General features: G+C 40.4%; 9 protein-coding genes across 22 annotated transcripts in view; 4 read left to right on the top strand and 5 right to left on the bottom strand.

Annotated features, from left to right (window-relative positions):
• prrc2a (proline-rich coiled-coil 2A) overlaps nt 1-16445 on the bottom strand; it is an 18360-nt gene extending 1915 nt beyond the window's left edge. The window contains 20 exon segments of the mRNA XM_025902095.1: nt 1-2099; nt 2102-2558; nt 2561-3935; nt 4124-4346; nt 4497-4800; nt 4968-5224; nt 5401-5956; nt 6194-6286; nt 6767-6845; nt 6847-6954; nt 7070-7172; nt 7784-7935; nt 8114-8202; nt 8305-8546; nt 8761-8904; nt 8988-9069; nt 9195-9291; nt 9417-9594; nt 10770-10921; nt 16298-16445. The exon segment at nt 1-2099 is cut by the window's left edge and continues 1915 nt beyond it. Of these exon segments, the coding sequence (XP_025757880.1) occupies nt 913-2099; nt 2102-2558; nt 2561-3935; nt 4124-4346; nt 4497-4800; nt 4968-5224; nt 5401-5956; nt 6194-6286; nt 6767-6845; nt 6847-6954; nt 7070-7172; nt 7784-7935; nt 8114-8202; nt 8305-8546; nt 8761-8904; nt 8988-9069; nt 9195-9291; nt 9417-9594; nt 10770-10884 (5841 nt within the window). The 5' untranslated portion in view covers nt 10885-10921; nt 16298-16445 and the 3' untranslated portion in view covers nt 1-912.
• A 1866-nt stretch (nt 16446-18311) lies between these two features.
• neu1 (neuraminidase 1) lies at nt 18312-39823 on the bottom strand. 6 transcript variants are annotated; one of them, XM_025902018.1, is made up of 8 exons: nt 39583-39821; nt 39140-39196; nt 26544-26733; nt 25908-26170; nt 23198-23380; nt 20289-20508; nt 19309-19543; nt 18319-19233 (listed from the first exon to the last, which is right to left on the bottom strand). In XM_025902018.1, exons 1-7 carry the CDS (start codon nt 39664-39666, stop codon nt 19323-19325), a joined length of 1218 nt encoding a protein of 405 aa, XP_025757803.1. In that variant the 5' UTR covers nt 39667-39821; the 3' UTR covers nt 18319-19233; nt 19309-19322.
• A 1575-nt stretch (nt 39824-41398) lies between these two features.
• On the top strand, nt 41399-55174 carry tmem268 (transmembrane protein 268). Of its 2 annotated transcripts, none has more exons than XM_025902094.1 (9): nt 41399-41596; nt 45683-45821; nt 49268-49362; nt 49449-49556; nt 51132-51278; nt 51387-51464; nt 52191-52280; nt 52463-52669; nt 54028-55174. In XM_025902094.1, the coding sequence occupies exons 2-9, from the start codon at nt 45689-45691 to the stop codon at nt 54187-54189; spliced, it is 1020 nt and encodes a 339-aa protein (XP_025757879.1). In that variant the 5' UTR covers nt 41399-41596; nt 45683-45688; the 3' UTR covers nt 54190-55174. The 2 variants fall into 2 exon arrangements, with proteins under 2 accessions (XP_025757879.1, XP_003447262.1); XM_003447214.5 differs by having other exon boundaries at nt 41400-41596; nt 51354-51464.
• A 2716-nt stretch (nt 55175-57890) lies between these two features.
• Nucleotides 57891-70765, bottom strand: prrt1 (proline-rich transmembrane protein 1). Its single transcript, XM_005452700.4, has 4 exons — nt 70338-70765; nt 66819-67156; nt 63795-63986; nt 57891-60918 (listed from the first exon to the last, which is right to left on the bottom strand). The coding sequence occupies exons 1-4, from the start codon at nt 70354-70356 to the stop codon at nt 60742-60744; spliced, it is 726 nt and encodes a 241-aa protein (XP_005452757.1). The 5' UTR covers nt 70357-70765; the 3' UTR covers nt 57891-60741.
• A 128-nt stretch (nt 70766-70893) lies between these two features.
• Nucleotides 70894-89293, bottom strand: skic2 (SKI2 subunit of superkiller complex). The gene is made up of 29 exons (XM_003447157.5): nt 89141-89293; nt 88687-88805; nt 87890-88011; nt 87526-87643; nt 86539-86653; nt 86341-86415; nt 86182-86235; nt 85912-86075; nt 84463-84618; nt 84175-84320; nt 82554-82700; nt 82376-82460; nt 82185-82291; nt 81842-81988; nt 81662-81758; nt 81342-81554; nt 80760-80870; nt 79947-80058; nt 79708-79826; nt 78927-79058; nt 78685-78822; nt 78482-78586; nt 77582-77711; nt 77340-77466; nt 75918-76128; nt 74981-75091; nt 73481-73699; nt 72942-73082; nt 70894-71404 (listed from the first exon to the last, which is right to left on the bottom strand). The coding sequence occupies exons 1-29, from the start codon at nt 89151-89153 to the stop codon at nt 71204-71206; spliced, it is 3735 nt and encodes a 1244-aa protein (XP_003447205.1). The 5' UTR covers nt 89154-89293; the 3' UTR covers nt 70894-71203.
• Nucleotides 89294-89333: 40 nt separating this feature from the next.
• nelfe (negative elongation factor complex member E) lies at nt 89334-94210 on the top strand. 2 transcript variants are annotated; one of them, XM_003447159.5, is made up of 11 exons: nt 89334-89484; nt 89770-89855; nt 90082-90151; nt 90497-90642; nt 90769-90843; nt 91343-91380; nt 91472-91755; nt 92714-92858; nt 92982-93036; nt 93676-93778; nt 93877-94210. In XM_003447159.5, the coding sequence occupies exons 2-11, from the start codon at nt 89781-89783 to the stop codon at nt 93954-93956; spliced, it is 1071 nt and encodes a 356-aa protein (XP_003447207.1). In that variant the 5' UTR covers nt 89334-89484; nt 89770-89780; the 3' UTR covers nt 93957-94210. The 2 variants fall into 2 exon arrangements, with proteins under 2 accessions (XP_003447207.1, XP_005452758.1); XM_005452701.4 differs by having other exon boundaries at nt 89474-89612.
• A 308-nt stretch (nt 94211-94518) lies between these two features.
• On the bottom strand, nt 94519-106671 carry LOC100697340 (zinc finger and BTB domain-containing protein 12). Of its 4 annotated transcripts, none has more exons than XM_005452705.4 (6): nt 106359-106658; nt 103548-103593; nt 101734-101940; nt 101457-101651; nt 98889-99095; nt 94519-96097 (listed from the first exon to the last, which is right to left on the bottom strand). In XM_005452705.4, the coding sequence occupies exons 3-6, from the start codon at nt 101935-101937 to the stop codon at nt 95000-95002; spliced, it is 1704 nt and encodes a 567-aa protein (XP_005452762.1). In that variant the 5' UTR covers nt 101938-101940; nt 103548-103593; nt 106359-106658; the 3' UTR covers nt 94519-94999. The 4 variants fall into 4 exon arrangements, with proteins under 4 accessions (XP_005452762.1, XP_005452763.1, XP_003447264.1 ...); XM_005452706.4 differs by lacking the exon at nt 106359-106658 and adding an exon at nt 106138-106310; XM_003447216.4 differs by lacking the exon at nt 103548-103593 and having other exon boundaries at nt 106359-106671.
• Nucleotides 106672-106709: 38 nt separating this feature from the next.
• On the top strand, nt 106710-121537 carry ehmt2 (euchromatic histone-lysine N-methyltransferase 2). Of its 3 annotated transcripts, none has more exons than XM_005452703.3 (28): nt 106710-106826; nt 108240-108309; nt 108585-108752; nt 108863-109119; nt 109548-109626; nt 109735-109817; nt 109908-110042; nt 110143-110214; nt 110871-110982; nt 111584-111667; nt 111978-112114; nt 112798-112941; nt 113318-113634; nt 113722-113955; nt 114450-114532; nt 114818-114924; nt 115367-115489; nt 115589-115690; nt 116147-116251; nt 116564-116736; nt 116846-117013; nt 117881-118025; nt 118116-118193; nt 118315-118430; nt 118822-118908; nt 119007-119085; nt 119429-119604; nt 120784-121537. In XM_005452703.3, the coding sequence occupies exons 1-28, from the start codon at nt 106800-106802 to the stop codon at nt 120962-120964; spliced, it is 3642 nt and encodes a 1213-aa protein (XP_005452760.1). In that variant the 5' UTR covers nt 106710-106799; the 3' UTR covers nt 120965-121537. The 3 variants fall into 3 exon arrangements, with proteins under 3 accessions (XP_005452760.1, XP_005452761.1, XP_005452759.1); XM_005452704.3 differs by having other exon boundaries at nt 111581-111667; nt 116582-116736; XM_005452702.3 differs by having other exon boundaries at nt 111581-111667.
• Nucleotides 121538-122711: 1174 nt separating this feature from the next.
• slc44a4 (solute carrier family 44 member 4) lies at nt 122712-139443 on the top strand. 2 transcript variants are annotated; one of them, XM_005452708.1, is made up of 23 exons: nt 122712-122985; nt 128177-128225; nt 128457-128530; nt 129767-129845; nt 129944-130043; nt 130138-130269; nt 130727-130787; nt 130934-131054; nt 131153-131158; nt 131619-131702; nt 132405-132517; nt 132665-132787; nt 133709-133808; nt 134020-134112; nt 134229-134331; nt 134775-135034; nt 135947-136041; nt 136175-136278; nt 136431-136504; nt 136655-136725; nt 138086-138180; nt 138636-138720; nt 138818-139443. In XM_005452708.1, the coding sequence occupies exons 1-23, from the start codon at nt 122940-122942 to the stop codon at nt 138934-138936; spliced, it is 2187 nt and encodes a 728-aa protein (XP_005452765.1). In that variant the 5' UTR covers nt 122712-122939; the 3' UTR covers nt 138937-139443. The 2 variants fall into 2 exon arrangements, with proteins under 2 accessions (XP_005452765.1, XP_003447266.1); XM_003447218.3 differs by lacking the exon at nt 131153-131158 and having other exon boundaries at nt 122713-122985.
• Nucleotides 139444-140298: the final 855 nt, after the last annotated feature.

Here is a 140298-nt window from a genome sequence, read left to right as displayed (position 1 = left end):
AATCACTGAGCAGTAGCACTTTAACAGGTCTCATCACAGTAATCGGACCAAAAAGTCAGTCAGAGGAGGAATTTGGACATTTTTAGTAAAAATTTAATTTAATGACTTGCTTTGTTGAAGTGAGAAAAAGCGCGCACGCACACACACACACACACACACACACACACACACACACCTAAAATTCCTCATGAGGCTGAAAACTCAGAGCTGACACGAGGCCAAACAAAAGACAACAGAAACAAAACGTCTTATGGTACATTGTTCTTATTAAAAGATGTAGCTGCACCCCTTTCCCTTGTGAAGGAAGTGATGCACAACTGCAATACAGAAAACCACACAAGGCCAGAGTGTGGTAGAAATATACACAGACACATAAATATAAAAGTCTGGCCGATCCAAATATTCATGCCAATTTAATCCCACATTTTCCTTCCGCGCTCAAGTGACCTCACATGCTCTTTGTGGGGTTTTTAAAGATGTCACATTTGTGCTTGTATGTGTGAGTGTGTGTGGAGCTCAGCGTGACTGTCTTCTGTCAAAATGAGGTGTAACCCCCCCGCCCACCAATTGAACAATCACATGCTTGTCAAATCCAACCGGGGTGAGGAAGAGTTAAAAAAAAAAAAGAACGAAAAGAACAAAAAAAAGAGGGTGGGGCACAAATGAACACAGAGCAAGATGGAACAAACTGAGAAATTTACAAGAACGGACGGCAGATACAAGGATGATGCAAAGGTGAAAGAGGTGACTGGGTGGGGAAGGAGGGGTGGCTAACGTGAATACCATCTCCATTTACTGTACAAAGCACTAATGCCAACAGATAAGCTGTGAAATTACGATCAAAAGGGATTAAAGGTGTAACAGGGTGGGGGTTAATGTGGGTGGGGTTTAACTGAAATGTCGCATATTCCGTCACTTCCTATTTTTCGGTGAGGGCCAGTTGCCACGCTTCTCTCCCCGGTTGCCACCTCCGCTGCCAGGTCCACCAGGGCCGCCGCCAGGTGGGCCGCGGGGGCCTCTTCCCCCTCCTCCGCCACCTCCAGGTCCTCCGGTGTTGACCCTCCGGTTCTGCCGCTCCATCCCAGGACGCTGACTCGAGAAGCTTCGTTTGTTAGCAGAGGGTTCTTTACCCGTCATCTCACGCTCCACAATGCTGCCACCTCCTCCTCCTCCTCCTCCACCACCTCTTCCCATGTGGTGGTGATGATGAGAAGCATACGACTTGCCTCCTCCTCCTCCTCCCCCCTCTCGGTCTCTGAACTCTGTGAAGTCGCTGCTCTCAGAAGCTGTCTCCCACTCCTCATTGGCCTGGTCTGAGTTCTGGTTGGTGAAGTCAGGCGACTTTGCACCGTGGGGGTGCTGTGGGTGCGTGGGACCCACACTGCCCTGGTTGTAGTGGTGATGGTGGTGGCTGTTTGCATTACTGAGATGCCCGCCACTGTTGTTACTGTTGGCCGTTAATGTGGCGTTGTGGGTAGAATTCTGGGCATTTCCTGTCATGGGAGCAGAGACTGGAGCTCCGTTACCATCTTGCACTGAATTCATGGAAGGAGACGAGGGCCTTCCTCCACCAATGACCCCCACACCACCATTGATACGTGCAGCATTCTCTCGCTCCTTCAGTTTCCGGAAGCGGGGTGGCTTGTCCTGCTGGTGCTGGGATCGCCCATGACGACGGCGCCTAGGTGGTCGCTCAAAGCCACGATTAGAAGGAAGAGGAAGAGCATTTGGCCCTCCAGAGTTTGACACAGGGTTTGCAGATGTTTGCTGGGTCGCAACTCCACCATTTTCAGTGGAAACCAGAGTAGCAGAGGTTGTTGTAGCAGGCAAAGATGGCTGAGGGGGGTTGGTCCCCTGACTTTGAGTTTGACTTCCTTCAGCCACCTTGTCCTTCTTCTCACCAGCATTTCCTCCTCGGCCTAAGTCTTTGGGCCCAGAGCTCTGTGGCGGACCTTGCTGTTTCCGGGCTGAAGCTGAAGACTTGGATGACCCACCGTGCGAGCCTGAGCTGGGCCCAACACGGTGTCCCCCAGCCGTTGCTCCCATATTGCCACTACTCCTGTAGATGTTTCCTCCTCCACCTCCACCACCCCTGCCCTTCTAGAGGGCACACCCCTAGGGGTGAAGACACGGGCCTGGGAGCCTCTGGGTGGAGCAGATGAAATATTTACACTGCTAGTGGTGTTATCGGAGCCATTCTTGGTGTTCGGTTTCTGGCTGTCTTCTTTGTCCGAGTGGCCAACATCGCTTGCTCCACTCTCGCTGCCCGTCTCAGAGCCTCTCTCCCTCCTCCTCTTGGGGATTTCTTCATACTCTGAGCCCTCACTGCGGGTTTCACTGCGGTTTCTGGCCCGGGCTGGGTTATGCTGAGACCGATCTTGACCATGCCTTCCACTGGCTCCTTCACCCTTGGATTCCTGATGATGGCCACCACCGGCTGTTGAGCGGTAGTCTCTCCCACTCCTGCCACCCATTCTGCCCCGGCTTCCACCCGTGGGTCCAGCACTGGCCGTGTAGGTGCCCCGGTACCCACGGCCTCGCCCATAGAATTCTCCCCTCTTCCTCGGCTGGCTCTGCCACCTTTCTGGGGGACTCCATGGTGGTGAGAGGTGCTGCCTCCCTTTTCAAAGGAACGGTCTCTGTCTCTCCTGGAGGAGGACCCTGAAAAACCTGATGAAGTAGTGTCTACATCTTTGGGACCTCTACCTGACCCTCCTCCACCTGATGATCGCTCTTTTCCACCATTTCTGGGTTTGGCTGTCTGGGGTGGCTCGTCCTTAGATGAAACTGATGTGTTCTGAGAGTTGGAGGAGGCATCCTGCTTCATAGAGACAGGCTGTCCACCATCTTGCTCTTTATCTTTTCCAAATCCTGTGCCTTGTTTTTCTCCTCCATCTGCATCCACTGCCTCTCTCTTGATTTCTTTCAGCACTGGCTTCTTAATGGGCCCAGCCCTCCTGTTGGCATTGCTTCCTCCTGATTGGTTGGAGGGTTTGTGGTCCAATGGAGTGTTGGAAGAGTCCTCTCCTCCACGGGAGCTGTTCCCACCTCCTGCATTGTTGCCCCTCCTTCCGTGAGAGGAACCCCCAGTAGTATTGCTGCCAGGCCGTGGACCCCAGTGTGTCTCTGTCTTATGCTCGCGCCCTCCTCTTTGGTTTGATTTAGGATGAGGATGCTGCTGCTGTGGGGGCTGACTGTGGCTGCCAATTTGAGACAGAGGTGGGCTAGAAGTGTTGGCTGAATGGGAAGTATATGCCGGACCTGTCTTCTCTTGTTTCACATGGCCACCACCCACAGCATTACCACTGCTGCCTCTTTCAGCGTGACTGTGCCCGATACTGGTTTCGCTCTCTCTCTGTGATGGGTGATGGTGCGGTGCCCCTTTGACACTCCCATCCTCCCTGGCGGAAGAGGAAGAGGAGGAAGAGGAGCAGGAGGATGAGAGGGAAGGTTGGTGAAGAGGAGGAGAAGAGTCAGTCTTCTTAGCTGGGGCCTCACCACTTCTGTTCTCTGGTTTATGGGGATGGAGGGGGAAGTGAGGCTGTTGAGGGTGGTGGCTGTGAGGGTGGTGGAGGTGAGAGTTGCTTTCAACAGGGGGATGATCTGGGCGCCCGCTACGATCATAGTGAGGATGTGGGGCTCCCCATATCTGGCCCTGCTGAGCTCCTCGGGCAGGCCCTTCATCCTGGTGGGGGAACCCATGCGGCTGGCTTCCCCTTTCACCCGCCCTCTGATGCTGGTGAGGAGGCATCCTTGCGCCCTGATCAGGGAAGTTGCTGTAGTTGCCCTGTCCGCCGATGTAGTGATGAGGGTGATGGCTGCCACCCTGGTTGCCAACAGGGGGTGGGGTTTGATTGGATGTCCCAGATGCAGAACTGGGCTGCTGAATGGGTCCCAATCCACCCTCTCGCATGCGGTGTGGAGGAGTGTCGCTCCTATGATAAAGAAAGACAGAACAGAAAATAGCAACTTATTCACTCAAATAAAAACACAGATGATAAAAAAAAATAATACAAGCTTACATGGATACTTTTATAGTTGCTCTATATAGCAACAGTCTAACAGTAAAGAGAGAGGTTTTATCTTCGATCTCACTCAAATGAAACAAAACGAGTATCCATACCTGGGCCCTTTGGCCACATCATCATCCTCTGATGCCTGCTTCTGTCTCAGGGGAGAAGTTAGCCCACGGTTTTCCCCTCCTCCAGGGAACACCTCAGGCCCCCAGGCCAGCTTAGGATCCATAGGGGGAGTCCCACGGTGAGGATGCCCTGGATGCTGTTGCTGTCTGTCAAAGGGGTCTGAACCAGACCCCCCAGAATCAGACCGCTCACGCCCAATAAGCCCTGAATAAAATTTTAAGAAAAATATCTAAGTCAACAGCCAACAGTGTGACTTCACAGTAACACAATACCACTGAACATTTTAAGCATGGCCTGTAATACTGCAATATTTCCTGATTTAATTGTATTACTTGTGATTATGCATCCACTCACCAGAAGGATGCATGCCGGCCTGATAGTATTCCATGGGTGTAGGGCGACTCTGTATCATACGAGGGTCCATGTAGGGCATCATCATCCACCGAGGGTCAAAATTCATTGGTAAGGGTGGAGGTCGAACCATACCGCCAGGCTGATACAAGGGTCCGCCCTGTTTAGGTCCAGGTCCAGGCTGGGGAGTTGAACCTGGTGAAGGACCTTGTGGAGCCTGGGTCTGTGGGGACAGCTGGCTTTGTGATGCCTGGCTGTGTTGCTGCTGTTGCTGTTGCCACTGCTGCTGTTGCTTTAGGAGTTGCTCCTACAGAGAAGTGAATGGAAAAATGCAATCACTCAGGATGTTTAAAAGCACTTCCCTTTGGAAAAAAAAATCAAAATCACAGTGGCCCTGCTCATTCAGAATGCAACAACGACTTTAAACTGTATTTCTCTCTCTTACGTTTGGGAAAAAACAAAACAAAAACAAACCTGCTGCTGCCTCTGAAATCGAGGTGGAAGAGACTTCTGATACTTTGAGTAGCCCTGGCCAGGAGGGCCACCAGCTTGACGACTGGATCCCCCTCCGATATTTTCGACTTTTACTTGGTCGATTCCTCTTTCGCCTGCACTTCCTGTACGAATGTGAGGAGTGCTCACAGCTTCTTCCTTACTCTCTCCTGGTAAAGGTACATCCAGTGTGGGCTGCTGCGGCTGTGGTGCAGCCAACTGGGGACACTGTTGGGTATCTAAATCAAGAACAAAGTTGCAGGGTTAAATCTGTAGTCATCATGATTATTATGTGGTGTATTTACTTAAAATGCTATATTAAATCAAGAATATAAATGTTATTTACTTGAACGCTTCTTGATGATTTTTTCAGGGTAGGTCTGCTTTTCAGGCCATTTGCATCTAAGAAACTCACCTGCACCAGAGTCGTAACTGCTGTTGCTGCTGGGTCGCTGGCGGTCATTACCAGCTGGACCTGTCCCTGACGGGACAGCTAGCACTGGAGGCTCCTCAGAGTCCACACAGGGGGAAGGAGGCTGGCTGATATTAGGGGAGGAAGCTGAAGCTGAAACTGATGGACTTGGGCTGCCTGCCGTAGCAGCTGTTGAATTTCCATCAAGGCTGGGGGTTTTGCTGCCGCCACTACCACCACCAGCGATTGTGTTGCTGCTCTGCTGCTGCTGCTTTTCATCCAGCCTCTTCAGCTTTTCCGCACAGGCTGCACGTCTCTCCTCCTCCATCCTACGTTCTTCCTCCTCACGCCTGCGACGAGCTCGCTCAACAGCAGCAGAAATCTCAGAGGATGACTGCTTCCTGCGCTGACGCCACGTCTCGTCCTCATCATCCCCCTGGGCTGCATGAACCAACAGACCAGGCTGTGTAAGAGGGTTAGGGGCTCCTGCTGCTGGTTGATGCTGGGGAGGGGCAGTTTTCCCCTGGCCAAGAGAGGCTCCCTGATTGTGGGGCCGATCCTGAGGAGTTAGAAAACACTGAATATTTTTATCATGAAGTTTTTAGCCTTCCAAGTGAAATTACTATAATCTTTTAAAAAAGTAGAATGTATGTATGAATGATAACCTCCACTGTAATAAAAACCAAAGGGGGGGGGGAGAAGGGAACTTGAAACTAAAAATGACTTAAGACCCATAGGTGGTGGATGAGGCAATGACAGAAATGATTATTCTATGAGGCCCTGTCCTGATGTCTACCTGTCGGTAAAAGGAGTAGGGCCCTGGTCCGAGGAGCGGCCCATGTGGGGGGGAGGGCTGCTCCTGGGGACCACCCAATCCAGGCCTGCGCCCCTGTATACAGGCAGACACAGTTAGCTAAGGTCCACCACAATAATCTACACTGATGCAAAATACAGACACTAACACATGCCTGCCCACAAAAAAGGCCTTGCCTTAACAGAATTAACTCTGTAACCTGTTTTCAATTTGAAAATTTCACAAGGCTTCCATGTAAGGTAAAACCTTAGGGCCTTATCCACTGCAGGAACTCAGAGCACACATTTACAACCCCAAATCAGCCTGTTTAAGCCTGTTCCCATTGCGGTGTAGGATTCACCACAAATCTTCCTGTGCCAAAAAACCCACAAAAATCAAGGGATTCAAGAGGAAAATTCTACTTTGCTTCTCTTCCTCACCTGCAGAGTAGTTACAGGTAAGTTTTGTTGGTCTGATAACACCCCTTTAGGAGGTCCAAAAGGGATGGTTCCTAAAAGAGCCCACAGGTTCCTGCAGTGAAAAATGTCTTGTTGTTACTGCTGTTCAGCACAGTACCTGATAGGTGGATGGCGCTCCCTGGCTCCCCCAACCACTACCTCCCTCCTCGGCCCATCCTGGCTTGCTGGAGGGGGTTGGGGCCATTGTCAACATTAGAGGGAGGGGTCCTGCGGGTCTCTCCACCGCTGTCTGAGGCTCGAGAGTGAGAGGTTGCATTGGGGGCATCCTGAGACCTCTGCTGATCACTGAGGACAAGAAGGACAAAAAATGTAAGTGAATAATATCAAGAAAAACAACAACAAAAAAACCCCCCCAAGAGTACTGTAATTTATCACACATTAAATGTACTTGGTCACTCACCGCGAATCGTTCTTGCTCTCGTTTCTATCCTCTTCTCCCTCTTCATCTCCTTCATCATCGCTGAACTTCAGCTTGGCGGAGTAATCTATCTCTTCATGAGCTCCTGTTTCAGCAAAACAACAAAAAACAAAATGGAAGCCATCAGAACCATGTTTGTGCCAAACATCCACAGTGTAACATTATTCAGCAACCATCACTAATCCTTCTCCCTCCCTCCAGCAACTTAAACCATGCTGGACGGATCAGCATGAAATTTGATATGCACCAACAATAGCAATCCTCGAAAGCAGAAAAAGGAAGTCTCGGCAGAACACGCTCTGCACAGCTGAACTAAATTAACTTGCATAAGCAAGACACACAAAAACAAGTCTTTACTTAAAACACGGAAGGTTATGATTCTTGTTCTAGTTCTGTAACAACATTAAAAGTAACCAATTATTTCAGATATTTTAAAGCCATTTGTTAAAATTTATTCTATTATATTATATCTATTATATTATAATTATATCTATTCTACTATTATATCTATTCTACTATTATATCTATTCTATTCAGAAAATTTTCTGTTTTTATTATAGATAGGAACAACTTGAACTTCATTTAACAAAAACACTCTTAGTGTATATTTGGAGGTGGCTTACAAACTTAGAACCAGTTTTATGATGTTTCAGCTTTGTGAATGGAATTTTTTTTTTTAATTTTTTTTTTTTTTACCTGCCCAGCCTTCGTCTCCATCGTGGTCCAGCTCATCTAGCTCCTTCAAGTCATCTTGTTTTAAAATGGAGGGTCGCTTTACCACCTCTCCACCCACATCGCGTGGACCACCCTGTGGCCTGCTCTCAGGACCAACCGGCCCACGAGAGAACCTGAAATAATGGGGGAGGTTCTTTTTTAAGGGATATGATGAAAACAAAAAACCTTGGCCCAAAAAAGCAGCTCTTGATTACTTATGAGTTAAACTATAGGCCATTTGATTGCACTGCAAAACATTTTCCCTCCACCATGAAATTAAAAGTAGATGAAGTAGCATTTCAGTGAACATACCTTGGAGCTGTCCCTTCACCAGGTGGTGGGTACCTGTAGGGCCCTTGAGGCCCATAGGGGCCCGGGAAGGGCAGATAGGGAGGATACATCTAGGGAGTAAAAACAGATCCAGTTCAGACACCTATTTCTTTTGTTTTTGTTTGTTTATTTATTTGGGTTAGAAATGCAGATAAAAGAAAACTAACACTTACGAAGGGGGGTATGATCCCTCGATATTGGGGGAACCCAGGCCCCACAGGAGGCTGGGGCAGGGGCAGGGCGGGGCTGCCTGCAGGAGGGTTCCTAGGTGGCCCGTGGTTCTGTGAGTTTGGAGGGGGGACCCCAGCTGCCCCATCCATCACCAGAGCTCCACCAGTGCCACCCTCGGTAACCCCCTCCCCAGGCAGGGTGGGTGCCAGGGCTCGGCCCCCACCATCCCGCCAACTTGTAACGTCTGAGGACAGTGAATACAGGAGAGGACGGAGTGGTTAGTAATCAGAACAAGAATGGAAAGTCATTTTTTATTATTATGAATCTGAAGAGACTGTCAATTAGTAAAGTTAAAAAAATAAATACAAATGAAAATCCTGCCCGAGGTGTTTCTCTCCAAACTACCATAATCAATAAGTGGATGACAAATTATTAGAGACAAAGCTCTCATTACTCACTCTGGGGGCGGAGGCTTGGTCCGGGCCCATACCACTGATCTGCAGTGCCCTGTTCTTTGCCAGCTTTGTCCTGGTCGCCAGCCGCCTGCAGGGTGGGAAATTCCTCGCGAGAGAATGGCGACGGTAGGTTTGATCCCTTTCCACCTGCAAAAACAGATGATGAAAAGAGGGGCTGAGTTGCAAACAAACAAACCCATTGAAGGAGATGCAGCAAAAGAAACACTCACCATCCCCTTGTGTTCCATGTGTTCCACTGGCCTGTGCCCAGGACCTTGCCCCTACGGCCTGGGTTGAAGCTGGGGCCAGAGCCTGAGGATGGTGCACACACAAAGTCAAATACCATATGATACACGCCAGCTAGCTGTGCTAGATGTCTTTTGGCAACCATTTACTCAGGGTATATTCTGTTTTAATGTTATGGAGATGACGTGCACCTCTGAAGCTTGCGGGGTTCTCGGGCGGGTCGGTGCAGGTGTCTGTGAAGCCACAGGCTGCTGCGACTCCGGCTGCGGTGCTGACAATGCATCGGTACTGAGAGAGAAAAAGCAGACATACAAGTCTTCAGACCAAATACAACAAGCAATCACACAAGAATAAAACTACTTGTCACATTAACACCCATTAAACTTGAAGGTGTTGGATTACAGCTTTCTTACCTCTTTGGGTCTGCTGGTTCCTGTTTGCTTGCCCATCCTGTGCCGTCTTTGGGAACGAGCGAGACGTTAGGATCGTTGCCTTTGTTCTCTGCCTTCAGACTGGGCAGGTTGGCAGGGGGTGGCATACGCCGCGCAGAGGCAACTTTACCAAGAGACTGCAGGCCATGGCGTGGGGGAACTGATATGGAAACAAGAAAGAATAGAATAGAATAGAAAAGAAAAGAAATAATTCTTTAATTGTCCCGCAAGGGGAAATTTGGTTTTAACAACAGGAGGTCATTAGCACAGATGGACCACTGAAACCATACACTGTTGAAATCTAGAGGGAGCCTGAAAACAGGGATTGTGCTCAGATTACTTGCTGGATGTAAAATTAAGGTGCTGAATCACTGCGAAGGCTAAAAACGTGGTAGTTTTGGTCTGGTGATTCTGATGAATGTGGATTTATTTTTTTAAACAAACAAACAAAAAACTCTCTAGACTTTATTAAAAACATTCAGCAAACCCACTTCAATTACAGTTTTATAGAGAAGCATTAGCACATTGATGCTTACAGAACCATGGAAAAGCCTGAAAGCGAAGCTGTTCTGAATATCAATCCCTCATTTGTTTTCCTAAGGCTCAGAGCAACCACAGCAGCTTCAGGCCTTCACTATGTAAGAGGGGGTAAGTCTGTAGTCGGGGAAAGGGGACAGCTGCTTGAATCTAGAGGGTAGCCTCTGAATAAAACATAAACTGGGGTCTCAGCATAAAAGTCAAACAGGATCCACAAGTAAGCCTCTGTCTCTGGTCAGCCTCAGTGTCTCTGGAACTCACCCTCCAGGTCCCCCTTTTCCCTTTGTTATTTCTTTAACACGTGAGTGCAAACACTCATCAATAACAAACAGTATAACACAGTTTCATCAATAAACAGTGCTGATAGATAGATACACTTGGTGTATTAAAAAGCAGCGCCATTAGTGAGACCCTAAGCTAACACTTCAAAGTTGCATTAGTTGGTGGAAACACAGTACAGCGAGAAAATTGTAATCACACTAATGAGCAGATACAACTGAGATCTGTTTAAGTTTCAAATGATCAGTGACAGCACAGGTTTTTACTAAACCACATCACCTGGCAGAATTTAATTACAGCCCTTTGAAATCTGTTACAACTGCTTAGAAAGTGATTTATGTTGAGAATGTAGATAATAACAATGCTATTTTCTACATGTTGTGATAGCCATAAGCTCTGACTTTCAGGTTTTACCAAACCAGCTAATTCAAAGAAAGCCTGGCTATGCTGAATCTGATTCATAGTACCCCCCCCCCTGGATGTATGCTGTGAAAGCTTGTGTGTTCTGAAGATACTCACCAACAGGCTTTTGTGTTTCAAGGCTCTTTCCTTTGTATGTATCAAACAGGTTGAGAGACGCATACTTGGTTTTGCCTTCCTTCCCCTTTGCAGTTTGCCCAGAGCGATCTGACATTGCGCTGTCCGCTCATTGAGTATGGTGAGCCCTGAGACTGTAGAAGAAAGAAGAGACAAGGAGAACAAGAATACACAGAAAGAGAATGAAATTTCTGAATTTTAACTATATTTAACAAGGGATTACAGTTATGATACAGTTATGTTTCTTCTAGCTGACATTAGGTATAATTGCTTTCAGATTAATAGGTGTAGCAAACCTTTATTTTAAGACAGCTCTATGAAACAGGATATTCTGAAACACAATGACACAGCACGTAGGGAAAATACACTCAGATTAGTTTCTTTTTTTATTTTCCTACAAGTCAGAACAATTGACAATTTACAGCATTTTCTGAGGCTTTTTTGGTGTAATTTTACTTCTATGTCTGAAGCAATATTCCTCCATTTTAAATTTTTGTCAATTCAAATGACAAAAAAGATGTCATTCTGATTGACCCAGTAAAAATTAAATAGCAGTTTACTGAAACTACAAAAATATATATTTACACCAGGGATGCAAAAAAATATTTGGCAAATATCGATATCATCTGATACCAGACTTACTGATTTTTATACAAATAAATGAGACGCGATGTACCTACATGAGTGGCTCGTAATTAACTTTTTTACATTCCTTTTGCACTGGCTAAAGGAAGACAGTCTTTGTTTCTCTGACACAGGTGGGAAATAAAAAAATACATTTAAAAACATTAAAACACAAGAACTCTTGTCTCATTATTAGCTTTAAGTGTTATTGTAAACATAATTTTTCAACCTGTCCCTTAGTAATTTAAACAAAGGAGTGCAAGTTGATATATTTTAACATCTGCTACATTTACGACCGATACATCTGATTTAAAAACACTTGTTTTTTAAGTTTTCGTTCAACACTTGGCAATTTAGTCAAGACTGGTGTGACTTTGGCTGACCTGTCTGTAGACTGGGGGCTTATAAAGTTAAACAACTTAACCGTTCCCTATGACAATGTGGACAAAGTTCCAGGAAACCAACTTCGTAACATAAAAATTAACTGAAAGCTTTTGAGCACGTGTATAGGTAAGACCATAAGTTTTCTGTGATATATTGCTGAATGTCATCTAACTTGGATTTGGTGAATCAACAGCATATAAAGACAAGAATCAACACAGTTTTTGGATCAGATAATAGTCCAATCCTGACTCAAAAAGCTGGACTAATATATCGGTGACTTCTGAGTGACCTATGAGACAAATATATTCAGTTCAATTCCACTTTTCTAGCAGGAGAGCTTAACACAACATGGAAGAGGCTAACAATAAAGCAACAGTGGTTTAGAGGCGTTTCACAGCTGTGACACCAACAATTTTTCTTTGTATGTTTGCAACAGTTTTGAATTTAACCAAGAATTGTGGCCACATGACTGGAAAAGTCAGGCAACAGGAATGCCTTCACTGCCCCTTGCTCCGAAGCACTTGCAATTTTTATGTTAACATAATGCATTCTTGACAACTTGGTTAATATTATTTGAATTTCAGGTTTCTAGTCAACTCTACTCCAATATGTGTGTCAAAACGTTAAGTACTGAGCTAGAAAGGAGAGACTAGCGTGCAAAGAACAGTAAGCAGTAAAGAATAAAGTAGAATTCATGGTAGCATGTTCATGTTTGTTTTGGTAGGCATTTGGCTAGTCAACCTACAAAGATGTGCTTGTATGCAGTCCCCCACAGCAAAAAAATTAATTAATAAATAAAAAAAAGCATGTAGCAGTGATGATATGCATACATAGGATGCTGACTGATAAAAAAGCTGGGTCGAACATTAAAGAAAGTGATAATGCAGTTCACCACGGAGAGAAAGAAGTGTTAAAAAGTAATATTAATAAAGAAAAGCAGTGTGAGAAGCACAGATGTGCAGTTTTTATTACTTTTAACACCTGGTTCCACATCACTACAAAGAAACATGAGTTTGTTCTCTGTGGCAACGGTTAAAACTAAAGGACAATAACATCGCAAACACACACCTTTTGGTCTACACATTTTTAGCTCCCCCCCCCCTCTGACAATACATAGACACAACATGCAGACACTGGTCTGCAAAGCTCTGCACAGGACTAACACATAGCCACGGTCATTCCTTAATTTAATTTGTCTTAATTTGTCATCCCTCACCACGAAGTCACATCTATAATTCAAGAGATGCTATAACGTACTAACTAAGCCAGCACCTTTCATCAACAATTAAAACTGTCTTTATCAACAGTGTCTGCAGTTGTCCATATCCACAACTGAGTACAATCCCTAGCCAGCTATCCACTATTCAAATACATTAGATAAACTGTGCATTTCTGATTTTTAATAAAGTCCTTTTGGATGCATTTATTTAACAATTTGTTTCAAAAAGTCAGAAAAAAACTTTATGTGTAGACCACACACATTACTACCTAAAAAGAGAAAGATAAGACTCCAGCTTGTTAACTGAACACTGGTACTGGTTCGGTACTCTGTATCAGCAGCCACCTGGAGCCAACATGTCAGTTTAATTTTCTATTTGTATAAAGTCAGATAAGCAGATCTCTATATGCCCATATGGATACAGTTTAATGGGAGCATATGACTGCACCATTTATAACATAGCAATAACACCAGCATAAATTTTTATGTGCTATAAAAATGTCATACTATATATAGCAACATTATATGTTTATGATCTCTAGTGCACACAACAAGACAAGCCTGTCATGTCTGATAGCAAGAGCTGCATAGTACCTAAGAAGCCCCCCTCATAAATCCAAATAAATAAAAGCAGTGCTTTGTAAAATATGCAAGAAAACTGTTCCTGTTGAGTGTAGAAAAAAAAAAAAACTTGTTTCAGTGCTTGAAGCAAAAACAGATGATCAAGTACAACCAGCTAATAAAGGAGGAAATACTAGCGGCTGGTGATGTGCGACTCAAATGTAAACAAATGGCTCCACTGAGCACCTTGCTAACTGCACTCCATGTGACAGGAAGAGCAAAGGGTGGATGGAAATTACTGATGTGGTTACAAGGTGGTGAAGCAGGGCTATGAGCAGCTGGTTAAAATGCACGACCCAAAGCACAACACCCCGAGAAATATGCGACAATACCATGCATCTCCGGAAGACTTAAGGTTAAGTTACTCTATTTATTGTTGTTCTAAAGTGTTAAGCAGTTATTTTATACTCCCTTAAACATTCCAGGAAAAACAAAACCTAAGCTATTTTTGTGCTACGTTTGACTTATGCTGTGTCACTACTATTGCACCACAATGCTGCTGCTGTCATCTTGCTTCAATCGATTCAAACATCAAATCAATAAGTGTGTCATCAAATACACCAGCTCAATGGAAAAGGATGGATAATGCCAAAATGCTAATTTTCTTAAAATATCATGACATTTTAAGGCTATACCTTTCAACCCTAGCTAGCAGACGTTCAGTGCTTATCACATGAACATTATTTCAAAAAAAGGTGGGGAAAAAGGAAAAAGCAGAACCACGGTTTCTATGGAAACACATTATAAATGATATTCTTCATGCCTCATCTTGAGACAGAGGGTTCGGCTCCATGGCAACTGCCAGGCCTTTAGCTTGAACTCATTTTACTGCACATCAATAAAACACAGGGCACTGACATCTGTCCAATTCACAGCGATTTGGCTGCATCCATCAGGTTAAACTGCTGCCACCACCCCGTACTCCCATTAGGCACAATGACTGCGAACACACGGGTCTCTAAGATCGTGAAGACTTTGTCACATCATTTCATTCACTTGGTTTCAATAAAAAGGGAATACTGACGTGAGAAAGCCAATCTAAATGGTCTGCGTTTAGAAAACGTTGATTATAGAGATATAGGTCTGTGCTACAGTGACTCAAGCATTAAATAACTGAAAGGTGGGAAGACGTCTCATTAGATGGCTGCATAACACAAACAGCAACAACAACACATTCCCAACATATGGTTGAAGATTCAAATATGCAGCCTTCTACTGCGCACTGACAATCATCAAAGGAGCAAAATGTACGGTGTTTGCTTTTACACACATCACTTTAAAAAAAACAAATAACCCTTCGTTAATTACTTTTTAAAAAAGGTTGCACACGGCAACTATGAAGCAGCGGTAGCCCCGCAGCGAGCCTCAATAGCCAGATGAGATTAGAAAATTAGGTCGTGGGATGGCTGGTCAGCTAGATGTTGTATGGGGATTAACTGGAGCCCTAAGTGCAGCAACGTATACCACAAAGAGGCCCTGTGAAGCTAAAGGCTAACCGTCAACACCCACCACGACGGGCAAAAATCAGCTAGTAGCTCTAGGAATCATTGCCTTGTACATATATATGCAAAGCAGAAACATCCGGAGCGGTGATTTGTGATGTTTTTCTTATTTTTTTTTCCTCCTGTGGTGCTAACCAGCTCGATGCTAACAGAGGCCCTCGGTGATCTCGTTGGGAGGGGGACTGCGTTGATGTTTCATAATGTATTTTCAACACCTCGCAGCTATCACTTAGCTCACCGCTTGTCAGCTCCATGCTTTGAATCTCACAGTGACATTGCGACTGCTCGTCCTTACCAAAATGTTCTGCTTACTTACAGTTCGTGGGAGGCCCGGGGTAACGCAGGAAAAACTGATTTTTATTAGATGAACAAAACAAAATGGCGGTGGAGATGGGCCCTGTGCATATTAACCCAGGCCGGTTGGGTAGCATTAAAGAGCTGGCTTGTGTAGGTACATACTACTTAAAATACACTACACTATACAACTTAACTGTGCTGGAAAAAACAACCACTGACAAATCATCAATACTGAGCTACGGGAGCGTCTTTTAAACGGACACCGTCTGAGCTAAAGCTGAAGCCTCGCTAACGTTTATCCGCTAGCACTAGCCACGAAAAACACATCTAATAGTAAACAGATATTTCATCAGCACACAAACTTCCCAGACACCTTTACTACAAGGTAAATAAACATGTGGTTACACACTAAAAAAACAAGTGGCTGAATTCAGAAGCTAGCGAATACTAGTTAACCACTTAGCCAAGCTAGGCTAATGAGCTAGGCAACCACCTAACGTTAGCTATGCCTTTTCCAAAAATAAAAATAACCTCGATCCTTGACCAAAACACCCTCACAGATGCGCCGAGCCCTTGCCCGGAGGTAAGAGTAACAATGTGTCTTCGGTACAATCTAACTGCCCAATGTCCGCATGGAAACATGCACAATTTTTCCAACCACTGACCTGGTCTTGTCCCGACTTGTCTCGAGGTTGTATCGCAGAGTGAGGTTAGCTTATGCTATCACGTATAGCTTCTTTCCAGCAAGTGACCCAGCTAGCTAAGCAACGTTATCCTCCCGCATAGTCAAACCAACACACTATGGCTTTGCTCTAAATTTAATACCAGCGACAGCGTATGGATAAAGAAGATATTCGGCTTACTTGTGCTCCTTTTCTTTTTTTGTAACTCCCAAAATAAATGAAAAGGGGGGAAAAGAAAATGGTTAATGCTGGACTCGATCCGTCGCCTAAAGAGCCGTCAACGGCTACTGAGCCGTTTGGGACCTCTACAGTAAAATAAATAAGCGACTCTTATTTTTTTAAAGCGCAAGTGAAGGCTCTCTGAAAGAAACGGGAATATTGCAAAGTTAATACCAAAAATATCTAGCAAACATATCCATGAAAAGTTAAACAATTAATTTTGCAATAGAAATCTGAAATTTCAAGTTTTTAATATGTAGATGGTGCATTATCTTTTTAAATATATGTTAATTGTAATACATTTATAAACAGAAATCTGAAATTTTTATTACAAACATTTGACATTTTTCTATATGTTACGATTTCTGTATTTATCACTTCATAAATAAATAATAATAATAATAATAATAATAATAATAATAATGATAATAATAATAATAATAATATAAAATACAAATGCTAACAGACACAACATTAAAACCTTTCCACCTCTGCAAAGATTTAAAGGAGCCAGTCCTTGTTTTTTAAAGTGGTCTTCTCCAGTCTTTCTGAACATCTTTCAAAGTTTTCCTTTGGCCATTGGCTGCTTTTTCACTCATTTTCAGTCCAGTCTTTGTACCTGAGCATTTTCAGAAGAATGTTTGTTTGTTTGTTAAACCATTTAACTCTGACCTATGAGTCATTTAAGCATAAAAGGGCACCAAACACAAGGGATGAACCAGTGTTATGGCTACAAAAACAACTTGGCAAAGAGCCAGTTTTAAATTGTATCTTGAGGCATTTTGTTACTAGCAGCCTGTTGTAAAAACACACCTTTTGTTCACATTTCCTTAGCTGAATCTGAGAAATGCCAAAGACAATGTAGTTTATCAGACATAAAACTGTATTTTTACATCAAAAAGGCATCTTTAAAAATGTGAGGGAACTGAACAAGTGTAGGGGGAAAAAAAAGAAGTGATTGTCCTAAAAGCTGTCTACATCGGATGAACAGTATCTGAAAGCCATGTCCTTAACAAACGTTGAAAACTTCAAATAATCATCAGTATGTAGAGAGGAAGTCAGGAGAGGGTTATAACGACAAGTACATCAAATTTTGATCCACCATGCAATACAATTTGGAAAGCCTGTCATTGGCAACAACTTCGTTTCAGCATGGCAGTGATCCCAAAGACACTGTCAAAGAAGTAAAAGCATGCCTGGATAGAAAAACACACAATGGAGCACTTATCGGTCATGGATTGACCTCAACATTATTGATCATCTTGACAGAGAATACAATAAAAGGCAGGCACTGACCTTTGAGAACCCTGGAAAGCCATTCCTGAAGACTACTTAAAGAAATGAGGACTGGCTCCAGACCTTTGGTCGTACTATAGATGGATAGTTACTTTGCAGTGTGAAATTGCAGTCATGCCGATGGAGCCACTTATTTTTTTTAAAACAAAAACATAAGATTGCCGGTAAAAGTCTACAGTTGATTACTTACACTGAAATGTCTTTTTTTATAAGTTTTATAAAATGTTATGATTTAATTTTCCAAATATGCACTAATTTGCATGAATATTAACTATAAGTGTATGAAATAAAGACCTATATGTGTATTTGAGTTTACTTTTTCCAAGCGTAAACAAAAACATGTCAGAAAAATTGACGTTGGCATGACATTTGCAACGTATCTTTTTCACCTTATGACTCAATTGTGACTTTCAAAAGGTGATTCAATCTGTTGATATGCCTAACAGCTGATCATCGAATGTATTTTCATATTTATATCCCAACTGAATGTTCTTTCTTTTGGAAAATTCAGCACACTGATTTTCATTCTACTGTAAAGTAAGTTTCAAAAAATAAAACCAGTAAATATTTTACAACTTAAAACTGAAAAAAGGAGTTTTTTCCCCTTATATTAGAACCATTATTTATGAAGTTGTATTAGAAAGACATACAGAGAAAAACACGAAGTGACATTTTTTGTCTTCAACTGTGGTTTGAATCACTCCCTCCCTTTTATTTTCATTTCAGACATAAAAAGTGTGTTTCCCACAATCAAATCCATAAAAACAAGGACAATGTGACAAGAAGGACAATCCATTACAGCAGAGATTCATTTGCCCACCAAACATCTACAGACAAAGACATTCGGTCATAATCTGACATTTAAAATACACAAATAAAATAACTCAGCTTCTGCTCCATAAATACAAACAAGGACATTTTGGGTTATGTTAGGCACCTTTTCATTCACACATTCTTCCACACATGTATATGAAACAATTATTTAAACTTCAAAGAGGCGATTAAAGAGAATTTATAAGTGAAAATATATATCTTTTAAAAAAGGTTTTGTTTTTTTAGGCCATTATTTTACACAATTACAAGTTTTCTAAAGGTAGAACTCATTTCAATCAGCATGAATTCACAGCAAACTTTATGATAGTAAAAAACAAACAAACTGTTGCATCTATAGTGGTTCAAAAGTAATTTTCACTTTCACACACTCAAACATTAGTTTTTCTGTCCCAAAAGAAATAGGTTTACAAAATACTTATCAATCAGCTTTTTGTAAACTATGTACCTCGTCTGTAAAACAATCTTCAGTATTTCCTGCTTTGACATATTTCTCTGCCCGAATTTTGCAGCTGTGCAGTTATTTGGCAAATAAAAATAAAGGGTTACAAACACGTGATTTAAACCAGCTTTGAAAACTGTAAAGAACAGAAAGATTAAATGAGAGAAAAATTCTTTTTGATGGCGTAATCACAAAATGTGTGTGTGCAGATTCTTCTTTCTCCATTTTCGTGATATCCTAGCATGAGTCTGTTTATCTTCCTGAGAAAGGTGGCGGATTAAAAAAAAAAACTCTTCCGGTTTTCTTTTTTTCTCTTAAGTGTTTAAATCTGAGAGACAAAACACAGATAAATTATTTATGTTTAGTTTGCACCATAGTTCATGTCTGACTTTGCTCTACCTACGTCCTCATGTGCTCTTAACGACCACCATACAGGTGGATCTTGGTGAACGAGACGGTCTCGAAATAGTCTTTCTGGCCCTTCTCGTAGATGACAAAGATGTACTTGCGGTCTTCTACAGAGCCGCTGTCCAGTGATGTCATACTGGAGTAGCCGCTCGGTCCCGCCCATATCTGGACAGCTTTGTTCTCCCAAGACGTGCCGTTTGTCAGCGACCATTTCAGGGTTAGATTCACTCCTGAAGGAGATAAAGCATCACTTATTTACCCACTCAACTTAATCAGGATAATTTCAACCTGGGTTATTTCTCAACAGTGAGACTCTGTGTGTTTTGTGCTGGTTTAGCAGTTTCCACCTGTACTGCAAAGATTCAGGGTAACAAGGTCAATCTATCTGATTACAGCGTTGCATCATGGTATCATTTTCCGCCAGAAAGTTTGCCTCAAACTGGCGTGCATGGATCACTATGTAGCGTTACACGTGCGGTTTCAAGCATCAGATTTCTGTGTTTACTTTCAGTTCAAATTGAAACCGAAATAAGGTGAAAGTCACTTTTTTTATGAAGCTTTACTGAGCTTGTACTTTAGCTCATATGTGAATACAGTTCATAAAAAAGTGGAAAGTTGCCATGATTTATAGAACTACAGTAAAAACAAACCAGATAAGTTAGGGGAGCTGAAATAAACTTAATTATGATTGGATTCCATAAGAATATAAAGTAGTTATTGTGGCGTAATGGAAAACACTAAACGTAGCCAAAGTAACCAAATATATTTACTCAGGAACTAACCAGGTGGACAGTTTTGGGGTAACAGGACATGAATATTTAATAATTATAACTAATGCAACTGATATGAGCCAAGAGTAGAAACGAGAGCAGAGATCACCATGTTTCATATTAGCATTTCTCACTAGAACGGCATAAAGAGTACATAAAGAGTAACATTGTTAATACACAAAACTAATTTTCTCGTGTTTCTTACTCTTTTGCTCATTGGAGGGGTTGGTGAAGTAGATCACGCCCTCTTTTTGCAGAGCTCCGGCTGCCACTGCAGGATCCACCAGTGCCTCGTCAAAGATTAGGCCTTCTAAGGGCAGGGTCAACCCTCCATCATAGCTGTGCACCACAATGCGGCACCGGCAGTGGTAGTTGTTCTGGTTCCGGACGTTGATGGCGATGGTGCCGTCAGTCAACTCAATTGGCTGCAGAAGGACAGACGGAGAAAAGAGTGTATTAAAGGTGAAAGATTATAATTACGATTGTAATACGGGCTTCATATAACTGCACTGAATACAATAAATGGGAGAATCTACACTGAAATTAAAGACAAAAACAACAACTTTTTGTCCACTAGAGGGCAGAACCACACTTCACAACAGTGCACTATGAGCATTCACACTTCTTAATGTCATTAAATAAACTAATGCTAACTCCCCTTTAACTTAATAACAACCAAACTTTCTTTTTGCTGCTACAAGTATGACTTTTCCCCAAGAACCACTTGCTAATTTTCTGTAGTGGTAGCAAAACAAAGTCATTTTAAAACTCCACATAAACATTTCCAAAGACTAAAAGAAAAACAAGAGAGAAGTGGTTGTTTAACGCAGGTCTATCAGAAGATTCAAGTCATTAGTTACACTCAAAAACAAGAAGACCACATTATACTTTTCCATAAAAACAACTAATAGAGCCTCCACAGGTTTGGAATATATTGGTTGGAGAAATTAAACCAAGATTAACTGATACCAGTATGATGGGAAGATACAGATCCAAAAGCAAACCACATTTTGTGTCAAACACGATGGAAACAATGTTATGGCATGGAAATTTACGGCTGCCAATGGAACAGAGTCACCAGTGTTTATTGATGATGTGACTGCTGACAGAAGCAAACTGCAAATCACACTCAAGAATTTCACAAGAAACTGGATATTCCTCATAGGCCAAGCGAGTCACCTGATCCAACCCAACACAGCACGCGTTTCAGTTATTAAATAGAAAAGTGAATATAGAAAGCGCGTCAAACAAGCTGCAAGGAAGGAAACCATCTGCAGTAAAGGCCTGACAGAGCATATTAAAGGAGGAAATGCAACATTCGGTGATGTCCTTGACTTCAAGGAGTCATTATTAAAAGCATTAAAAACAATCCTTATATTAAAACAATCCTTATGTTAATTTTTCCTATTGTGTTTGAGCGTCTGAAATGGGGGACTGTGCATAAAAAGGGCCATACTTTATAAACAGTTAATCATTTTGTAATCGTGAATTAAGCTGAAAGTCTGCACTTTTAAATCCATTGTAGTAGTGTAGTGAAGCTCTGTTATTATTTATCCTGTACCACTTTATTTGTAAAGCAAGTAAGTGAAGGAGATCACCTGATGTGCGATGACACATCCTTCCACAATTCTGGAGCTGAGAAACCTCTATCATTATCATAGCACTGTGCTAAAGTATGCAGATGACTCTGTTATTGTTAGTCAGCTGCAGGAGGCCAGCCTCATGATTCTGTTGAATGGCACGTTGAGTCCTCTCGAGTTAAAAAATGTCTAACTCAAAAGATGTTAATCATTGATTGGTCGTTGATTTTAGGAAATGTGATCACACACAACAGGTCACAGCTATAAAAGGCCCAGGTGGTGTAACGTCTTGAGTCTGATAAACATCTTGGAACAATTATTGATTCAAAACTGAACTTTGAGGCAAACAAACTGTGAAGCTGTGAGCACAGAAGGCACCAGCAACTGTCCTGCTTGAGGAAATGTTCTTACTTCCACAAAACCACGATGACTTTATCCCGCTTCCACCGAGTCTGTTTTGTCCTTTTCCTTGGTGGTCTGGATATTTATGTGTAAAAAGCAGAAGCTCACTCAGGCACATTGTTAAATTACAGGCTGACTGGTGAACCACAGCTGAAACCACCTCCCCTGTATGTCAGACAGTTAGAGCGGTTGGCTAGTTAACTTTCACTTGATGACTCATACACCCGTTGCATAGCGAGTTTCAATCTGCTAAGGACACAAACAGGGTAATCTAAAGCTGAATGATGTTTGATCACCACTGTTTATATAAATGATATGCAAATACAGAATAGGGAATGTGAAAATGTTAAACATTTGCTGATGTTTAACATGGTTTTTTTAATGGGAATTTTAAGTCTGATTATTTTGCTCAGGTATGTAGATTTGAGGATTGGTGTAAATCTTGTTATTTGCTGATTAATGCTGACAAAGGGAAACACCTTGTCTTGAATTACACAGGCTCAAAAAACAGGGTTTTCACTTTCTGGTCAGTCTGTGGAAGTCAGTAAAAGCTTGAAGCATCTGAGAACACGTTACTGAGGACAAGATGACAAGATTTATGGAAAATATTGATGTCGTCGACAAGAAAGCTAGTCAGAGATTTATTTTTTTTTATTAGGAAGTTAAGAAGTTTTGGAGTTAACAAAAACATTTTTATTTTTTGGTGTATGTCAGCTTTAATATCTCCATCTGGGATGGCAACCTGAGTGTGGCAGATAGAAACAAACTGGACAGGATTGTCAGAACTGCTGTTGGTTGACAACAAACCTCATTAGATAATCTGTATCACACTGGCGTCTTAAAAACGCCCGTTCTGTTGTTGCTGTCTGAGAACGTCCTCTTTATTCTGATGCTGCTAGGTAGAAAAAAAAGTGTGTATGGGATCATTTGTATGAATGTGGGAATAATTACCAACATATTTATTATGGATTGATTATGAATTGATTTGGTGAACCAAAGATAATTTTCCGCTAATGTTGACAATAAAGTTAATTTAATTGTGGAAATGATTAAAAAAAAAACTATGTAATTGTTCAAATACTAATGACTCTACCTGTAAACTCTAACTGACGGGCGGCACCAGCAAACATACCTGGCACTCATCAGGGTTAAAGTCCTGCGCTTTCTTCTTCTGGTTGTAGGGGATGCTTTTCAGCGCCGCACCGTTGTACCAGGTTTGTCCGTGGTCGTCGCTCAGGATGCAGAAAACACCGTCGCCCGCCAGCGTCCCGTGACCGCAAACCACCAACCTCCCCTTTGCAGGATTGAAGCGCTTCTGTAGTCCAAAAGACAAACAAAAAACAGTTCAGGGATGCAGTTGTTGGTTATCACTATTTAGTATTTAGCATTTAGAACGATTCTGTAGCTGCAGACATTACTGTCTGGATTAAATGCATTCAAAGCTGAAAATAAAGCTCTGCATCTGGTTAATTTCAATTGACTAAAGTCCATATTAGAAAGGCAAGTATTAATATAGCTAACACAAAAACAAAGAGGTTCATTTACTGAATATCGGTGCTGTTACAACTTGCAGTGCTTTACATTATGCTCTAACTTTTTCTTTTATAACCAGCTTTAATATTCCTGTGTGTGAGCACCTCTTTGCAAGCAGAGGTTTGGGCAGTTTGCTTGTCTGGAGCATTCACGTGTGTGTTAACACCAGCAATGATCTCAGAAGAGCAACTGCTGCTGCCCATCAGTCTGAATTTCCAAACAATTTGAAGTTGATTCAAAAGTGGAAAACATTCAGGACAGCTGCTGATCTTCTCAGGAGTGGACGTCCCAGCGAATTCACCCCAAGGTCAGATGGTTAAATGCTGGGAGAAGCTGGAAAAAATCCCCAAGAGCTACATCTCAGACTCAGCAGGCCTCAGCTAGCAAATTAAATGTTACAGTTAATGTTCATTTAGAAAAAGACTGAACAAGCACAGCTTGTTTGGAAGGGTTGCAAGGAGAAAGCCTGTCTTCTCTAAAAAGAACATGGCAGCACGGCTTAGGTTTGCAGAGTCGCTCTGCTCAAATCACAAGGCCAAAGGACAGACGAGGCCAAAGCGGAGATGTTTGTTCATCGTGCACAGCACCACCTGACAACCAAAACACAGCATATCAGCACAAACACCTCATACCAGCTGTCAGGCACGGCGCTGGAGCACGCAGCCACAGGACCTGAGCACCTTACAGTCATTGAGTCATAAAGTCAAACAGTGGTGCTATGAGCTACTGAATCATGGAGTGTACTTAGGTTTTTCACATGACTGTAGCTCATAATACAATTTAAAAAAATGAATCTGCATGTTCTAGGGAAGGCAACAACATCATAAGAAGCAGATTTTATTACAACAGCGTTTATATTTCACCTCAGGGCTCAACATAATCTTTCAGTGAAGTTTCAAAACATATCAGCAGGTTACAGCATTAATTGGGATTCTATTATCTCTTTTTCCTTTATAAAAGGTAGACCAGTGTATCCTCTGCTTAACAAAATAATACTTCAGCACGTCCAGTTCATTTCACTTCACACAGTTAGGACCCTTCCTTCATCCACACCCTTACTCTGACCTCCTCTAAGAGGCGTGCAAGGGAAAAAATGACATTTCAACTGAACTTTTTTTTAATACTTGTCGTTGTTCTGGAAACCCCATTATAGTTTTAGGGAGCATTCATGGTTACAAATTTGTGCTACACGTTAGGGTTTCACACTTAGGATCCCAACTGCTCAGCCACTGAGATAATTTGTAGTACATTTAGACATTTAGTAAAGACACAAACATCCCAACATGTACACTTTGACTGCCACTGATGCCTTTCTTATTTATGTCTGATTTAAGTATTGCTTACCTGTTTAGGATTAATGAAAGTATTTAAGGAAGTCACATCAGTGTGAGGTATTTTGATTATATTACAGATAGCTGAAAAACACTCAAGTCAATTGTTAAACCACAACTAAGACATACTGTGCATCAAATGCAACAACAGGAAGCTCCGTTTGCATCTGATTCTGAATCCATTTTAATGAACTAACGCTCCGCGACAGGTTTATATAGTTTCAGCTCCTACCACTGACCACTTTTTGTCTGAACTGAAACAAGAACAAAGCCAGGTGTCGTTTCTCTAATCTGGACAGAATAATAAAAGAGACAGCAATCACGAACCAGTGCAATCCACCGTAATCCTTTATCTTCCGAGCTCGTGACTTTTTTTTCCTTTTTATTAAAGCTGGCCTGTTTTTATGACAGCTGCACATTGCAAAACTCTGATGTCAAACTCAAACCAGTGCAGCTTTTGTACCCAAGTCACATGAAAGCCTTTTGTCTCCTCTGCGGTTTTCAGACTTTGAGATGATAAAGCTGGTCAAGGCGAATACAGGAAACTGATAGGGAGTCAGATTGATAAAGAGTGTAGTCTATAAGGAGAATCAATAAAAGGCTTGTGGCTTCTAAGGCATGAACACACAATCACTCTTTTTGCTAAGCGACAAAAGAATATTCTTACTGCTAATTTAATGCAAATTAGTTTTTGCACATTACACCTAAACCTCTTCACAGCAGAGGTGGAAAACAGATGCATGAAGCAAGATTTCAGGAACAGGAACCAAATTTACATTATAACCACAGAGAAATCTACCTGGAAAATCTCACTTTAACATCTTGAATCGTGACAGTGTGATGGGAATGACTGAGCCCCCAGGAGCTCATGATCACAATAAAAATAAATCCATCTTAAAGGTCATTTCACTTACATTTTAGCTCATTTTACAGCTTGAAAAGTTCCTCACTTCAGTGTCACATCTCTTGTTCTCTCACCTGGAGGCCGAGGCCCGGCCCAGGAGCAAAGTTCTTTACGCCGAGTGTAACCGAGAGGTTTCTGGGCGGGGTCCAGCTGAGGCCGTCATCCCGGCTCTCCACCATCATGATGCTGGCCGGGCTACAGTGGTAGAGGTGGAAGCACACTGAGTAGATCAGAATCACTGAGCCCACTTCCTCGTCCACCACAACAGAGCCCAGGTTTATGCCATCCGGCGCCGCCCCGTCATCGATAATAAATGTGGTCGGGGACCAGGTGGCTCCTAGAGAGATGATAGAGGAAGAGGAGGAGATGAAGCAGAGAAAACGTGACCTGTTTTTGGTGCTTTCATGATTTTTACTTTTATTTCAAGGCTCATTCAGCAGAATTTATATCATCAGTCTGTTCTGAACATTGTGTAGAACTCATTGATCCAGTTTCAAGGTATGAAATGTTAAAAAAATTTGGTAAATATGAATAAAACCAAACATCTACTCAAAATATCAGTTATGGTTGATGCTAATGATGACATACACTCCCAGACATTCATTCAGAATCGATAAAACTCTCCTCATTTGCGCCCACGTGACTGCTGACTGTTTTCTGACACACTGTGTAAGTTTTGTGTGACTGTCTATCTCTTGCGGTGGTCTTGCCTTTGTCGGTGGAGCGCCGCAAAGCAAAGAATTTCGCTCCAATGTCATAATAAGAAGTCTTCCTGGCTTCTGCAAACGCCAGCAGGCTTCCTTTGGGGGTGAAGGTGAGCAGCGGGATCCTGTAAGTGTTCACCTGGCCCTGGGATCCACTCACCCACAGCAGCTGCTCCTCAAACACCAGGGGGTCGATCTGAACAGCGGGGAGAAGGGCAGGTAAAAGAGAGGGAAGAGATATCTGTGAATTATCTGTAGGCAGGAGCATCTTCAGCATGCTTCAGGTGTCATGTAACAGGCAAACATGTGATCTGGCTTCGAGTTCAGGAAATGAAAAGAAAATCAGGTGATCTTGCTTTTCCTTTAAGGAAGCTATTTTGTTGGACAAGAATAGAAAGCCTAACCAAGGAAATATTTAATTTATTTTACAAATCACTCAAAATATGCAAGTCATTTACCTTTATGGTAAGTTATGCTCTTTAAAAGCATTTTCACTTCTAACCAGCCTCTGCCTCTGTTCTGAGGTTTTAGAGAGACTGATGTCCTTCAGCCACTAGAAACCATTATCAAGGGTCTAAAGTGGCATCCTGGCACCTAAAATAAATGATTAATTCAACCTGATAGGTAATCTGGTACAGAATAGTCTAGATCAGTTCATTTTTCATGTGGTGCAGCCTGACAGTACCTTTCAGCTATGACTATGAAGGCAGTTAAAGTCACCACATGGCCCTGTTGTGCACTAACTCCACTGAAGCAAGGAGCTTCCTCCTTCTTTTTTTTTAAATGTGTCAAGTAAGTTAAATTCAAAATTTCAAACATCTCAACTTCTATCACCAAAAACACAAACCGTTTCTGTGCAGTTTGAATATTAATACGTCTGTTAGCTAAGGGTAGAGCTGCAGTATTTTCCAGGAGCACAAAAGTGAATATGATGATTTCACACTGATAGACAGGTCAGGAGAAGATGAGAGATTATTTTGAGGGGTAAAGACTGTAACAGATAAACTGGAAATTTAAAGCTTACATACCACATCCTAATGCATACCAGATTTTTTAAATCAGGCAGTGGATCTATACAGGATGTGCAGCTGAAGTTATCTGGTTATTTTATATCTGAAGACTATCCTCTGATAGTTATAACATCACTGTGTTGTATGGTTTACAGCTGCATGTTGCACTAATGCAGGTCAGCAAGACAGATAGACAGCAGGCATTTACATGGTAATGTTGGAAGCTTTTAAAACCTCGACTGAAGGCACAATCAGCAAACTTTTAAGTTTTTTCATAGGATTCGACAGAAAGTTCTGACCATGCAATAATATACCCAGCTGACATTACAGTTAATTTTGATAATGCATTAAAATAAATGTCCATATGCATATGACTAAGTGACACATGTTGCTTCTAGAAGGGTTTTGGTAGGAACAATCAATACGAATGTAGGCCTTTCTTTAGTAACACTTACCAAATTCCACCTTTACCCTAGCTTCAAGGTTTAAAAGCAGCAATGATGGTTCATGTAACATCAGTACTGTAGAAACTTCTTCTTTCAGGGGTCACAGCAGCTCAGCATTTACTATCTGCCTCCATCACACCCTATCACTCCCTCCCTTTGCATGTCCTGCGAACTGTGAGCCTGCTATGAGGGCTCTCACGTCGACCTCCTGGTTCGGCAGGTCTGTAAACCTGAGCTCTCCCTCTGATGTGCTCATTTCTAATCCTGGTCATTTCGAACAAAAGTCTTAACATCTTCAGCTGCACCTCCTGTCTTTTTGTCAGCACATAAGTCTTCAAACCATACATCATAGCAGGTCTAGTGACAGTTTAATTCTTCTCTCCAGAGCATGCCTGCACCTCTCCAGAGTCTCTTCCACATGCTTAGTACTCTCACTAAAGATCACAATGTCATCTGTAATCATAGTCCACAGAGACTCCTGCAGACTCCCAATGCATGTGAAGGTTATGCCCAGCAGTCAAAGTTACAACTCACCATTAAGACAAAAAGGCTTTTAAATATGATGGAAACTACCATAGAGAAAATGAAGCAGCAGTATATTTTGAGAAACAGAGTTACTGTCTCTTTTTTTTGTTAGTGTGACTTTAAAGTGTCACATAAGAGGAAATGGTTCAAAGTGACACAGTATGTGTGTGTGTCATAACTGGCTAAAAATGGTCTGTTACCAGAGAGCAGCAGCAGCTCAAATAACAGTGAAATAACAGAGAATACAGGAGTATATACAGACTATCATGTGGCCACGAGAACAAACTTCCGCTTACTTTTTTCTTATGGTGTTTACTTAGCAAGAGAGTTGGGAAAGTTTCATTCAAATGTAATATATCTGTTTTAATCCCAGCATTGTTAACGTGTCCCACTTTGTCCCACACAAACAATCTGTTTGTCCCACATTTAGTTGCAGTTTTTATTCAGTAGCAGGCTGAATCCGCAATAAACCTAAGAAATGCGGGGCAATAGGCCACAAAGAAACTAAACTATTGCACAAACACAGAAAACTTCAAGTTCCCCCACCTGCCAAATCCCACTTTAACCCCTGGTTATATCCACTGTTGGGTTGCTTGCCTTTAGATTACTCAGAAAAACCAGAAAACAACCGCAGTAAATTGGATAAGTGATGGATGGGGATTGAACATCTTAAAAAAGAAGTACGAGAGTTGCACTGTTTTATCTCTAAAGCAGGAAATATATAATATTGGGGTTTTTTTAAAATAAATTCTTATTGTTATATGGTTGCGCGTTATATGACCCGAATGAAAGTGAAGTCCATATTTGTAGTCCATCTTCTAAAGTTGTAGTTTCAGCACAGCAGACATCTGCTCTCACATTATTGCTCAGAAATTCATGCCGAGCACTTAGCATGCTGTTATAAAGAGATACTAAGCAGATAATTGCGGGCTACAGTACCTGCTGAGGGCTGACGTTACAAACACAGGAAGACACCACAACAAAGAGCTGTAGCCAAAGAGCAGCGAGCCGGCTTCCTGCTGCCATGTTGGCTCTTTCTCGTAACTTCTTCTTCTTCACTCCGGCAGACACAAAGAAGCGAGTGAGGAAAGAAAGTGTCGAAATAAGTCCGCAAAAACAGAAACAAAAAGAGGAGTAGGGATGAAACTCTCTCCTCTACTTCATACCGAAAGGCCTGCCCCTGTGAGTCATATGACCCAAGGTGGGAGTCACATGACTAACGTCACTCGTTGCCTACTTCGGATTTTATGTAATTTTTAATCGTATTTAACCTGACATGTTTTCTATAGCCTTTTATTAACTATTAGAAATCTGTTATTATAATTATTATTTTTTATTTGGACTATTTTGCAAATATTACTTTTCACTTTACTTGCTATGATATTTTATGGAGTCTGCAAGCCTGTAGCAAGTGGTGTAAATATATGTATAAAATTACAAATACATAATATTACACGTGTTGTGAGATTTTTAATTAATTATTAATGTAGCTGATGGATCAGCAGGACTTACATCTATACCGTCTTTGCTCATTTTTCCCCCGGATATACATCCGGAAATTCCGTCCGTGTGTAAATATATGCATCTCATTCAAATTTACTTACGCACTAAAAATCATGTCTCTATTCACAATATAGCAGAATGGATGCACTTACTACTTTTATCCAAACTGTGGCAGAATATCATGAAAATAGCACAGACATCAGCCAATCTAAAGTGTGCTATACAGAGATAATCATGAAATCATGCACATACACACCACAGAACCACAGACCAAAAAAACTCAAATCAGCTGCAGAAAACAATCCTTTACATTTAACTAGTGAAGCTGCAAACCTCAGCTCAGTGGGCACTAATGACCCTCCTTCCACTTAATATGTGCTTTGCTGATTGTTTGCTGGATGTTTGATGATCCATGTATAGAAACTTGAGAGCTGGGGCTTTTAAAATAAATTGTTATTTAACACAATAAATTATACAAATGTTGACATCATTACACTTTTCACACTTTTGCATTCACACTTTGTTACCTGGGTGGAGGCTTTGTAAATGTGACTTTACTTACAGTTTACTTAGAATAATGCAGTATTTAGGAGATATATGGGGCTTCACGTGTGGACAGAAAGCCACATGAAGCAGCAGGTCAAACTGTAGATTTTATTCAAAGAGTGTATGCATAAAGATTTAGATACATATAAAACATAACGCTTATATATAGTACAAAATACAGTGTCATATGGATGCATTTCCCTGTGTGGTTGGCCAATAAACAGCATATTTTAAGGGTTAAATTGTACATCTATGACTTTTTTTCTGTGCTTCCAACGATCAGGATCGTTTATTTATTCTATAAATAGTAGCCATCCTTAACCCAACTGGACATTTACAATAGATAACTAAAACAACAACATATTCTCCTTACATACAAAAACAGTTTTATTACGTCATTCACACACAAACAAACTCACTTTGCAAAAATGATGCAGAAAAATCTGAAAGTAAAAGGAAGATTTTCTTTAACATAATATTTAAAAAATCCAACTTCACATGCACAACTTCATGAAACAGTTTATTTGTTTATTTGCTGTACAGCTGATTAGTGAAGATCCTCTGCAAAAATCCCCGTTTTCACATCTCAACTAAATCCCTGGATAAACAATAAAAACAGAAGTACGCTCCAAAAAAAGAGGAAATAAACATTTTACAATTTAAAACTGGGGAAAAAAGGAAATTCTTTCCTACATTGGAGCCATATTTATATCAAACAGGCACCCAGAGAAAACATAAAGTGACATTCTTTCTTTAACTATGGTTTTGCTGTAATTTCAGACAAACAAATTTTTCCATCATAGAAACAGAAACAAGAACAATTTCATTACAAGGAAGAAAATCAGCTACATCACATTTAATGTACCCGACTTGTAGTTTAAAGTGCTCTGAGTGGTCTAAGACCAGAAAAATGTTGCATAAATGCAATTACAGTACACACATTCAGGGGACGTCTATATTTAGTAGCCCAAAGCAGGAACGGAAACTATTATCATTATTATTATTATTACAGCAGATCTAATGGACTCAACTGGACATTTAAAACCCACAGGTAAAAAAAATGCAGCATTTTGTATATAAATCTAAATATAGTTCCTTTGGTTACATTAAGCACCTTGTTTTTTTCACACATTCGATCACACAGGTACCTGAATTTAATATTTTACATCAGTTTTCTAAAAGCAGAACTGATTTCAGTCAGCATGAATTTGAGGCATCTTGTATATTTAAGAAGTTCACTTATGTGACTACACCAGGGGTGTCAAAGATAAGGCCCGGGGACTAGAATCAGACTGGCACAGACTCCATTTGGCCCGCTGAGCAGCTTTGGAAAATGTGAAGGTGCGCATAAATTTTGGTCTTTTAATTGCATTTTCACAACTTTTACTACTAGTAAAGACCTCCCCGATGGCCATTCAACTTTCTGTTTTAAAATTAACTGACAGTCTGGCCAATGAGCAACCAGAACCTTTTCTATTATTTACATACTTTTGAAGTTGGTCTTCTTTTTCTTATATTAGGAGATCTCAGGGATTAAATGTGCAGTTAAAATTCTTTACAGTGACAGAAAAGGGGGTTTCACTGGTCAGGCCCACGATTTAAATGAGTTTGACGTCTCTATGCAGCTCTAGATTTTTGGCCACACTGTGCACGCGCCGTGGCCTGGTTGAAGCCAGATATCTATGACTGTGTCAGTTTTACCGCCATTTCAATGATATATCAGTAAGGTAGCTCAGAAAAGAAAGTGGTGGTAGTTTTTTCAGCATCTCTTGCTTCATCATTCCTGTGTGAGGTCAGGAGTCTGTCAGAATATTGTGGCTCTGCAGCTATTTATCAAAACACACATAAGACTTGTGACATAAATCAGCTTTGGAAAATGTAAAGGATAGAAAAAAAATAGAAAAAAGATTTTTAATCAAAAATAGTGTGACATTCATTGTGCAGATTCTTATCTCTCTATTTTTTTGACATCATAAAATTAGTTTAAAAGTCTCTTTGTGTTCCTGAGAAATTCGATGGATTAAAAACCCCTCTTAGTCTTCTTGCAGTGTTTCAATCTGAGAAAGAAAACAGGTGTAAATAACATGTTAGACAGTTCACACTGTTCTGCATAAGACAACAAATGAATAGAAATAAATCCTGCTTCTCATCCACAACTTTGTCTCTGCGTGTTGGGGTGATATAGTTTAAATGTATGCTTATTCTTCCATCGCAGCGTGCTGCCATGCATCAAACGTAATTTTCTTTTCTTACTAATCTTTGCAGGGCTCTCCTGCAAACGCTGCCTGCTTACCTCTGCTCTTTGATTACATTTAAACACAGTAATTACAACAACAGGTCACAGGACATTTTAACATTCGCTGTTCCTCTTGTTCACACTGAACTTGAAATACTCGAAGTGCGCTCTCTGATTTCACTGGAACATTTTAAAAGGTTACATTTATTTTTGTGCAAATAGCCATGTATGTGCAAGGACACATTACATGTACTTCATGAACTTTTGGATGTTTAAGTAAAGGATTTAATAATATTATCTGATCTTTTCTACCTACCTCCTCGTCTGCTTTAATGGCCACTATACAGGTGGATCTTGGCGAACGAGACGGTCTCGAAATACTGATTGTGGCCTTTCTCGTAGATGACATAGATGTACTTGCGGTCCTCTGCAGAACCGCTGTCCAGTGAAGTGATGCAGGAGTAGCCGCTCGGTCCCGACCATATCTGCACGGCTTTCTTCTCCCAAGATTTGCCGTTTGTCAGCGACCATTTCAAGGTTAGGTTCACTCCTGAGGGAGATTATGAGGTTATTTACTCGATCACCCAACTTTATAACATAAATTTTAAAGAGTGTTTTCAGTTCAATTTAAAAAAGCATTAAGGGAATCCTCGATCATCGTAGTATAAGGATATCAATCTGTCCACTTAGAGAGCATAAACCATCGTGAATCCATTTCAGCTGCTTTGGTGCAAATTAAAGTGACAACATGTGTACTCGAGAGGCAACGAGGAGACAAACCACCAAAAAAGGGAATATTTTTTCCAAGACCATTGCTCTCGCCTTATCCATCCTGTCTGCTTTTTCTCTAGTGTTGCTCTGTGTTAGTGTCCTTCTCACTATTGGTACTCTGGTTGCACAGATAGTTCAGTGACACATCCATATGTGCCACAAGAAGGTTTGCTGTGCCCCCCAGTACAGTCTCAAGAGTGTGGAGGAGATACCAGGAGACAGGGGAGGTTACATGAGGAGCTAGGCAGGGACGTAGAAGGGCATCACCCCAGCAGCAGAACCAGTCTCTGCTCCTTTGTGCAACTGTCAGAGCCCTACAAAATGAGTCTACTGACATTCTTCAAGATTGTGCTCCATTAGTGTTTTTGAGCAGCGTACATTCACTTGAAGGGGACTTATCCTCATTAACCGTAATTACAGGCTCCATATTTTGATTATTAAACTCTGGAAGAGATTTACTCATCAAAACAATCCTTCTTTATTTTATTTGGGCCTTTGTGCAGCCCTTCAGTTCATCTACTATTAAAAACAAGACATTTTACCTCCCTTTCTGTCCTTTGAGCTAACTGCTCTCTTTGACATCAAACAGAGACAAGAGTTTAAAAAACTGTGTGAAAGCTGAACATTTCGTATGAGGACAGATCAGTGTAACTATATCTTTACTTAAAATAAACAAAAGTACTGCGTACAAAAGTAGAAACTGTGCTTCTACAGAATTAAAGTGCTTTGTTTACTAGAGTTTAGCGCTTCTTACTCTTTTCCTCGTTGCAGGGGTTGGTGAAGTAGATCACGCCCTCTTTTTGCAGAGTTCCAGCTGCCACTACAGGATCCACCAGTGCCTCGTCAAAGATCAGGCCCTCCAAGGGCAGGGTCAACCCTCCATCATAGCTGTGCACCACAATGCGACACTGACAGTGGTATCTGTTCTGGTTCCGCACGTTGATGGCGATGGTGCCGTCAGTCAACTCAATCGGCTGCAGAAGAAGAGACGGGAGAGAAGAGACTAAAACTAAAATGAGTAAAAAGAAGCTGTTAATGCTTGTGTCACTGCGCAGACCTAGCTTTAATGATATTACATTTTATGAACTTCTCTTTTACTATGATGCCAGTTCATAGAATCTACAGAAGGAACTGAAACTGGCAAAGCAGGTAACTATGTGGGAGTGTAATCCAGTTTTATAGGAATGTGAAAATGCTGCTTTGGTAAATGTGATTTCTCTTAAAAGTCACTCTGAAATTCATTTAAAACTTAAACTTTTTATTCTTTATATGTTATTTTACATCATCATAGTGTTCACTTGTTTGTGCTATGTGGTAGCTGTGTCTGATCATTCTCAAAGAAAGACATTTTTAATCCCAGTGACACATTTTCCTGGATACCTCATACCTGGCACTCATCAGGGTTAAAGTCTTGTGCTTTCTTCTTCTGGTTGTAGGGGATGCTTTTCAGCGCCGCACCGTTGTACCAGGTTTCCCCGTGGTCGTCGCTCAGGATGCAGAAAACACCGTCGCCCTCCAGCGTCCCGTGACCGCAAACCACCAACCTCCCCTTTGCGGGATTGAAGCGTTTCTGTAGTCCAAAGCAGACAAAACAGGGAGAAAGATGGTGATGCTACATGGTAGGGTGTCACAGTCAGCATCTTGACCTCTGTTATAATTCTTATCAGTGCACAGTATTACATCTGAGTAGATCACTAAACATCTACAGGTTTTTATTTAAAAAGCAAACCTTTTGGGTGTACCGAGGCTTTAAACTGCAACGTAATGACTGAATGAATCTGGGGATTTTTGTTACGCATGTTGTTGTTTTTGCGCTCTCCTGTAACCTCAAGTATTGGTTCCTTGTTTAGGTTCTTGTTTCAGTTTTTAAGTCTTTTTTTATTATGCTTTAACTGTGAAAATTGTTTAAAGTCATCAAAATCTATTCCAAATCTATCTGCTTTAGAGATACAGATCGCTTTCATTTAAAGTAGAGCAAAAAAGCAGTAAACCGAGAAGTAGATTTTTTTATTCCCTCTGAATTGGAGCCATAAAAACACTCGAGTTCAAACTGGGCGCTGGTACAGCAGGTAAACCATATGCCGTAAGGTTATTCCTGGGGCCCAGGTTTGAATTTTTCCCATCACTTTCCTGGTTTCTTTCTTCTGTCCTTTCTAAAACAAAAACTAACAATCACACAAAATATATCTTAAAAAGTATAAACACCAAATATAGTTTTTTTTAAACAATAACAGCGGTAACACCTGTTGATCACCTGTAAAGGCTGAACTATTAAATCTTTACCAGAAAATTCAAATTGTTTAAAAGAAAAAATATCAGTTTGCATATATGAGTTTTAATTTGCATGATTCTTGCAACATCAGCCATTTTTGTGTAACTGATTCTGCTTTTTCAGGAAAAACTAATTTCTCGATGACAATGTGGAGGTCTCAGAAACTGAGAATAGCTCGTATGGAATATGATACACGTGGCATCACAGGCTCAAGCGTGCACATGGTCAGTGAGTTTCAGCTTGTGACGCCGAGGCTGAATACATGTCGGCACTTTTACATGTTGGATCATTTGACCTCAACAAGAAAAGACAAACAACGCGCCTGAGAGAGGCTGTGATATGGCATCAAAAGCAAAACCAGGCAGCTCAGTTCATTTTGATGAACTGGATTTAAACCCTGTTGTGCCAAACTGTGGCACTTTCAGTTGCTTTACTGACCATTTTTTGTCTGAGCTTGAAGCTAAGAGGATCTCCACTCTCACTTCTTTAATTTGGACAGAATAAAAAAAGAGACAGGAATCGAGAACCAGCTCCAAACTGTTCCATCATTTAACCTCCAGGCTCATCAGTTCCTTTTGTCAAAGCTAGCTGCTAAACAGCAACGCCGAATTCACAGCAATGCAGCTTTTTGCACACATGAAAGTGTTTCTACACAGAGATAATAAAGCAGTGCAGGCCAGCTCTCCTTCCACACAGGAAACTGATCAAGATCAACGATCTGATCCATCAGCAGATTCAACAAGCGCCTTGGTGCTTCTAATGCACAAAAAACACGCTTTTCACTGACAATAAAGATTCATACTGCCAAACCAGTGCACTAAGTTTGCACACACTTGCAAAATTATGCATAATTACAGAGGCGGAAAGCCACGCAGTAAAATCTTACTTTATGACTTTGGTGGGAATACTGACCTGTCAGGATTCACATGATCTAAATAAAAATGAATCCGGCTTAAAGGTCACTGAAATCATTTTACATCTTGAGAAGTTCAGTCACTTCAGTGTCACATGACTCTCTCTCACCTGGAGGCCGAGGCCCGGCCCGGGAATGAAGTTCTTCACCCCGAGCGTAACCGAGAGGTTTCTGGGCGGGCTCCAGCTGAGGCCGTCGTCCAGGCTCTCCACCATCATGATGCTGGGTGGGCTGCAGTGGTAGAGGTAGAAGCACACGTCGTAGATCAGAATCACTGAGCCCACTTCCTCGTCCACCACAACAGAGCCCAAGTTCAGGCCGTCCGGCTTCATCCCGTCATCGACGATGAAGCTGGTCGGGGACCAGGTGGCTCCTGGAGAGACGATAAATTGTTTAATTTGACTTCAGATTTGATGTTTTATGATTTAACTTTCTACTCACGGAACAGTTGTGTTATAACTCTGGTTTTTTTTGTCCATGTTTTCCACTAATTTTGTGCATTTTCTCCTTTTAAAACCAAGATTTCAGTTTTATGTTTGGGGCTCAATCACGAGAATTTATGCAATCAAGCTGTTGTATTGCTGTTTTTTTCTACAAACCAGGGCTAAAACTGTGTCATGTGTGACATAATTTTGAAAATATTTGTAAAACCAAATATCTGCTGCAAAAACTGACTGATGCTAATGATAATGACATATCTCTCTTAACTGAACTGGTCTCCACAGAGAGGGCAAACATCAGACAGGTGTGTGAGTCTCTGCATCGCGCTGCACCGTAATTGTTTTAGTCGCACATGAGGTTAACACAGGGACAGTTCTAAGAGTTTTCAAGGGGATGGACAAATGGATCATGACTGCGCTGCTATTCTACAAATCCTTCTAAACGTTTTCAGCTATCGTGTCTACAGACAGAGCGATGACGCTACCAAAAACACAACCTCCTGGGCAGAGGTAAAAAATAAATGCCGTCATGGCTCACGACAGGTATTAGCTGTAAGTTTTTGAGACTTCTACATCATCAGCGTGATTTTTTCCCCCAGAAAAAAACCCTAAACAATTTGCACAAAAGTTACAGATGTAGCAAAAATGATGCAAAAGAGTTTTAACACCTTTATCTGTTTATTTATTTATTATTTTTTGCATTTGATGTCTGCCTTTTTCTTGCAGTGCCGCCACTTCCCAGTCTTGCTTAAAAGTGAAGTTTTGCACATTTTGACCCTCTGTGTTGCTCTGACTTGTGATCGAATGCACGTGTGCAGGCTGTTAGTTTGACTCAGAGTTGATGTGGTCTTGCCTTTGTCAGTGGAGCGCCGCATTGCAATGAACTTTGCTCCAATGTCAGAAGAAGAAGTCTTCCTGGCTTCTGCAAATGCCAGCAGGCTTCCTTTGGGGGTGAAGGTGAGCAGTGGGATCCTGTAAGTGTTCACCTGGCCCTGGGATCCACTCACCCATAGCAGCTGCTCCTCAAACACCAGGGGGTCGATCTGAACAGTGGGGAGAAGGGCAGGTAAAAGAGAGGGAAGAGATATCTGTGAATTATCTGTAGGCAGGAGCATCTTCAGCATGCTTCAGGTTCAGGTCACATGATCAGGTGATCTTGCCTTTAAGGAAGCGATTTTGTTTGACAAGAATAGAAAATGTAACAAAGGTAATTTTTAATTTATTTTATAAATCACTCAAAATATGCTTTACGGCTCTTTAAAGTCATTTTCACTTCTAACCAGCCTCTGCCTCTGTTCTGAGGTTTTAGAGAGACTGATGTCCTTCAGCCACTAGAAACCATTATCAAGGGTCTAAAGTGGCATCCTGGCACCTAAAATAAATGAATAATTCTACCTGATAGGTAATCTGGTACAGAATAGTCTAGATCAGTTCATTTTTCATGTGGTGCAGCCCGACAGTCCTTCCAGATATGACTATGAAGGCAGTTAAAGTCATCACATGGCCCTGTTGTGCACTAACTCCACTGAAGCGAGGAGCTTCCTCCTTCTTTTTTTTATTGTGTCAAGTAAGTTAAATTCAACATTTCAAACATCTCAACTTCTATCACCAAAAACACAAACCGTTTCTGTGCAGTTTGAATATTAATACATCTGTTAGCTAAGGGTAGAGCTGCAGTATTTTCCAGGAGCACAAAAGTGAATGTAATGATTTCACACTGATAGACAGGTCAGGAGAAGATGAGAGATTATTTTGAAGGGTAAAGACCGTAACAGATAAACTGGAAATGTAAAGCTTACATACCACATCCTAATGCATGCCAGATTTTTAAATCAGGCAGTGGATCTATACAGGATGTGCAGCTGAAGTTATCTGGTTATTTCATATCTGAAGACTATCCTCTCATAGTTATAACATGGTATTTAAAGTGTATAATTCACCTGGCCCTGGGCTCCGCTCACCCACAGCAGCTTCTCCTCAAACACCAGGGGGTCAATCTGAACAGCGGGGGGGAGGGCAGGCAAAATAGAGTCAGGGATGTCTGAGAAGTATCTACAGTCAAAACCAGTTTGGGCAAGAGCATCTTTGGCATGCTTTAGGTGTCATGTAACACACAAATATGTGATCTGGCTTCGAGTTTAGGACATTATTTTTATTTTATTCAACTGCAACATTTACCTAAAAATACTTTATTCACTTTAGAAATCCCCAAAGCATCCAAGTTCTAGACAAAAAGAAACAAAAATCCTAACATTTAACATTTAATGAATCGGTTTCACTCTAATCAACCTCAGCTAACACGTCACCAGCTCTACCACCTCCACCGCACACACTGCAGGGCTTCAGCATGCTGCTATAACCCGGTAATAAGCAGGTACTGTACCTGCTGAGGGTTGACGGTGAGGACACACGAAGACGCCAAAGCAGAGAGCAGTAACCAGAGTGCAGAGAGCCGCCATGCTGCCATGTTTGACTTCCTCCTCGGATTTCTTCTTCTTCTTTTCTCGGACAGTCTCAAATAAAACAGAAACACACAGCAACGATCGCGCGAAAGCCTCTCCTCTTTTATCTTGCCTTACATCTTTAACCGACACTTCTTCCCAATAAGTCATATGACAAAGGCGGTCACATGACTAAAGCACCTATCAAAATAAAAGAGGAAACTTTACTTGATTTCATTTTTAATCCTAAGGACTGATTATAAAGTATCGATATATACATTACATAAGCATGATGCAGTTTCTTTTATCGTGTCTTTTTTAAAAAAAAAAAAAAAAAAGGTAATATGTATTCAAGGTTGTATTGTGCATGTCGTACAGTTTTACACATCCTTAGACATCCATAATTAAATTATATGTGTTTTATAATTTATTATGTATTTTTCTCAGCTTAGTTAAACTAATATAGATGATTTACAGAGAATCTTCCATACACCAATTATGCGTGTATATTTATATACTATACAGTATTAAACATGTTCTTGTTTGTTTGTTTGTTTTTATTTTTTGGATAAATTTCATTGGTGTGTAAATTCTGAGCATCTGATTCTAATTTTCTTAAATTTCAGATGTCCATTCAATAGATAAGAAAATGGAAGAGGTTTCATGCACTTACCACTTTTATCCACATGGGGGCAGAAACAGCACAGATACCTGTCATGCACAGAGAAAGACCTGCAAAGTCAGGTAAAAGGACTCTGCTGGACAGAGATGTCAAACATTAGGTAACAGGCAAAGTAGTACACACACACACGACCAAAAACAAAGCAAAATCAAAGTTAGTGCAGAAAATGGTTTTTGTGCTATTTACTGAAGCTCCAAACCTCAACTGAAGTTAGTAGGAAGCTGCATGCAGAAATCCAGTTTCACTATGACATTTATAGTGGAAAAAGTTTAAACTTTAAACCTTTACAGCGAGGAAGGACTCTTATTGGTGCAATATAACCTTTTCTTGAAAAGATACAAAACATTTTCAAAAACTGTGTGTGCCTGGAGGTGTTTTTCAGTAGGAGGGAAGGAGGGAAATCCAGTGGTTAAGATATAAATCAGTAAATCAGCATACCCACTTAAGTGTCAGTGCACATTATACGTCTCTCTCTTATTCTGCAGCAGAGCAGCTGCTGATTGCACTTTTAATTATTAAAACTGTCAAAAACATGAATGCCATTACACTCCTGTGTGGATGTGGAAGGTGCTGTTTGTCTTTTAAGGGAGCTGGTGCCACATTTAAAGCTAAAATATGAAAAACTACTAATAAACAGGGTGCTGTGGCTGTAGATGTCTGTTTTATTGTCTAAATTTTTATGTCTTTTGGGACTGTGTTAAGATCTGACCTTTCTCTGTTCTGTGTGATTTAGCACGCCTTGGTCTGGGGATATTATATTTAGGTCTTCATATTTGTGTAAATCCATATTGACCCGGACTGGCGTCCTTGGACCTTATGAGTTAATGTGTAACAGTAGTTCTGAAGATGTAGCTTCTTGCAAGAGAAAACAAATAGTCATAAAACTGGATAAAACTTTGTGTTATTCTGTCCCCCAAAAAATAAATATATTTATACATATATATCAAAATGAAGCCAGTTTTTCTCAACAGGTCCCTGCATGAAGGCCATGAGCCTAGTTCTAGTGCTGACATGTTGAGCTGAACACCACACAAACCACATTCCTGCAGTCACGAGTTTGGGCTGAGCTTAGTCATGAGAGAGAGAAACAGAGCAAGAGAGAGAGAGGCTGAGACACATTTGTGTGTGATAGAGGTGTACGCTTCAGTTCTGTGTGTGTCTGTAGGACCATCATGTGGTAATTCTCTCGATTAACAAGAGTTATGGTAGGAAGGACAAAGGGAATACAAAGATGACAGCTTTGGTGAAGAGATGGAGTTTCATCTAACGTTCAGGTAGGACATGTTTAGTCCTGTTTTGGAGCTCTCACATGTACAGGTGTCAGGGGAAAAAAACTACTTACAGAGGAACCTTTGCACACAAAGAAATGCATAGGAGCAAAAATATTCAACCGTTGTCATCGTCGAGGCTTCAGTTTAACTTCAGGTTAGGGATACACAGTTTAGTTTATGAGCAGGCAAAAAGGATGTGCAGTTTGCAACACCGGACATGAAAAAAATGATGCATTGTAAAGATAACAGCTGGTGGTTTACTGATAAAGCCCTCTGAGTGGTACAAATGTGCATGGAGTGCAAAGACACAGCCTGCCTCCACATGTGTGAAGTGTGTAGTTCTTTTTCTTCCCCCTCCTCATCTGCAGGTGCAGTTAAAGCAGGCAGTGATGAACTGTCTCCATGCCAGTTAGACCTTATTAACAATCAAGGAAGTGAAAATGAAAGCAAATAAAGTCAGAATGAGAGCAGTGAGGAAGAGGTTAGACTTCAATAGGTTAGACACTGACAGTTTAAATTTCACACTTAACTGCTAAACTTTGTTTCCGGTGACAGGCAGAGAGAGCTGGTTATAAACCATTTAAGTTCATTACTTTTCTTTTATTTGACGGTCAGTTTCGGTGCTGGAGAGGGTCGTGGTTCAGGTGTAGCGTCACCAGGAAACCTGTGTTTCCTCTTCTTTTGCATTTTTGCACGTTTGTGTGCAACTACGATACTGGTAAAACTCCAAAATAATCACAAAAATGTAATTTCTCAACAGTTCAGCCCATTTGTTCTGCCTCTGTAAGCAGATATTGTATCAGTATTGCACAGCAGTCATGGCCCACAGCCCCGAAAGCAGAAGTCAAAGTTTCCTGCAAGGTTGCAGACTTCTCACAGTTAACAGTAAATGTGTTTATTAGCGATAAAGGCCTCTCTAAGGTTTGTTGTCCCCCGTTATCGTTATGTCTGTGGTTTCTTTAACATATCGACATCAGCCTCCTGTTTAGCAGCACCAGCTATGATGCCTTTAAAAAAGATATAAAGTGGATTTTATTTATTCATTTGTACTTTGTTACAACCACATCCAACCATTAGATGACGGGTACACTGTGACTGTTGAAAGGATGGACATGGTCAGCAACAATAGTCTGGTAGGCTGTGGTGTTTAAACTGTGCTCACTTAGTACTAAAGGGCAAAGTGTGTAAAAGGAAATGACACATCCACCATGCATCCTTGATGCGAGACTGGATGGATCCACGCTTTTTATGCCAAATTTAGATCCTACTATCTGAATGTGGCAGCAGAAATCGAGATTCATCAGACCAGGAAACGTTTTCCAGTCTTCTTACTAGAGATGGACCGATCCTATATTACGTATCGGTATCGGTCCGATACTGACCTAAATTACTGGATCGGATATCGGAGAGAAATAAAAAATGTAATCCGATCCGAAGTATCACAAAATCACCTCACAAAACGCGCTACTTGGAGTGACCCAGCTCGAGCAGTATGTGTCACGTGATAGAGCGGCTGTTGTCTGCAGACCTGTCGGCGGTCTGTTGGAGCATTTGGAGCCTTGCTGCTTCCTAACCCCGGCATTTCATCTCGGTGAAAACTATCCCAGAGAAGTAAAGCAAGTGTGTAAGTTCATCCCTGAATGTTTGCATAGTATTTCCACGTTAAGCTTAACAACTGATATATTGAGCCACAGCTGGACTGACCATCGGAGTTCCATATTGAGGTGAAAAGGAAGCGATTTGTCCCGTACTTCAGCTAGAATTAAAAAAAAATAGACACAAAGCTGGAGTTATTCTGTCTTTGATGCGCAGTTGCATCTACTTCTCTCATTCACTCCTCCTTTCTCTCCTGTTATTACTTCAAACATGAAACTGATCAATGATCAGCTGATCGGCTTTTCTGCCGCAAGTCCCGTCTTTCTTGTTTGTTTATCGCCCACTTTACGCTAGACAGAGGAGACCAGCGGATAAACAAGAGCAGCAGTTTTAAGCGTGATCAGCTGTTGTTAGAATGTATTTAATATTACTTTCTAGTATCAGCTGAGGTTTGCTGGAGTCAGAGCTGTAAAAGCTGCTGGTCATGACATCCGTTTGGATATGTGGTGAGAGGGAAACATGAAGATGAAACCAGGAGATGTCCTTACTGAATCATCAGAGCTGAACAGGTGATGGAGAAACAGCTTTACCTTTTAGGTGACATGAATGAGTTGAAGGGAAGTTATGAACTGTTTCTGAGAGACAAATAACACCAGGATCCTTTTCTAAGTAGCTGACGGCTGGTAACTGTGCAGGGGCGGATCTAGCAAAGTTTTGTCGGGGGCCAGGTAGGGCATTAACAGGGAAAGGGGGACACAAAGATATACTTTTCTTTGTTATGTCATTTAAAAACTTTGAATAAATAATTATATGAATCTTACAACAAAAGTGGTCATCTGATTAAATGTATAGAAATCCATTATTGTATATAGTAACTAATAAGTCTAATATACACCCTATGCTATAGTACTTTTTCCTTTGGGAAGATACATAGTGCAGTCTGCAATTCTGTTGAAGATGTTGAATCTGTTTAATTATTGTAGAAAAATAATTGATCTCTGTGCATTTGTTTTACACTTGCATTAAATTAAAGTTGATTACATCCATTAAGGGCGGGGGGTGGTTCCCTAATATTTTTGCTGGGAGTTGGCAACCCTATTAGTTATGTTGCTTAATATTTCCACTAAGTACTCTTTAAAATACTAGAATAGGGAGGATGGTTTAGGTTTAAATTTATTAGATTGATCAGTGTTGCTGAACTATAAAGTGTTTTGGGTGCAGTATATTTTTTGCAAACAGGTATAACAGAATAGCTTCAGTCTCTTGTTTTTTAAAACTTGAGTGTGAACTTATACAAAATGCAGCAAGATATTTATAAAAAACAGTTTTATTGATTACAAAATGCGCTATATCGGATTCATATCGGTATCGGCAGATATCCAAATTTATGATATCGGAATTGGTATTGGACCTTAAAAAGTGGTATCGTGCCATCTCTACTTCTTACATCCAATGCTGGGAAACCTGTGCAAAATGTAGCCTCAGTTTCCTGTTCTTAGCTGACAGGACAGGTATTCTGCTGCTGTAAGTTTGACGTGTTACATGTTCAAATGCTCTCCTACTTACCTGTTATACCCACTGGTGATTTGAGTTACTGTTACCATTCTCCTCTGACCTCTGACATCAACAAGGCATTTTCACCACCAGAAGTACTGCTCACTGGATTTTTTTCTATTTTTCAAACCATGTACCTAAATGCATAGAGGTGCTGTCATGTGACTGGCTTATTACACTTTTGTGTTAATGAACAGTTGAACAGCTGTATCTAACAAAGTGGCTGGCATATAGACTAATATACATGCTTTTCTCTGTGTTGGAGGACTATGTGCTGCATTTGTAACATTTGACTGATGTAACTGATCATCAAAGTGATGTAAAAGTAAAAAAGTTCAAACATGCATCTAATATACAACATGCATAAAACCATGCATGTTATTTATATATGATATTTATGTAAAACAGTACAGCTACACATTTTTCAGGTGCTTGTCAACTTACTTCTAGTATGTAATCAATGCAAAAGTGATTTTAACTTTTCTAGTCATTTCTCTTTAATTTATTGACTAACCACAGAGCAGCTTTCATGCCCATGACTCAGCTCTCTGCGCAGTTCAGTACTGATAGTAGCTAAATATTTTAGTTCCTTTGGTTTTGTGTGTACCGTCTTGAAGTTCCCCTTTGTCGGGAATCATACACTAGGAAAAGAATAAATGAATGCATTCACTTTTACTTTATCTCCTATCATAACGTGCTTCCTCACTAAGGTGTTCTCCAGGCTTACCAAACAGTTGCCCAATGCTATTCATAGTGGCAGTCACAACCTCTTACACACACTAGTTTCTTTGTGACTGTCTTTCTTGTGATTCTTGCAAAATCGTGCATGACTCTGCCATCACATGAGCCAGAGGAACTTTTAAGATTAACAGTTTAGATTTTTTAATTTAAAATCATTTGAAATGAAGTCGGTCTCAGACGCTGTGTTTTCTTCTTAAGGACACAATGACCCCCGAGATGATGGAGGACAGGAACGGAGTTTGCCACATAGTGGAGGAGAGAGAGGGGGACGTTCAAATTCAGTACTCCAGACCTCATGCACGGGACAGCATCAACAGCAGACCTGACTGGTCAAACGGTAACTGCATTTTTATTGTATGTATTTGATGAACAGCTCTTCATTCATCACATCCTTAGTTTAATTTTTGTGCAACAAAGATCGGCTGATGGTAGATGAATTTATGGCATATAGCTTTTTATGCAGATTTACTGGCGGTATTGTTTCACTGTTTGACATTTGTAGCTTGTTAACTAAATGAATTGCCTTTTTACTGCGTCTGTTTGAAGGAACAAGGCTTCTGGTCTCAGTATGAATCAGGATGTTTAGCTGTTAGATATAAAACAGGAAGTAGGATAAATAAATAACAAAATCTTTGTGCCTAACCCTGGCCAAAGTGTAGTCTTCTAAGGCCTATGGCAGCTGTAGAAAAATAACTGAATCAATTCATTTGGATTTGTTGTTTCTGCTTCTTTTTGCTAATACAAAACAGTCATGAGAGCATTCTTAACAGTGTAGGAAACCCTTCATCCTCTGCAGCTTGTGCTACCTGTGGTGCAATTTTATTTTCTATTTATTCGCTTCCCGAACCTCTCTTTTCATTCCTACACCTGGGACAAGCAGATATACCTTCTAATGAGACCTAAAAGCCGAGCTGCTCTTTTAAACCACTTCAGTGAGGTTAAATGTTGGACGTCACAGCAGTTTCTGAAACAAAGTACCACAAATGCTATTGTTCAATCCCACAAACTGAGAGCTTCTCTTGGTCATTTGAAAGCAGCCAGAAACATGAGTGTTCACTTCAATTCAGGCCTCATGTTTGAGCCTCACGTTAAAAAAAGTTGTCCTAGTTAGAACCATCTATAGAATAAAAGCTACACTTTCACACTCAGATCTGCAGAAAGTCATCTATGTACTTTTTAAGCCTGGATTATTGCACCTTCCTGCCGTCTGGCAGGTGCTTGGCATCTTACTGGATATTGCAGACAGCATCACATCAGCCCCATCCTGGCTTCTCTCTGTCAGCTCCACGTATGAACTGATTTAAGAGTTTACTGATCACTTCTTAAAGCTTGTTTGGGTCTGCCTCCGAGCGAGGCAGCAGAATAATTGACCTCGTATGAGCCTGCTCGAGGCTTCAGGTGGGGCTTTTTTGGTGGTTCAAAAGGTGAAACTGAAATCTAAAGACAGCCCTCAGCTGTGACATGACCTTTCTGAGGAGACCAGCCTTCAGAATTAATGGCTTCTTTTAAATAGCTTCTGAAAATTCATTTCTATAGACTTGCTTAGATGTGATGCCTTTTATCATTAGCTGTCTCCCTAACTGCCTGCCTCCAGTTTCTTTGAAATATGTTAATATTTTTTATTCTTTTTGTGGGTGTTTGTGTGACCTTAATCTTTGGAATTCATTTTAGTAGCCTAGATTTTTCAGTTCTGTCAAAGCACTGGATTCTTATCAAAGCTGTGTGTTTTCTACCATCTGTTGAATTGGTTGTAAATAACATGAACAAGCTGATAAATCATATTTAATAATAGCCAAATTGGGTAATTCATCTCACATACTATATGGAGAAAAGTATTGGGCTTTGAATTCAGGTGTTTTCAGTCCTGTTGCCACAGGTGTATAAAACCAAGCACCAAACATGCAGTCTGCCTTTAAAAGCATTTGTGAAAGAATGGGTCGTTGACTAAATCAGAGCGTGGTGCTGTAATAGGACGCCACCCCTGCAAGAGCTCAGTTACTGAAGTAGAGATGATGGCAACTCAGGCATAAAAAGTTACAGAGCTTGGTTGCTGCTGAAGTGGACAGTGTGGAAAAGCAGCCAACTCTGTGCTGGCTCAATAACTGCAGAGCTCCAAGCCTCTGGTAGCATTCACATCAGCACAAAGACCAGGTGCTGGGAGCTTCATAGCAAAGGTTTCCATGGTCCAGCAGCACCTGTAGATGTAATGTGTAGGCAGTTTTGCCCACATAGTGCTTCAGTCAGACCTACACTACCTTCCATTATGATTATAGTGCCTGTTTCAGTTCAGAGAATATATTAATGCAACAGTTGTTTAAAGGTTGATAAAGCCAGTTAAAATCTTGTTCTTACTTAAAGACTGCCTGGGTCAATCTAACCAATAATTCAAGAACTCTCTGGGTGGATTGTTTGCAAGTTGTTTCTGACTCCGACCTGTTTCACTCTGTGTTCCGCATGCATGCACACACATTTGTTTGGAAGCCTTAATACATTTTTAAGCTTTTTAGCACTAAAACAGAAAGTATAGTGCCACACTGGGTGCCCTTGTGCAGGCTTTTAAATATGAAGTGAAGGATTTTGAGTATGCAACCCATGCTTACATGCAGTCCAAGAATTCAACAGCCCAATAGCAATAACATTATTTGTAGGTGCAGTGCTGATTGGTTATAAAGTGGGCTTGAACAGGAAGAAAACTGCATCTGAGATTTAAAAAACAGCACAGACCTGACTGCAGTGGGCAGTTTTCATTGTTTTTAGCACTGAGTTTCACTTCACTACAAATAAGTTCTTTTGACTGCACAACTTCTGTAGTCTCTTCAACAGCTAAAGATCCAAAAACAGCACAAACCACAGTAGCCCACAGGCAAACTCACACTGCCCCCCATGTGACAGTACACAGCGACACACACAACACACAACCATGCAGGTTCCTTCAGTGCAATAACAGTCATCATGTCATTCCTTATTTTTCCCCTCACTGTCCACGCCCCATCTGGAGTGGCTCCACACCCAAAGAGACTTTTGAAGCGGTGTGTGGGAGGCATTATGGTCCCAAAATAGTTTTCACACAGACACCTTGATGACATGTCATTATTTTCTTTTCTTCTATTCTTGGTTTCCTGTGACAAATGATTGAATGACACATGGCACATTTTAAACCAGCACAATCAGCCAGCGCATTCTTACAGCTCACAGAGACGTTCTTTGAAAAAAGGGACAAAAAGAAAAACCTGGATTATGCTCTCGCAGAACTGCTTCTGCAGTCGCCTTTTCAAACCTGTAGTGTGAAATTCCTCCTGCGCCTTATAATGAACCACATACCAATGCTGGGACTGTTGTGCCAGGAATGCTTCAGGCCTGCACGCTTTACCAGAAACACATAAAGGCAATTTTCACCTCTGAGCACAGTTTCCTCATCTCATTTCCTTATAAGTAACACAGTGTTAGATTTTATTTTTGTTCTGTAAAGGCCTCGGATTAAAAAGTCTGCCCTAAATCTGTGGTGCGTATTTCAACCCCACAGCTCATCCTGCGGCTACTTTTCTTAAAGTTGTTTGTGATGACTAACATACCAGAGGTGGAGTGAGGTTTTAATGACCTACATTTAAAAAAGGTCCACTATTGAAATCAGTTGATCTTTACGATTACTTTTTAGTCCTTATTCTTATTGAATGCACACTGTCAAGGTGTTGGTCTGTGATGTTTTTTGGTTTATGTATTTGGATGAAATGAATTAATCAATCAATTCAAAGGTTTTATTTCCATACTCTGTCTCTCTCTCAGGTCAGTGTGTAGCGTCAGTGCCGAGCTGCTCGATGCTGTACCCCAGCTTTGATCTGCCTCGGTGCCGTGCCAAACTGGAGAGGGAAGGCTTCCAGGTTAACACGCACACTGAAAAGCAGCACGTTAGAGATCTTTACCGAATTACAGCTTTGCTGTTAATTTGTTTGTTTCACGATTTTAGATTCCACGTGAAGACATGGAGACTCCACTGAAAACAGCTCTGGACGTCCCCTCGGTCAGGAGATACATGGTTTTCAACTCGGCTCAGTTTCATTTCATAATGGCGCCGGTATGATGATCTTTCTGTTCTCCATTATCACTTCCTGTGTTTATTTTGTTTATTTTCAATATTTTTCTTTCAGTTTTCATTCTTCCTTTGAAATTTTTTAAAAAAAAATTTATCTAATTTCCATCTGCAGACCCTCTGGCAGGTTGGTGTTAAACACAAGTTAGTAAAAACATACAGAGACACTATTTACAGGTCATGTGACAAGGACAAAAACAGTGATCACATTATACTACAACAAACAATGACAAGAAGAGTGGACAACAGGGGACAATATAGATAACAATAACGGAAACACATCAATTATATTGCACAAACCCCAGTATTGCACATGCCCTGACAGTCCTGATATTGCATTGCATGTTTTTCTTGTGCAGGCTGTTTCTGACAGTCAGAGTGAAAAGAGAAAAATGGGCAAAAGAGACAAAGATCTCCATCAATCAGTTTGAGTCACTTACAGAAATTCTGCACTTTCATCAAACCTCCGAGGTCTTGACTAACTGGATAAATAGGGACTTTTCACAGGCTCATGGTTCAGAGGAATTCCCCTTAAAGGCTGCTACAACATCTTACAAAGAAATGTGGAAAAGTTACACAGATTTCAGGTTTTATAGAAGCTGTAAGTACTCCTCAAACAATCCTGAAAAAAGCAAAACAATAATATTGATATATTTTTTTAAACAACCTTAATTGTTTAACTAAATGATTTACTGATTTTATCTTCTTTATCTATGCACTGTGACTAAAATATCCATTAAAAGTATCATTTAAACTTTACCACATTTACTTTACTTCTAGCATACAAGTCAAATGACCTTACACTAGTTCAGTATTAAAAAAGCATTGTTCTTTATTTAATATTCAACATAAATAAATCTTTTTGTTTAGAGCCAACTTTGCAAACCTAAGCTGTGCTTAGAAGAGGCCGTCTCCCAGCTTCCAAACAAACAAACTATACTTGTTCAGTCTCTTTCTGTAACATTTAGACTCTGATATGTAGCTCTTTTTTCTTTTCTTTTTTTTTTGCAATTTCTCCGACCATTGCATATTTGAATTTGCTTGGTCATCCGGTCCTGAAAGACCAGCAAACTGCCAAAACTTCTGCACCCGGCTGCCACTTACTCTCATATTTGCTATAGAAGCAGGAGGGTCTGCTTAGCTTTTCACAGGACTGCACGGAGTCATGTGAAACTGTTAATGTGTAGTTTAGGTGACATATGGCAGAGAAAACAGGACGTCCTTTTATTTGAGAGTCATGAATAGAGTAATTGCCACGATTTCAGTGTTTTTGCTCTGGCTGTAAGTATTTAGTGAAAAACTGTAGTTACTAATTCTTTTATGTTTATCTAGTAATTAATAAACAGACTAATAAGTTTGCAATTCTAATCAAAACAAACATCATTAACACATCTGTGGGTTCTGGGTAAATTTGAGGTTTTTCATAAGAAAAGATTTATTAATAACTCTGAACAAACATCAACAACAACAGTAAAAATCACCCTTTTAAGAACCAGAATATTTAATGGTTTAGCTTCACAGCTGACACTCCTAAAGCCTCCTCTCCTCTGCTTCCACCAGGTGCTGTATGTGGTGTTGTGGTGTGCCTTGTTTTCCACCCTCCATCTCTACATCACCAACTACTGGGTCCTCTGTCTCTCCGTCAGCCTGATCTCCATCGTCCTCACCACTGCCGTCATCCTCATCCTTCACTGCAGTAACAAGGAGGTAAGTCAGCTGTCACAATGTCTTAGTGAAGCCAGTTTTGACACAAATCTGACCCCAAACTGATTTCTGTGTCAGATCAATGTGAATTTAGATATTCGGTTGGTCCAGGTCAACGAGATGCTGGTGAGACACAAGCTGCTGGTGGGCGTGGCTGACTGGGTGCGAAACTGCACCGGAAACATGAAGGTTAGTTTGATAACATCAGTTCAAACTGGCAGAATATGAAGCTGAGTACGGGCTGTTTCATACAGAGTTCAGACTACCAACTTCCACTTCATTCATTTCCCTTTTCTTTTTTTTACAACCTGCCAAAGATAAATACACAAATACAAAAACGGCCAATGAGAGGAAGTAACACCTTTAATTGACCTCAGTGGAAAATGTCGTGATGCGGAGGAAAAGTGTGCAGGATAACGATAAGGGTTTAGGAAAAGAGAAGCACACAGACTAGTGTCCTTAACAACATCATGCTGTCCAAGAATAAAAAAGACAAAAACAGTTTTCATATCTTTATTTCCTGACTGCCAAAACTAGGAAAAACAATTTAAGGACTCATCACCTACTGAATAATATTTAATAAATGAGTTTTTGTGAGTTTTTGATGGCCCACTCCTGAAAAGCCTAAGAAAATGTCGGATGTCGCATGTCTGATGTAGCAAATATGATACAAATTAAAACTCAAGAGTATGAGTTATTCAAAACTCCAACACCAACTAATCCAACAGCAAAGGCAGTGATGCAAGATTATTTTTAAGGTAAATATAAAATAAATTCTGAAGTGTTCACAGGAGTAATAATATTGCATGTTGTGGTGCAGGGCATCTTCCATGCTTAAACAGATCTATTAAAATGAAATAAAGTGGTGATTAATAGGCATCATGTCTGCTGTCCCCTCTCTGTGTCTCCCTGTAGCTGTACTTCGTGTATTGGGACATGTCCCCCTGTTTGAGGGCGCTGACTGAAACTTTAGAGGAGCCCAGCTTTGTGACGATTGACACTCAGGTGAGAGAGTCGAGTACATCTGTCGCCCGGTTTGTTCTGCTGCTGCTGCTGCATCGATTTTCTGGAGCTCCGCTGTTTGCCCTCCTTCCAGATCGATAGAAATATAACTCCAGGTTGCCGCAGGAAACAAACGCAGACATTTGGTCTTTAAAATGATAAAATCGATGTCTAACTCCCATCAGAAAAAACTGAAGAGCAAGATGTCTCACTTCGTCCTGGTGACCAAAGTGTCGGCCGGAGACTCAGATGCCGAGGAGCAGGACTCCGATGAGCAGAGGCCTCTGCTGGGGAATGGCAGCGCAGCCAGCGGCCGATCATCCAACCAGCAGAAGGACGCCACAGCCACCAAAAACTACAGCCTCGTCCCCGATGCAGCTTTACCTTCTCAGGTGAGAGACATGATGGTCTGGGCCATAGTAGACCCACGCTAGTCACTATCAGCAACAGATCTATCACATCTGGCTGATCACAGATGTGTGCAGCTTCACGGGGCACTAAAATCAGAGCTGAAGCGTTCTGCTTTTCATTGGAGGAGCAAAACGGCTTCTGTCACCAAACCTGATGAGCTTGTTTTATATCGTGGGTCACATTCAGCTCACTTTGATCTTAAGTGGGCCGCACCAGTGAAACAGCTCTTTCTCTCAGTGCAAAGAAGTTTAACTACACATGTAAATGACCTGTATTTGTATAGCGCTTTACTTAGTCCCTAAGGACCCCAAAGCGCTTTACACTACATTCAGTCATTCACCCATTCACACACACATTCACACACTCGTGATGGCAAGCTACATTGCAGCCACAGCTGCTCTGGGGCGCACCGACAGAGGTGCATGTAATCCCTGAGATATCAAAGAAATGCAGTTTCAACAGGACGTGTCAGGTTTTCTCTTTGACAAAGACATGCTGCTTTTGTGAATAAAAAGAAATCTGTCAGCACGACTACTTGGGCTTAAATTCTAAGAAATAAATGCGTAAAACAGCTCAGTAGTAGCTCATTACCCAAACTGTGTTTTTTCCCCCTCTGGTTCTTTCTTGGTTCTTGCCAGACTCTAAAAATAGGTAGAGCCTCAGCCGAACAATACACAACATACTGTATTACACCATGTCATTATTTATTCAGCGGAAACTAAGGCAAAAGCAGTGAGTGAAAAACTAGGTATGTGCCATGATTTAATAGCTTGTACAGCCATCTCCGGCACAAGTGGTGCTAGCTAAATGGATGTGGGGTGAGCACCTCCTTCTTATATCAGAAAGTCACTGAAAAATGTGCCACCCAAAAGAAGAGGAAGGCAAAAACGCTTATTTAAGATTTTTTTAAGTTGTTGTCTTTTTAATGGAAAGCTTTAGGAAATGTTAAAGTATTTGTGCCTTACATTCTTTGACCCACCTGACCCACTTACCCACCCCCTCAAAGATTTTTACCGCCAGCCACCACAGGTGCTCAGACTCGCTGATGATCAGTCAGTCGAGCGCATTTGAGTAGCAGCGCCTGGCTGCTGATTACTGTTGCACTAGAGATTGCACTAGTATTTTCAGTTAATGAGCATCTGATTGTTTTTATGGCTATATTTATATGACTGAGACCTTAATAAGCCCCTTGTTTAAAAGTGTAGCCTGCAGAAAAGGCTTAACTAATCATTTCAAAGCACATTTAAGATTGCATTTTGATAGTTTCAATCCCACCTCACATTTCCTCTCACACAGATCCAGCTAATATCTGCTTATGTCCTTGATTTTATCCTTGCAGGCTAAAGCCTACCAGCTCCTCATGACCTACAGTGCAGCTTATGTGAAGCTCCTGGTGTCTGAGAGGCTCTCAGGATCGTCACACCACAGAGGCCAGAGGAGCCACTGCAAAACGGCCCCCATCTGCCTCTGTCAGTACATCAAAACGAAGATCCTTCAATAACAACCAAAAGCAAACCAGAAACACAGAGAGCTGCTGGAAACTAGACAAACTGACATATGGGAGCATTTTTCTCAGGAGGCATTATGGATTAAGAACATTTTGATTCCCAGAAGGACTCGTTTGGAGCTTCAAACTCTTAATTTCCTTAGTTTTAAGGTTATCACTCTTTTGCTGTATGTCAGCTGCTGTTTTCTTGCCCGCTCTGTTTGCACCAGCTGGATGTTTACTCATTTGCACGCTGCCAAACGCTGTCACTGCAGAACACAGGTCCATCCAGCTGCTGTAAAACAATGTTTGTCCTCCCGTATGCATGGCAGTCAGCCGTGGCCACTGCTTATTACTGTTTAAATTATTTGTACATATATTAAATACAGGTTATTATGACTTGACACACAGTATATGTATATATGGGCTTTTCTCAAGTAGAGTTTTGAGGCACTTGTACTATTTCCATATTATGTTACTGCTCTGTCTCACTACATTACTCCAACCCTAGGCAATCACATGTTGTAATTTTAGTAATTGTTAAATTGTTCTTGCAAGTCCAGGCAATCACATATCCCACACGTATTAAAACGTATCCATATTTTTATCAAACAGGCTCGTTTTGCCATTTTTTTTAGATATAGTGGGAGGATTGAGTTTTGCATCTTTGATAGCTTAGACCTCAGAGGGTTGATATTTATATTGTGATACAAAAAACACAGTTTTTAATAAAAACACAGAAACAAGCACTGGTATGTTGCATGTTTTTTTTAGGTGTTTTCTGGTAATTCACTGTAGAAAAACTTGAAAAGGTGCATTTGGGGTAAATTTAAGGGTCATAAAACACGCGGGATCGATGGCTGCCTGTGACAGGTGTCCTTCGGACTGATGAACAGTAAATGAAAATGATGAAGCAATATGTACGTATGTTTGCCTTTAAAATGCATTCAAGCACAGTATTCAGTTGAATAAACTTATTGTGCTATTGTTGACAAGGACACTAAGCCTGTCGAGTGATTTGTAGACAAAGACACAATGTGTGAAGGGAAAGTGATATCAGTGTGCAATGAGCTTTGTTTTTTTCATCCTGGCAAAAAATTTTGTTTTGTGCTTCTACACCTGCGGTTTCACTTCCCAGAATCCATCCTGAAATATTTCCAGACGTCGCCCATCAGTCCTGATGTTGGGGCCGAGATGACAGCCCAGCGAGGGAGCAGCAAGATGACACAAACACAAACAGCAAGACAGCCAGCGTGGCCGACGCGGGGGGGAAGCTGGGACCGTGTGATAGAGGAGAGAGGCGTGCAGTGTGAGGCCAAGTTAAACGATCTCAGAGACACCGGCTCTCCTCAGGAGGCTAAACGACCATCTGTGATCCTGCACACACGGGCTGGCTCGACTCCCACCTTTTCCCTCCAACCTCTTTTCTGTTGGACAGAGACTTCGCACCATTTAAAGAGGCAATACCACAGATTTTAACGATTACTACATGCAAAAAAGCAATATAGAAGAGGTTTATCTGTACAGTTACACTCAGCATTGTTTCGCTGTGCACCCCAAAAGTTATAATAGGGACACTTTCAGAGTTTTACATCAGCTGTGAACAAAGAAGAATTTAGGAGTAAACAAGCCACTTATTTCTCTCAGGAGAGGTGAACCAAAACTAGAACTGAAAAAGGATGATTGTCTCAAAAGTTTCATATGTATGAAAAAAGAAAAACATTTAAGGAAACTTCAACAAATGACAAACCTGTAATAAAAGATCACTAAAAGAAATAAAGTATACCAAACTTTGTGTAATAAATTGCACAAAAATGCTAGCTCTAACAAAAATGATACTAAAACTCATATATGAAAACTGATATTTAATTCCTTATTTTTAATTCATGAGAGGCTTTAATAAACCCTCCAAGGCTTTCAGGCTTTACATGAATAATTTTCATAAGATGTGAAATCAGTGCAAGATTCTCAGAATAAATGAGTCGCATGGAGGGAAGATGTAAGGTCTGGAATTAAAATAGCCTGTGCTAAGGTCAATAAACAAACAATAAATACAAGTTTTTAAACTGGTGCAATATCAATACCTATGCGCGCAATTAATTATAGTAGTGTTATTGAAAAAAACAAACTGTCCAGTGAGCAAATAAAAAGGCATGAAAACTACCACTGGAAAAAAAATGATCTGTTTTCTAAAATGTATGTAAGAAATCTTGAAACGGGGACTATTTATGGACTTTATGTGAGGGGGGCCCGACAGACTTGTCAGGCACAGTGTGGAACCCAAAAACCCATATTCAAAAAAGCGTGCAGCATTGGTGCAAATTTAATAATGCACCTATGCCCAGCAGTATAAACAGAGAAAATCATGATGAAACAAGGAGAGAAGCATCCCAACATAAGGGGGGGTGATAAAATATTTGGGTGACTTACGTTACTTTCTGGCCTCAAGAGAAAGGAGCTAATTGAATAAGTCACCATTAGATACTGAGGGCATGCAGTGTACTCATATTCTTGGTTAAATTGTTCATTCTGTTCAGTTCACTTTAAATGTTAGCCTACTTCTGATCCATTCACTAACTCATCTAAGTCTTTATTTTATACCAGCAGATGGTGCGTTTCAGTCACAGCCCTCCTTTTCACCCACTCATTCACCAAGTCTGTAACTCTTTTGGCTCTCATTGTCAGGTTAGTGAAATGAAGGAGCTGAAATCTGCTTTGAGATCTGCACTATTCAAGTTAAAAGTAAAGTCGGGGGAAACCCAGAAGCATACTGGTTCAGACAGTGACTAAGGGGTACCACAGGACTCTATAAACACTGAGGGCTCATGGGTCCCCACAGCTTTCACTTTTTTCTTGCTTTTACTTTTATTTACAACAGTTGTTGCTTGTTTGGAACCTAAAGTGACCATAATTGTCTTTGGCTTACAATATAAAGCACCTTGAGGCAACCATTATTCTGATTTGGTGATATATAAATAAAACTGAATTGAGAGGGTGGATCGCCTAATGCTAGCAAGCTTGGTTAGTAATACTTTAATGCTAAATATTTTTATTTGTAAGTCACTTGCACTCAGGTCTTGCCCGGCCTTTAAACCGTTTGTCAGTCATTTGTCCATTTACTTTTGAACAAATGAAAATAGCTCAGTTAAACCCTTTGACCTAAAGCTGAAAGTCTGCACTTCAATGACATCTTGATTCTAGGATTTAACGTCCACTGTGGTGGCAAAACGACAAAATACTGTCCAAAGACTTAATGGTGTGGAAAGGGAGTGAAATCAACCTTGTGGTGGCTCCAGAGAGGAAAAATCCATTATTATCCATAATTATTAATCATGTTTTCGATAGCTATGGGTTTGATAATGAGTCTTTATTCATCCATTCTGGACCAAAGAGGCAAAAAAGATGGCATAAGATGGCCAGAAAATGACATGAAAGTGACCGATGTGATATGATTTTACATGTTTATACAGTAAGGAAGGTTTATTAATTTTAATGTGCAGAGCCCAAAACCTGCAGCACATCCTGCGATTAAACAGAACATAGCAAGAGACACTCCATGTTCTGACAGAGGAAGGAAAAAAGAGACAGAGAGAGGCAGAAAACCGGGGCAACTATAAATAGCATCCTAGTGATGAGGGAGAGAGGAGATGCCATAGAGACCGAGAGGATGGAGAGGTGAAAAACAGACCCAAAGAATGAGACACTGTCTTCGTCGATGTCTTGTTCACAGCTCAAAATTATTGTTTTATTCATTACTCAAACAACTGAAGTCAGAAACAACCAATGCATGTGCAGCACAGCCATGAACATAATTAGAATAATAAACCCCAAGAGAACCACATGTACACGGTAATTTTTGGCTCTTTGAACAAGCAACCCGCTGCATTTACAAGCCGAAAAACAAAACAGAGAAATGAAAAGGAAATGAGGAACACACCTCCCAGCTGTAGCGCCAACAGCTGCAGTTCATCCCATCAGAAAGGATCGCATACGACGATGCAGCCGAGCACCAGACAAACTAGGAGTGACTCCATTCAGTCAGCACACTCACTGCCAGAGCCTTCTGTGCAATTATAATACTAAACAGCCCTGTGCTTCATTTAACACTGATTTTAATTCAGTGTCACCGAACTGACTGGGCTTGTATTTGCACTGGGAAAAGGAAAATGTGGGTCTTAAGAGGAAAATTTTATTTTTATTCCTGCTTAGAAACTACTTTGACATTTTGGGAGACACATTTATTTAGCTCTCCTGCAGAGAATGAGACAAGATGAGATGAGAATACTGACGCTCATATTTTAGCACTGAGGGGGAGCTAACTTAGCTAAGTCCAAAATATAATAAAAAAATACACTTACTAGCATCTCTAAAGCTTAATACTTAGAACATTACATCTATTTACTATATATAATACAAGAAGAAAGTGGAAAAATACATTTAGAGATGCTAAAAGGCAGATTTTGAAACATTTGGGCATAGCCAGGCTAGCAGTTTCCCGCTCTTTTCCAGGTTTTGTGCTAAGCTAGCTAAGCTAATATCTCAAGGCCACAGGTAGTGAAACTCTCTGCAGGAAAGATATTTCATTCTCTAAAATACTGATCCATTTTTAAATGCTGAAACACAACTCCTCTAACATGCTTGGGAGTCACAAAGCATTTTTAATCTTAACTAGTTAAAGCAGTTTCAAAACAACGACAGTGTTAGCGATTAGCAGCCTGTTTAAGTTTAGTGTTCTTTTTTGTTCCAGCTTCAAATTGTTATTGTTTCATTCCTGTTACTTACATTTTATATGGAACAGAATAAATAAAATGTACCTAAAAGGATTGAATAACATGGGATTTGTAAAATAAGTAATTCTTGTGGGTTAAATCCCTGTCTCAGATTAAAAATATCAGTATAGCTTTTTTTCAAAGTATTAAACAATATATAAATAATAATATTAAAACTGCTAGGTAATTATCAAATTATAAACCTTCCCTATTTGTGTTAATATCTTTATAAAACTTTTTTTTGGGAATATTGTCGTCCTAGGGATCAACAGAGATATGTTAATAGGTCCAATAACTCCTAAGACGAGAAGGAGAGTATGAGAGAGTCATAGGTTCATCTAAGGTAATATGATAGAGCTGAAAGTGCTACAATAGAACACAGGCATTCATTTTTCCTCTCTCTCACACTAGAAACATTCATTTTACCACCCCGGAAACCTGACTTTTTAGTTTACACAGTAACGGTGGAGCCACAGAATTGCATGAAAACAAACTCTGTAGATAAAATTAAAGGAGCCACACTTCTACCCTTAGTATTTAAGACAAATGGAAGCAAACTGAGGATGACATGCAGGATTATGTTGCCTCATTCTTCTAATTTTGCACTAAATCTCATAAAAAGTGTTTTAAAGATTAAATAGCAAGAGATGTGCAACACAAAAAAGGCTAACACACTTCTAAAATGCTATATTCGCAAACCTAATATTCAAATACTTATCATCTAAGTTGTCTCCTTTTCTTGTTTTGACAGTAGCTTCTTTGACATCTTGAAAAATACCGCAGCACACATTTATTTCAGGGAAATGTTCCCAAGAGCAGCAGCATTTTTTTTTTGCACTAAAAGCCCATTAGCTTAGATTTATATTCATGCACTGTAAAAACTATAAATGTAAGCAGCTGCATCATCTCGTCTGGTTACTACAAAGTGCAATATCATAGTGGTAAGATATCAAATTCAGGCCAATTCAATCAGTCCGACAAATTCAATAAAACAGCGATATACTGCAAATTATAGCAGACAATGTCGATGCATGGGTAAATACTGGATAAATGAATAAATTTCAGATTATAAATAAATAACACATAGTTCATATAGTATCATTTTAAACAGATAAGTGTCGATATAATACATAAACAGAAATATATACTCTGATTGGTCAGTCCAGTCTGCATTTGGTGTGTTATAACTGTACATCGACTATCCCCTCTGACAATTCTACGCTGCAAATCAACACTGCTTCCACATGGCACGCATAAAGAAGAGAACACATGTATATCTGCACCAGCGAGACTTAAATATGCTAAATAAACTTCTTTTTTTTGTTAATGAGGCGTCTGAAATTTCCTCAACCGCGGGGGTCGCCACTTGGTCGATTTTGCTGCTAAAATATGTAACACACACACAGCGGCCTATCCTCTCATCCAAACACATCAGTGAAGGGCGTATGAATTAATCAGCGTCACATGAATTGTTAATGCAAGGAGCTTTGTTTCCCTCCTGCAGCTCATATCTGGGTGTAAATATTAAGCGGCTGCTGTGATAACAGCAAAGCTGGGCCTCGTTTGACAGCTGCTTGCATTTGGATGTCAGCTGTGGTTGATTGTGAGTGTGTGATGGCGGCAGGTTAGGTCAGAGCTGTGTGTGTGTGTGTGTGTGTGTGTGTGTGTGTGTGGCTGTATGCAGAGGGCCAGCAGCAGTTTTGAGTGCATTTTTTTTAATGCTTCTACATCCTCATAATGATTGAGAGTTAGCTAGCTAATACAGGCCATGATTTCCCAGCAGGACTTAAGAGTGGAGTTACGGCTCCCAGTCGTCATCGTGGTGCTGCGATGCTATGATGACTACCACGGTGAGGATGGTGCACAGCACAATGGAGGCGATGCCAACCGCCAGGCTGATGAAGGAGAAGTTGCGCGCCTCGCGGGAGGCTATTTCCGCCGTCACCATGTCCCCTCTGGCTATCGCCGTACGCACCTAAGTGAGAAGGAGGGAGGAGAAATTCGAAAATGTGTTACGCAACAAGCAGATACACGAGTGGGAGCAGGAGAGAGTCTGAAACAGCATGAATGGATCGATTTCACTGCAGCACAGGCTGAATGTGCAGTAACACCCTATAACATCATATAGAGCTCAGACCGGTGGGTCCATGCCCTGTCAGATCAGCTCAGCGCACAGCCAGCTGAGCAGGCCCAGAGGAAAAAATCCATTCTGTCCCGTTGCACTGACAATGGCGCAGTTACGTAATGATGTGGTCTGTTGAGTGCGTGTTGGTCAGCACAGTCTGCCATTAGATAAACAACAGAGCAAACAACAGAGCAAAAAGTATGAAAGTCACCAGACGGAGCTCTAACGTTACACCACCTGCACGGCAAAACAGCATTTAAAAGAAAAATAAACTGCGCCTGCTGATGCAGATGATGTAGAGGTGACATCAGTGAATCCACGCAGTAACATTTTCCATCTACTTTTTTTTTGTTGTATGATTATGAATCTTAAAATACTGGCTCCTGTTTTCCAGTCGGTAAATTCATAGCCACTGCGTTTTCTGTATTTCAGATCCTATCTTGGCAGGAAGAAAGAGCCACAGCCTGTTTTGACACAAACAGTCAAGGGATGAATGATCTTTCCTGACAGTCACATGCAGCTGGAAGGCTTTTTTTAAAATTCACAACCCATTAAAAAGATAAAGATAAAGTAATTTTGCCTGAAAACTTTTATATATGTGCCATTTTACAAGAGTTGCTTTCCACATGCCTAATATGTACTTATTACAATTATATTAAAATATACATCAAGGCTTGAAATAATCTAGTTTTCTCATTTGTCACAAAGTGTGAAGTATCTCATTCTTCTGCGACTAAGGGCTCCAGTGTTGCCCCAAAAACTACTGAAAATACACAAGAGAGCAACAATGATGCAACAAGTGACACATCCCCTACAGACTGTAGATAAAAGATGGAGATAGGCACCCTTTTGCTTAATTGCCTTTGCCGTTTTATGTTTTGGAAATCTGAAATGACACATTTCACTAGTAATGAGTCGGTAAAAGTGAAATCCAGGGTTTTTTTGGTTGTCCCTAAAATTAATCACATAAAGGTACAAGTCGATTTTTTAAAACTACCGTAAGCACAGTCGAGAGGTCCAATTCAGTGACTTGAAAAAGGTGAGGTGAAGCTCAACAAACAGCTAGCAGCATAATCGACACCTACTTGTCAATCAGAGCGCTAATAAAGAAGGTACTTCCAGCTCCTGCCTTACTTCCCACAGGACCACCGCAGTAGATGTACCACAGATTTTTCACACAATGCTGTAGTTCTGCTGTAAATGTGGACATTTTGACATGGAGGTCTGAGGAAAACTGTAGTTTTTGTCAGATTCACTAACCTACACAAGTCAACGATTACTTAGTTGTTGTTTTTTTGCATATTTGTCACACTTACATGTGTCAGATCATCAAACAACTTTAAAAATTAGACAAAGATACCCTGAGTAAATACAAAATTCCATTTTTGATTTCATTTATTAAGGGAAAAAGTAACCTGGCCCTGTGTGAGAAAATAACTGCACCCTATACCTAATAACTGGTTTTGGCAGCAGGAACTTTAATCAAGTGTGTGTGATGCTTGGTGGTAAGACTTTCACATCACTGTGGAGGAATCTTGGCCTGCTTTTCTTCACAAAATTGCTTTTATTCAGCCAGATTGAAGCGTTTCCACCATGAACAGCCTGTTTAAAGTCACGCCAAAGCATGTCAATCCTTTTAAATCCAGACTTTGACTCGGCCACTCCAAAACCTTCATTTTGTTTTTTTCTGAGCTATTCAGAGGTGAACTTTCTGGGTTGTTTTGGCTCATTGTCCTGCTGCATAACCGAAATAAACTTGAGCTTCAGGGTGTAAACTGATGATTTTCAAGATTTTCTGGTAGACAGCAGTTCCATCAATTACAGCAAGCCCTGAGTCCAGAATAGGCAACCCAGCCCCAGACCATCACCCTGCCACCACCATGTTGGTGTGATTTTTCTCTCTCCCATGGGTCCCATTTTTGTCCCGTCTCTTTCTTTCTGTTGAACTCTGACCTTAACTGAGAAAAGTGAGGCCTGCAGCTCTTTAGATGTTGTTCTGGTTCTTTTGTGACCTCCTGGATGATTCGTCGATTCGCTTTTGGAGTGTTTTAGGTAGGCTGGACACTCCTGTTACAAGTTTTCTCCATTTGTATACAGTGGCTCTCACCATGGTTCACTGGAGTCCCAAAGCCTTTAAAATGGCTTTGTACCCCATTCCAGACTGATAGTTATCAGTGACTTTGTTTATCAGGTGTTTCTTCATATTGTGGCATGATGTGTTACTTTTTTAGATCTTTTAGCCTTCTTTGATTTCTTCTGTGGCTAGTTAACATTTAACTCAACTTCTAAAAAATGTAGGGCATGTAAATAAATTTGAATTTTGTATTTGCTCCAGTTATCAAATATTGAAATTTGTTTGATGATCTGAAACATTTAAATGTAAGAAAGCTACCTGTAATTCTGTTTACTGAGAACCATACTGCTCGGCTGTTTCTAGAAATTAATGAGAAATTACTGGAAGTAAAATATCCTCTTAAATATTGATTTTAAAGAGTCTTGTTCTAACGTGGAAAGAAAGAGCTTTAAGTCACTGAAAGCTTTTGTCTTATTTTATAGGACGACAAGAAAAACTGCTGGATTTCTATCATTTATCATTTTAAATGGCAGTCTGCGTCTGCAAATAAAATGGCTTTAAAGTGAAAATTCATTGCAAAGTCATCTGTAAAGGTGATATTATATCGATATGAAAGCCACAGATGAAAAGGAGACTATGAAGCAGCATTAACCTGCACTGCTTTGATGATCGCAATGATGCCTGTTGGCCAGAAGCAGCAGACGGTGGTGAGCACGGCGATGGGCAGGTAGTCGTGCGGCGGTCGGCGGTCCATTAGGGTGATGCTCGGTGGCATTTGCATGGGGTGAATCTGGCCCGGTGGGATCCCCGGGTGAGTTCCTCCAGCCGGCATGTAGGGCTGACCCTGAGCAGAGAGAGAGAGGAGGAGAAGATGGAGAGCGGTGCTTTTAAAGCAGTCCAGCAGCTTACAAAGCACTTTCCACACCAAAACACAGAGGAGCACGCTAATGTGAGTGAAGAAGGGCACAGCAGCTGGGCAGCAGGAAGCAGAGCCTGCTAGGATCGCTGCTGTCAGAGGGGGTATTCGGATTTTTGATTGTCTCATTTTTAATTTAAATGAATTTTTCACAGTTAGACGAGACGTTGGAGGTGACCTAATCGTGGCGCGGAGGCACTGAACATTAGCTCTCTATGCCAAGTGGACAATTTTAGCTTTATTTTAAACCACCTGCAGAGCTGAGACGTGACTGCCTCCTGCACCGTACAGTCATATCTGTAATTACCATTAGCTGTGAGACGAGATATCAGAGTGCAGTGCCGCTTTCAGCCTGTCGGGATTAAAAATTATGTTCAGTACTTGGGTTTTTTTCAATTAGCTGCAAGAAACGCATCACAATTCGCTCTGCTTGAGCTGTGCATGTTTATCAGCTCAGCAGCCCAGACAGAAATACCTAAAAAAAAAAGAAGAAGAAAAGAAAAAAGAAAAAGGATTTTGTCATTTTGTGCTGCAGTGCAGATTTTGCTCTCGATATTATTCTGCTCGCATTCAAACCCACGCTGCTTTTAAGAAATTACCGACGGGAAGCTGGACAGCTGCACTTTCGGATGTTTGATGATTCACAGTCTCTTTCCGAGGCCTCGTTTTATGACTTTGATGTTAGTTCAGGGTAAAATATAAATTGTCTGATCTATTAACGTGGACGAACATGTGGCTGTAGTTCAAAAATTCACTGTGTTCTTCAGCAACAATGAATGGGCAAAGAATACAGACAGTCCTTATAAAACATGATGTTGAGGCTGAATAGTTTAACCAAGGACTTATGTCGTCTGGTCAAATGGTCCTTGCATTATTGTTATTAATATATTAGAATACTCCGAAGCTCCCAGGACAGTGAGATGGGACCTGGAGAGGTAAAACTCTGCTGCAGAATTAGAAAAACAGGAAAAGATTTCATATTTATCATCCTCTGACCCCTTCAAATATCCCCATCTGTCAGAGATGCTAAATTTATGAAACCATGACGATTGTTTCATTTTTAAAAATGAGCCTCAGAAAAACAGTAGACACTGAACAATACAGAGAGAAGCAGCTGTACTTGATCTTCACCCCTCCTCCACCTGCAAGTACTGGCCTTTAACTTCAGTTTAAACTTATTTAGTGCTGCACATGTTTTAGTTCCTCCCTGCAGCCATCAACTATATTGTTAGTTTATGGTTGTACTGCACTTCCTTTGTTTAACATACAAATTCCTCTTCAATCTACAGAGCCCCTGATGTCCCATGTGGGGACATTTTTAATTTCATGCATGCAAATTATTGTCTTGATAATTTGGAATCATGCTCCTCTAATGATTTCACAGTATTTTGCAACCCAGATCCGAGCTTGAGTGTCATAAGATGCTCTTATGCATCGGCATCGTCTGTTGTGAAGGACCGTAATGCTAGTCTCCTGTGCAGCCAGTTATTCCTGTTCATAATCGTGTGTCTGTGCAAAAGCAGCAGCAAAGCCCAAAGAAAAAAAATATGGATTTCTTTATGCAAAATTAGCTTCTCTTAAAGGATTTGTGCACAAAAGCTTTACAACGACGTTCAGCAACAAAAGATTTGCTTTCTTTTTTTGTTGTTGTTGTTTTGTATATGAGTTGATTTAAAATCTGCCAAATCGATTAATTTTAGTGGCTTGAACTGCTGCTCTGTGACTCATTTTTCAAACTTATGGCTCCTCTAATGTACGAATATTGTATTGGCATTTATATTCCACCTCAGTGAAGCACTCAGTTATGTATTGGAGTGTAAAAAAAAGCAGTATAATTTATGTAATGTGGGTTAACTGATTACATTGATATTAATTAACTGACACGTCAGCTTTCATGTATTATAATTTATGTGTGGCTTCCAGACGATCTTTCACTTTAAGCACGCTTTAACACGAAGTACCGATTTCACCTGTCAGGCTCAAAGCTCAGAGAAATATCTCGATTGTTATGAGAATCAAACAAACACAGTCAGCCTGCTTTTGTCGGAAAGCTGCACACAAAAATGAAACCACATGTCCTCAAGCCTGAAAAAAGTCCTACGCTTTTATATAAGTACAAGGACAATCAATGCAAATTACTTCAGCCTATTAATGCAGCAACGTGCAGAATTAGCCTGTATGTTTACGTCTCTGTCTGACCCTGGAAAATAATTGAAATAAAAGCAGCACCAAAGAGCTTATTTGAAACACTGCTGTGTGCATCATTAATCATTAAAAATGATCATTCATCATCATTAAAAATATTTAACATCATACGAGAGGCTCTTTGTGCTGCTGGTGGGACACGAGCCTGATAAATACAGACATGCTCACTGGAACAAATCAGAAGGTTTGTAATTTTCCTTTTTCTAACTGAGCTTTCCGGAGATTTATTGCTGATTATGTAGGAAAAAACAGAGACATCGTTTGATTAATAAATGTCCAGCTAATTGACGGAACAGCAGGTGCCACAAACGAAGCAGAAAATGAGCAAATTACTTCACACAATGCGCATTTTCTCTGAAGATAAACACAAGCCCCTGAGATAACAGAAGAATGTTTGATTCCCTGCATAATAAGCATCAAATGACATTTAGTGGATCTTACTGAGGAGTGAATTATGGACAATTTTAAACGAGCCGGAAAGAAGTGTGGAGGTTTAAATTCTGCTGCAGCCTGATGTCAGAGCTGTGAAATCTTTCAAGGCTGTGTCTCACTCACCGATGCCATGGGGTAGACGGGAACGTAAGCTGTGCATGGCTGCAGCTGAAGCGGGTAGCCCGGGTGGAGGTATCCCACAGGGGGGTGAGCCATGGTGCCTCCCGGGGCCTGGGTCTGGACGGTGTAGCCTTGCGGGGCTCCCGGAGGCCCCATCGGGGCACACTGGAACTGAGTTTCTTGGAGGTATCCCTCTGAACCCGGAGGAGGAGGCGGAGGAGGGTAGTTGGGCTGGGTGCCCGGCGCGGGAGGCATGTTGGGGTGCTGGGGCACGTTGGGGTCCTGTGGGCCGGGCAGGTACGGAGGAGGCTGCATGGTCTGACGGCCAGAGTCATCGAGCCCTGAGAGTGGAAGAGGGAGGAAAGATGAGGAAAGGTAGGTGAGCAGTCAGAAATAGACAAGGCAGAGGAAGAACAATAAAAGAAACAGATGTAAGAGCGAGAGCGTGTTATCTAACTCGAGCACGGCTACACGTGTGTTTGCATGTTGGCTCTAATATGTGTTATTTCACTGCCGAGGAGGAGAAAAAAACAATTACACGGAGAACAGCTCTTCAGCAAGACTTAAAAAAGCAGCTACAAAGCCTGACATTTCCAACCTGCGCAGGCTAATGATGACAGTGATTGGCATTTTCACTGCTGGCAAAGGAAAAGAAGAAAGGCCTTTTTCTCTGCTTATCCTTCACAAAGAAGTTTATTAGCAGCAGAAATTTGGCATTTCAGGTGTCGAGAAACACGTCCCGAAGCATCCGTCTGCTTCTGGACGTCTGAACACTTTAATGCTCACACCTCTGCTCCCTTTGTGTTTGCTTAACACTGAAAACAACTGAGAGGGTGTTGCGTTGTCGAAGCGGGGAGGTGGCTGAGATAATCCAAGTTGACAGGGACATGAGGAGGAAGAAAGGGAGAAAAAAAGAATGGAGATGGATGGAGGAATAGAGGAGGGAGGATTTGATGAGACATGAAGAAGGAGAGCAGGAGGCAGTGTCAGCGAGCGGGAGAGAAGCTGGGTGATGAGGGATGACGACTTGTGCGCTCGGGGGACCGGTTTTACGTAAGAGGCCCCAACCCTGTCACAAGCAGGAAGTGGACCAGAAAGAGACAGAGGGGAAAGGAGCGAGCGCGAGGAGAAAGACACCTTTGAAAGGTCATCATGTGACAAGCAGAAAATATATCAGTGTGTGTGTGTGCGCAGCATCTTTGGCAATTATAACTTGAATTCCATATAAAGTAACATGAGAAGTCACATTATCTTCTTCTTTAAGATAAAGACCTTGACGGCCCAACAACCTGCATCCAGACGAGAGAAATAAAACTGTGGGCGCACTGAAACCGAGTAGTTAATTTAATCGCTCGTCATTGCTCTGCAAAATGCAATCACACGCAGTGTTTTTTTCATCACTTTAACAACAGATTTCAGCTAAAATGCACATTTTCTCCAGTTATTTCACTGAATTAATAATGATAATGTTTCTTTTGAATCAAATCTCTTTCATTTTCTGCTTTAATGTTTGAAGTCTGTGCAGGAATAGATCACTATCTTAAGCAAGTCGTCTGCTACTGATCCAATTCTAGCCATCATTATAGATCAATAGTTTTTTAATCAAATATATATTGATTTTTTTTCCCCCTTTTTGTTATACTGTAATGCTTAAACATTAAAGGGACAGTTCTCTTTAAAATCAAATGTAGTTCTAATTTATCCATCCGAGTTGTTTTGGCACGTGCTGCCCAGTTTTTGGAGGGATCAGGTGCAGAAATGCTTCTTTTCTCTTGAATGTAATGGAACTAAAGTACTGCCTTGTGGTGCTCAACATGATAGAAAATAGCCTAGATTGGGAAAAACCCAGCAACAGCACCTCTTCTCAGAAATAGTGACCAGGTTACTCAAAAAGCAAATCTTGATGTGAGCAGTTTCATGCAGAAAGTCCCAAACTACTCCAGCCAGCTGCATGAAAGTGTCAGCCTGTCCAGGCGAGGCTCATGACAGAGTGACGGCATTTAAACATTCATGGCTTCCTCTCTCAGATCAGCTGTAATGTCTCACAGCTCAGCAGCCATCTTGAAACATCTCTGGACTCTTGTTTGGCCAGTAAAGTTTAAATTTGCTTTAATCTCAGTGATCACTGGGACGTAAAACTGCCAAGTTGAATCTGTGGCATCCATCTATCTTCCATTTGGTTGCATTTTATTCCAAGTAAAGTGAGCATTTCTGAGCTGGTTTGGTGCCGATATCATAAAAAGTCACACTAAAAACAGCTGAGATCAATAAACAGCAGGTTAAGGCCCAAGGTAGGATATGTCTGATTTGGGGTAAAGTGTCCCTTTAAGGCCACAGTCATTTTAAGTTAATCTGCAGCGCCCACAGCTGCAGATTTTACTGACCAGAAGCCATCAAAAACACCTCATCAGAAATATTGATTTTCTCTGTGGAGTAAGAGCTACAACCTGAGACATTTTGAGCTGTGGGAAAAGCTCAGGTGTGACCGGCCACATTAATGTTTGATGATTCACCCAGAAGCATGCACAGAGCTGTGGCAGTGGCACACCTGAATGTGATGCTGGCCTCGAGTTAAAGCTAAAACTGAGTCTGTCTATCATCAGCAAAATGCCTGTAATACTCTTCTTCTTGATGCATTTGTTACTTAGAAGCTTGGAACAGTTAACTAATACCTGTACACCCAATCAGCTGAACACATTAACATCCCTGCTGTGTTTTAATGGTGTTGCATTCCCATGTGTGTCTTCTGAGCATCAGCAGATGTCCATCCATTGTTTAATTATAGCCTCTCAGATCTGATTGAAGCACAAGACAGCGGTCACGTTTACAGCCTGCTCCACATTATGCTCTTCACACCTCCTGAGGCAAGATCAGGTGTCATCATCTGGTTTGTTTTACTCTTTATTTGAATATTTTTAAGAGGAAAGATGCAGTGCGCCAGCAACATCAGTAACTGGTGCTTCAAATTCTAAAATATTAGAAAGTGGAAGGATTAAAGTGTGTGTTTGTCTGTGGAAGAGAGGCTGAGGTTCACGAGCAATAAATGGTTGTTAAAGGCGTGCACGCGCAAAGGACACCCACATCATGTCTATAGTCAGGAGAGATGTACGTAGGCCCGTGCGTAATGATGTGAGACATATATAACAGAGGGGAGGAAAAAACAGGGAACAGGGAGTCCAGGAAGGATGTGAAAGCTCACTTCAGTGAATAAAATCTGAACATCAAAATAAACAAAATGTAAAAGAAACAAATTCAGCAGATACACACAAAAAGTCTGATGATATTACTTTAAAGTCTCCACGGCCCTGCGGTTATTTTTTCCAACCCCCACCAAAGCTGCACCCACACAGCGGTGCATCATCTTGTAGACACAGCAGAAGCAAAAGCGGATGGAGAGGTTGACAAGGGGGCAGCTGTGAAAAGCGCAGATGACAGTAAACTAGAAAAAACCAAAACACACACAGACATATAGGCCGATGCCCTGGATCTGCCTTCGTGCTTCAGACAATTAAAACGCCTCACCGTGCTTTTCTGACGACATGCTTTCAGATCTTCTGTCCGCCTCCTTTGATCGGATCTATTTTTTTCCTTTACTCCAGCTGATGGTGAAAATCCTCCTTCAAGTGCGCGATGATGCAGACTTTTAATCCAAACGTATGCAACCCATCCTCAGGATGTCTTCATCTTTATTTCTTTAGCGGCAGTAACAACTTGAGGTGTTTTTTTCTTCTTCCTTTGTTGCTTTAAACCCGGCTCTGTCACCGCGCACAGCTCCCCCTCCTCTCCTCTCTGTGCGCGCAGGGCAGTCTAATAATGTTTCTCCGCTAACGCGTCGCTGTACATTGAATTAATGAGACACAAAGCTATCGCTGTCTTAAAGCGACAGCTCGGACTCGGGCAGGGCGCACAGGCAGCAGGCTGGAACATCCCATTACAGCTCAACAAACGAGGCAGTCTCTGAATTGGATGGATCTCTCTCACCGCCCTCCCTCACACATCTTGCCCTCAGATGATGGCAGATTTGTAGTTAAGAAACCCAGAAGAATAGACCCATGCAAACAAACAAACAAAGGCAGGCTTTGAATAGAGATTTTTTTTTTATTACTGTACAATTAATTACAATGCAGCCCCCCCAACCCCCACCTCACAGTCTGCACTTTGGTCTGTTGGATTAAAACGAGTCCCTCCATCCTGCTAAGAATTTATATGTAAACATCAACATGTTTTGTAGGCACATTCAGCTCCAAACATGTGAAGACACTCTTGCCTCAATTATCTCCTCCCTGTACATCTCCATCACCCTCACCCCTCCAGTGCAAAGAAAGCACTTGGCTGCAAGCACACCTCGGCGTGCTCGCACGCTCACCAGCTTCCCCTCCTGCCACCTTTCAGTGGGTGTACAGGGAGGCGGTGAAGACGATGTCCCTGCGGATGGCCAAGGAGGCCTTCTCCATCTTGCTCCCCAGGACGGAGTCTCCCACGATGCGGGCGGCCTGCCTCACCTCCTTCAGCACCTCGTCCAGGCGTTGGATGCAGCGGACCACCGTGCCCTCCTGGACATCCGTGAGCTGGGCGATCTCAGCGAAGGGCTGGGATGGGACAGAGGAGGCGGTGAGCGATGAAGAGGAAACTTTAACAGCATGAATCACATCTTAAGTTTATCCATTCATAAAGTAAGAAAGGAGACAGTTTCTATGGTAACATTCTGGTACTCCAGGATACTCTAGCTGGGGTGACATGAAGTGATAAAATCATATATATCACATTAATATCACTTTGAAATTATATTTTGTGACATTAAATTGCACATGATGAATAAAAAGAGCGATTAGGAACTAACAGGTTGTTAAGAAACGCAAAACCTGATACCTGAAGCCAAAACTGAGAAGTTAGTGTTTAAATTCTGATGATTGTTCACAACATGCAGTTTGAGTAACCACACCATTTGTCTTCTAATCTTTGTCTTTGTTTCCAACTGAATGATCAGGCTTGTTTTTGAGCTTTACTTTTCCTTTGGCGAGTACAAAGACCTGCAAAAATAAACCAGTGATCCTCTGTAACCGCTCTGCAGATCAGAAAGAAAAAAAAAAGTTTAAAACAATTTCCATATAAGAAGAAATCATCTTGGATTTTTATTGGAGTAAAGAAGTAAAGCTCAGAGGACAAAAGTGGAGTCAACACTTTGGGGGGGGGATGTAAGAATATTTCTGAGGTTGCGTATGTGCTGAAGACAACAGTTAATTCCATAAGATTTGACAACACTTATTGTCAACACCCAGAATTAAGAGTAAGTCTGAATCTGCAAACAGCCATGTTGGAGTAAATGTAAATGTCTTTTGGCTCTAACCTGGGATTGCACATTTCAGGGAGCGTATTAATTTGGTAATTTCCAAATTACTGGGTCATGTATTGTTGCTATATTTACATAATATGGAAGGAAATATTGTATCAAGACAAAATGGATATTTGTTTAAAATCTTGTTAGCAGTCTGTAAGAAATCCATCACAAAGAAATGACAAAAAGTGGATCCACCAACGCAAGATGAATGGCAGTTATGAAACTGAGTCACATGATAAGACTTCAGGAGGAACAGTGTTGAGAAAAATGGAAGAAAGAGACCAAATCCAGGTGTCAGTGACAGGGTGAAGACTGAAATGTTGATGTAATAGTAAACAAATTGTAGTATTTTTTTTTCCCTTTTTGCTTTAAAGTGTTAAAAATAAATAAATAATCTCATAAATATCACCAGTCCCAGTAACAGCAGGGATTAAAGTGTAATCTCCGTCATCTGGCATAGAGTGTTGTCTTAATCTGGATTCTTCCCTCCTTGTTTGGGGCTAAATATGCTCATCAGGTAGGCAGAGCTGGTGGATTAGTATTAATATGCGTTACACTTTCTCGTCTCAGCAGAGGAACGGCAGATCTGCGTCTTGTGACCCGATAACTTGTTAGGTGGATTTAAGAGGATCACGCTCACCTCTGCTCCGAGAGCCCCAGCAGACTGAAAACTGCTTTTACTTCCTCTGTTCTTAGTGAAGTCATTCACACACACTCTCAGACACACTTCCTCTCACCAAAAGGGGTGACTGGGGTCAAATAAAGCCCAACAAAGTGTTAAACCTCACCATTCCCCTGGCCCAGCAGTAAACCACCTCTGTGAGGCCAAACTTGAACTGGCCTACAAACTCCTCGGCCGTCTGCGGTATCCCACACTCCCGCTGCAGCTCTCCGATGCGCTGAGCCACCGACTTCACCCGCTCGATGCCCTGGAAGAGAAAAAGGACAAGATCGGGATGCTGAGTTTATGTGGGTGGCTAGATTTGATCATGTAGGTACAAGTGACTCGCTCTCCTGCCTCTCAGTGTGGACATTATGAACCTGCTTTACAAATCGCACCGCTGCATTTCTGCTCTTCTAGTGTCTGCACTGCTACTTAAGTCATCACTAATTCAGGGCGCCATAAAGCTCCTTCGTGTTTGAGCAAAAGACTCGGCCAGTGATTTAAAAGTGAGGGAGTGACTGGGGTGAGTCAGGTGACGTGCCCTCACCGTCCTTCCTGCGGGACATTGTTCATCAAATGTGCACAGTGTCACGTGATGTGAGTGTTTGTGTGTGAGTGAGTCACAAGGGAAAAAAAACAAAAAAAACTCCTCCGCCTCCTCACCTCCTGCAGCGTGTTGGTGATGTGCGGCTCCACCTGGGTGTTCTGAGTGAAGACCAGACAGGACAGCAGGGCGGCGCTCTCCTCGGGCGCCAGCGGGCTCAGGACGTTCTCGAACAGAAGCTCCGTCAGCAGCAGCTCGTGGCTGCTGATCTGACAGGCTACGCGGCCTTTCAGCTGCACTGCCCCGCCGTTGTCGATGTACTGGAGGGACTGAAGGACCTGAGGGAGGCCGGCGAGGGAAATAAACCTCTGAGTTTGTTTATTTTTGTGGGGTTTCAAAGGAAAAAGTGCTCCTCAAACCTGGGAAACTATGCTAGCAGATTAAAAATGTCAGGCATTCAACAACTTCAGTCCAGACTGAAAAATCTCACTGATTTGAAATTTGAGGAGTAAGAAGAAATGTGAAGGGATTGCATTAGCTGTGACTGAAAGGTGGTGCAATCCCAGACATTTTACTGCAAAGGGAGCCTGAGGGAGTTCCTTATTGGTTCATTGTCCTGATGAGGATGATTGGATCCTCCATCAGCTGACAAAGAGCTCATGCAAATGACTGAGTGTGATAATGAATGACCACCTTCTGCACCATTACTGAACGTGCAGCTGAACGCTTTGAGCATGTTTGCTGCCTCATACCAGCCCTTAATATATAATATTATTGGCTGTCCCACATTTCTTTGGCAAGCAAAAGGTTGCTGGTTCAATTCCAGCTGTGGAGCCTGAAGTAGCATTGTATAACATTTAGACTTTGATTTACTGAATCAACTTTTGGGATAAATAAAGTATGAAGTATTTCTCCTTCTTCCTCTTCTGTGACGAGGCAGTGAATCTTTGTCACTTTTAAAGAATTTTTTTCCTCAAGCGCCACCTGGAGGATGACTTTTGCTTCTCTTGTGAAATGTTGTAAAAAGCACAGCGGGTAGAGTCTGCTTTAAGTGCTACAGAGCAAACGTAAGTATGTTAATACCAAATTCTATAATGGCAAAAATAAACAGCTTGTTAGCATCACTGTTAGCATAACAGACAGAATTCGATCAGTTGATTAAGGTAATTTTTTAATATTAGCTCCTTTCTTTGGCTCTAAATTAAATATTTTTAGATTTTTTTCACCTATTTTGATGCTTTTGTTAGAGACATAATCAGCAGAGAAAGACAAACGCAGCAGAGATCCCATCTGGACTCAAATCGAGGACAATGTATCAAACTTCTGATGTCTTGGGAATTATTGTGATTATCAAAAACCTAATTTAAGCAAACTCTGACTTTTGGGAAGTTGTGATGGGAACTTTTTATGTCTAAAGGTATTATAACATCAAGAATTCACAGACCTATGATCACATAGGAAGAAGACGAAGAGGAAAATATTCCAATTTGAGAAGCATCCGAGAGGTCTTTACACTTTTTTTTTTTTACTCAGTAAATGACAGACTTATAAAAATAGCCGGTGATTCATTTTTCTGCCAACGGGCAGAAACACGTCAGGATAAAGACTCTCATCCAAACCTTGATCCTCTGGTGGTATTCTGGCAGCAGAGTCAGAGACTGGTCCGACACGAGGAAGAGGAGCTGGTCCAGCTCTTCCTGCAGGCTCATCCTCTCCTTAATCCGAGCAAACTGACGCACACAGACACACAGGATACTCAATTTGAGAAATAAAACAGCAGAACTTGGCCTAAATCCAGTGAATTCAACAGAGAAAAAGAAAATAAAAAACTTCTGTACTCTCATTAATGCATCTTTAGCTAACGCAGCTTTAAACCACTGAGGACGATCACTGCACCGCCAATTTTTATTACCCACAAGGTTGAATAAAGACATAAGGAAGTGTGAATGTGCAGTGATAACAGGAGACACTGATACTGCAAGTAAGAGCTTGTTATCTTGCAGAGTAACGGGAGAGTGTGTGTGTGTGTGTGTGTGTGTGTGTGTGTGTGTGTATTGGTGGCTCAAATGACACGCTGTGCCTGTGAGACAGTGATGAGCTGCAGCTATGAGCCTATATGGGTAATTATAGAAGCAGTCAGCTCAGATTCTTGCATCTTATCTCCCCAATGAAGCTGCCAGGAAGACAGGAGAGACGGCACAGAAGCAGAGATCTGGTTTTTGAGTTTGATGTTATTATTGTGAAATTAGAAGAGGGGGGGGGGAAATTGGAAGGATAAAAAGAAACTGGCGGTGTTGTGAGAAGCGAGAAATGAGAGATGCTATTAAAGAGGGGGGCCGGTCTTATATAAGGATGTGATGTTAATTAGCTGCATAAATGTGTAACTGCTGCACAAAATAAATGTGATTTTCTTTCTTTATGAGCAAACACTCAGACTGAGACACTTTTCTCATTGCAGCATATTTTAAAAACTGTCCCGCACACACGCATACACACAGACACAGACAGACAGACAGACACACACACACTCATACACACACAAACACACAGACACACCTGCTCTGCGAACATGGGTGAGTGGATGCAGTTGAAATCTCTGAGGCTCTCTTGCAGCACACGGAGCCTCATGTTGGCCTCCACCACATCAACGCTCTTCAGCTGGAGGTCATTGACGGGGTCAAGGGTTGCTATGCCACTGGGGTTAGCCTCTGCCAATCGAAGCAGCTCCTGTGTCGCCGTGGAGATGGCTTGACCAGGAGGGTCAAGCCTAAAGGACAAAGAGAAGTGATGAAGATTTTTAGCCTGACAGTACAGACTAATCTGAAAAATGCAAGAAAATGACAACAACAACAAAAAAAGGCCAGATACTTTTAAAATATAGCAGTGGCAAAAAAGAAACGGTGGTAATCCGTCTGGTAGAGTGATGAGGCCCTTTTCATTTCCCCCTGTAAACCCCGTCAATATCTGTACTGTCACTTTCATAAGAGAGCAAAAACACAGTAAAATGCAGCTGAAAATACAAAAAATACAAAAGAAAACCAATAAAAATATGTAATTATGAAGCACAACCAGCAACAGAATCAGACAAATGTATATATCTTCACCTGCCACTTCATTAGGTACACCTATTCAGCTACATATTACATGTCAACATATAATCAGCCAATCACATGGCAGACATTCAGTGTATTTAGGTATGTAGACATGGTTAAGACAACCTGCTGAAATTCAAACTAAGCATCAGAATGAGGAAGAAAGATGATTAAAGTGATTTTGAATGTGACATGGTTGTTGGTTGGAGTATTTCAGAACTGTTGGTCTCCCAGGATTTTCCCACACAACCATCTGTAGGCGGATAGAAAGGCAACAGTAACTAAAATAACCACTAATTACAACCAAAGTATGCAGAAGAGCACCTATGAATGGGCAACTTATTAAAACCTTGAAGCAGGTGCTAAACTGAGGATACAATTCAACCAGGAAAAATGTTGCCTGGTATAATGAGTCTCGATTTCTCCTGCAACATTCACATAGTAGGGTCAGAATTAGGGGTATATATCATGAAAGCATGTGAGAGATATTTTCTTAGCACATTTTTGGCTAAGACGGCGTGTTATACCCATCTTCTGATGGCAGTATAACACGCCGTTTCACGAAGCTCAGATCATCTCAAACTAGTTTCTACAACGTAAGCATGAGTCCGCTCTACTCAAATGGCCTCCACAGTCACAGATCTCAATCGAACAGAGCACCTTTGGGATGTGGTGGAACGGGAGACTCACATTATGGATGTGCACCAAATAAATCTGGAACAGCTGTGTGATGCTGTCATCTATTGGTCAGCGAGGTCCTGAGAGGTTACAAGGGTGCCCTGCTATAAGGCAAACCCTGCTTTACCATCTATTTTACTCTAAATAGGATCCTCATTAGAAAAATAAATAAAGTTCTTAAATCACGGCAAAGACAACAAATGCATACTTGAATCGTGGCTGTTGCCTCTTGTTGTAATTATCGATGATCCTTTCTGGAATCACTTTGAGGGTTTTCACCGTGATGGCTGAGATGTCCTGAAGCTTCAACTTCTGCACCGTGTGGCTGCAGGGGCCTGATGAACGTTAAAGGAAAAACAGGAAATTAATTACATCAAATAATTGAAAAGTGGTTCGTGTAAGCGATCACACAGAGCTGGCTAGCATCTGCAGCTAACCCCACCACCTCACCTTCAGGTATGAAGAGAGACATGTTGTGGAGGTGAGGGAGAGCGGCGTTGTCGTTGCCTTTTCCTTCCTCGTTGCCCTTCTCACAGATGATGAGGGCTGTGAAGGTGCGGTTCACAGAGTCACTGGACACCTGACGCAGAGAAAAGTCAGAGAACGATACAGGAGCAAGGACACTGTACACTGTCCACACATGAGGGAGATCAGTGGCAATCCAAACACATGCAGGTTGGGTGACGTAGAAACTCTACACCACCCTCTGCTGTGAATGAGCATCTGGATGTATTTCCTCTTTTACTGGTGACCCGTTCAGCTTATATGTCACCTGTCTCTCCAGTGAGACCAGAGACCGGGTACAGAGCTGAGATGGAGACTTGTTAAACAGCTCATCATCGCTGACAATATTATTTAAGAAAAATTCTTCTTTGTGACTCTCTATCACTTTCTGAATGACTGTCCGTAACATTTTCCCATTTTCCTTTTGCCACGATGTTCATCAACTATTTCCTCCACTTTAGCCCAGAGTTGATATAATAGGCAGTAGGCACTGTCACCAGAGCGCACTTTTCGCTCAATAATCAGCCATTTTTTAATCCTAATTTGCATTTTTATACAAAATCTGGTTATTTATTTCACTTGTTAATTGCCACTGTTACATAATTCGACACAAATAAGCTATCTTTTCTTTATGAAATAAATCCTATGTAAGATTTAGCCCCTCTTTAGGTTTTTATCTTTTGCACACCACAATCAGGTAAGTGTCTGATTGCTCATGCATCCACAGTCACACAAAACCGTCTTCATCCACAAGTAGTATCTGCTCTGAAACAGGTAATATGACCCCAAATAGTCCTGATCTCACAGAATAGCTGAGGTTGGGTGTCACACTGAATATACACCTACCTGTAGGATAACTCCTAAGGCGTTGAGATGCTGTTTGTTGTTAACCACAATGACTCGACCCACTGAGAGAGCCTTGAGTCCATTCACAGACTCCAGAATAGCGTGCTGAGATTGAGACAACAGGGAGGAAATGATAAAGGTAAACGAGCAGCTGATTAAAGCTGTATGAATGTAATCGTGATTCTGAATATGTGCGAGTTTACCTGGACTGCTTCTCTGGTTTTCTTCAGCTCGGTGACCGTGTGGTAGTAAGGCAACAGGTCAGAGAGCTGGCCCTCTGTGTCCACGGAGGGCATAGCGGACAACATCTGCTTCAGCTGGCTGATCCTCTTCTCGTGGGTCTGCAGCAGCAGCAAGACAAGACAAAAAAAAGAGACATTTCTTAGCTGCTCTTAGACAGGAAACATGTTACAGAGCAACAATTCAATGAAGCTGTAAATGTTACCTGAGTATCTCTGTGGCTTTCAGAGAAGCTCCTCCTCATCATGTCGGTCACATGGAGGGCTTCGACTCGCAGCAGATTGAGGATCATGGTGTATGTCAGTCTGAACTGGGACTGGAGAAGGGTGGGCTTACCCTGAGGGAGACACACAGGAAGAAGAGTCAGCACAGAAATGGGATGTAAACCATTTTCTACAGCTAGAAAACCAAAACTGCTCTGATTCCAATTCATCTACTGATGCCACTGATTTTTTTTTGTAAAGGGTACCACTTTGTAATTGCTTACAGCCACACCACCATGAGTATGCCTGATCTCAGCCCCAGCAGATTGTGTATTTACTTGGGTTATCTTTACCTAATATTAGGATTTGTTTGAGATATATATATATATATATAAAAGACCACAGCATATTTCATTTTGCACCATCTGTAGAAGAGGAGGCTCTGGCTTTCTACATTTACAAAAGAAAGTAAAGCGTCCATGAAAGAAAAAAGGATTAAAAAAAAACACAATTTGTGTTTGAGTTCCACACTGAACCCAAAGCAGTGCTTTTCAAACTGGCACAGAGGGAGACTGTGTTAAAATAACCCACTCAACTGTGTAATTAAATGTTAAATGAATAACGGAGCGTGCAACACCTTCCTTGAATCACAGCCAAAATAAACAAGCGGTACAGCTTTGCTTTAGATGTGGAGAGATGGATACCGAGAGACTTGAGTGGAACGATGTATAAACCCACGCGGCAGGTAGATGTTATGAAATGAAACCCTGCTGCGGGCCTCACCAGCATCATGGCGTGCAGATCCGCCATCTCGTGAACGCCGGCTTTACACAGAATGATCACAGTGCCCGTGGCGTCCAAACCTCTCCGGCCCGCTCTGCCCGCCATCTGAATATATTCACCTAAAAATATGGTTCATGGCATGAGCACAGGTCTCAAAATGCTTGTTTTTCCTCAGCTACAATTTATCCTCAAGGACTAACGAGCATTAGTGATGGCGGCTGAGTTGGAGGGTATCAAACCTGGCAGCAGATTTCTGAAGCCGGTCCCATCATGTTTCCTAATGCTGTCGAACACCACGGTCCTGGCGGGCATGTTCACTCCCATCGCAAAGGTCTCGGTGGCAAACAGCACCTGGGAGAGGAAGGGAAGATGCAGACAGCTGGTAGAGCTATTTTTATTTGCAAATGAAGGTGAGTGTAGCAAATAAGTGGGTTTGCAGCACAAAGTGTCTCTTTTTCCTCTGATTTCATTCTTCCAAAGAGAAAACCAGCACTGTAGCTACATCTCATCCAAGATTCAGCCTGCAGGCTCATTCACCATCATCCACCTTTCTGACCACAGCTATTAGAGAGAAATTCCAAGTCATTTCCATCAAATAATTCCCCACCTGATCATCACAGATTTGCTTGAGAAAACAAATTCCAAGGAAAAGCTGCACTTGATATTAAAAGATACAGAAAGATATTTTTCTACCACCATATTTGTTTTCACAGAATTCTCAGATTCGCTGATTGTGCATAACTTTTGTTTTTTCCTCACTGCAGCGTTACTGACGATATTAGCGCAGGTGGTTACACCACAGATTAACATCTGCACCCCCACGAGACTATTAATACTTATGTATTAAGTGTGGTGCATTGCTCCCTCTGGCACAATAATCTCAATAACATCCTGTAGTGTGTGTTGCACCATTATTTTCAAAAGTTGTTGAGCATGCAAGTTTAAAATTAGAGTTTGTCCTCATGCTCCTAATGCAAGCATGATTTCAAACACAGCTGTGGTCCAAGCCACATTAGCGTCATAGCTTTGCTTCAACTTCCGGTCACGCTCACCTTTACGAGACCTCTGGAAAAAAGCATCTCAATGACCTCCTTCAGGATTGGCAGGATTCCGCTGTGATGGACTGCGATTCCTCTCTTCAACAGGTCTCTCATGAGCAAGATCTAAAAGAAGACCCCAATGACAAGTTCAATGTTACATTAACATTTTCTACTGTGGGCGAAACACCATAAATCTTTGACTGGAAGTCAGTTTAAGTGTCCTGCAAATTAAGTTGTTTAAGAAAAGTCTAAAATCCTAAAAAGCACAAAGATTAAGTCATTTTCAAATTAAAATTTCTTGTATTTATGGAAATAAATTAATTATGCATATTCTTTCACGTCCATGTTGAGTGTACGTAAACTAACCACGTCTGTGCATATGCTGCAGTGAAACTGCACACCAAAATAGCAAATCTTTTTATATCCCTTCATTATTATGATGAATATATTGTACCTAGGGGAGCTTTTTGTTCCAGATGATTATTAAATACTCATATAAAAGAAGAAATTATCATTCATCACCAATTCAGAAAGCAGCCTGTATTAACAGTCTGGGGGAGAGGAAAAACAGGGCCCCTGCTGACTGCTCGTTACCTGAGGCAGCTGCCGGTCTCCTCCTCGGAGGCGAGTGAGACTTTTCTGGAAGAAAGAGTGAATTTCCGCCTTCTCTATGGAGGTGGTTAGGTCCATGGAGTCCAATGAGCGGGCGTTGTCATCACAGCGTGTTCGAGAGAAGGTGAACGCAACCACCGGGGTCTGCTGCCGCTGGGACAGGAAGTGCAGGAGGGTGAGCCACACTGATCGGTCCTGTGGGGTGAAGCAAATAAAAAAAATAGGGAGATGGATGAAATCAGGAAACAAGAGGATGACATAAAGAGAAATCAAAAGGCAGAATAGTGACAAAAGAGAATTACCTGACTAGCGGTGGTGTTTTGAGAGGTGTTTTTTGTGCCAAATGACTGAGCATGTTTGCTGGTGCGCTCCTTCTTAGCATCGACAGCTGTGTAGTATCTGAACAAGAAACACAACTTCCTCTTTAAGAAACAGCTTCAAGAAATGATTAACTAGTGAAGCACCAGACGGCGAAGCTGTACCCTTTAGTGAGGAAGTTTCCTGTAGCATCCAGCAGCAGGAACATCTCTTTCTGAGTCTTGGTGCTGTTCCCCGTGTACAGATAATGCTCCAAGGGCACGGGTCTCTTTAGTGTGCTGATCACGTAAATGTGCCTCTTCTTAATACGACTGAGGTAAAAAAAACAAACAATAATAATAAGGGCGAGACAGAGAAATGCAAGTAATGGCAGAAGCTCAAGTCTTGCTTTTAATAGTTTTGTGTGAGAGCAGATTTCTAAAGGAGAATTACCAACTGCAGCCACTGTCACCACTCCACAATTAGCTCTCTAATGCTCAGTGGCTGCTGTCAGCGTGGTGCACCTACCCGATCCACTCACTGAACTCCAGAGCGTTTGGCACTGTGGCGCTGAGGAGAATGATACTGACGTGATCGGGAAGCATAATCAGAACCTCCTCCCACACAACCCCTCTCTGAGGAAAGCAAACACGAGAGGAAAGTCAATTAACCTCAAAAATCAGCTGGAAAAAAATGAATCTGTGGGAGCGCTCCCTGACCTCAGCGTCGTTGATGTAGTGAACCTCATCGAAGATCACCCACTCCAAGTCCCTGATGACCTCTGAGCCGTTGTAAAGCATAGATCTGAGAGGAGAGGAGGAGAGGACGGAGCAATCTAGAAACTTTACTCTACTGAAAAACGTTGCTTCTAATATTTACAACAAACAGCCCGAGCACCTGAGGATCTCAGTGGTCATGATGAGGCAGGACGACTCAGGACTGAGCTGGACGTCGCCTGTAAGAAGTCCAACGTCCCCAAATGTGTTTTTAAAGTCTCTGAACTTCTGATTGGACAGAGCCTTGATGGGAGACGTGTAGATGGTCCTTTAAACACACAAGAAAGAGAGAGAGAGGAAAATAAACCTCTAATAAACCTCTGCAAAGAAAAAACACTTTAATCTGGAAGTTATACGTCTAATTATGTATTAAATATATATATTACAAGACTACAGACTCTGAAGTGAGAATAATGCCAAACAAGAACAATGACAATAAAAACTTTAAACAGCTGTTTAGCTGTTATACAACACCTGTTACTTGCCTCACTGTCAGGTAACAGATGATAACAACAAGCAGTAACAGTCTTCAGATTAAAGGGTTACATATGTTAAATGTATTGATTCCTGCATACACTTTAAGTATAGAAAAATTAAAAAACAAACACCGGTCGATAAATATAAGCCACCAAGTATCATCCATCCATTGTTTTATCATTTATCATTCATTCAGATCTTTTAGGAAGGAAAACCATGTAAATGTTTGGAAACACAAAATATTTGACTTTTGTGCCACCCAGTGGTTGTGTCAAAATTACGAAAACTGTGAAAATGCCAACAAAAGCTGCTTTTGTTCTGGGGTGTAATATTTATTTATTTGAATCGAAGTTATGTTATCCATCTGCCACAGAACAGTTTGAAGTAAACCTTAAATAGGAAACTTAGGCATTATATAACATAACAGGTAACATAATATACCCACTCTATCATTACCTAATGGTGAGACTCCTGCTATTAAAATATTTAAAGTAACTTTTTACTATTTATTTTATGATTTAGTTATCTCACTTTAATCCGTCTGTGTTTGTTTACTGTCCTCAAAGCTACATGATCAGGAGTCAAAGGTCAGGAGTGGCTCAGGTGACAGAGTGAATCGTCTACCAATCATGAGGTCGGTATGATTAAAAGTGCTGTTTCTAATGTTTGTGTTTAGCACTATAAACAACCCCTTTTTAAGATTTTTCTCAATGTGATTAAGTATAGCAGTGAACAGGCCAAACAATACTGCAGTATGGCATAATTTGATATTTATTATTATTTTATTTATATTTATTATTGTATATTATAATTTAAAATGTGGTAGCACAGTATTTCCAGCGGGAAGCTTGTTACATTCTTTACTGGGGATTTATGTACTTTCATTTTAAGTACATTAATTAAGTTCATCTTGTCTTCTTTCTTCCTGGTGTAGAGATCAGTGGTTTTGTAACGTATTCATTTGTATTTGTATTCAAAAAGTATTTATATAGTGCTTTTTTATTCCTACGAAGCATGTTTTACACATGTAGAACTTTCATCAGGAGCAATTTGGGGTTCACTATCTGGCCCAATGATAATGTGACGTGGAGCTGGGGATCAAACCACCTTCGGCAGACAACTATGTGAGCTGTGAGTCACAGCTGTCTCGTTTCATTAGTGTTTTGATCCTTCTTTTCTAGCCTTAAAGACAAGAACAACCTCAGTCTTACAGCTCGTACTGAAAAAGGGTTTAACTCGCTGCCAAGCGGTGCACAAATACACACCTCGTCATGTGTTTCTGTGAGAGAGCGATGGCGTACTCAGCCACCACTGTTTTTCCAGCAGACGTGTGCGCGGCCACAAACACGGAGTCGTGAGCTTCCAGCCTCAGCACTGCCTGCTTCTGGAAAACATCGAGCTCAAAAGGCCACTGCAGCAGAGAAACAGGAAAAAAAGAAAGAGGTTTTCACTTAACAGCTCACCACATCCCGTGTTCAGAGAAGCAACAGAGAGAGGTGAAAATAACAAAATAAGACAAATGGATTTTATATTTTGTCATGTTGAACCCAAACCTTGAAAGCTGGGTTTGGGATGCGTTTGTAGAAGTCATCGCAGGGTGATGTTATATTCACAGGAATGGCCCATTTCTTGTTTTCCTCTGTGTTCTCTTTTAGCTTTGATTTCTCTTCTTTTCCTTTCTCTGGAGGAGACGAGGATGACGCAGCATCCTGCAGGCAGAGGAGAAGGAAGCAAAGCTTCAGAGCAGTTCATATTTAGCCACAGTTGACAGTTAACCCACATCAATTTCCTTTGATTTGGATGTCTGTCTGTTTCCTGCTACGCGAATACCAGCATTTATTTGACAAATTCTGCACTGGAAAAAGACTGAATTAAAATCAGAACTAAATACTGAAAACAGCTTGTAGAAATTTATCAACATCACAATTAAAGGATGAATGCAGGAGAGAAGGATGAGAAGTAATTTCCCTAAACTTGTTCTCAGTGTTTTTACAGATTTTACCTCTCGTCTTTTCTTTCCTGCATTTATGACAACAAAGAACCGAAACTCACTGAGCACCACATGCTCATGTACGTTAGCCTCTGGGCTAAATCTAGTTGGACAGTCATGGCCTTTAAAATTAATTTCTACGGAAAGAAATGTGGTGGGCAATAGTGTTAGGTAAATCTATATTTCAAATTTTTCATTCATTTTCAAATGGTCTGTGTTTGAATTAATCTTCAGGGTTTGTCCTTGTTTAAAACAGGCTTTTGAGGGTTGGTGCTACACATGTAAGACTATGTTACTCAACAGATCTCCATGTGTTTGAATCCATTTCAAGTTAATTGAGTAAATGGCACCGCTGTTACAGTTTAAGTGAATCTCCTTTGGTGGAGAACTAAATTATGCTCAATACATAAAAAACCCGACCTGTACATCAAAACTTTGTTTAAAGGTTGTCAGATGTCCACGTGACACCAGGCAGTATGTTTTAAAAAACGCAAATATGACATTCTTTTGATTGTGAAATGACTGTGGTCAGGAAACATATTTGCCCTTTACATGCATATACATGTAAATGACATCTCTCACAGTGTTATGTCTCACTGTGCACAGTGTTACTGTGGTAGAAGTTATGTTTGGTAGTACTGCTGTCTTGAGGAAGAAGGCTCAGGGTTCAGGTCTACTGGTTGGCTAAGAGGCAACCACATTTTTTTTTTCAATGTTTGTTCAAGACCTGAGTTTTCACCTTTGAACCAAAGCTGAGCATTAAGACGTCAGGCAAAACTTCCTTTTCACTGAGTGTTTGCTGGGTGGGAAACATCTCAATACACAACACAGGCGAACTCGACCACATGTAAAACTTCTCCCATCATATTAACCCCTATGATTTTAATCGGGTCGTTTGCTATATTTACATAAAGATATCGCGCTAATATTTATCATTCACAGTTAGTCATTTCAGGGAGTATTATGATTGGAAGAAAAGCATTTTACCAGATATCTGAAATAAAAGATGTACCTTGATGCCCAGGTCTTCAAGACTGTTTGTTCTTGGTAGTTTGGGGGCATCTTCACTTTCTTTGTCTTTCTCCTTCTCCTCCGCCTCAAGCTGCAAACCACTAATGCCTTCCACAGTAGACAGGAGCGACATGAGGTTGACCTCTGGCTTTGCTATTTTGGCATCTGCAGGATACAAAATTCAAAGGAGAAAATCAGTAAATCATCTTATTTTAGCAAATATAGTATGTTTTTTTTTTGGGGGGGTGGGTGGGACAGTCTGAGTTCCAACCTTTGTCAGTAAAGTCCATCCCAGCTTTCAGTCCAGGGGCCACCTTCAGTAAATCTACAAAAGAATAATGACAAATTCAAACTCTAAGAGGTGAAATAATAAAATATGTTTGACTTTATTTTACGTAGATCCTGCTTAAAAGAGGGGGGAAAAAATCACCACTCTCAAAGTCGATTTCCTCCTCCAGCTCAGATTTCTTCTTGATTTGTTCAAGCGTGAGTTCCTCCATTCCTCCTGTGACAATAACAACAAGAATATTAATAGATAACAAAACTCCTCAGTTGCGACATCTGAACTAAAGGAAGAATACAGAAAATCACTAAGAAAAAATGCTTTGAATGAATGAAAGAATCTCACCAGGGAGGAACGGGTAGTTGGTGTTGCTTCCTCGAAGGCTTTCAGAAGGAGGCCCAGGCTGGCGCTGCAATGACAGCGAGTTCTTTGCAGACAGGCCGGTGTTCTCCAATAACACCTACAGGTGACAAAAAAAAAAAAAGAATATAGACCCAAAATGAAATGAATCAACCCAACCTTTGATTACAGTGATAATGACCAGGACCATAATGATAACTCTGACTCTTCGACAGATCCGAAGATAAAAGCAGAAGTGAAAAATAGTGACAACTTAAGTGTGAAAATTTTGTTTTTGTTTTTTAAATTAAATGTAGGTGGCCCTAAAATCTAAAAGATCTATTTTTTTCCAAAATGGATAAAATCAGTCTTGAAAAATATGTATAAAAATATGCATGTAAAGTTTTGGACAATAACACAGTTGCTGTACACAACCACAGTGAATTTCAAATCAAACGATCAAAATTTGATTGAAAAGCAGACTTGGCTTTAATTCAAGGGGTTTATCAAAAGTTTGAACTGTTAATACAGCCATTTAATACACAGTCCTCTAATTTCATAGGCTCAAAAGAAACTGGATAATTGATTGACAAGCAGTTTTATGACTAGGTGAGGCCTGTTCCTTCATTCTTCCATGACACATTAAACAAGAGAAAAGCTCTGGAATTGATTCCAAGTGCTGGGCTTGCATTTGGTAGCTTTTCACTGGATCACTAAAAAGCCCAAAGAGATTCTAAAGAATGTGAAGGAGGCCATTTTTAGTCTGAAAAAGTCAAATTAAACCTCTCGGAGCGTAAAGCCCGCCAGGACATCTCAAGGCAGTCACTGACTGCAAAAAAAAGAAGTTGATCCGAGTATTAAAATTAACCTTATATTTAAAATGACCGCACATTTTAAAGGTGAAACAGCAAAGCACTTCTTATAAACAATAAGATACTCTTTGTCAGGTTCAATAATGATTTTATTTTAATAAGAAAAACATTGCCACGTTACCTCAGTGAAGTCCAGCAGCATTCCTGTGGTGGGATCTCTGACAACAGACAGTCCTGAGTGAAGCGGAGATGGACAACAGTTCAGCAGAGAATCAACGTCAACCTTCCTCTGGGTCACCCTGATGAGAACAGCAACACACACACACACACACACACACACACACACACGCACGCACAAATCACATCTTTAAACATACGTTGATTTTAATTACTATATCACTATATCAGATTTGACTTTCCCCCTGTAGACACGTTAGATTTCAGGAAGCAGTGATTTTAAGAAATTCTCTTAATTATTTAGTGAAATCAATCAATATGCCTATTAGTGATTTTTTTTAAATTAGCAATATAACAAACATAAGTACTTGAGAAACTTCTGGAAGGCAAAGTCTTTGTCGTGTATAGGAAGCCATGCAGGATCTCTTAAAAACTGTTTCTCTACTTCTGTCTCCAGGTTCAGGTTTGTGGGAGGAAGCCCATGAGGGAGCTGTGGATGAAAAAAAAAAGAGATCAGAGAGACATCCTGAAGAGCCACATAAACAAAACAAGTCAAATAATTCCCCTATATTTACACAAGTTATAAATGAACACCATCAACCCCGAAGATAAAACACAATCAAATCTTATTTGATATAAGCAATCAGCTCAGGTGAAACTAAACCATAATGTTAAGTCATTTAGATAATATGAAATTTTAATAAGCATCACTTTGAATAAGTTCTGAAGAAGCTAAATGTGCTAGAATAAGTGCCTTGAATACAAAAATGTATGCGTAAAGCAATTGTACAAGGATTGGCTTTAAAGTAATTCTCATTAGAAAAAAAAAAAAATTAAATATCTTAAAGTCTTTGAGTCAACCCCTTGCGAATTCATGCCATAAAAGAACTGAGGCAGCTCTCAAGGTAAAAGGGAAAAAGTAGGTCTACATAGGTTTTCACTCACAGTGCATAATCATAATACAAGGGAACAGGGCTTTAGTCTTGAAAAGCTCCACTGCAACGGCATCAGTGATTTCCAATCACAAGCCCAGAAGCATGCCATTATCATGGAGTTGAATAGTTCTTAATCATTTAAATTACGTTGTAACACAGACTAAATTATTTTATTGAACTACAACTTAGCTAAAATAGTATGAGTAAACAGTATCTTCCTCCTTACTGACCGTGCTTTGTGGAGGTAAAGGCTGGCCGGGTACGGGGTGTGTGATGAGCTCAAACCTGCCAGAGCATCCCATCTCCAGCAGGGACATGGGCAGATCCATGGGGCCCGGAGGGGGCACATCTGCAGAGAGACAACATAAAGAGTCTGAATGGATGAGCAAGCACACATTCACGCAGGCTGTATTAAAAAGAGGAAGAAAAAGACTGTCAGGTTAAATTAACCATTTATCTGGTCGTATTTATCCCGTAAATGCTTAACGGATATTACCACACTCACTTGCTGATTAGCTAAATATTAAATCTGTGCTTTATGAGGGTGCAGAAAGAAGCTACTCTGTTAGCCATATCATCATAAGCTACATCAATGGAGCTAGTTAACAAAAAATAAACAGAATACAGTTATATATTTATAATTATTTAAGGAGCGGGCGTAACAAATTACAACCCACAACGTACTTAGTCTATCCATGCCCCCACAGTCGTTAATGAAAGCTAAAAGTTGCCACAAAGTAGTTGCTGCAGTGGCCACGGAAGTTGCCAAAATTGACAAGCGGAAGTGGCTAGCAAAAAACTGCTCGACTGAAACGCAAAGACATAAAAACCTTTAAAAAAATTCTTACAAAGACTTTTATAAGATAAAATGTTTTATAAGTTAGACATATCGTTTTCTCTGTTTTTTAAAATAATATTATAAACTTTTTTGCAAAAACAAACAAAAAAAAAAAACCATCAAGAGAACAACGTCACATTCACGCGTCGGCGTTATTCTTCCTATTAGCCATTGCAACTGTTTGAAGCTGGTAAGCGATTAAAACAGATTCAAATAATGGACATTTGTTTTTTATAGCTCCTGTAGGACTTCACTGGTATCTTGATATCGAGGTAGACTTCGGGTTTACACCCTGTCTGGATTGAGTGAACAGTTTAGGTATTTTATCTGAAAGAAGTCGTGTTGTGGTTTCTGGCTAATTAGCTTGTGGCCAGCTGCTGGTGGTAAATCAATAGGGGAATCCGTTATTTTTTGTTTACCTTTCTTAAAATATTATTTTGTTTTCTTTCATTAAAACATGTTTTCTGCATTTTAGTGATTGCCATCATGGTTGTGTTTCCGAGCTCGCTGACGGAGGAAGAGGAGGCTTTACAAAAGAAATATGCTAAACTCAAGAAAAAGGTATGTAAGGTGAAACTCAATGGTCTTTTTGGTCTGTACTAATTGTGGAACATTGCAAACAGGAAACCATCCCTTTTTCATAATATAAGCTTCCTCTTAGCTACACTGTACAGAGATCTAACATTTCATCCCGCTTCCATCTCGAAGACACACGTGAATATGTAAAATAGTTACACTGAAGACTAAAATAAAGATTTGTGTGTTCACTTTTTACCTCTCTGTTCAGAAAAAGGCACTGGTTGCCTTGAAAAAGCAGAGTTCAACCAACCAGACAAACCAGAGTGGCTTGAAACGGAGTAAGTGCATATAATTCACTATAAATCATCATGTTAACCACTGGATTTTTTTTTTTTTTTTGACTCAATCACTCTAACTCTGATCTTGCTTATAATAAGGCTTTAATAAAAGTAAACATCAACATTAGAATCTGAAGCACCAGCAACTAACTGGAAAAATCTGACTTGTCATATATGGGACTCATAAAAATCATGTAAAATTTAAACATAACACCAGTAGAATATTTGATCTAATCTAAGACATGTATTTTTTATTATTGTTCATTGGAGTGGCTTGATTCAAACACTGGTTGCACTGTTATTTACTTTTCTTTTTTGTGTGTGTGTTTCTTTTCTTTGTCAAAGCACTGTCAGACCAGCCTGTTGTTGACACTGCAACAGCAACAGAACAAGCAAAGATGCTCATCAAGTCAGGGGCCATCAGTGCTATTAAATCTGAGAATAAAAACTCTGGATTTAAAAGGTCTCGAATGCTGGAAATTAAGCTCAAGGTGGGATGTTGGTAAATATATTGCATGACCTGTAATTCTTATTTCTGGCATTTACGAGCAGTTGTGAAATTATTATTAAACTCTCCTCCTCACATGTGGTTGATGTTTGCTCTTCATGTCTCACAGGACCCCGAAAAAGGCCCAGTTCCTGCTTTCTTACCATTCCAAAGGAGTGTCTCGACAGATGAAGACCAGCCTGAGGTATAATACAGGACATTAAGCATTGCTTTACCACTTTGTTTCATTTGATCTCCTTTCTACATTGCTCTGTCTATAGCAGGGGTCCCAAATCCCAGTCCACGAGGGCCGGTGTCCCTGCAGGTTTTAGATGTGTCCTTGATCCATACCAGCTGATTTAAATGGATAAATTACATTCTCAACATGTCTTGAAGTTCTCCATAGGGCTGGTAATGAACTAATCATGTGATTCAGGTGTGTTGACCCAGGGTGAGATCTAAAAACCTGCAGGGACACCGGCCCTCGTGGACTGGGATTGGGGACCCCTGATCTATAGCTTTGTGTTTCAAGTTGCACTAATTTCTGATTAAAGTTGCACACATTCAATCTAGGATTTATAAATCGCTTGTAGTTACAAGAGACAGAAATTACACACATTTCCAAGTCTAAACAGCAGCTCAGCAAATGTTCTGAACAGATTCTGTTAAATTTAATATTATCATATTTTTTTGGTTTCTTCTAGTCTGGAAAAAGAGCCCACAGGAAGTCTCTGTATGAGAGGTAATTTCCAAATCCATAATGAACAGCATGTTTAATATGCCAAAATTCTGTATCTGTGGGTCAAAATTGGTTTCCTTGTTTTCTGCTGCAGCTTTGTTAGTTCAAGCGACCGATACCGGGATGAGGACGAAGGAGGCAGCATGTCATCCAGCCGGGACATGGAGAGAGACAGAGAGCGCGAGCGGGAGCGGGAGCGGGACCGGGACCGAGATCTGGATAGAGAGCGGGATAGGGAGAGAGACAGAGAACGGGACAGAGATCGAGACCGAGGCAGGGAAAGAGACAGGGAACGGGAACGGGAACGAGACAGAGACCGAAGCCGAGACAGGGATCGAGACCGGGAAAGGGATAGAGACAGAGATGGACCCTTCAGACGTAAGTAACCATTTTCTGTCATGTGAACTTTAGACCTAATGTTTGCCTCTTTGCATTTTTATTTCCCCATCTTCAGAAAAAAATCAGATAAGAAAAATAAAGAGATGTGGTTGGCCAAGGCTTGCTTATCCTTTGTAATGTACTATGTCAAGAGTTTACAAATTCATCCTTGACCTAGTCTACTTATTTCTAATCTTATTGACAGGTGTCAAAAGGTCAAAACCAAATTAGAGGTTAAGAAATTTTAAGGCTGATTGCCTTACGGACGAAACACTGACCAGTTCTAACCGAAGTAACCGAAGATTATGAACATGCTGTCAGAGAAACCTGTTGGAAGATACAAGAAGAGAAAAGATGTGTTAATATAATAGTGAAGGAGAGGGTAGGTGCTCAGTGGGAGGTCCCCAAGTAGCCTTGGGCTTTAAAAACTGAGGGATTGTTCAAAATCACCTGATCCAGACCTGAGCATAAACTAATCTGGTCTGCATTTTCTCGAGCCAGTGAAGAGAAGCTAAATGGAGAGTAATATGATCTCTCTCAGATTCCTGTCACTGCTCTTGCTACAGTGTTTTGGATCATCATTCTTTTCAAAGTGGTTATTTGATGCTCTTAAAGAGGTTTCCACTGTGATATTCTTAAAAGATCCAAAAATAGCCCTGGTTTGTGTACTTCTAGAAAGCTTTGTGGGAACAGCTTTGCTACAAATCCGATTATTGGCAGTTATAAAGTGGAATTAGTTTGTTGAAACGTGTTGACCAAAAAGTACATGTTAATACAATGAAGTCACTTATTCTGTACACAGTGCTGCTGCCATACTTCAGCAGTAATTTTTATCTTATTTTTATCTTAATTTTTCTGTAATACTTATGGAAGAATAAAATTTTGAAAAAACAAGCTACATTAAAAAAAAAAAAAATGCTGGTTATGATTTGTCCCTGTCTGCTTTTTTCACTCTCAGGGTCAGACTCGTACCCAGAGCGCAGAGGAGTGCGAAAGGGGAATACCGTTTACGTTTATGGCTCTGGGCTCGGCGAGGACAGCCTGCGCTCGGCTTTCTCTCAACACGGAAACATCATCGATCTCTCGATGGACAACCCACGCAAGTAAGGAGGCTTTAAACAAAACTGTGTGCTCATAAGTGTCGTTTCTGCCTGCAATTTCATGCAGTAATACAACTAGTGTGATGATGATTTATTCTTCCTTTTCTGTTTTGTTCTTCTGTCCAGTTGTGCATTTATCACATTTGAGAAGATGGAGTCTGCAGACCAGGCTGTTGCTGAGGTTGGTGCTATCTTTCTTTCTGCCAGCCAGCTGTTATGTCTTTTTTTTCGGGTATTGATTTGGTGAATGTTAAGATATTCCGTGCAATCAGTAACAATTTCGTGTCCCATTGATTACAAATTATTGTGTGTGTGTGTGTATATATCAGGCAAAGGTGTACCACAATAAGACTTCACATCTTCTTTGATTAGGTGCATGGTGAGCATGATCCCTCGAGTTGGCATAACGTTATCATACTGTGGCCCATTAAAATGATTAAAGAATTTGGAAACTCCTTCAAGGGACAGTTATCTTGTTCAGTTGAATACAAGCAGCTCAGGGAGGACAGTATATCTTCCAGCTAACAGGGTGGTCTCAATACTGATTACTGCTTGGCTTCTGAAATGAGCAACTTCAGTCCAAGAAATCATCCAAAAAATCCAATTATTAATTTAAAGGGGGAAAAAAGTAAATATGACTCTTTGGTATGTCCACAAACACACAGGCGTTTTGCCCTTGTGGCCTTCATCAGAGCACAATAATGACTCCTTGCCATTCATTTATATACCAGAAGACATGCTGTAGTTTTACAGGCGCCTGGTTTATTTCTACACAGCAGACACACGGGCTGAACTGGCTTTGCTGGTTTTTGTTTCACAGTTGAATGGAACCACAGTGGGAGACGTTCACATCAAAGTCAGCATCGCCAGGAAGCAGCCGATGCTGGACGCTGCCACTGGCAAATCTGTGTGGGCTTCACTGGGTAAATACAGCACTCGTATTGTGCGTTTAGACACTGATCAAACAGCTTGTGTGTCTGCACAGCGTGGATTAACCGTCACCCCCATCTTTCTTTTACAGCCGTGCAGAACAGCACTAAAGGCTCCTACCGGGACAAGAGGAACCAAGTGGTGTACAGTGAAGATCTTTTCCTGGGATGAAAAGTCCATGTTTTTGTTGCTCTGTTTCTGAGCTGCTAACCTGCTGCATGTGCTTTGCAGAAGACATGAAAGATTATCAGTAGCCTTTTTGATCAGAGCATTGTAGTTACCCTAGGCTGGATGTAATGCTACGTGTGCAGCTTTGCATGGGAAACTACACATCTGAGCTCAAAAAGTAAAAGAATTGTATTTGTGAATGTTTTCTTTTGTGTAGGTCACTCATATTCATATTAAAAAAAATGACTTCTGATTTATATATTAAACGACTCAGTTTTGACTCTAAAAATACCTTCTAGAAAGAAACATATTGTCTTCTGAGATGTGCCCTCCTATCTTGGAAAAAAGTAGGCTCATTATCCTCATTGTCAGCTCCATGTTTTCTATTCTTGGACTCTTCTGGAGTAGAATCATATGAATCTAACCCTTATCAACCATTCAGCTCATGCTTTACAATAAGCTAGTTTAGCTCCTGTCCTTCAAATCTCTTCTGATTGGCTACTCCTTGCAAAAAGAAGGTGTTGGTGGAACTTTAGTGGAGTAACAGTTACTCGAAACAGAGAAGTTTCTCTCTAGCTGTTTTATTTACACTCATTCACAGAGTTTTGACTTGCAGTCAGTCACTGCGCTGACTCCACGTACAACATATTCAAGTTGAAGACTGCAGTTTTGAGTCAAAAACAATGTTAAAATGAACACTTTACACAGTAGGAAAAGCACAAGTGTGAATAATAAAAAATATGGACGGTTAAAATTTCCTCTGCTTTGGCTTCAGGGTCCTGGTATTGTTCATGCAGACTCACTGTCACAAACAGAGCCATCAGATATTTTTATACCAGTGTTTTACTATAATGTCAAGTAACATTTTTCTTCCTTTTTACTAAAAAAAAAAAAGCTATGTGAAAGGTCTTTTATTTGGCAGCCAGAATGTAAAGGCATTTATTTTTTAGCACACACTTAATTTCCACATTGTGTTGACACTGATCATATGAAGTCCAACTGTAACTGCAACAAGCCATCAAGCCTGAAGTCTGTAACAAGACTTATCACTCAGTAACCAGACATTCTTGCTCCTCCTCTCGTATTCTCCCAGCTGCTCCTCTTGCTCTCTCCCTCTCCTCCTGCTCGTGTAGGGAGTTCTGCCCCGTGGTTTTGCCGTGCTGCTCCTTCAGGTGCCGACGTAAGGCAGGCTTGTGGGCAAAGCGGGCGTGGCAGTAAGCGCAGCGATGAGGTCGCTCGCCACTGTGGAGGTTCATGTGGTCTATCAGAGTGGATTTTTGGGTGAACGTCTTGTAGCATAGGGGACACTGGTGCGTTTTGCCGGCCCCTCTGTGCACGGCCATGTGCCGGGTGAGGTTCGTAGAGTGGTGGAAGTGCTTCCCGCAGCAGGGGCAGGCATAAAGCAGGTGAGTGGAGCGGGAGTGGATTGCAAGGGAGTGGGCTGAAGGGAAAGTCATGTTGCAGTGCTCGCAGATTACAGGGCCAGCTACACTGGAAGTAGACCCCACCACGGCAACCGACTCATCGCTGCCTTCGTTTGTTCCAACAGTCGTCAACCCTGAACTCCCTTCACCAGCACCACAAGGAGACTCTTCTAGGGAGAACTGGTTAAGACTGTTAGCGGGTATCGGTGAAACCTTTTCCCCCTGTGCGCTGCCCATGCTGAAGTCCAACTCTGGGATCTCAACTGTGACAATATTTCTTGATGCCCTCAGTCCTTCTTGGCTGTAGTCCAGGCCAAAGCCACCTCCGGCAGATGTAAAATACCAGAGATCCTGGTGTTGGGTGATGCCTGAAGGTCTTTTCTCTTGAGATGACACCCACCTTTTTCTTTTTAAACCCCTCCCCCGTCCCCTTCCTCTGCTGTGGCCAATATTAGTCTCGGAGATTCTTCGACTTAGAGCGCGGAGACTTTCTACTGAAAACTCTCCAGAACTGAGACCTGCTGGATTCAAGTCATACTCGCCGCTTTCTCCAATCACAACTTCTTCTGTCTCTGAGAAGTTGGCACCTTGAGGTACCTCAGAGGGAGCTCCTTTTTCCTCCCCCCTGTCTCTGTCAGGGTGCTCATTTTCAGAAATATACACTCTTAACATATTGTAGTTCTCCTGTCTGGCCTCTTCATCCTCATCTGATGCATTGACCTGTAAGAGAAGTGCAGACTTAGTGAGGTGACTAAGGCTACAACTAAAGATGCCTGGAAACTACTAGAAAACAGGAAAAAAAGAATACCCATCAAAATACCCATGTGTCTGCTTCAAACTGCTTACTCCAACCAAGAGCCAGTATATGAAGGTTTTTCCTCTTTCCTTTTAACACTACTCCCATAAAGACGACATCTGACGACCTGCCCAGTACACTTGATGAGTTTTTTCAGGATTTTTCTTGTTATTTCAAAAGCGTATTCTTTGCTTGAATAAATTAAATACCACTTTAGAAAAATAGGACACATGAGCAAAGGCTTCGGTAAATTGTGAGGATTTTTTTTTGTCATTACCCTTGAGGCCTTTTCCAGCTCTATTCATTAGGAGGGACACCTCTGCAACCTTCATCTCCTTAATTGGAACACATGGCTCCAAGTAGCTTTAAGAGAAGCTGTTAGGACTGAAGTTCACTGACTTTTTCCAGGCTGCACTGTGAGTGATTAATCAGGGGGTTAACATTGTAGCAGATACCAGAGGCCAAAACTGCTCCATCTCACAGGCTAACATTCCCCATGCTCAGCCTAAACCCGACCTCTGACCCTAAACTATAAAAGTGACAAACTAAACATTAAACATGTGCAAGAAGAACCTTTTCGTCTCCTTACAGAGCGCTCTGTCACGGTGAGTTATGACAGATTTTGGCAGGACTGTGCAGAACCAACAGGAAAGAAAGTTCAACCAAAGGATCATTTGTACAACTGAAAAATCAGAAACTAGGGCTGCAACGATACCAATTTTTTCAAACCGATCCGATACCGATACTTGGATCTGAGTACTTGCCGATACCGAGTACAAAAACCGATACTTCTACCACACACAAGTTAAACTTAACCAGTAGTAAAGAAACGACCCCAGACAACTCTTTAACACAAACGAAACGTTTACTGAACGTAAGGGCAGGGACAAATACTGTACAACACATCCCTTTTTTAAACTCAAATGATATTCCAATTCCTTAACCAAATGAAATACACTGTATAAATGAAATAATTCCCTTTCAAATTATATTAAACAACCCAACTTATGTTATCACCTTTTGGTAAGTGACTCACTAATATACACTCCAAAACACGTTATATAAATCCACTAAACATACAATATTCACACATGGGCCCCACACACACTCACATTCACACTTGTTGCAGGCCTGTTTGCTGCTCACGCCGGACGATGGAGAAAAATCCTCTTCTCCCCAGTAAGAGCACAAAAGTCTGACTTACAGTTCCGTTGCTCGGTAGGTCGCCATTCACCAGTCCCACACTAAATCCACTCCCTGCGGACCCGATGCTGTCTCTGCTACAGCGCGTTAGCCAGTCACTGTCCAGCTCTCCGACAGTCCTGCCTCCGTGGCGCAACCAAGCAGTCCGGGCTAGCCTTTAGCCTCGGCGGTCATGGCTGGAAACACAGTTTTCCACGGTGGTGCGACCGTTGAAACAAAAAGTCACTTCACCCACACTCTGTTGCGAAGCTCTCACACGGTTAGCTTTCTAGTCACACACTCTTTTGTGCTAGTTAACCTCAGTAAAACTAGCCGAGTCTCTCACTTTGGTTCAGCTAAGCTCGTGCATCTCTCCATGCCGTTCTCTTCTGTGAACTGTGAACACCTTATGTGGCGTTCAAGTCCATGGGAATTATGAGTATCTACTCCCAAATTCCCATCCGGGCTACATAAGTATCGGTTCATGGTATCGGTTGACTTTTACGAGTACGAGTACGCACACATTTTACAGTATCGGCCCCGATACCCGATACCAGTATCGGGATCGGTGCATCTCTATCAGAAACTACAGCATGTTCTTTAGGATACAGAAATGACCACAAATATCATTTTTATTCTATTTTGAGTAAAAAAAAATGAACTGCCATCCTATTCCAATCTAATTTCCTATACCCACTCCTCACGGAGACATTTCTTCTGAGTCTGCATCCCCTCTGAGGAGACAGCTCCCCATGTCTCCACCATAAATCTGTACACACACCAGAAACAGAGCAACACTGTATTGTCCTAACTGAAAAAGAACAGCGTTCAAATATATATAAAGAGTGTTTGTAACCCAAATTATTTTTCAGAAAATGCTACAGTCAGGATAATTGACAGTATGATCTTTAATCCGTTAACCAATGCTAGAATAAGAACTACATTTTTTGAATTACAAATAAACTACACTTTATTTTATTTTGTACAGAAATGAACTAAAATAAAAAAAATATACAGGAAATGTGTAAACTAGCCTAGAGGCTTTGGTACATGAGTCCCAGTCTTTGATGTCACGTCTCCCATGCAGCTCTGTCGCCGACAGCATTTAGAAGCAGAGCTCTTCTTAGCCGGCAAGGCGTCTTATTTTGAAAATTGACAGTGTTCTCTATGCAGTTTCTCTGTCTGATTTCCTGTCCACAAAAGGCCCCTATATGACAATTCAAATTCCCTAAAAGAAACACTGAAAGCAATAAAAACTAAACTGAAATGCACAAACCTACCCAGGAAGTGAACTGAAACCAAACTCAACTGAAAAATAAATAAATAAAAACAAATGAAAAATGTAAAACTAATGGGCTGCATATATCCTCGTCATTGAGTAATAATGTTAGAAATTGTGTTATGATCGACTTTAAAGTATCCTTAAAATGAATCTTTTTCCTTACTCAAAGAAAAGTCAGTTATTATTTTCCCAGACATCATGACAACATCCTATGCACAAATGATCTAAAATGTTATTAGAAAAAGAAATACCTTAATGCAGCCCTCATCCAGTGCAGCACTGTCATCATGCAGCTGACTGCTTCCCTGAGCAGACAATTCGCCATTGCTCTCCTCCACCGAGCGCACTACGGGGCTGTGGGAGTGCACAGGGGAAGGCTGCCTAGGTGGAGGTGATGCGACTGAATGGACACTGCCGCTGACGATCACCGGCCTGGTCTCAGTTTCCACTGTGGGCATCTAGAAAAAGGATCAAATTTGGATGTTTTACGCTGATGTCAGCATTGTTAATATTGAAATCTCCTGTAGCATATTTTATATCCTACAGTAGGTTATGTATATCCTATAGGAAATTTATATTTTTTGTGTCATTGTCAAATCGGTTTCTTGACGTAAAACTCACTGTTGCAAACAGGGGCAGCACTAATGGGATCCCCCTTAAACTGATTTTTAGTTTTAGTGTCCTTATTTTCCTCTAAGTTAACGATTCTGTCACTAGTTACTAGAGATGGCACGATACCACTTTTTTTATGTCCGATACCGATACCGATATCATAAATTTGGATATCTGCCGATACCGATATGAATCCGATATAGTGTGTTTTTTAATCAATAAAACTGTTTTTTTTAATATCTTGCTGCATTTTGTATACGTTCATACTCAAGTTTAAATAAACAACAACACTAAAGCTATTCTGTTATACCTGTATGTAAAAAATACACTGCACCCAAAATATTTCATAGTTCAGCAACACTGATCAAGAATAATTAAATAGATTCAACATCTTTCTTCAACAGAATTGCAGAATTCACAGATGGTACTTTCCCAAAGGAAAAAGTACTATAGCTTACTAGGGTATATAGACTTAACAGTTACTATATACAGTAATGGACTTCTATACATTTTACATCAGATTAAAACTTTGGGTGTAATATTCAGATAATTATTTATTAAAAGCTAGACATTTTAAATGTGAATAAGAAAGAAAAGTATGTCTTTGTGCCCCCTTTTCCCTGTTCATGCCCTATCAGCCCCCCTGGCTAAACTTTGCTAGATCCGCCCCTGCACAGTTACCAGCTGTCAGCTACATAGAAAACGCTCCTGGTGTAGAAACTAATATTAAATAAATTCTAACAACAGCTTATCAAGCTTAAACGTGCTGCTGTTGTTCAGCCGCTGGTTTCCTCTTTCTGGTGCAAAGTGGGCCAAAAACAAAGAGAGACGGACTCGCAACAGAAAAGCCGATCAGCTGATCATTAAGCAGTTTCAAGATTGAAGTAGCAGCAGGAGAGGGAGAGAGAGAGAAGAGGCAGTCGCTCCATGTATCGGTTGTTAAGCTTAACGTGGGAATGCTTTACTAACATTCAGAGATGAACTTACACACTTGCTTTACTTCTCTCTGGGATAACTTCCTCGGAGATGAAATGCTGGTTTGGTAGCGAGGCTACAAATACACACAGCTGCTCTATCACATGACACATACTGCTGCAACGTGCTACGGTTATGAGCCGAGTTACGCCGTGTCGCAAGTTTTGTGAGCTGCTTTTTTGATATTTAATGGATCGGATTACATTTTTTATTTCTCGCCGATATCCGATCCAGTAATTTAGGTCAGTCGGTCCATCTCTACTAGTTACCTAACATAAACTAATGTAGGTCTATCAGCCCCATCCAACCAACCAACCACATGACGTCATGTTTCGTACTGACAGAAGATGGCGCTAAACGTGTTTTTAAAATTTTAAGCACTTATTTCTTAAATCCAGCTTCACAGACAGTTTTACATCTATGTCGCATTTTGAGACCAGCGCCTGTAAATTAGGCTTTATATGTGTAACGTTTCATGTCCCCTTTAAGATAAGCAGTGTGTGATTTGGCAAAAATGTATGGCGTCACTGTGATGAAAAAGGGCGTTGTGTTATAAAAATAAAAAGTGTGTTGTACAGCTCTCTCTGTGCTCTTTCACGTGATATACTACTCAATATAGTTGCTTGGAATTTAACCTTAGGTGCTTACAATGACACTCAAGGTTAAATGTTAACCCAATCTAGGTACTCATGTCCCCCAAGGCCTAGTATATTGCTGTGAAGTTTGATGACGACCCATTAAAAAATTGTGGGTAATGTAAAGTTTTTACTGATTTTCACATTTTGTGTGACCTTGACCTTGATATTGGCAGACAGCTATAACAGCTGAACGTGATTTTCACCTAAATTAAACAGCTCGAGCTGTTATTGGTATCTACCATCTCACAAAATTTGAAAATTATATCTTGAAAACTGTGGATGCTAGAGTGCCAAAAAGCAGAGATAAATAAACTGAACCGAGTACATACTCTCTCCCTTCGGGTGCACAAAAAAGGAAAACAGGTTTACAGAAAATCTTGTAAAACTTTATCATTCTAAGTTTTGCAAGTGCTGAGAATGTGCACACAGCTTAGGGTGAAAAAGGTGCAAGATTTCCAGTTGAAAAACCTGTAATCAGAAAATAAAAAAATTATAGTTGGACTGCTTTACGTGCTAAATTACTAAATAAATATTAATAATTAAACTCCAGGTAAGAAAGCAGGAAGAAATATAATTTAATCTTTACTGACTGACCTTCAATGGACCGGGGTTCTTCAGCTGCACATATTTCTCCAGAGCTCCTCTGCAGCGCTCTACAATGTGCTCCATCTGAAGGTAGCTGGCAGCCGTCAGGTAGTTTACGATCTCCTCTGGCTTGAACTGCAGGATACCAGTGTAGCAAGACTGAAGCAGATCACACACCACTGTGGAGCTGTACAGCATTGACACCTGGAGAAAAATCAGGAACACAGAAGAGCTTCATTTACTCTGAATAGGAGCCATAATGGCACGTGTGCTGACGTCGGCCTACCTGAAGCCTGGACGACGGGTTGAGGAGGAACTGATCTCTCAGGAAGGGTGAGCAGGCAGCCAGCACCACCTTATGTCCCCTGAACGTCTGGTTGTTACTGGCCACGATAGTGATGTCGCAGAAATGCTGGCGAAATCTCAGTGAATTCATGTGCTTCAGGGTCATGTCCCCATGTCCCGGGAGCCGGAAACACACCAACTCCATCTTCTGAGGAGAAACAAGAATCTGTAGGTGATTTCACTTCTTTAAATACGTACAGGTGAGCCTTTCATAAAAGATTAACAACACAAATCACTTATTAGACTCCCACAGTGTAATGTGATGAGGGTTTAAGAAAGGATATCATATCACAGGTTTGTATTCTGTTTATACTCAAGTGTCCACACTACAAGGTCAATGCTGGGAGCAAAGATTTGGAAACCGAAATCCCAGCAGAGGATTTCGGTTTCCAGCTTGTGCTGGAGTTCTCACTGTGCCAGCAAACACATGCCTCAGATTACTCCTATTATTTGTTAATGTGAGCATATATATATATGTACTAAATGCACAGAGGTTAAAAGGAAGATGATTCAATGGATTTCACAGAAAGATTAAAACTTTTTTACTTATCTAATCTGCCAATCATATAGCAGAAACTAAACACATTTAGACATGTAGAAATGGTCAACACACTTTAGTAAAGTTCAAATTGAGCATCAGAATGGGAAGAAAGGTGATTTAAGTGACTTTGAATGTGTCATGGCTGTGGGTGCCAGACAGGCTGGTTTTGGGAAAATCCCAGTAGATCAGCAACAAGCTCACAGGAAGGCAACAGTAAATCAAATAATGTTACAACCAAGGTATACAGAAGAGCACCTGTGAACAAACATGCCAAACCTCGAAGCAGCAGACCACACTGAGTGCCAAAAATGGAAAACAGAAGATTTGAAAAATGCTGCCTGGCCTTTTGAGTCTTGATCTCTGGATTTGGATGGTAGGTAACAATTTTGTATAAACATGAAGGCATGGATCTATACTGCTTGCCCTTCGGGGTTATCGTCTCCTGCACCTCTGATCTGGCCTCAGCCCAGCTGCTTTTTATGATAACTTCCTGACAGACACTTGCATTGCTCGCTCTTTCAACCTAACTGGATATCCTTCAATACTTTTAAGTAATCAGGTAAAGTCTATGGTTTTTTTTAATGTGCCTGTTCCCGGAAACTTTTCTCTGACTTCAAAGACACACTCATTAAAGATGCTCTTTTATATTGCTGGCTTTATTATTGGATAGCTGAAATGTGATCCAATTATAGGAGTATTTTATGTATTTTTTTTTTCTAAATAAAATATAGACTGGCTTTTTCTGCAGATATTTTGTTTATAGAGAACTGACAGTGACAAAAAGCATTTCCTTCAGCTGCACATTTCATAAAATTCACACACACCTTCGGGTCTCAAAGTGTGTAACAAATGTGGAAAGTGTTACAGATAATGAGATCAAACAAGGACAACGCAATACTGCCTATTGCCTAATAAAGGAAGCTTCCTAAAAAGAACAAAGCGCTGCAGAACAGGAATCAGCTGATGGTTTGTTTGAATAACAAATCTTTAAAGGGGAAATGAAACGAAGACATCAAAGTGGTGATTGTTAATCATCTGCTCCACTGACACTAGGATTAATTATTAATCTGTTATCAAAATAATTCATTTCATTGATTGTTTTTTTGCCTAACAAAAGGCCAAACATTCTCCAATAGTGATCAGCCAGTATTTTTTCTATAGATCTTACGGTTTTTATTTAAGGTGGAAAAAAAAATAAATGTTCTGATACTTACTTGTCAATATTCCTTCTTTTGTTGGGTAACTGTTTCATGCTTAGATCTGTCATTATTGGTGTAAGAGAAAGAAATTAAAATGCCACATGACCATTAAAACCATTAATTTGGCAAATAATTGTCTGATTCATACCTTCTTATCTTCACAAAATCTAACTAATGTGAGTAAACTCCTTTTCTGTAAGACTGAGCTAACAGTTGTCAAAATGATTTATAAAATATAGTATTGTACAAAAGTCTTGAGTCTCCCCTGATTTCTTTATATTTTGCTAGGAAAATGAGAAATGGGTGCAGCGATTTATTAAAATGTATGCAAACTTCCAAGTAGGGCTGCTCAATTAATCGAATTTTAATCTCGATTACGATCTGGGTTTTCAACGATCATTAAAAATGACTGAGCCGGTTTTTAGCACCTCCCTCGTGCTTTACTCTCGCGCTGCTCCGTGTGGCAAATCGAGCGCACCTCTCTGCGTTTCGAACACGCGTCACAACAATTAAGAGGACCCGAGGGAAGCTCGAAAAGCTCGGAAAGCTAAGCAGAAGTTATTTGGAGAGAGGATAATGGCTGCTGAAGAAAGAATGCCGTTGGTTGAAAAGAGAGGTAAAACGACTTCAGTGGTGTGGAAACATTATGGGTTCGCGGAGTCAGACGTGGATCAAATATTGTGCAGTATTTTGAAGTTCACTAAACATAGATGTTTACATTTTTCATTTATTTTTTATATTGCAAACATTTGCACTGTAATCAGTATTTGCACACTATTTTATATTATTTTTGACAATCTTTAAAGCCATTATTCAATACATTGTTATTGTTAAATAAATATCGTCAAATAATCGAGATCTCAATTTCAGTGAAAATAATCGTGATTATCATTTTTGCCATAATCGAGCAGCCCTACTTCCAAGGAAATGCAATAAAAAAGGGAAAAACAGAGCTTGTACATTCTAACAAGCTTGAAAGTCAACATTTGGTAAGACCACCCTGAACTCTCTTAAGCAGGTTTTCTTGTCATTTATTTAAGTAGTCTTCAGGAATACTTCAGGCTTACTAATGGCTTCTTTACAGCCACCTACCCACTGATATAATTCCTGAACAGTAGATGAATCAACTGGGGGGTCAAATGCATCTCTCGGGTCCTCTGTCAGGTCTTTGTCGGACTTTCAGATACTGTCCAACAGCTGCAGATTGTTTTTTTTCCTTCTTTGGACCTCTGTGTCTAGCTTAATCAATTTTTAAGGACACACTGCACACCAAGCCAAGCTTTGCCAAGTCTTCAGCTAGTAACTCTTTAGGAACACCTAGTTCATGCAAAAGTACCATTTTATATCTTTGAAAGTGTTATTTTTGGTACTTTTCATAGATTCAACTAAAAAGAAACAGGAATAAATTATGTGTTAAAGCAACAGGCAGGTAACAAAATGCCTCAAGATAAAATTTTAAATTGGTTCTTTGTGAAGTTGTCTGTTATGTGTAGACACAACAATGGTTCATCCCTTAAGTTAGGAGCCTTTTTTAAATGCTCGAATGAGTCATAGGTCAGTCTTGAGTTGCTTAACAAACAGACGCAAAAAAGTCTGTCAGCAGACAGAGAGTAGCAGATAACAACAGACTCAATAAACTGAAGCCAGTAATGTTGTGGGTGTGGAGTCTCTGACAGAGGTTTCAGAAAGGAGGATACTGTCCCAGTTATGGTCAGTATTGGCCAATCCTTCACACCCTCTCCATCTTGTGCTGGACAGCCACAGGAGCTTTTTCACTCCACCATGATGGACCTCATAATCATTCCTACCTAAAGCCAACGAATATCTCTTCCTTATCACACCTCACCTATTTTCACTTGTAATACCTTGTCTATACCGTACATAATGGGGTTTAAAAAAAACTATTTAAATGTAATATTGCACTTTGGGTGCCTTTTTTTAATATACAGTTTACATTTTCTATGTTTCATGTTCATATTTTAAGTCAGCGATTCAGATTCTTCCGAAAATTCAGTCTGTCTGTCTCTCAAAATGTTCAGATACAAGGACTGGACTGAAAGTGAGTGAAAAAAAGAAGACAACATCCTAATAAATATTTTAAAGAGCATTTCAGAAAGCCCGGAGAACTATTGCTCAAGACCACTTTAATACAAATGACAAGAAAGCCTGGCTCCTATAAAGAAATAACGGGTGGCTCAAGACTTTTGCATAATACTGTCTCTCAAGATAATGACAACAAAATAAAGGATGAAAACTGGTCAATTAGCACAATAAATATGTAGATTAAGAATGCTTCTAGTGGCCAACAAAAAATAAGATCCATGGTAGCCGCAAATCAAACTGACAAAGACAATTGAAAAAAAAAAAATCAGTGTTTTTCAATTTTGGTATAACACCAACTAAGGTTAAGAGGACCTATGGGAGGAAATTATATAATGCTAGCTCACTTTAGTGACATGTTATATTAATGGAATCCACTAACTGATGTGATATAAACAGGCTAATTATATCCATGCTTATCCATGTCATGTTTAGGACTTACAGACCCTGAAAAGTTAGACTGGCTAACATTTGAGCTTGAAAAGCGGATATTAAAAAAGATTACCGTTTCGTGCGTTTCAGCAGTAGCGGAGCCTATAATAAACTAGTAAAGGTGGTTATAAGCTGACTATAACACACGTTTTTTTCCTCTTTTCATTCCAGTCCAGCTAGCTAACGTTAGCCACTCACTAACAGCTCCCTTTTCGTGTCGTCTCTTCTTCTATCCAGCAGCAGTCAAACGAACAAAACCCCCTCAGTTATTGTCAAACTTTGTCGCCTGCTCACCTTCGCCTCTCCTCTCCTTGAATGCCTTGCGGGCTCTCCAGAAAGCAAATCGGGGTTCTTTAAATGAAGTGACCATTAAATGAGGAGATGCTAGCCGAACGGGAGCGCTGTCTGTTCATTCCTCCAGACGACACCAGCTTCTGCCTGGGTTTCTGTTTACTTTTCGGCCCCTTTATTTTTTTCGGAGGGGGGTGTAGGAGGCATACCTCGTGACAACAAACACAAACCGCCCCGTATTTCGCCGCTTAGCTGACTTTGAGTCTGTTTTCGCAAGCGACTTCGCCTCGCGGTCAGCCGTAAAACGACAGCACGTACGCTGATTTCTGATCAGCGAGTTTTAAAAAAATTTATGGGCACCACCCCCCTCCCACCATCCATCGAGGGGGCGGGGCTCCGGCCGTGACGCAGCACGCTCACATACGTTGACGGTCACTGGGAAACATGTCGGCATCTGAGACAACGACAAAGGTAGCTAACGTACTGCAGCTGAAAACTGCATGCTAAAGGAATTTACGTCTATTCGTCTACCTTTAAACTCCCCAGTTTACCGATACTGCATACTGCCAAGCTCCTCTTGACTTTGCATGTCGATTATAATAGCTTTTTTTATTGTAACCTAGGCTGCACTGCTAGCAGTGTTAGCCTGTAACAGTTTTGTGTTACCTGCAGGGTTACTCTTATCCAGATGATGTTTTGCTGCTGTTTTGTATTTGTTGACCAGTAACCTTTGTAGCAATCCTCTGTATAGCAAGTATTGCACCTCGATCTGTTTTTTAGGATATGTTTTTATTCGTAGTTGCTAGTTAGGAGCTTTTTTTTTAAAGTAAATGCTGCACCAACGAGAAATTCACAGGAAAAGAAATTAGGATTTTAAGCAGTCGGAGTTTAAAATCCCGTTTTAAATTCACGTTTCTTTTTGGTGTACTGTTGGAGTAAGGGGTTTTTCTTGGGTCGTGTAAAAAGCATGAATGGAATTACTGACTCATGGCGGCAGTTGATGTAACATGAAAGAAATTTTCACCTATTGGCCGACGGGTTTATTTTGGAGATGTGAAGGCCGAAAGTAGTGGGTTTTATTTTTTTACCTAAAATAACTTTAGAATGACATTAGTGACAGTTTTGATTGTACTGTCAAATGAACAGACACAACACTTTTGAGAATGATGCTCACAGTATCCTCATATCCTTGTCCTGCTGCCCCTGGTTGAGGTCCTGTGTTATTTGTCAGTAGGAAGCGTTTCTATCAAGAGAACTTGCTAGGCCCAAAAATATTACCAGGCCAGAGATACAATGAGTGTAGTGGATCCACATTTAGACCTCTAGAGTGCATGCTTTTACATGTACACTGGTGTGAAAAAGGCTGTCAAAGTCCTGTAGCTGAATCCAATTGAGCTGTTGTGGCAAGACATTAAAAAGGCGGTTCATGCTCGAAAACCCTCCATTGTGGCTGAATTACAACAATTCTGCAAAGCTGAGTGGGCTAAAATTCCTCCACAGCGCTACAAGGAGTTATTAGGTTTAGGGGCCAATACCTTTTTCACACAGGGCCATTTGGGTTTTGATTTTTTTTTCCCTTAATAACAAACAGCTTCATTTAGAAACTGCATTTTGTGTTTGCTCGTGTTATCTTTGTCTTATTATTAAATTTGTTTGATCTGAAACATTTAAGTGTGACAGACATACAAAAATAAAGGAAGGGGGCCAATACTTTTTCAAGCAACTGTATATTTTGCATGCATGCAAATATACAATATAATTTCTTTGTGTATTTATTCTACCAATGATTGGTTGAACTGCAATCATTTCATTAAATCATTAAAATAAGAGCCTGTTCTGTTATCAGTTTTACTCGTTTCACTTGTTTCTTGTTTTGTCCACCAGGAGCACCATGAAAATGACGAGTCAAAAACATCAGAGGAGTCATTAGCTGGGTCAAGTCAAACAAAGGAAGGTAATTCACCAGCTGGTTTATGCAGATAATGTTAATATTTGAAATATATTGAAAGACATTGCATTGGTTTGCAATTAAATGACCTGTGAATGCCATTTGATCTCATATGAGTACAGTGAATTGTCATATTAAAGAAATCAGACTGAGATGTTTTGAGCTTTATGACATGCTGCACATCATTGCACTACCATCAAGCGGCAGATTGTAGCATTATGCCCAAGAAATTATTTCTCCTTGATAAACTTTAAAATTCTTGCACTCCGGATATTCCTCAGATAATGCAGCCTTCACCTCATCTGCTGCTGCCACCAAGACGGAGCCCATGGGTGTTATGTCATCACTGTTGTCGTCCCAGCAGCCCGAGAAGGATGCTTCCACAGTCAGAGAGGAAGGAGAACAATGGTCCCCTGCCGCCTCCCCCCAGAACAAACCTGCTGCTGCAGGTGAGCTCAGATTGCATTAGCTGCTGTCGAAATTCTGAGTTGATTTCGTTGATTTAATCAGACTTAGTTTACAAACTGAGGAGATAATCCCTTTTGCTTTAATTTGTCAGGTCACACAGCAAATTCCCTTCTTTCGACGACCTCTTCGTCATTGTCGTCGTCTCCTTCCACATCTTCGACATTGTCTCCTGGCCGAGCAAAGATGAGCGTTTCAGGGCCTGGTAGCAGTAAATCTGTCCTTCCGCCTGGTCCTCCATCATCCTCCTCTTCTTCCTCTACAACAGCTGCTTCTTCTCCATCTGTCTCCCCTGCACCACCCAAGATCCATCGGGCGCGAAAGACGATGAACAGGCCTCCACCAGGGCAGGTGAGAGAGGAGCTACTCCTGTTTGGTATCAATCATATTTGGTAAATATATGGGTTTTCATGATTTATTATCTAGATTTCTACCAGTTGTTAAAGGTGCTTATTTTAAATTATTGTGTTTTAAAAATTGCTTTAAACCTTTCAAAATGACCTAAAGCTGTCAAGAATTTAAATGCCTGTGGAGAAATCCCTGCTGTGTGTCGAACAGGGTTTAAAACTTGGGGAAATTGGATATCATTTAGGAAAACAATGATATTTTTGTTCCTTTCCAGATTGATAGGCATATCTGGACAGTGTTCCTAAACTTGGAAAGGATCAAAAGGATATTTGTTCTTTCGGTTTCTGCTTCCATCACAAGTTTGGTCTTAAATTGCATTTAAAATGACATTAATATACCCACAAACACGCTTGACTAATTTTGTTCCTCAGATCAGTCAAATTGAGACACCTGTTGCATCTGTGACTCCTTCAGGATCTTCAGCCAGTCTTTCTTCTCACTCTGAACCTGGTCAGTAGGTCTAAACTCACAGTAAAAGAGTTAAATGAGCATTAACTACTGCTTTACTTTAAAACTAAGCCTTGTCATGGTTTGCATCACGTTGTTTTGCCTCTAAAGTTGCAAAGAGGAGGAGGCTGGATCCTTTATCAGACGGCACACCTGAGAGATCTGAAAATGTTTCCGATAACGCTCATAATGAGGTGAGACACTTGTTTTGGGGGTTTTTTGCAGATGTTTTAATAACAGTTGTTTGTGGTCCCTTTTATATCTGTCTCTCATCCTACTTTCAGGAAGGAAGGTCATTCCATAAAAAAGCAGAGTCTGAAACTGCACCCGGAAAGAGCATCAGCTCTGTGGGGAAGTCCGAGGAAGAAGTAGGCGAAAGAATTCAGATTTCTAGTCCGTCCAGGCGAGATTCTGAAAAGGTTTGAAGCCATCAAATGTAAACCCACATTACACTGCTACAGTGTGTTTATCACCTGAACTTTAAGCTAAAGTAAACTAAGCTTTTTTTGTGCTTTACAGTTTGAAGATGGTGAAGGAGAAACAAGACAGCAAGCTAAAGACACAGAGAGGCCAGTAAACACCTCAGATCACGTGAGTAGCTTATTGGCTTGATATTTGCTTTCTTGTTAAATACTCCTTTCCTCATTTTTCTATTAACTTCCTGTTTTATTACTCTGTTTACACCTGTACACGTGACTCTAGCCAGCATGGCCATGCATGTACTCTAGATATGCAGGGTTATCCACATGTCGTGACAAATGTCTTTAGCTCAAATAAGCCATCAGTAAGTTGCAGCGGGATCATTATTAAGGAGTTGGACCACGAAGATGCTGACACACTCATTATGTGTCATTAGACTAAGACACTTCAAGTTTAAAGTTGCTGTCTTGTCAGTAAACCGAGGAATTTGTACTTTTAAGGTAGACGTTTTGTGCTTATTTTCAATCCCATATATTTGTTCTTGGACTCTATAAAAGTCATTTTGCACACTATAAGAGAATCCATGGATGCAGCTCTTCATTATATCTACCAGCAAGGTGTTTTATCTCCCTTTAAGTTAGCTTTCTTCTGATTGGCTGCTCTTCGTATAAACTGGAGTCTTTTAGCTTGAAACTTTAACAACCTCAAAAATTCAAACTTTGGTTGGACTTTTAAAATAATCAGCCACTACTTAAAAACCACACTATTTCACAAATGTTATATTTTTATATTCAGATGTTTATTTTTTATTTATTTTTTATTTGCAGAGTTCAGAGTCTAAAACACAGAGAGTGGTCAGAGAGAGCGAGGAGTCTTCGTGGCCACTGTCCGATCAGGACAAAGAGAGAAACGCGGCTGACGTCGTGGAGACGGAGGGAGGTGAGTGATGTCATCTACTTCCTACTTTCTGAACCACACTCATCTGTCAAAGAGATTGGTAACCTGAAACACGTTCCTTGCAAAAAGAATGATTTTTTTTTTTCAGAAGATTTTGAAAAATCCAGGCTCTTAAAAAAAGCAAATTATTCACAATTAAAAACAATGCACCGCACACATTCATACATCACTTTTATATGCATAGAGGTCTTCAGTCCTTTATAATACACATCGATGCATGCATGTGGAAGGATTTAGAGTCAGTATCTTGCCCAAGGACATTTGCATACTGAAAAAGTTGTGACACAAACCACCAACCTGTCAATTAGTGGAAATGAAGCATGAAGAACATGAAGCAAGAAGCCAGAGAAACATTTTGTGTTGCATATTTGTGACACATTGGCATTAAGGGAAAAGTTAAAAAGATCATAGAAATTATCTAAGACAGCTGTCAGATAATGCATAGATCTGTGAGAAAAGGCCTAAGTGGCTTTTAAAATTTCAGTGTTGTAAAGCATTAAAAGCTGTGTAGCATGAGTGAAGAGCATCACGTTCCAGTTCCTTTTAGTGCTTACAGTTTTTTTGTTTGGTTTGCCCTCAGCAGGAAGGTCTGCAGAGTACACAGAGGTTCCCTTGGGTGCTCTGGACATTGCTGCTGCTGACAGTCTGACACTTTCTCCTCATCCTGGTAGGTGTAAGATGGATATGTTGCTCTAAAGTATATTATACCGTGGCAATAAAGTGGTGTTTACCTTTAGTGATGCAATCTACTGCTTTGGTTGTACTGAGCAGTTCAATTAGAGCGGTAGAACAGTTAGTTAACAGGGTGGAATTCATTTACTTTAAAAAAAAAAAAAAAGATTTATATTGAATAACACCAAAATCGCCCAATTATATTTTTCAAACCTAAGTATTGTCTTCTGTAACAGTTGAGGTTTAGATGACTTTAATGTTAACTGTTAAATCACAAGTCAAACCCTGCCCCTCCACTTTTGCAGATGGAAGCGATGCAGGAGACACGGAGCGGCTGGAAGAGCTCCCCCTGTGCAGCTGCAGGATGGAGGCTCCTCGGGTGGACAGCACCAGCCACCGCGTCAGCAGACAATGCATGGCCACTGAGAGCATTGATGGAGAGGTTTGTCCCTGTGTTTGCTCTCTGTGTTTACCCTGCAGGTGGTTACTTTTCGTTTTATAACATACAGTATTAATTGATTTTTAGCTCTGTGTGAGGTAAAGTATTCAAAATTGGAAGATTAATTCTCAGTTTACTACATGTACAGATGCATTCAGGAGAATCAAACGGCTCTTTCTCTCTCACCTTAGTATAAACAAGAATTAAGAAAAAATCTGAGCATTTCAGGGAATGTATAAAACTCAAACCTATGTACACTATGATGGCAGTGCGAGATATAAATCAATAGAGCTGTGTACAAGGACAGTGCTGAAAATGCACGCGTTGTGTGTGTAGGGGTAAAAGAAAAGCCGATGAAAGCTGGATTTAAGATCAAGGGTAACTTTGATGTGGGGAAAATTTGGAGGATCAAATATATGCCTTTCATCTGGATCCAGCTCAGACATTACTTTCTCTTTAGCAGTTATTATTATTATACAGCTGGGAAGTGCAAACAATATGACCTAATAATTGTTCATACAGTTTTTTTCTCTCTCTTTCTCTGCCTGTAAAACTCTGTAAAATGCAGTAGATGTCATTTTTTTATGGCAATAACATCTTAAAAATATTTAATCTAACTCAGTAAAGGTTTCAGAAATCCTGGAGTTCATTTAAGTTCATTTTTTCTCTCCTGTTGTGTTTGTCAGCTGCGAGCTTGCACCAGTCGGACTATTAAGGGGGAGACCATGAGGCCGTCCAGTCGGGTTCCCCTGATGGTGCTTTGTGATGTCCATCGCTCACACATGGTTAAACACCACTGCTGTCCTGGCTGTGGATATTTCTGTATAGCGGTAAGTGTTAAAACCACCTGCTTTCATATTTGAAGACTCTAGAGTGTCTGTTGAATGTGGTTTTGGTATCTTCTTACACAACAACCTGCGAGAATGTGGTTTAAGTTTGTTCCTGTAGAGTTTTAGAACTTTAGACTTTAGATATTTCCTTAGTTCTTATTTCTCCTTCTCAGTTCTCCTGTATATCCTCTCTGATGATGGTCTTTGTCCTCTTTTTCTCCCTTCTCTCTTCTTGTTTATGCTTTTCTTTATCTGCCTCACTATATTCTGTGCAGTAGACTTGTTTAACCTATTTGATATCTTTCTTCATCCATTAAATCTTTTTTTTTTTTTCACATATCTGGTTTTATTCTTCTGCTTTATGCTCCTCTTTCAGGGCACATTTCTAGAGTGCTGCCCGGACCAGCGCATAGCTCACCGTTTCCACCGGGGGTGTGTGACGGTGCTGGGTGGCGGGCGCAGCAGAGCAAATGGCGGAGGCATGCTTTTCTGTCCCCATTGTGGCGAAGATGCCTCCGAGGCGCAGGAGGTCACTATCCCCTCGTTCAGCACGGCCTCCGCAACTACGGTCGTCACCATGTCGGCTTCCTCCACCACCACACCGTCTCTGCCACCATCTGTCCCCACGGGACCCTCTCTCACAGCCTCCACAGGTGGGATGAAGGATGGGAAGATGCCCGAAAGACCTGTCAGGTAAGGCTAAATGACATGGGAAATGTCAGAATTTAAAATGTGGGGTTTTCTTTCTTTTTGTGCTTCCATCCTTTTCTGTCTCTTCAGTGCTCGTATGCGTAGTCACGGCTTGGTAACACCTGCAGTAGAGCAGCAGCAGCCTCCTCAACCTGTAGCCTCAGCTGCAACTGCAACCACTGTCCCCCCCGCAGAGGAGGGCGTGGACAGCGTAGGACCTTCGCTCTGCATGCCAAATGGGAAGCCAGTCAGCCCAAGCGCACTTCCACCTGGGCCCAGTAGGGCGGCGCTGCAGAAAGCCATTCTCACACAGGACACAGAGAGGTTGGAGACTTGATTTAAGTTGAATTATTTTCAGCTCCATCTGGTTAAAGAGCTGAATACCAGGCTGAAACAGGTTTAGTTTCAGCTTTTAAGCCTCATTTGTTTCCTTAAAATGTACACACAGCTCTCTTTTTATATTTTTCCCCAAGCAGAGCATCCCTGTCATCTTCTGAAATCTCTTAATCTGTTTTCACATGTGAACTTGAGGTTGGGCTTTATTCCACAGAGGTGCAAACTCAAATGTTGTATTTGCTAACGATAAATGCACCACTCTGTTCACACATCAGTGTTCAGGGCTGTAGAGTGTGTGAAAACTGCTTTAAACTTGCACAGAAAAATGACACATTGCTGTAAATGCAGGCATAAACATCTACCATCGCTGTTTGCTCAAAATCTTCCATGAAAGTGGCTAATTACAAATGGCTTTCTCTGAAAAACTAAATCGCTGGTTGTTTTGAGGCCAAATTGGTAAATTACTGCTTTTGATTCGCCAGGAGGAAGAAACTGAGGTTCCACCCTCGTCAGCTCTACCCTGCCGCCAAGCAAGGAGAGGTGCAGAGAGTCCTGCTCATGCTCAGTGAGTGGCGAAAACTGCAGCACTTCCACTGTGCTCTTTTCGACTTGTATACTTTGACAAAAATGGTTGTTGCCTGTTCTTTTAATAGGTATTCATCATGATAGAGTTCATTATATATTCAGCTTACAATCAGTTTAAATTCCACACTAAAGAAAATAAATAGGCACAGAAGGGCTGTTACTACATCACATCACATGTAAACTATTGCCCTGAAATCTTCAGAGTGAAAAGAAAGCAAACATGTGACCACTAATTATCTATTAAATGTGTGTGTGTGTGTCCCAGTGGAAGGTATCGATCCAACGTACCAGCCGGACTCTCAGAACAGGCGCTCCGCTCTTCACGCTGCAGCTCAGAGAGGTCTGCTGGAAGTCTGCTACATGCTGATACAGGTGGGAAATTAATCGCCTGGTTAAACTTGTCTTTGCTTCTTTCATCTGTGGATGTGAGTTTACTCGTTTTCTATGAGGCTGCAAATAGAGCTTACTTTTGAAATTTCAAAATTAGTTTGCCATTTTTTGGCTTTATCTTTATTCAATTTAATCTTTTAATAGTTTAGTAATGGAAAGAAAAATCTGGCATGCTTTTTAAGAATCCCAGATGAGTCATAGAGATGGTTGCTTTTTCTGATTAATGGCCCAGAACATAAAGATAACTCTTGCATTGAACAGCCTTTTTTATTTTATGATGCTGTTTGCATCTGATCCTTTCAGCTCTGCATTTTCACAAACAATTAACCATTTAAAAATGCAAGTGGGCACACATCATTGCATTTAGGATGTGCCGAAATTAAAGTATTTCATTTAAATATTACACTTGATTCCACACCGACAGGCTGGTGCTCAAGTCGATGCCCAGGACAAGGACCTGAGGACTCCTCTGTTGGAGGCTATCATCAACAATCACGTTGAGGTGGCTCGCTACCTGGTCCAGAACGGCGCCTGTGTCTATCACATTGTAAGTGTCTCCAAAAAAAATAACTGAACCATAAGAGGTTTGCTCGATATGGATTTTTTAAAATAAATTAATTAATTTTTTTATATCATTGTTCATCAGGAGGAGGATGGATATACTGGCCTCCACCATGCCGCCAAGCTAGGAAACCTTGAGATCGTCAACATGCTTCTGGAGACTGGGCAGGTTGATGTGAATGCACAGGTAAAGCAAGATCCTGGATGTCTATTTTAAAGGAGAAAGATAGCATTTTTGTCTCCCATCACTTACTTTCTCCCTATTCAATGAAAATTTCAGCCTTTTCCTGACAAGGAATTGATTTGATTAGACTTTGTAAAATAGCCAGAGATTGAACCACCAACCTTCTACATCAGGGGTGCCCAATCCTAGTCCTCGAGAGCTACTTTCCTGCAGCTTTTAGATTCATCCTTGTTCCAACACACCTGAATCAAATGAATGTCTTGTTATCAGGCCTTTGCCAAACTTGATGGCATGCTGAAGAGGTCATCAAACCATTTGATTCAGCTGTGTTGGAATAGGGATGCATCTAAAAGCTGCAGGACAGGAGCTCTCGAGGACTAGGATTGGGCACCCCTGTTCTACATGGCATATGATCCGCTCTGTCGTCCACTCCCGACTCTTCCTGTGGGCTTGTTTCAGGACAGCGGGGGCTGGACGCCGATCATCTGGGCTGCAGAGCACAAACACGTCGATGTGATCAAAGCGCTGCTGAACAGAGGAGCTGACGTCACCATCAATGATAAGGTAGATTTCTACCATAAACTCTGCAAAAGTGCACGATACAACTTCTTTGTGCAAGCAGGTGGAGTCGCTCCCTGCTGGGCTTTAGCAAGAATGCAAATTTTAGACATTACCCTCACTTTTAAGCCATATTAAATGTTATTGGATTTTCCTAAATTCAGATTAGGACTTTGGAGGGAGGAGTGCATCCACAGCTTAGATAATGGAAACATGTTTAAGCATTATGAAGTGGTTAAACAATTTCCTAGCTCATTGGTGTGAGAGACCACATGGATGCTGTTGTATGAACATATTTCAGGTTTTTACTTTAAACAGTCGCGTCTTTCCCATCAGGAGCTGAATGTGTGTCTCCACTGGGCGGCATATGCAGGAAATGTGGATATAGCAGAGCTGGTGTTGAACGCCGGCTGCTCCCTCTCCTCTGTTAACGTACACGGAGACACACCACTCCACATCGCTGCCAGAGAGGGCTACTTGGAATGTGTTACGTGAGTTTATATAGATCTGCTTTTATCCATCCAGACGTTTAAGGAAGTTGAAGACATTTTGCTACAGTTTTCTGGACATGAACTTGTTTTCTCTGTTTTCTTTGTGCAGGTTGTTCCTGTCCAGAGGTGCAGATATAGACATCATGAACAGGGAGGGAGACACACCTCTTACCTTGGCGCGGGCTGACACGCCAGTGTGGGTGTCACTCCAAATCAACAGGAAACTGCGAAGGGGAATAACCAATCGCATGCTTCGGACGGAAAGAATCATCTGCAGGTAGGTGTTTTGGCACGATAATGTGTTGTTTACATGAAAATAATCAGCAGTGCAAATTCAAGGATACAATTTCTTGCCAAGATGGATGTAAGAGCAAGTATTTTGTACTGAAAAGAAGTGGAACCCCAAATACAGCGATAAAAGGTCCACTTGTATTTGGTTTTCTAAAATTTTAAACAGAATCATGAAAAAAAAAATCCCTCCTTAAGTCTGCCCCTAAATAAAAATACATGACTCAGATTGCATAATGAGGTATGTTGTCACATTGGTTCTGTATGTTGCAATATATTTTTAATAGATGAGACTTTGAGAATTCTATTTAACCTTTTCATGCATGAATTATGACAAACTCAATCAAGATTTTTTTCTTAAGTAGTTTTATTCCTCTTTAGGCATGTAAAAAAGATTTTTGAACTTCATTTTTTTAAACATGTACTTTTCAAATAGTTTTTTACATGTCCACTTACACGTCCACTGGCTGACCAGTGGGTGGCAGGGTATCAACTGACACATCAGTGTCCAATGTTGTGGTTTATGTGCAAGTACACCATCAACACTGACACAAATACAAGAAAACAGCCGTTGAATAGCTGTCCATTGTAGTGACCAGGGTTAAAGGGTTAATACCTTAAGCTGCGTAAGTTGAAACCTATCACGGTGTGTACTTAAGTGTATGCTGGGCACACCCACCATTTATCTGGCAGCTCGATTCCAGGCTCACGCCCCAAAACCCTTTTATTTTTGGTATCAAGAGCCATGAGTGCATCGTGTATGCTAGATGATGTGATTTATAATTAAGTCAAGAGGAATTCCCATGGTTGATCAGTGGGGAAACATGCAGATTAAGCTTTGTGCTTTGTGTGTCAGTGACATCGCACAGGGCTATGAGAACGTACCAATCCCCTGCGTGAATGCGGTGGATGATGAAGGCTGTCCATCGGATTACAAATACGTTTCAGAAAACTGTGAAACTTCAGCAATGAACATAGACCGTAATATCACACACTTACAGGTAACTTCATTGTGTCTCCACACAACAGAACTTTTATTTTGAAAAATGTATTCTTCATTTTTCCTCGTTTTTTTTTTTCTCCCCCTTCAGCACTGTAGCTGCACTGACGACTGCTCGTCTAGCAACTGCCTCTGTGGACAGCTCAGCATCCGCTGCTGGTATGACAAGGTAAAAAACTGTCTGGGGGAAAAAATACCGACATAATCATTAGCAGCGGATTTCATATCAAGTTAAACTGGTTGAGTTATTCTTATTCTATCATTTTTTTCACCTCTTTTGCTGTTATAAGGATCAACGGCTGCTTCAGGAGTTCAACAAAATAGAGCCTCCACTAATTTTCGAATGCAACATGGCTTGCTCTTGCTATCGAACGTGCAAGAACAGGGTGGTCCAGGCAGGGATCAAGTGAGTGTCAGCAGTTAAATAAATGCATAAATCACAGTCAGATTACACGTCAGACTACAAACCGACAGCGAATAATCTTAACCTCATATCATCTGAAAAGATTTCTAACAAATAAAATCAACTGCTAAAGTTTTGGTTGGGGGGGAAAAATGCTTCTTCTCTTGTGCAGTAAACAACAACCTGCTGACCATCTTTCTACATCTTGCTGAGGGCAGCAATGGTAAAGCAATAATTATTAATCACTCTGCAGCTGAGTCAGTCACAGATGATTAACAGTGCAGAGGCAGCCATGTGTTGCAAATAGCCATCACTGGCTTTTTTTCCCCCCCGGTTGATGAGTGTCTGCTTGATACTTCACTCTTAACCCTATTTTTTCCTCTTTCCTCCTCAGAGTTCGTTTGCAGCTGTACAGGACAGAGAAAATGGGCTGGGGAGTTCGAGCTCTGCAGGACATTCCACAGGGAAGCTTCATCTGCGAGTAAGAGAAAAAAACCCTCTGCTGGCACACACTAGGCTGCTTTTATGTGAAAAGCTAGAGGTTAAAAAAATGGAGCTTACCTTCCTGTTTCTGCACAGATATGTTGGAGAGCTGATCTCGGATGCAGAAGCAGATGTTAGAGAGGACGACTCCTACCTGTTTGACCTGGACAACAAGGTGAACCTTCTTAAATTGTGGACGTCATTTGGGGAAAACGGAAAGAGGCGGCACACAGCTTATTAACTGTATAATTATTAATCAAAAACTATGAAGTAAATAATTGACCAAGTCTTAATCTTGTGTTTCCAGGGTTAGGGTTTAACCCCCTTTCTTGTGTTGACACTGATTCTAAAAGTATGAAGATACTTTTATCGTGGTACTTTGAATTGATGATTGTGTTGTTTCTGCAGTATTTTAAATTTTATTTACTAATTTAATATGAATAAATATGCCCATAGCAGAAATAAATGTTTGCTATGATTTCCTCAACTGTCTTAACAGTCTTTTTTTTTCTGTATAGGATGGGGAGGTGTATTGCATCGATGCCCGGTATTATGGCAACATCAGCCGCTTCATTAACCACCTGTGTGACCCAAACCTCATCCCAGTACGGGTGTTCATGCTCCATCAGGACCTGCGATTCCCTCGCATCGCCTTCTTTAGCTCCAGAGACATCCTCAGTGGGCAGGAGCTGGGGTAAGAAGTCATAAGTGCCTGCTTGGACCTTAAAGTTGTGGTCAGGAGTTTACATGCACTCATCATGGGCGTGAATGTGATGGTAATTTGGGGCTTTTGATGGCTGATTGTACAGCATACATATTTAATAACTTTGAAAAACAAGAATTGGGTGCACAGGTTTATTTTTTTCTAATCCACAGAGTATCAGAAGTATATTCATACACTCACATAAATCTTTTAATAAGTGGTGCTGAAAGTTCTACTGTCTTTCAAATTTGACACTCCAAGGCTTATTAACTTCTCGTAAGTGATCATGAGTGATTTTAGGTGGGTGTAGGTCCCAGAGCGCTGGGAAAGTCAAAGGAACTCAGTGATAATCTGAGAAGAAGAATTGTAGATTTACATGAGCAGGGAATGGCTGTCATAGCCATTTTTAAACAACTGCAGGTTACAAGATCATCTTTTCAAACAACTGTGCTGTATGTAAGTACAGTGGATCTCTCTGTCACCCTCAGGTGAGAAAAAATTCTTAGGATGTTTGGAATAACCCAGGAACCACCAAGGCTCAAGCCTGCCATGAACTAGAAACTGCTTTAAGTGATGACATATGAACTATGTCATCACATATTCACATCACATATGAGCTTCCGGGTCCAAACTACTCTGTTTATTAAAGCTGTTGTGTTTTTAATACGTTTTAATGCTTTGCACTTGTTCTATTTAATCTGAACAAGCCCCTGAAAACAGTCAGTGATCGCCGTCGGCCTCCCTCGGTTTTTATTACACTAATCATTTTAAAGCTCAGTTTTTAAAACTTTATGATGTAACTACAGCCCAGCCCATGCAGCAGTATTTTAATGACTAACCACGTATTGTGGATGGATTATCTCAGTTCATCTCCTGACTGAAGTTTGGTCCGTTTACAGCATCCTGCCAGTTGCATTTATCCCTTAACCATCGGAAACCCTCGCATTAACTTTTATCGAATGGAAAAAAGTTAGCGTTCGTCCTCCAGCTTCACTGTTTTTCCATTATGAAAAGAAATCCTTAAATTACTATAACCATACACTTGCCCATGAAAAGTGAATGTGAACTAAATTGAACACAACTGTGTGTAATTTATTTCCTGCTTAGTTGAGCCCTCTTTTCTTTCTGTTATCTGGAAATCTATTCTAATGTCTTCTGATTGGTCCTTAGGTTTGACTACGGAGATCGGTTTTGGGACATTAAGAGCAAATATTTCACCTGTCAGTGCGGCTCAGAGAAATGCAAACATTCAGCCGAAGCCATCGCCCTGGAGCAGAGCCGGCTAGCTCGGCTGGAGGCCGGCCCAGAATCAGGAGCTGACTGTGGGCTGACCATGCTAGGGAACTCTTAAACAAAAAAAAAAAAAAAGACACTTACCCATGGGGCCTTTGGATTAACCCCTTCTGTTGCGCACACTAGTAATGGAAATACATCATAGCAGGGGTATATCTCCATTCATCATTCAGTTTTTTATCTAAGGTGCTGTGTGTTTTTTCTACTTGAACTGCAATTTCTTTTCCTGAAGCTGTCAGCAGCCACTTTATCTTGTAGAGGATTTGGGCCGGAATATTTTTTACCATGTAGGAGTTTGGAGAAAGAAATGACGGAGGTTTTGTAATTCTTTACGCACAGTATTTTAACTGTAAATCACAATTTACTCATGCCTTGACACTTTGCGTGTTAGCAGCCTGCCATCATGTACCAGTCATGTATACAAACATGTATTTTATACCTTCTTTTTTTTTTTCCTCTTGTGCCAACAAGTCAATGCATTTTGACACAGAGCAGTAATGGTTCAGGTGTTTACCCATGCTGGACCGAGTAAGGTTGTTTTTCATTATTATGTTAGCTTTGTTTTCTTTATTTTTTTTATACCTGCTGTTTACTGTCACATGTAGTGTAATAAAATAACTCATGAGTTGAATTCTGCGCTATGGCTTTATTAAAATTAAGAATCATGGCCTACACATGTTTAAAGTCACTTGTTAAGCTGATTAATTTGTTTTATTCGTGCTCAGCCTTGAGTTTGTTGGGTGTTGTGGTTTCCTAGCTGCTATTTTAACAACAGAGGCCCTTTAGACAATAATGCAAAGCAAGAGGAGTGGGGAGCAGCACTGGGTATGATCAGATATGAAGATTAAAGATGGAAGTCTCACTCTGATAAAATATAAGTGTCAACACAGAAGAGACTCCAAACTAATGTCAACAAGTCCAATTTAAAATCACCAGTTAATCTAAGAGGCAAGACACACAGACACATAAACACAATGGCTGCAGACCTTTGCTGCCCACTAACAAAAATGTTGGCTCCCACTGGAAGATAATAGGTCTCACACACATAAGTAAGTGATTAGTTTGTCATTTATTTAATTATTAGGCAAAGCACATCTCTGGCTCAGTGAAGGAAACACTTTTACGCATTTTAATAACCCAACAAATGTAAACAATTTTACTAGGACTGTGCATGCAAGGACAAGGCTAAAAAAATGAAGATTTTTTGAAAAACTTCATATCGCCTGAATTATTTCTCTTTATGTTGTGATTTTAGTATTACCATAGACCTCTACAATTACACAAGTTCCTATTAATAGTAACCAACAAACATACAGATTTTATGACGGTTCTTCTTCAACCTTGCCTATATGGAATATTACCATTTAGAAAAACAGCATTATTATACACTAAAGTATTACTTAGATCCATAATTCATACTGACCAAGAGAAAGCAGAGTTAAAGTTATTTATTTTAGCAACAAATATCCAAGAACCTATTTAATGTGGGCATCGGAGTCTCAGCAATGATCTCCTGAGGCTTGTTGGGCTGGCAAATTTGACCACACTGTCCAAGACTTACTTAGTTTGGTAAGCCCATCATATATAAGGCAGAGTTTTGAAAAAGCATGAACTATTTTTAATTAATTTTTTAATTTTAATTTTTTATTTATTTCTGTTACTTACAATTTACACACATATTTTCAAAGTATTAAACACAGACATACATTTTAATTTCTTCCTAAGCTATTCTCTTTCCGTCTCTGTTACTATGAGGTATGCAGAGCGAGTCCTCTTGTTAATAAACAATCTTTGTCCACCGCGAAGGTGCGCATCCCTCAGCAGGTGCGCGTGCCGCGTCATTCCCTGGTTACAGCTGCCAGGAAGAAAAAGATTTCTTCAGTCATTAGTTGCAATGTCCGCGCGAACGCGGCGAAGCTCGCTCGGAAAAAGTCGGTTTTAGCTTCTTTTTATGTTTAGTTTTAAGCTCGCCGTGTGCAAAACAAGTTGTGTTTTATGAGTAAAGGAGGAACAGGTGGCGATCCAGGCGGAACATGGCTAAAAAAACACAAGAAGAGGAAAATCCGAACTCCGAGTACGGTGAGCTGACGTCGGCCCTTGTTGTTCTCAGAGGATCTGCTTTCAGCCGTTAAAGTTGTAATTACCAACAGCAGCTGAGAAAACTCCGAAATGAACGAGTTTAGAGTTAAATGCTTTGTGAGAACTGTGTTCATTTGTTGTGTCACGCCATTTTTTAGAGTTTTAATTCAAGGTTTCTAACTTCTTTTTTTTTTTATGAAATTTTTTTTTAATGAAATGATTATTAGCATAAACCCATTGTTTCTAACGTGGATTTTTTTTTTTAATGACTGCTAGGTTGTAAAAGTTCAGTGATATCTTAATTATCTTCCGGTTAAACAGTAGGCCGTGTATTTTTACACGTGTGACATATTAGCCTAATCAAACTATTTTATTGTTTTACAGATAACCTAGTTTTAAAATGTTGTGACAGTTTTATTACTGACAAATCAGGACACCTTAGAAACCTGACTGTAAGGTAAAAGACAAAATATCCAAATGGGAGAAAAAAGAAGGCTAAAATAGTTTGAAATAATTGCATTCTATTCTTTAAATCCTCTTTCATTATTAATGTCATGCTTAGAAATAATCACAGTGTCAACTGAGCATGGCCTTATAGTCAATTGTGAAGGTTAACTATGCAGTGTTAGGGTTAGAAGGATTAGATACAAATAGTGAATCTTTTTTTTTAAAAAGAGTTTTGCTATCTATTCGGGTATTTGTAGTCCAAGGTATAAACGCTACCTGGTTTGGTTCTGATAGAAATCTGATGTATAAAAAGCCTTTGTTTAGTTAGTTAAGAAAATGCATGTCATTGCTCAATATGGAAATTTCACAACACAAGACATTGAAAGGACAGAGATACAGGTTGACTTGCTGTTCATGTTTGTGGGGGTTTTCTTGCATAGAAGACGTTTGTAGTCACCACAGAGGTTTTAACCTTCCACCATTTTTTAATCTTGTTTATTTGAATAATTTAATTTACTGTAACCTAAAATTATAATTTTGTCAGATTTTTCCAGGCCATTTAGTAAAAATAAAAAAATTGAAGGTTTCTCAGTTCATGTGATGAAGATCAACCCTACAGATAAACAGTTTACTGTCATTAAAGACTTTAAAAGATGAGAATTGAGTAATTTTAGTAAAATGACTTACTCAGTTATCTAAATACTTAATTATATCTCATCAAAATACCAGTTTGTTCTCCAGCTCCTTTCTCTCTTTGGTCTGTAAAGTGAGATTGTGAATAATGTACACAATAACTTGACATTTACAATAGTTTCCCGACCTTTTCGAGTCATTTCACTGTCACACAAACCCTGATGAGAATCCTCAGTTATTTAGGCTTGAAATCACTGTTTTATCATGAAAATATGTGAAGATTATTTGTATAATGATCAGTTTCACATTAGGGTGAATGTACACGTAAGCACTGTTGGTCTGCATAGTGTAAAAGCAGGGAGTCTGTATTGCATTAGTTAACAGATTTTGGCCTTTTGATAAATAAAAATGTTTTAAATCTACTTATGATAGAAAATGGTTAATATTTTTATCAGGGTTGATGAGTTTCCTTTGGTGGAAGGTGAAAGCTTCCTTAGTGGGTGCTGATAATATGTGCAGGGAAAACTCTGGAAGAGACTACACTGCTATTTTCATAAGGGCTTGAACTAACCAGGCGCTCCACTGTGAAAGAAAGTGGTGAACTTATTAGTGTGGGTATTGCACACAAAGTCTTAAACTGGAGAAACCTAGATTCTTAAAAGACAAATTCTGTTGCTGCTGCTGAAAACGTTTTGGCCACTTCACCTTCTGCATCGGAGTCTGCTGTGTTAGAGTAAGTCATGAGTCTGTTGACACTCTGGCAGGTTTGATGAGGCTACAATAAACAAACCCTTCCTGGGGTAAACATACATGGATGGATTTCATGTCTTTCCATATAACTTGTAAAAACCAGGTGACCACACCTCTGTTCTTTATTTGTGTGTGCGTGTGTGTGTGCGTGCGTGCGTGTGTGTGGGGTCTAATTATGAGTCAGATTTAAAGCTACTCTTTGTTGCTCTGATTGGCTTCATAAGGAAGTAGAAATCATTTTCAGGGCTGGGGACACTTCCTGATTCATTAGTGAGAGATTTGTTTGCGCCCTTTTTGGAGCTGTTGCACTTTTGTCTCGGTTAAGAAAGTTTAGACAGTGTTGAGAAAGATGTGCCTTATTGCAAATCATTGACCACAAAACTTGTTAAGCCTGCCTGGTTCAACAGGGGAACTAATGTTAGAACATAACTCTGTTAATAAAGCTAATGTAGGAGAGGGGAGAATCACACATAGGCTTTATTTTACATTCTTAACACATTTCTAAAATGACTGAGTTAAATAAAAAGATTATATGTCAGCTGTCTAATGGTGAGTGGATTTACTGGCCCAGTTAAAATCCTTCCATTTTTAGACGTTCTGTTGTAGATTTGTTGCTGTTCTTGGGATCATTGACCTGTTGCATGACACAGTAAAACACAGCCACGCTTTACCTGTCAGACAGGTTTTGCATTTGACTCTACAGCATTTGACGATTTTCCAGGTATCCTTAATGAATTTTGACACCTCTAGTATATATCAATAAAACATGGTTTGACGCTCATTAGAATAGGTTCCACGTTTTTCCAAGGGTAGCTGCACAGGCAAAGACAACTCTCATTACCTTTGGATGCAAACACACATTTTGTTCTGTAAGATCTGAAATGTGACAGAAAACACTCAGTTCAGAAAAGAGCTTCAAGAGTTACTGGTAGTAGGTTTTCAAGGGGGTAAAAAGTTAGAGGTGCATTTATTATATTATTATTTTTTTGGCCTTATTAGACAGTTACAGTGATGAGCGGCAGAAAAACAGAGGGAGAGCGAGAAGGGAACACATGCCGCAAAGGGCAGCGGATCGGATTTGAACTGAGGCTGAGCCATACTGCTTATGGTCACCTGCTCATCCCAGTGAGCTAAACTGGCTCCTGTTCATGGTTGACTTAACACAGTTGGTATGGGGTGCTCGTGCTGACATGCTGTATTTGTTTTGCTGTCCATTATGGCCAAATATCTGCACTTTTGTTGCGTCTGTCCAAAGGACACTGTCCCAGAACTCTGGTGATTTGTTAAAATCACTTTGCAAACTTAAAATCCTGCAGCCATGTTCTTTTGGGGGAGATTAAGGTTCTTATTTTTTTTTTCATTATTTTGCAAATTGATGTTCTAATAAGAAAACCTTTCTGTGGTTTATTGTAGCCATTGGAATGTTTAACCACAAGATATCCATGAGTCACAAACATTTTAATATTAAAAAAAAAAAATGTTACAAGTCAGACTCTAACGGTGACAATTAACCAAGTCATCATTTCTTTTTACAGACAAACCAAAGAATTCAGGCAACATCTATGGTTTTTTTTTTTTTTTGAGTCAGTCTCTGTGTGCGCCACTTCCCCAAAATGTTCAGTCATTGCTTTAACTGGTTGCTCAACCTGCCAGATGGGTCTGTTCTGTCATCTGCCTCATTCATCTTAAGACAGGATGTGATAACTTTTGTATTTATGGTCATTTGTAATTTTGCAAATTCAAGCTGTAAAAAAAAAAAAAAGCCTGTATGAGGTTCAAAGTTTAAAGGTTTAAGGCTTTGCATCTGTTTTTTATGAGGGAAGAACTGAAAAGTCTTTTGTGTGTGTGTGTGTGTGTCATCTAAAGTTATAATGCGCCATAATCCAGACTGTCATTTACTCTAAACACATAGCAGTTTCCTAGCAGAAGAAATCTGACACTCACGGAAAAAACAAACCAGTGAAAACCCATCTGTGTTGTCAGCATTTTGTATCTCTGAAGTATTTCTCGAGTGGGAGTTTGGAGGACATTAGTGTAGTCTTTTCACTGATTTTTTTTTTTGTTTTGTTTTTGTTTGACACACCTGATATTTGAATGACTGAGATGAAAAACCTTCTGATCTTATGTGTTGCAGTAATTAGTATTTTATTAACCATTCCTGTTTTGAAGGATTACACTATAATGTACAATTAGCTTTTTGTTATCATGACTACTTATTGCCAGCTTTGAATCACATGATTGGCCATGAAGTTCTTACATCCTGTTGTAATATTTGCATCCTTCTCGGAAAGCCTGAGGGACTGTGTGCAGTGTTGACACAGTGTCCTTTCAGCCCTATTCAAATTACACTCAGTGGAGAGGACTTTTAAATGTTGTACTTTTTGAGCTTCCTTATGCTATAGTTTCTATAAAATGAGGAGTGCAGCTTCTTTTTATGATCAAATATGAAGTACACGTGGATTACGAAGACATAAATTGTTTAGTCATTGTATTTAATGGTGTATATGGGTGGCTTGTTCTGTCAGGTTATTCCAGCCCGACAGGATAATGCAGATCTGAATTTGGTGGATGGAACTTTTTTTTTCAGCTGACAGTTTCTCAAACACATTTCCTGATTTTCATTGTTTACAATTAAACTATTAAACATTTGTTTTTTTAGAGGCAGGACAGTCTCAATGTTTCAGTTCAAATTCTTTTAAAAAACTATGCTGACAAATATTATCCTGAGAGCTGCTGCTGTCAGTGCTGTGCCTCACTCAGTTGTTTTTTTTTTGTTTGTTTGTTTTTTTTACTCACTGTGCTATTATTAAACACATAGATACTAACATAAATTATGCATTTTATTTTATATTCAGAGCCGCTTGATTTCTGAGTCCACTGGATTCATTGTTTGTTCCTGCTGACTGTCCCTCTCTCTGTTCCAGGAAACAAAAGTGACATATTTCTTCCTAGTAATTTAATTCCTGTCATAGTGATTATACTGCAACACTTCTATGAACAATCAGCCCATAAAATATGAATACAAGTCTCTTAAAGATTTCCTTATTCACTTATGCATAAGTAAGTTACTTTAAAAAGAGGGCACCTGTTTTTAAAATTAAACAAATATAACTAGAAGGAATATTTCAGGAACTGGCTAAATAAAAGCCCAGTATAACCAGGTTGAAAGACAGTAATGGTCAAAATATGTCTTTATCCAAAAAACCTGTTTTAAGAACTGCACCTTCTCCATTGTTGTACAGTTATACACACAAAGATTATATCAGCAGTTCAAAAATGTAAGAAATAGCTAATGTGTCCTTGGTCATCTGTTCACAAATAAGGAAGTTGTTGATTAATGGCGAATGTTTGCCTTTCTCAGGACAAGCAGCACAGTATGACCATAATTTCAAAGGACCTGTAAAGAATAGGTAAGTCTGACTCAAAGCTCACTGGATAGGTGATGAAATTACTTTTTAACCCCCCTGTCCTCTGTCCAGCTCTGTGTTTTCTGGTGTAGTGTGTGTGTTTCTGTTGACCCGGGAAGACACATTTATCACCACAAAATCAAACACCCATGCAAAGCTTACCCTTTCTACTTTATTTATTGTTATCTCACTTTCTTTTTTCTTTTTCTTTTCTTTCTTTCTTTTTTTACACAGAGGGTGTACAGATATAATCTGCTGTATTCTCTTCCTGCTGGTCATCATCGGCTACATAGTAGTTGGAGTTTTAGGTAAGAGAAACCCAACCCTGTCAACACAGGCTTTTTCATATATCCTTATGTTTTTCACTTCACGCTCACTGCTGCACTTTAGCAAACATAAGTCATGTGTCCATCTTTTCAGTCTGAAGCTATTATGTAGTTGATATAAAGAACTAGGTATGGTGGAAGAGCAAGCCTGCCTCTATCCAGCAGGCTATAACAATATGTAACCCAATTCATGTTAACTGTTTCTCCCTCTTGTCAAACCAGATGATTCATTTAGTGGGAGAGATTTACAGCTCTTGATTTATATGTGCCAAGTAGATTACACAATGTGAAGGATTACCGTTGTTGTTTCTTTCAGTTATTTGGTTTCTATAATTACTATAAACAGCTATGTTCTTCATATAGTTCCAGTCAGCAGATTGTTATTGCTCTGTCATCAAACTCATTCCAACACTCAAGGCCATCTCTTATCTAGAGCAAACACAGCGGCTTGACGGGTCATGAAATGACCTTATTTGTGTGTTTCTATGGCTAGTATTTCCCAAATCTATTTCCTTCATTGAGATGATTAAAAGCACCGCACACAAGGGTGGATTTATAGTGGGAGAAATCTGCTCTACAGGTTTAGCAAAATGTTCCACTGTTTAACATGAAAATCAATGATAACTGAAAATTTGCCAGATGTAGCATGGGTCCTAGTTTATGGCTACATACATTGTGATAGAAAAAAAACAAAAACATTTGGAAAAAAAAAATACATTGATTTAGGTGTGTTTTGTATGCAGCAGCTTAGAATAAGTGTATTAAAAGAAGCCCCACAGGGGAAAAAACAAACTCAAAAACTGCATCCTGTTGTCCCTTTTGATGCTTGTTTGATTTAAAAATAAATAAATAATAATAAAAAAGTAATACACCAAGTTCTGTGAATTGAAACCAAAATTTAGTCATATTGCTTCTCATAAAAGTTATTATTGGACTGCTTTTGTCACAATATTAATGTGTTACTGAATTCACACCACAATCTGTTTCCCACCTCAATAAATATTTTAGCAACCATTTTCACATCTCTCCGACCAGACACCACACTGGTATAGGCAGTAAATGCTGAGTGTTTGAATTAAAAACACACCCTCGTGTAGTCTGTTCATATGAAATGCAAGCAACACATTGAACAAGATGGATTATGTCAAACATTTACATGATTGGGTTTTAGTTTCTTTCTGAGTATTAATGTGTCCTTGTATTTTTTTCCTCTGTCAGCTTGGATCTATGGAGATCCAAGAGATGTTCTTTACGCAAGAAACTCAACTGGCTGGTTCTGTGGAGTTGGGCCAAATAAGTAATTTAACCATTGTTTAGTCATTTTATTTAAATATAGAAAATATATACACACTTAATAATATAATATGAAATAAAAACTTTATTCATGTCTTTCAGAGACCGACCCAACTTGCTTTACTTTGACATTCTCAAATGTGCAATGTCCGTCAATGTGATGGCAAGTGTTCTCAATGGTTTCCAGTGTCCAACCACACAGGTACACACAGCTGCTGCAGTTTGCTGTTCCTGTTCACTCTTTACTTTACTCTCTGTGCTGCATAAATATTCCTATTTTTTTTAATCACCCATAGGTTTGTGTGAAAGAATGTCCCTCTGACTTCTGGGCCGTGCGGATACAGTCGTACGTTCCAAATGTAGAACCTGCAACGGTTTTCAATCCAAATTACTGCGTGCCATCTCTTAACCTGAACGGTACTGAACTGGTAAGCTACAAATGGTGTTTAAAAGAAAGTATTGTTGCCACGCTACTGGGCGGGTGGCATGGACAGCCGACTTTGTGAACATCATAACTCGAGAACAGGGAAACTTGAGACTTTCAAATTGATTTTCAAATCTCAGTAAAGTCTGAATATTAGTGACCTTGGTGATTAAAGTCAAGGTCAGAGGTCATGTTTTTTGTAAAATACCCTAGGAAATCATATCTATTAAAAATCTTGGACGAGTTCAAATCTCAGTGACCTTGACCTCAAAGTCAGTGTCAGAAAATCTTAAAATAACTTGCATTAACTCATAAAAGATGTTGTGTAGAGGTTTCAGATTTATACCATAGCTGCAGTCTAGGAGGCAGAGCTAGCACTGGTGGCTGTCTCTATTTTTATGTATTCTATGTATGCAGTATTTATTTTTGGCCAAAACTTGATTGTTAAACATGTTTTTCAGAATGTTAGTGACATTGTACATCGGGAGCTGTGTCCTTTCATGCTCATACCTACAACCCCTGGTCAGTAACAAATTCACATTACTGCTTTCATTTAAATTTCCTTGTATATTCAATACACAGTACAGTACCACTTATGTATAGAGATCTAAAAAACATTCTAACTCCATATTTATGGCTAATTTTCCATTTTTGTTCTGTGTGGTTAGTGCTGGGGAGATGTTTTCCTGATATCGCAGCCTTGGGGAACATACCTAAAGACTTTGAGAATGTTCCAGGCTTGTCCGACTCAGTGAATGACACTGTTGCCCTCATCAAAAATGGCACTGGGTAAGAGACATTATCACATTTAGTTATGAAGATGACTATAAATCTAAATGAACCCACAGACTTTAATAATCTCGTGTCTTTTTCCTCCTCATCAGCAGCACAGGGTTGGTGGTTTTGTGAGTCTCTGTTGAGCCGTAGCGTAGCAGCTAGTTCTAGTTGCTCTTGTTGCTGCCTTTAACTCACAGCGGCCTTAGATTTCATGTGACACACTGTCTTGGGATTTGCAGCCTTAAAGCATTAATGAGTAGTTGTCTTACACTCTCTGTCTGCCTATGCTGAATATCTTGGGTTATTTCTGGTTTCTATGACTTCCCAGCTTTATTAGTGTCACATTAGACATATAGAACATAATTATATAAAAATGGTCACTGTTGGCTGCATGATGATCTTTTCACTCACCTTTTAATTACACCCATACCAATTTTAGAAATGGATTTTAAATGCTGTTGTTCTTTGTTTTTTGTTTTTTTTCATTTATAGTATTTGTTTTATCTGATGATGACTTTTTACTATTTAAAAGCAAACGTGCCACCACCACATCTTGTCCTGTTTTGTCTTCGTTAGGGGCATTATCAACAGCTTTAACGCTAAGGACATCGCCACCCGAATCTTTGCAGATTTTGCGTCGTCATGGCCGTGGATCATCCTGTGAGTTTCCCTGCTGAACCAGCATTGCACACTGCCACCTGCTGATGTACAGATAGAAGTCAGATTTTGAAATGAAGTTTTGATGATATCGAATAAGCCATAACACAAAGTAGTAGTGTCAACTTAAGATCTGAAATGCTGTACCAGGTGCTCTGTCTTAATAAGAAAACTAACAGAATATAATCACTGGCAATTATTCTTTTTAACATAAAAATATATGAGTACTGTATATTAATATACTTGTCGGTGAGTTCAGATGATCTGTTTGCTATCAAAAAGGTACCAAGTTATTAAAGCATGTGGTTATCAGCATACACTTACATCCTCTTCACGAGGAACACCTGCACAGTGTAATTCAATTCAAACAGAAACGTGACATGAATTCTGCTTTTACATAATCTATGCATTTTCTTTTTGTCATGTAGGTTAATGATTTCAGTGTATTGCAAATACACTACTGCCCTCACAATTGCTTCAGGAACAAATATAAAATATTACCTTATTGACAGTGTCAGCAAAAAAGTAAATGGTACCAGTAGAAGTTGTGGCAGAGGCTTTGTATGAGATTTCATTAAGTTGGATATGTGTTCTTAATATAGTTTACATCTTTCTCACGGCTTTCTTTTCACCTTAAAATTGATGCTTTCATGTCTTATAAATGTCTTAACTGTCCCTCCATCCTGTCCACTTGTCCTGTCTCAGTGGTTTGGTGATAGCCATGCTTGTCAGTCTGTTGTTCCTGCTGCTGTTGAGGTTTACCGCTCCAGTCATGGTGTGGGTCCTTATCTTTGGAGTGTTGGCCGCTGGAGCTTATGGTAAATACTCACCTGTAATAGTTTTTAAATCAGGCACACAGAGGCAGTGATGTCTGGATATAAAGAGGACCTAGTTATTTTATCTCTTGAAATACAAAGTGAAGTTAAAAAAACAAAATAATTTTTTTTTTCTTTTTCTTTTTTCAGGAATATGGCACTGCGCCTGGGAATATCAAAACTACAAACAAAACTCTGCTACCATCACTACAATTGGATTCACCACAAATTTCCAGAGTTATCTGGAAGTCCAAGAGACATGGCTGGCATTCTGTGAGTGTCATTAAAATGCTATATAGTTCTAACCTTTGCTGTGCTGTTCAAATGTCACCAAATATTTCTCAGTCTTGTCTTTGTAATGTACTCAGAGGTTGAGAGCGAGCAAGCTGTGTGTGCATTAATAAGCTAATTGGGTCAAGTGTTGGATATAAAAGTAATTAAATTAATCTAGAACTGGAAATTATGCATTTACACTAGAAAGAAAGTGCTCTTCTTTATATGGCCATTTTGACAGTTTATGCACAGCAGCTTATTCTGTGGTATTTTACAAGTAAGAGTACAGAGGAAATGAGAGGTATAAAATCTAAATAAACAAGGACATTATTGGCACATTATGTATGTACTAAAATCAATATACCTAAAAATACATGCAATAAAACCATTGTTGGCATGCAGGAATTGCATGTCATGTTTACAGCTCCTCTTGAATAATGACATTGCAAAACAGATTCAGTAACACAAATATCCTTTATTTTGGGGGTTATAGTTTTCTTTGTTTTACACTGACACATTAAGCATAGGTAGCTTAATATTGATTGTTAATCTAATCCTGTGCATACATATATATTTTAAATAAAAGTAGGCAAAAAGTTAAAGTGGTAAATATGATTCTTAAGATTAATCCTTTAAAAGATGAATTCCTTTGTGTGTCTGGGCCAAAGGCCACAGTTTATTCAGCAGTAGTTACACAGTAAAATATACAAAACAAGTATACACACATACACGAGTAAGATACACTGGTATACAAAAGTTCAAAGCTAGGGATGTTAAAAGATCAGAATAAATAAAGTACATTCCAAGTAAAGTAAAGCGCTGCTAAAACAGGGAGAACACATGTGGGTTAATATATCTGTGTGTAGCAGTTGGGTGTGGGCTTGTGTTCCTTTTTGTGACTCTCGTTATTCTGCTCCTCAGTGATAATTTTATGCATAGTTGAGGGGATCCTTCTGCTGACCCTCATCTTCTTACGCACAAGAATCCTCATTGCCATCGCTCTCATCCAGGAGTCCAGCAAGTAGGTTAAACAAAACAAAAAATCCTCCACAGGACTGACTCGCTTTTAACAAACTTGATGTTAATAATTCAATTCTTATTCTTAAAAGTGTGATCTCAAAACTCTATTAGTTTTACTTACCACAGTAAAAGTAACAGTGCGTTTTTTATCTTATTGTGAAAATGTCACAAAACCTTGGCATGACCTCATGATGTGTGTTGATATTCTGCAGAGCTATCAGCTACATGATGTCCGCTCTGCTGTACCCTGTGGTCACCTTTGTTCTCCTGCTGGTGTGTGTGGCGTACTGGGGGGCTACTGCTTTGTATCCATTATGTTATGTTTGCATGTGTGTACATGTTATTCTCAGGCTACACTATGGTCTGTAGTATATATATTTGATAAACGCTTTCAGTTCTTTTCTTAAACAAATGGATGCAGATATTTGGCTACTTCAGGAAGTCCCACCTACAAAGTGGTGGCTCTGAACTCCACCATGAGCGGCTGTAGTGGTATCGATGGCACCGAGAACTGTGACCCTCTGGTGAGCCTACTGGGGATACATTTTCTAAACATTTTTTTCCTTCACTTGTCTAGGAGATAATTAACTGTAATTCAATTCAGGGTCACCTGATCCAGCTCTAACTATAATCTTCATAATAAAAAATGAAAACTTTCAGCCTTATCTTCAAAATAGAGAGGTATGCTTTGTGAATTCAAACTGGGACCTGACTCCATAGCAAAGGGACCTGATAGTTGAAGGCTCTACCTCACAGTCTCAGAGCAAAGTGTTGTTATATGATGATTGATGGAGTCTTGTCCTTCAGGATTAAAGAGGATTTAAAATGATTGTTTATTAATTGGTTAATAATTGGTTTTTTTGGTTTTGTTTTGGGTTTTTTTTTTTTTTTTTTTAGTAGCCTTTTGGCAAATGCATGCACAACCATTTCATACGCCATCACTTCTACCTTCTTGTTCTCCTCTCAGAACTTCACCTCATCAGATTACCCGGACTGCACCTCAGCCAGCTGCATCTTCATTAACTACAATAGCACGGACCCCTTCCGGAAGAACCTCCAGTACCTGCAAATCTACAATGCGGTGGCTTTTCTCTGGTGTGTCAACTTTGTCATTGCTCTTGGACAGTGCACGCTGGCTGGAGCGTTCGCCTCCTACTACTGGGCCTTCGAAAAACCGTCTGACATCCCCATGTTCCCTCTCTTTGGAGGTTTTATACGCTCACTCAGGTAGGTTAATGAGCAGCTATCACAGAGTAAATGGTGTCATTTCCAGACCCAATTCTTTTTATATGATTACAGTATGTGCCAGAGGGTAACACACACAGCCTGATAGTTTCTTAATTTATAATTGAGGTCTGAAGAAATATTTGAAACATGGATTATTTTTCCACTAAGCTGCTGTGGATGACGCTTAATGTAACTTTGTTTTACGTCCTGTACCTTGTCAAACATTTTTACCTGGAAGTCAAAGTCTTCAAGTAGAGGGTGCAGGCAGACCACAGGAATTAAACCAGCCACATCTCTATTTTTATTTTAACTTTGATTTGTAAATTGTCTGCTCTACACAGCTGATCTAATATTACCTGACATGTCCCACATAAGTTTTGTTCTTCTTAAAAAAAAGATCTCCACTATCAACGCTGCTATTTCATGATTCATTCTTCAGCACATTACATTCAGTGGACAGTAGACATATGTCAGTATAAAAGATGGACATGGCCAACATAATGTCACCCACTGATTTGTGAAGTCCCCTTTTGAAGCCTTGACTTGAGTGTTGCAATCTTAGTGTTTTAAAACCAGATGTGATGAGAATGATCAGACTGAGAAACTGAGGGAGACCCCATTCATTGCTAGCCAGTGGCCATATCCTGAGTAATCCTCCTTACTCCAAAAATTATCCCAGTTTACAAAATGGACTTGATGTTGTATTTATGAAACTAACAACTGGACCTAAAATCTTACCACAGAGCGAAGGAGCTCAGGAAGATTTTCACATATGTCTTTGTCAAAACAGAAGTGTCTCTTTAATTGTCGTTGCCAGTTTTAGCCAGTTCAGTGTTAGTTTAGTTTTTACACCTGGAAGCTACATGTATCTTTTAAACTGGCTAAGAATATAACATGTAATGATTTTTCAAGGTACCATTTGGGCTCCTTGGCATTTGGTGCTTTGATCCTGACCCTGGTTCAGATCATGAGGATTATCCTGGAGTACATTGACCAGAAAACAAAAGGTAAGACTGATAATAATCTCTGATGTCACTGCCACAGGAATAACTATGAGGATAAGAGTAAAAGTATATTTTGAAATAACTGGGTGGTCAAATATGTATATACTAAGATTTTTCGCTGACTTGTCGTCTCCAGGGTCGCAAAACAGTTGTGCGCGTTTTATAATGTGCTGCCTGAAGTGCTGCTTGTGGTGTCTGGAGAAGTTCATCAAGTTCATCAACAGGAACGCTTACATCATGGTGAGAGGACATCATACAGGCTTTTATATGAACAATAAGAGTTACTTTTTCTACTCTAAGCATGATAACATTTGTTTTACTATCTTTACATAACTTATCCAGTATTTCACCACTGAGTTGAGTCTGAAAATCACTGTCTGTTTTCTTGTCAGATTGCCATTTATGGGAAAAACTTCTGCGTCTCAGCCAAAAATGCTTTTCAGCTACTCATGAGAAATGTGATAAGGTTTGTGTTGTAGTTATTTTCACAGTAAATGTTCTGTTCTTAGTACTGCATGCTTATAGTTCCTGTAATGCCTGTACAGAACATGAATGTGTTTGAGAGACTGAGTGATTACTGTCGTGTTTCTCCATCCTGCCCTGCGTGTGTTCTCAGGGTTGTGGTGCTTGATAAAGTCACTGACCTGCTGCTGTTCTTTGGGAAGTTGATGGTGGTTGGAGGCGTAGGTAAGGACGACATCGCTGCAACAAGCACTGTAGATTTTTCTGTAAAAATACTCTGTAGCTGTTTTTTTGTTTTTTTTGTTATTATAGAATATTTTCAATTAAATTTGTAGATTGACTTTAAATCTGTTGGGGAGATATGTTCAAATTTATATCTATAAAGGAGCAAGACAAGTCTGGCCTGGTCCAAACTCTTTTAAGCTGTTAAATTCTTAACTAGTTGATAAATGGTATTCGTGCTGTGTGGTGGGGAGTGGAGGTATCAGATAAAATGGCTCAAAACAGCAGCAAGCTACATCTGCAAACATGGTGGAGAGGCAAATTTATGAGATTAAAAAACAAATCAGCCATGCTGTGCATATAGAGCAGGTGAGGAGTGCACAAGGCAGAAACACTGCCAGTGTGTTTGGAAGCTCTGCCAGGGACGAAACGTCAGAGACACGCACACAATGTATACCCAGGGTGAGACAGAAACGTCCTGTGGGTTGATCACTGTGAATGACTCTGAGACACTCTCATTTAAATCACCAGTAATCTGTCATTGGAGTAACATAATTGAACTTTGAAGTTAAATAAGTGGAAACTGGAAAATCGTCGAGAAAACTGAACTCGTGAGTTCCTGCCAAGCAGAACCTGTTTCAGAGGTTTGTAGCCGCATGCTAAAACGATTAGTGCATTAAAGGGGAGCGCTAAAATACAAGAACAAGCTCAAACAATCAGTTTAAAGGAAAAAAAAGTACAACTTTAAACTATAGATGTAAACAATAACACAGCTGGAATAGTTTACATTCAACCATTAAAAAAGTGATAAATGTTAAATTACAAAGTGCAAAAGAAACACTGAAAATACCAACTACCAACCTCCGTATATTTTATATATCTTATTTTATTGTTTACTCTATTTCATTTGTAAAATATGTATATATACACACACACACACACACACACGTAGAAAAACATATTTAGTATAAACATCCAGTAATGCATATACTCATATATTGTACATATATTTATTACTTTCAGATTTAGCCTTTCTTATATTTTGCTTGTTTTACGTTATTGTATTTTTGCACAACTCTGTTGCTTGAGAAGCTCGCACACAAGAATTTCACTCGCATGTACTGTACCAGTGTACCTGCACATGTGACGTGACAATAAAAGTGATTTGATTTGAAATAATAAAAGCATCTCAGCAGCATTTGTTCACTCCTGGTTAAACTCTGATAGAACAGCTCTTAGGCTGTGACATTATGCATGCTGTTATGACATGAATTAAAATTCTTCTTTGCGTGTACATACTGTTTGTTGTGTTTCTTTCTTTCCTGAGAAAGAATAGGTTCTGAAGTCTGAATCTCCTTTCCAGGTGTTTTGTCCTTCTTTTTCTTCTCTGGACGAATAAAGCTGCCAGGCTCCGGGTTCCGTTCCGAAAACCTCAACTACTACTGGATGCCAATAATTGTGAGTTAATCTGTATGTTTGGATAGTTGTAAGTAAGTAAGTAAAATTTTATTTATATAGCACATTTCTAGATAAAAGATCACAAAGTGCTTCACAAGGTATAAAACAAAAACAGTCCAAAGTTAACAAAATGCAATTCTAAAAAGATGTGTTTTTAGCTGTTTTTTAAAAGTAATCAATGAGTCTGCAGATCTTAAGTTCTGAGGAAGAGAGTTCCACAGTCTGGCAGCCACAGTGGCAAAAGCTCTATCACCCTTGGTTTTCAGCCTAGTATGCTGAATAACAAGTAGGCCCTGATCACAAGACCTCAGGGACCTACTAGGGACATAGGGCTGTAAAAGTTCAATGATGTAGGCTGGTGCTTGTCCTTGAAAAGCTTTAAATGTCAGAACCAGTCCTTGTTTCCATGTTTCAGGAATTTGTTGTTGATTTATTTTTTTCCTTTGTTCCTGTAGACGGTGGTGTTGGGTAGCTACCTCATAGCACACGGTTTCTTCAGCGTGTATAACATGTGTGTGGACACACTCTTCCTCTGCTTCTGTGAGTAAACGCAGTTTACTGAATGATGTTTGAACACAGTATTTCCACATAAGCGAGCAGCAAATTGCTGACCCTCGTCTCCTTGTCTCACCCACAGTGGAAGACCTGGAGCGTAATGATGGATCTGCGGAGAGGCCGTACTTCATGTCTAAAGGCCTCATGAAGATCCTCAACAAGTCCAACAAGATTCAAAAAAAGCAGAAAGCTCAGGACTGAAGATGTTTGTTGGGGTTTTCTGGATATGTTTATGAAACCACACAAAACTCTGTCACACACAGGATGTCTTTCTTTGTATCTCTTAACTTTTAGATATCACTCTAAGCTAGGTTTACCAAAATTACTCTGCAATTTAGCACATTTTAATAGCTTGGTTTTTGTTTTAACATTTATATTTCGTATTAATAACTGTACATATAAAAGGACTGAGTGATTGTAAGTAATGTGAATCTATTGATCTCTTCATTGGTTTCTCATAAGCACTTTTCTGTAAGGTGATCTTTCTGTTGTTTTAACAGCATTTAATCCTCCTGCTGGTTGATTGGTTGTTACAGTTTTGAATGTCAGTTGAAAGTTAGGACTTAATATACAACTTGAATTCTAGAGAAATATTTAAGCTAATTTCTAAAATGCTCTTGTGTATTTTCAGATTTGTAAAGTTTTTATACATTTTTATGTTCATAATATTGTTAATTAATTGTAAAAGAATAAAGTTTTAAATATGAACATCTGCTTCCAGCAGCTTCTGTCTGGATTCTCATCCTTTTAAACCATTTTTTCTACCTCTGATTTCAGTTTCATATTTACTACCAGAATCACCTTTTTATACTTTCACAAGTAAAACATTACGGTACTCACTATAATGGTCCACTTGATAGTCATATTTTATTAAAATGCCATTGAGACTTTGGGGTAAAACCCATCCCACATTGGCCTTGTATAGTGCACTCTGTGCAGGATTGTACTGTATTAATTGTAGATTGGGGTTTCTACTCATTTTAAAGGTTTTTCAACATATCTGAGACCAGACCAGGTTAGAGCTGACTGATAAATCCACCCCATTTCACAATAGGAATGGATATTGATTTATTCACTGATACTATTTTGGAGAGTGCCTTGTATATTTTAGTTAGTGATTTGGGGGTTTTGAGATTAGGGATAGAACCACACATGATAGTGTTTATAATTTGACTTGATTAGGCTTAAATTTCTTTTTTTAACTGTAGAATTAATTTGCTGATAGTCTAATCCCTTATTGTAATTCTAATCTATCACATGGAATGAAGTCTATTCCTTTAAATATACGTTTCCAAGCATTTAATTCCTTTAAAACTCCAATCTAGGAAGTTTATCATATTGTTTTGTTAGAATTCAGGGTTGTTCCACATGGATGTATGTTTGTCTGGGATTTAATTGTTTCTTCTAATTGCTAAATACGTTTGTTTTCCCTTATGTGATGAGAATGAAATTATTTTACCTCTCATCACAGCTTTCCCTGCCTCCCAGAGAGCAGATGCTAATTTTCCCATACATCTTGAATATGTGAAAGCTCATCAGATGTTGCTCTAGTATTTCTGTTGT

This window comes from Oreochromis niloticus, linkage group LG22 (assembly GCF_001858045.2).
Source record: "Oreochromis niloticus isolate F11D_XX linkage group LG22, O_niloticus_UMD_NMBU, whole genome shotgun sequence".
Lineage (NCBI taxonomy): Eukaryota > Metazoa > Chordata > Actinopteri > Cichliformes > Cichlidae > Oreochromis > Oreochromis niloticus.
The sequence above is the reverse complement of the archived record's forward strand: the minus strand, read 5'-3'. Positions and strand labels throughout refer to the sequence as shown.

Excerpts from the sequence above, each read along its gene's own strand:
- neu1 (XM_003447213.5), bottom strand. The coding sequence starts at position 39,666 with ATGGCAGCATGGCGGCTCTCTGCACTCTGGTTACTGCTCTCTGCTTTG. Across the intron at positions 37,133-38,052 it reads GCGGCGCTCCACTGACAAAG|GAGCCACCTGGTCCCCGACC; the intron begins GCAAGACCACAT and ends TCGTCTCTCCAG. Across the intron at positions 35,145-36,869 it reads GGCCGGGCCTCGGCCTCCAG|AAACGCTTCAATCCCGCAAA; the intron begins GTGAGAGAGAGT and ends TTTGGACTACAG.
- tmem268 (XM_003447214.5), top strand. The coding sequence starts at position 45,689 with ATGACCCCCGAGATGATGGAGGACAGGAACGGAGTTTGCCACATAGTG. Across the intron at positions 49,557-51,131 it reads TTCATTTCATAATGGCGCCG|GTGCTGTATGTGGTGTTGTG; the intron begins GTATGATGATCT and ends TGCTTCCACCAG. Across the intron at positions 51,279-51,353 it reads TTCACTGCAGTAACAAGGAG|ATCAATGTGAATTTAGATAT; the intron begins GTAAGTCAGCTG and ends TTTCTGTGTCAG.
- prrt1 (XM_005452700.4), bottom strand. Across the intron at positions 63,987-66,818 it reads CCGTCTACCCCATGGCATCG|GGTCAGCCCTACATGCCGGC; the intron begins GTGAGTGAGACA and ends CTCTCTGCTCAG. Across the intron at positions 60,919-63,794 it reads CGATCATCAAAGCAGTGCAG|GTGCGTACGGCGATAGCCAG; the intron begins GTTAATGCTGCT and ends CTTCTCACTTAG.
- skic2 (XM_003447157.5), bottom strand. Across the intron at positions 86,236-86,340 it reads GGAAATCGACTTTGAGAGTG|ATTTACTGAAGGTGGCCCCT; the intron begins GTGATTTTTTCC and ends ATTCTTTTGTAG. Across the intron at positions 79,059-79,707 it reads ATCTGCACGCCATGATGCTG|GGTAAGCCCACCCTTCTCCA; the intron begins GTGAGGCCCGCA and ends TGTCTCCCTCAG.
- nelfe (XM_003447159.5), top strand. The coding sequence starts at position 89,781 with ATGGTTGTGTTTCCGAGCTCGCTGACGGAGGAAGAGGAGGCTTTACAA. Across the intron at positions 89,856-90,081 it reads ATGCTAAACTCAAGAAAAAG|AAAAAGGCACTGGTTGCCTT; the intron begins GTATGTAAGGTG and ends CTCTCTGTTCAG. Across the intron at positions 93,779-93,876 it reads ATCTGTGTGGGCTTCACTGG|CCGTGCAGAACAGCACTAAA; the intron begins GTAAATACAGCA and ends TTTCTTTTACAG.
- LOC100697340 (XM_003447216.4), bottom strand. The coding sequence starts at position 101,937 with ATGGAGTTGGTGTGTTTCCGGCTCCCGGGACATGGGGACATGACCCTG. Across the intron at positions 101,652-101,733 it reads ACCCGTCGTCCAGGCTTCAG|GTGTCAATGCTGTACAGCTC; the intron begins GTAGGCCGACGT and ends ATTTTTCTCCAG. Across the intron at positions 99,096-101,456 it reads AGAACCCCGGTCCATTGAAG|ATGCCCACAGTGGAAACTGA; the intron begins GTCAGTCAGTAA and ends TCCTTTTTCTAG.
- ehmt2 (XM_005452702.3), top strand. The coding sequence starts at position 106,800 with ATGTCGGCATCTGAGACAACGACAAAG. Across the intron at positions 112,942-113,317 it reads GTGGATATTTCTGTATAGCG|GGCACATTTCTAGAGTGCTG; the intron begins GTAAGTGTTAAA and ends CTCCTCTTTCAG. Across the intron at positions 118,026-118,115 it reads GTAATATCACACACTTACAG|CACTGTAGCTGCACTGACGA; the intron begins GTAACTTCATTG and ends CTCCCCCTTCAG.
- slc44a4 (XM_005452708.1), top strand. The coding sequence starts at position 122,940 with ATGGCTAAAAAAACACAAGAAGAGGAAAATCCGAACTCCGAGTACG. Across the intron at positions 130,044-130,137 it reads TCCAGTGTCCAACCACACAG|GTTTGTGTGAAAGAATGTCC; the intron begins GTACACACAGCT and ends AATCACCCATAG. Across the intron at positions 132,788-133,708 it reads AGAGACATGGCTGGCATTCT|TGATAATTTTATGCATAGTT; the intron begins GTGAGTGTCATT and ends TCTGCTCCTCAG.